This window comes from Bombus affinis, chromosome 8 (genome assembly GCF_024516045.1).
Source record: "Bombus affinis isolate iyBomAffi1 chromosome 8, iyBomAffi1.2, whole genome shotgun sequence".
NCBI classification, from domain to species: domain Eukaryota; kingdom Metazoa; phylum Arthropoda; class Insecta; order Hymenoptera; family Apidae; genus Bombus; species Bombus affinis.
Window position 1 is genome coordinate 351,606 of NC_066351.1, and position 127,284 is coordinate 478,889.

Genomic DNA, 127,284 nt, shown 5'->3' on the forward strand with positions numbered 1-127,284 from the left:
TTCCCCAAGCTGTAAACCGTATGCTGCGGACATCACTAAGAGATAAAAAAAACACCTTCAGTGTCAATGGGTCAGAGCATAGGGAAACACTTGGCAATGCCAGAGGATATGCACCCCCGAGAGTACAGGTAAACCAGGGAAACCCCAGAGACGGAAAGTCACGATCTACGGACCAGACGCAGCTGCTGCTGGGGAAAGCGATAACATTCTAGGACAATCTTCATCAGAGCGTCTTACCGTTCGTGAAACGGTCCGATACCGATACCGATCTTCAGTCTCAAGAAGATCGTTCAACCGTCGTGATCAGAACATCAAACTCTGCATATGTACTAAAAGTGCAAATAAAGTGCCAAACTACACTAACACTCGATATATTCAATCTACCTCCACCTTGAGCGTTAATTCATTCATAATGACATTTCTTCGTCGAGGAAACCTTCATAGGCGCTCCGCGCCCTCCGGGAAGAGGGCGCCGGGTAGTGCCGGATTCGTACCGGCTAAAACCTCCACGATGATCGTCCTGACGATTGGTGGGAGAGCCCCGGAATCATCTTTTTCGTATCGCTGCTGGGGCACTCCTTCGTCTTCTCCCTGATCGTGTAATCGGGAGTCATCCTTGGTTGATTGGACCTTTAGGAGGGACTAGTCCTCCTAACGCCAAACTGCCTGCGCCGTCGTGCAAGTTCAAAGGGGAGACCAGACCCTCTTCGGCGTGACGGCACTCTCGATGGATGTTGTCCTCTCACCCTTACTCTCTCGGCGCGCTCCTTTGCGAGCATGACTTGCTCGCAGTAGGAACAAACGGCGATGTACTTCTGTTGCCCCCTCAGCATGGCTTCTATATCTTTCATAATGACTGATCGCTAGTTAGTTGAGAATTCGCAACAAAGAGAACGTTCGACGTTTCGTGATGAAAAGTGGCGACACGATGCGACATTTCGTATTATAATATTTTCGAGAACGCGAGTTGCTTGAATCCGCTTTAGATGTCTGTTTCTCTCGCTTTCGTGGATTGACGAAATGATCGATTGTATGCGATGATCAGGGTGTTGTATAATGAATTCGATTTATTAATTGTGGATTGATGGATTGGTAAGTACTGTATGAGGTGCAGTCTAGTGATTGTTGCGAATTGTTGGTCGAGGTGAATTAATTATTGATTTATATAATGGAGCAATTGTCAATTGACTGGGATAGAGACTGAGATACAAAATTTTTCATTTGAAAGAATTATGTGTAAATTATTCGAATACGTTTAAATAGTAGTATAAGTACATACTTCAAGAAATCGGGTTGGATAAGATTTTTGGTATTGCATATGTCAATTATAAGTATTCTTGTTGTTACTTATATATTATTGGTTACTTTTCGGTATGAGAGTAAGGTTAATGAATGAGATATTGTTACGAGAAATTACTTAAGAAAATGGTTATTAACTGCAATTGATAACTTATAGGTGAACAAATGGATTACCATTCATGACTTTTGATGAAAATTTTCTGACATCATTATTAATTATCCTTCCTATTTCCTACACATACACATATATTAGTTTTCAAAGTAATAGGTTAATCGATTAAGATGAGAACACACGAACTGTTACGTCGCGTGAAAAGGTCCGCGCGACGTACCTTAATGTCTGACCGCCAAGACCCAAGCGTCGTTAGAGAACCCTCAATAAAGCTAAGGCCCACCATAAACAGATTCTCATTAGCTTGCAGAAACCTTAAATCCTGCAAGTATTTTCGGTTTATAGCTAGTACTTAAAAAAGTCCTTAGGTTTATTGAACGTTCTTAAAAATTACGGAGTAAGCTGGTAGTTATGACGGGAAAAACTGTTAATTGTATGCTAGGGAAAACCAGGCATTTGTATAATGCAAATGTCAGGATTTTCCCACGAGTCATGCCGGTAGGATGCTTCCATCTCCTTTTTTTAACCGTTAACGTCTTACCCAATGGTGTAACCGTGTCCGTGTCCTCATGTTCATAACGGAAACTACGAACAACGAATCAGCTTACTTCGTTCAAAAAACCACTCACATCCCGATGCTTCCTCCGTAAGTCCCAAAGGTCAGACACACAAAGGAGTCAGTACGAGTCAGTCAGTCAGTCAAGTCAAGTCACTCAAGTCACACGGTCGAAGTCAAGCAGTCGACGTCTATTCATTCGGTCATTCGGTTGATTCTGTTGATTCGATTCAGTCAAAGTCGGATCTGATCAATCGCTACGTCTACTCCGACACGAGAGCCTTCATCTATCAGATTGGCAGTCAGAATCCGAGCAAGATCAAGGCAATCCTCATACTAAGCGACGTTACTAGTGTGTGTGATTATCTGAAGTTGTTGGAAATATATATTTTTTATAACTCTGTGACTCCCAGTGTTATACCACAACAACTACCCCTATTATCCTAACCGAAATACGGGGATCGAACTATTCGTGGTGTCGATTATTCTAATCGTAACGGGAATTTACGACTCCCGTTGACGCGTATTCTAACGACCGCGTCTCCCCGCGATAGCTCGAAAATACACGAACTGAATACATTTGTAAAATATCAATTTGAATTGTAGTTCTTATTTGTTGTATCGTAATTAGAAGTCGATAAATTTTTATGAATGATAGAAATATTAAACTAAATGGTTCACTTGGGTATTAGATAAAGTTATCAAGTAATTCTATCAAAGTGAAGTTTCTAGTAGGAAGTAGCGTGATACTGAATCAGGTGGAAATTAAAATTCTAACAGTCTCTGAAGTTTTTCTTAGGTTATGCCCTTTATTAGGTCTGCTGGGTGCTTCCTTTTTAGTCTTCTGTCCATATTTATGGTTTTGTATGTTTCCGCAGCTAGCAGGTTTATGTGTGTTGCTATTCTTGATTTGTATTTCTCGGAGTATCTGCTAATTTCTTCCTTGACCGTTGGCATTCCCAGGTCCCTTCGTATATCTTCGTTTCTGACGTACCAAGGCCCGTTTACTATTGTTCTGAGGATTTTAGCCTGTATTACCTCTATTTTGTTTATATGGCTCATTGCTGCCGTCCCCCATAGTGGTATTCCGTACGTCCAGATTGGTTTTATGATCGTTTTATATATTTTTAATTTATTTTCTGTGCTTAGTTTGGATTTTCGGCTTGTTAGCCAATGCATTTGTCTCCTTGTTTTCTGTATTTTTTCTACTATTGATTTGATGTGTAGTTTCTAGGTGAGTTTTTGATCTAAGTGGAGTCCTAGGTATTTGACATGCTTTGTTTGCGTTATATGCGTGTCGTTCAATAGGATGTTTGGTGGTATCTTTTTCCGTAGCGTGAATGTAATATGGTTGCATTTATTGGGGTTTGCTTTTATTTGTTTTTCTTGTAGCCAATTTTCTATTTTTACGATATGTTCTTGTAGTATTTTGACTACCGTTTCTGGGTTAGTATGCCTGACTAGTATAGCTGTGTCGTCCGCGAATGTCAATACTGTGCTGTTGGTAGTTGTTGGTATGTTCGCCGTGTATAATGTGTATAGTATTGGGCCTAGGACGCTTCCTTGTGGTACCCCGGCCTTGATGTCTTTAACTTGAGAATGTGTGTCCTTGATTTTTATTACAAAGGTTCTGCTGCTTAGGTAGGATTTTATTAAGTGGTGTATTTGCTCCGGGAATTGTTTCCTAATTGTTTGACTTTCATAAGTAAACTTCAAATAAAAGTAGACTTTCATGGTTAATTTTATCGAATGCTTTCTCTATGTCTATAAAGAGGGCTGTGCAGTATTCCTTGTTTTCTAGTGCTACTATTATTTCGTTTATAAGCCTGTGCATTTGCTCTATCGTGGAGTGTTTGTTTCTGAAACCAAATTGGTGATCCGGTATTAGTTTTTTTGTCTCTATTATTGGTTTTATGCGGTCGTATATTATCTTTTCCAGTATTTTGGAAAATACTGGAAGCAGTGATATTGGTCTGTAAGATGCAGTTTGGTGCGGGTCTTTGCCTGGTTTATGTAACATTTTGATCTGTGCTAATTTCCATGGTTTGGGGAAGTATTGAATTCTTAGAATTGCATTGAATATTATTGTCATTAGTCTTATTGCTTTTGGCGGAAGGTTTTTCAAGATTTTACCATTGATTAGGTTGATTCCTGGCGCTTTGTTGTTTTTTGTTTTATCAATTATGTTTCTAATTTCTTGTGCCGATGTTTTAGGTATGGTGTATTCCTTGTCGGCTGTGGTAGTAGTGGTTTGTGGATCCTCCTCCGTATGACTTTTGAGGTTGCTGTTGTTGATAATGTGTGGTGTGAATGTGTTGCAGAGGTGGTTGGAGAATTCTTCAGCTTGTTCTTCGTTGCTTCTTGCCCATGTGTTATCTGCTTTTCTGATTGCCGGGACGGGTATTATTGGCTTCCTTATTTTTTTCGTGGCTTTCCATAGTGAATAGTCGGTGTTCTCGTGTGTGGAGAGTGTCCCTATGAACTTTGCGAATTCGTTATCGTTGTGCTCCTTTATTTTGTTTTTTATTTCCTTTGCAAGTTTGTTTAAGTGTTTTTTGTTTTCTCGGGTTCTGTATTTTTGCCATTTTGCTTTTGCTTTTCTTTTTTCTTTGATTTTGTCGAGTATTTCTTGCGGGATTGTTATTGTTTGTCTGCTGGTTGGTTCGGGAGTAGTGGTTGTCCTTGCTGCTTCTTGAATAGTTGCTGTCAATGTTGCTACTGCCTGTTCTATGTGTTCAGGAGTTTTTAACGGGATGTTGCAGTTTATTTTGCTTTCTATTATTTCTTTGAAAGTTTGCCATTTGGTGGTTTTATTGCATAGTGTTTCTGGTTTGCTATAGTGAATTGGTTTGTTTCTGTATTCAATTATTATGGGTGTATGATCGGAGCTGAGCTCGAGATTGGGTGTTATTTTTAGTTTATTTGTGTTTAGTCCCCTTGTAACTGCAAAGTCCAGAAGATCTGGTTTTTTGTTCAGGTCAGTCGGCCAATGTGTCGGTGTTCCTGTGGATAATATATTGAGGTTATTATTTCTAATGTATTTTTCCAGTGTTCTACCTCGAGGTGTAATGTTTCTTGACCCCCAAAGCGTGTGCTTTGAGTTGTAGTCTCCCGCTGCGATGTACTTGTCCCCTAGGTCCTGGAAGTATTCTTCCCACATTTGTGTTGTTATTTTGTGTCGCGGAGGCAAATATACTGCTGACAACTGGAAGTAGTTGCTGCTAGTTTGAACTGTAACAGTGGTTGCTTGTAAATATTCTTTGTTAACTTGGCTGTGTAGATAATGTTTGATATCGTTTCTGACTATCACTGTTGTCCCTCCGTGAGCTTTTCCTGAGGGGTGTTTGGTATCATATATGGTGTAGTATGGTATTTTCAAGTAGCTTTTTGTAGTGAAGTGTGTTTCTGAGACAAGTAGTATGTCTATATTATTATTGTATATGAATGTTTTAGTTTCGAGGGCCCGTTGTTGTAGGCCGTTTGAGTTCCAGGCTGCTATTTTTAGAGTGTCCGTTTTTATTTTTTGCTTAGCACGTTTGTAATTAGTTGTAGCATGACTGTGATTTGTTGGGTTTGCTGTTTGAGTACTGCGTTTTGTTCGCTTATCATTCTGGTTAGCATTTCGGTGTTCTTTATGGATTGTTTGAGCAGTTCTTTGATTTCTGCAGTATCTTTGTTACTATTGCTGTGGTATTGGTTGTGTGTATGTGTTGGTTGGCTGGTTACTTGAGCATAGCTTAGACCACCAATGGTGTTGGTGCTGATAGGTTTGGTGTTTATTGCTTGCTCTGTATTTGGTATTATTTCAGGTTTTGTGGTGTCCTGATGGGCTTGTGTGTTAGTGCTTGTCCTACTTCGTAGGGGCGGGAACAGTTTACGTTGTAATTGTTTTCTTACTTCACATCCTTTATAGCTGGCTGGGTGGTTTCCGTTACAGTTGTAGCATTTAACTTTTTCTATTTTTCCAGAATATGGGCAGTGTATAGTTAAGTGATTTTTTGCGCACTTGACGCAAGCTGGGCTTCTGTTGCAATAATTTTTAGTGTGTCCGTATTGTTGACACCGCATGCATTGAGGTATATCTTTTTTGTGTCGTGGTGGTTCGACTGTTACTATTGTGTTTAGTATTTGTTTGATATCATATATTTCCTTGTTATTGGTTCTGGGTTCCAGTTCTATTAAGAATAGTGGTAATGGTTGCTTTGTGTCGAATCTTGTTATATTGTTTATTGTTCTTGTTTGATGACCAATTTTAGCTAGCTCATCGCTTAGTTTATGTATGTTCGTTTTAGGATGCAATCCTCTTATGACAATTTTATAGCTCCTTTCAGTTTTAAGCTGATACGTGTGGTAGATAGCATTTTTTTCTTTTAATGCTTTTATAACTTTCCTAAATGTTTCTGGTGTGTTTGTTTGTATTTTTACTTGGTCCAATTTTGTTTGCTTTATTGTGTAGTTGTTTTTCTCATCTAGATTATTTAGTAGATCGATGAGCGGGTCTATTATTTGGGCATCAACAAAGATTGGTGGTGGTTTCGTAATATGATTTGTTTGGATAGTGGTTTTATTTACGGGGTCAGCGTCTATTTCTTCCGTTAGTGAGCTGAAGGAGTTACTTAATGGTAATTCTTGCAGCCATCGCTGCTTTTCTGTAACTGGGTTTCCTATGGCACTTATGTCTGTAGTTGTTTTGCGTTTTTTGCTAGTCTTCGCTAGCTTCCAGCTTTCGTCCTGGTAGTATCTTTCATGTTCTGAATTGCTATCTTCCTGTCCCCGATGCTCTTTTGTTTCTTCTGTCTCAATGTTAATTTGTTTGGTTTTTATATAATATATTTCTCCTTTTGTTGCTATGTTTATAGTTGGTATCTGCATTGCTATTTTATTTCCTCCTCACTATCACTTTGCAGCACTATTACTTTGAAGCACTTTTTCACTATTCACTTATACCTGGAGAGGACGACCGTCTAGACACGTCCGTCCTCCTCGGCTGTCCGAGCAGGAGTCAGTCTCTGAAGTGTGAAAATAATCTTCGTTTGGAAGTACGAGGAAGCTTATATACTCAAAGATATTCTGTAACAACAGACGGTATGTCGATAAGCTGACATTGATATTAATTAAGTTGATGTTGATATTAATTAATCCACGTCCACATGTCAGTTGTCACTTTATTCTTAGACATTAGTCACAGCCTAATTACAAAATTGTTGATCTTTTTCAGCGACAAAATATCTTCAGAATGGAAAACAGGAAAGAGTTTAATTCTCAAAAATCTTCCCGAATGTAATTTCCTTATGCTTAAAATTTTATCTTCTTCAAGGATTTTTACTAAAGGACTTTTAGTTTAGAATTACTTAATACACTTCGCTTATCATCGAAACAGAATATATTTATATGTCGGAGATGGAGAGACACCGGAGCCTTCCCGTTGGAACCGGGGGAAAAACCCCTAATACTGTAATTTGGATTCTACCATAGCCGTAGTTAAGCAATCACCGTCTTTCAGCCCGATTGTAATTGTCTGAAATCTATGAGAGTGAGTTTGGGTTCGAGGTGACAACCAGTCATCGAACGTAGCCGCGGTCAGGGGACGAACGTTTTGTCTAACAAAGTTATGGAAAAAGTCTATAGCCCTACATAAAAAGAAATTGTTGTAACGGCACTCGACAGTAAACATACTAACGGTTTCGGTCTCGTGGCCCGTCATACGCAGACCCTATTCTTTGGGTAGGTTGATTGCCGGTTGTCGAGACATATTCGCAAAATATGTTCAGCCAGCCTGATGACCCGTCATAAACCTTAATCCTTAATTAACGAAAATAGGCAAACAGTCTTTTCCGCGAACGACACTTAAGACTGACCAATTAACAATAACGGCAATTTCCCTCACTCTCCGAACGAAGACTTTTCTCCACGAATATAAAAGACCTGGTGCCGCGAGAGGGTAGTTCAGTTTTTCCTAAACAGCGTCACCGTGACGGAGAGAGGATTTCGAGTACGATCTCATCAACTGAGGTAACATTTCGACAACTTCGACATTTCGTGCTTACTCCACGTGCTAACTGGGAGTACAACCTAAACGTTGCCAACGAGTAAAGAGTAAAGAGTCCTGTTGACCGCGGATTCGTTATCGGACCTAAGATTATTGTCATTAGCATCGCGAGTGCCTAACCGCCGCAGTTATTTGTCAAATCTATCATCTCTATACTTGTGTCAATAAACCCTGGATCGTACCATAACAATGGCTAATACTGGTGAAGATTCGTTACCCGCCCACACCTCCAATCCTACCGTCAACCCGACATATATTTTCTACTTGACGAATATTCTTCAAAACTATGACGATTGTAGAATTAGACAGTAATCAAATACCAAGAGGATGAATTAGGAAATAACGTTTCCTCAGGGGGTTAAGAATATAGATTTAATATCGCGTCGCGTCGGTAGTAGATGTATAACATAGAATTGCAAGATTAACTATTGTAGGATTAGATAAAATGATTCTAAAAGCACTGACGAAGAGAAGCTACATAAGATGACACCTTAGTTTATTCAGAAGCTCCATTTTAATATCCATTATCCAGTATCCATTTTAATACGTGTACTATGCAAATGTATGAATTCTAGATAATAACTAGTAATTTCTTTCAGTATGTATTATCATCATATGTTCTGGACAGAGAGAAGAACATTTATAAACATGTTAAACTAGATTGTACATTTTAGACTTTACTGGATTTTAAAGTAAGAACTTTTTCCGTTCTTTTATCATACAGAAAACTTTTTCGTTGCAGTTAAAGATTTTCTCTGATCAGTGAAACAAAGTTTTCGTACATTGAAAAGCTTTTTATAAGTTGAATCCTTTTGTAACGTTAAATCGACGTCTTCTGTGCAAATCACGGTTGACTTACTATTATCAAGATACATTTCTACCAATCACTCGGTAATTTTTATCTTCTTTATATAATAAGGATTTATTAAACTCTCTACTTCTAAATATATCTTTTCTACATTTTCCTCATTTTAAAAAGTTCTGTGGCGACGCTCGACCACGGAAATTTCCAACGGCTTCGCGGCACAAAGCGCTATACCTTTAAAGCGTAATGCCGACAAGCCTAATGTACCATCGATATCCTTACGGTTCTTTCGCCGAATATTCGAAAGAATGCATACGCGGCAACCGTCGCGGACTTGTAACAAACGCGCGCGTAGTGGGGATATCGAGGGGCAACAAAGGAAAGAATCGGTGTGATTTTGAACCAAAATATTCATTCTGCCCCGAGCTGCGAAATGCGAAAGGTTAAACGAAGCAAACACAAATTAGAGATACGAGTAGTCGACTCTTGATAGTCAATGTTAAGCGTTATCTGTTATTAATCGTTGTTAATCGTTAATCGTGGTTAGTCGTTATTTGTTGTTTATTGTTAAAAGTTTAATAAACGTTATTGTTGAAAATCAAGAGTATTTCTTGTGTGCGCAATCACAACACATACACTTCGGTTCGTTAAAAGATAAATTCTTTTGTAACGTTAAATTGAACTCCTTCATGCACATCACACCTGACCAATAACTATCAAAATACATTTTAATAATTAACGGGTACTAACTATTTAGTTATTCAGTTATTCATTTCGTTTCATTTACTATAAAATGAGGATTCTATCGCAGACATGTCCATTTGTGTCTCGTTTAACGTACATTAGTCCTCAATCATCGCTTTCAAATCCATTCTCTGTATCAGCAGGTTCTCTTTCCATACACAGAGATCTCGAAATATGTCCCGAAATACATCAAAACGACACCCGTGTAAACTAACAAGAGACATGAGTCTCGGGACTCGCTATTTTACCGCACGATACACGTTATCTCGTCATACGTCAACGACGTCGAGTTCGTCATATTCATCATATTCTCCTCGTTAAGGCGACTCCTCTTCATTTAGTAGCAATAAAATGTTGTCAATTTTCACGTTTTCTATACTTATTAGGAAAACATAGGAGAAAGTAATAGAGATGAAATACTTAAATAAATTTACTCGTGTCAGACCGTGATTTATTCGGCTGATACGATGAAATCAGTTTATGCAAATATTATCGCAGTCGAATTGGTTTGGCAGCACGCCCGATCGCGCGTGCTACTGAATCTTGCAACGACGACTCGGATTTCTGGAGCATTAGTTTTGGTGTTACGGCGAGAATACAATCAGGGAATGTAGCCTAAAATTTTCATCTAGGGAAGATTTAAGGCCCCTATGCAACGGCAAATAATTAGGACGAACGTGTTTTGGCACGTGACCGTGGACGTTTAGTAACACGCTACCGGGCGAAATCGAGATTGATCGTCGTAAAGGCTCGTCATTGGCGTCTAGTCGATCCGATCGATAGATTTTTGGAACGGGTTGTCGTTGAATCGAGGATAGTAGCGCAGTAAAGTTACGAAGAATACTCTGATTTTTTTAAAAATTATCAGTGAATTTTATTTTCCAAGGCAGTTTTATTATGGAAGCACATTGCAAGGGGTCAAATATTTTTTTGGTATCTTCATTTCCTATAATTACCATAACAAATAATTTTCTTTCTATATCATGAAATGTAAAAGAATATAGAATTGAACAATCTGAGAAGAAGGTATAAAGTTAGAAAGCTTATTTTGTAATTTCCAGAGTGCAGAAATATATAATACTTGTTCGATTTTGTCTTCACGATTCGATTAATATCGTCATAAAATAAAAACGATATTTATATACCCATTATCTTAATTTCATTTCTGACGGAGTTGATCCGTAAAAAGAAGTTCTTCGTTATTTTATACTGTTTCGTTTATTATCGCGTAATTTAATCTATAAAGAAAAACATATAACATATCTTGAAAACATTAATGCTTCTACATTTTTTTCTCTCATTAATATACCCTACACGCTTTTCATAACGATAGAATCAAATAAAAGACCATTATACTTTCGAACGGTCTCACGTCATAAAATATCGACTTGCTGATCATGAATCTCGCGAGGGTAGAAGCAGCACTCGGTGCTATTAAAAATCATTCACAGTTCGTTAGCCCGCAGGCGACCGAGCGTAATGAAGATCCAAAAGACGAGATGTCGGAGAATCGACGTCTTGCCCACGTTATGAGAGCGTGTTGGCACGCGCGAGTATGCGAATGCGAGGTAATGCGAACGTGTCTAATGAAGCAAATAAAAGATGAGCGCAATTAGCGCGACGTCGTACCCGTCATTTTTTATTATCCTCCAGTCGTGTGCATGTCGGCACAGACACACGAACGTTCGGCTCCCCGCGGAAATTAATGATCCGCCTCCTAACCCTCTGGGTTACGTCGTGATGAATACAGTGACGAATCGTCGAGTTCATTCAAGTATGTGCTCGAGGAATTCAGTGAATTAACATTCGCCTGGTATCGGAGTGAGCCGCGTTCCACGAATTTTTCGTCTACCATGGAACAATGTTCCATGGTGGCTGTTACACGCGTTTAATGACCCACCGACATTCCCAAAGGGGTTTTCTTCGGCTCATCTTTTTTATGGTTCTTCGTCTTGATGCCTTTTAACATTCCAAAAGCGGTTCTCTTTCGTCCGTATTTTGATAAGTTTCTTTAGGTTAATTGCCCGTTCTTCTTCATTATACAGGTGTCTTTCTTCTAGATTTTAAGGAACAATTTTTCATTGAAATATTTTGGAAAATGTGGATTATGAAATCAATTTTAAGAGATAGATAATATTATGGTTTCCCTCACATAGTTATGACAAATAAAAAGTATAGAAATATTTAGAGAAATACAATATAAAATATAATATAAAGAATATAAAAGTAAGAAGATAAAAATCCACTCGCATAAAATTATTATGTACTTCTGAGGATTAGGATGAAACGTTAATGAAGAACAGAATAAAGTTGAATCATGGTCGTAAAAGGAGAACATATGTTCCCTAGTGAATGAACAAAATTAAAAATGTTAACCACGCGCGTGTTTTCTCTTTTACTGCTTTAATTAATCCAAGAATAGCGTCAGCGTTTACACTTGTAATTTAGCTTTTATTACATTCATCACGAAGACAGTTGCTAGAATCGTAAGTAACTTTACATCCACGTACATTCTTTTACAAAATTAAAATAATTGGAATGAAGCAGATAAACAAAGCAAAGCGGCTCCTTTATCTACCTTTAACTATTACAATGAGCACTTTACTTACGACGTAATAAGAGTTTGACATATTTTTTCTATTAAATTCCATATATCGTTATACCGCTAAATTTCTCATAAAAAACGTATTCGCAACATAATTATTAATATAATTTATCACCATTAAACCCATATTTTAATAATACAAAAAATTCAACCACGATTCTAATTGCTTCAATAAAAAAAGAAACAAGATACCATATCGAAAAATAATTTCACCGCTCCATATGAAAAATGAAATTTTGAAGAATCATAAAAAGTATAACGAATAGCACGTAGTGCTTCAATTCCGACGGTGGGGACTAAATACCGAGACGACGAGAATTAGCAACTTAATCTGCCGAGAGGAAATGAAACTTGACGAAATGGAATGAAAACGGCCATCGATGGAGAATTTGTACGAACGATCGCTCCGATATTTTGCGGTTTCGCGAGAACTGGAACGTCGACGTTTCTTACTTCTTTTTCACGCTTCCGCGTCGGCAATGATCGATAATTCATGCACACTCGATTGACGGTGCCGCGGGCTGGTCTCTCCCTTAAAAAGTGGAACATCAGTCGAAGCTGTGTGACAGCAGAAAATCTGAAATCGATATTCCGACCGCTTGCTTCTCCGACTCGCGAAACTCGCGTATCCTCGATTCGCTTGAAAGAACTTCTTATCCGCGAGATCAAAGCGAGAACATAGATTCCTGATAACGTGGATGAGTGTATACCCTTCTACGAGACTCTTTGAATTTATTCCGACGATCGTCTTGGTTCGTTTCGTCGACTTCTTTTGTACAATTACCGTATGCTTATGGTGAATATGAATGAAAAACGAATAGGATATTTGTGTGTTTGATAATGGTATACTGCAAGAATTTTCATTTGTGTCTCTTTGATCTTGATGGAAAAGGTTTTAGTGATGTTGGCACATGTAGTAAAAGATAAATAAATACATCAGAATTCCGTTTATATGGTCTTTTCGGAAGGCAAATGAATCTCTCAAAAGTTATCTCTATCATTTATAAAGCTATCGATTTCACATTGTTCAACTACATGATTAACATTCAACGCCTCAATGAAAAATCTTATTTTCGTAAATCTATCTATTCTATAACCCAAACAATTGTAAATTTTAAAGAAAATTGAAAAAAATAATGTCTATTATTGTCATTCTTCTATGGATCTTAATTTATGCAGTTAATCGGTATGTTTATATACTAAGAATTCATTGATTCTCTCTAATATCTACGACTTTTTATTCACATAATAAGAGTTCAGATACAGATAAGTGAATTAAGCCAATAGAAGTATATTTAATCAGGCACTAACAAACATTTGATTAACATAAATGAAGTTCCCTGTAATATTTGCAAATTGAATTTATTAGGGAAAAAATAAACTTACAAAAAAAAAAAAAAAAGAAAACGAAATGAAGATCTAAGAAAGTAGCTAAAATAATATTTATTCTTCGTGTGTGTAAAGTCTTTTCATATTTTCAAGATTTCGTATGCATATTTTTTGCGTATACAGAATTCACAATGCGCTAAGGAAAAAATTGAAACGTGTTACACAACTGTATAGTTTCCACAAAGAGTTTATATCTTCCGTTCGTGTTTGAAATCCTGTTCGCTTCCATGAATCGCGAGATCAAAGCACAAGAAGGATTCCTGATACAGTAGTATTTCAAACACCAAAGTATTCTGTTATTCCTTCCATTTCTGTATGAAGGAGAACACAGGCACAAGATAACAGTTTGCCGATATAAAATATAATCTTGTATAAAAATATCTAAAAAAAATGATTATATACAATTTAAGTGGAATATTTGACAAATAATTATTTAAATATTTTATTTTTTGTGGTTCTTATAAAAATATTAAAATATTCACGTCTTGGCTTATACTAAAAAGAAGATAAGTTTTCCTTGATTTATTTAACTATCAACCTCAACCCTCCATATGATGTACCTAAACTAATGTCTTTTAAGTGTATTTTTAATTAATAATAAATTGATAGAAATGATTCATCATTCTGAGCTGCTGTTTTTCGTTCCAATTAAAATAGAATTTATTTGGATTTGCTACAAATTTCATATTCGTTAATGCAATTATTAACTTTAGAATAATCATCAAATATCTTTATGTAATAAAATATATTAAAATGGAGAAACAAATTTATTTAAATTTACAATTAGTTGAAAATTCCTGAAACGCAATGACGCTTTCAAATTGTATTAATTCGAAAATTTAAATATGGCGATAATCTCATTTTAAAAAACGCAAGGATAAGTGCATTTCGTTAATTTGAAATTAAAGCACTGTACTACTAATAAACAGGCAATGTAGTAATTATGTAGATGCAGAGTACAGCATTTTACGCAAACTATTATTCTAATTGTAAATTCACTACACATTATATTTGTGTCGTGTCCAGAGTCGTGTCACGTGTCGATAGTCAACGTGCTTTGTAGGCAAGTCAACTACAAGTAATGCCTAACACGAATGTGTAATTATTCGTAGTGTGGGACACGAACTGTGTAGAAGTTTATAAAAAGCCATCAAGTATCCAAAGAACTAGTTACTGTAATAAAATTGGGACACAGTTTTTGGTATTTTCGCGCTATGAAATTGAAGGTCGCGTATTAAATTATAGCAATATTCTGATTTACAAATTTTATTTAGTTATTACAATAATTCAAACTTCTAAATTCTAACTTCATTTCTAATTGACTCATTTTTGCTAACTGTTTTCCTATGAAATTAAAAACTAAAAAGTGTAATTTCTTATGTTTATTTCTAATTTTTCAAAGGAATTTCTATTTGGTAATTATAATGTAGATTATAATGGATGATAAAAAATTCAAATAAATTTCTTTTTTACGGTCCCCAACAACGATAAACAACGATAATAAAAATGTTAAAAATTTCATTATTTAGCAATTTACATCTAAGTGAATTTTCATTTGAAATATTATTAAAATACTTTCATATCCAATATGGAATAGTTTTGCATAATTTCGTCTGAAGTTGTCCCAACTATAGAATTCAAAGGGGTATGAAAAAAAATATAAGAGGAATAAAGGTGAGGAAGTGATTAGATAAGTTATCTATTGTACGCGACATAGTCAGCTTATAATCATAAAGTTATATTATGTCAGACGTGCATATCACTGTACCGTATCTCTTCGCTATGATACGGTTATTTATATAATGGAAATTTCTCCTCTATAATGGAAGTTAATTGGCACCGGGAAACTTGCGAACTTGTGCGATTATTTGAATCCCCTAACTTTTAGTGCAAATTTATAACTAGAATTAAAAATTTATAAAGTACAACCTTTAATTGTAGAATTATACCAAATTATTGAAATTATCGGTTTCGTGAAAGTTTATGAATATCAAGATTCCAAAATAATGGTAATAAATTATTATTTCGTTTTATAATAGCTACATATATTTCCTATTTAATCATATTAATTCACATGGTTAAATCGTGCAAGTTGATTATTTTAAAATTCTCATGGAAGGTTCTTGCAAATCTAATTAACATAGAACCCAATGGAACTCTGAATTGAATCTACTTAAACAGTAGTACCTTCTATTTCAAAATAACATACGATAATCTTTCAATGAATTACATGAATAATAATCCAATAATCCTGATTTACTATCTAATGGTAACCGTCACATAAGTCTACTCTTTCATCTTATTTGAAGATAATTAAATTTCCTACGTATGTATATTTTCCTACATTAAATTCTAAAACGTTTTAACAAACCCCAGGCCAATTTTCAGTTAGTTTGACACAGTAATCACAATATCCAATATTCGACATACGTGCTAAACCAACACCAAACGCTGAAAATATACTCTGGAAAGTGAAACGTAGGATTGTCGACGTGGGTTTCAGTAAATCTTTGGTGGATCGTGACCAAATGCAATCGGTCAAGTCGCCGCGGCAATTACGAAGCAATTACGCGCATGTTTGCGTGCGCGCACGTGTTCTACGCGATGTTTTGATGGCCGTAAGTGCATCGAATGCTCTGAGACCGCGTGTCGCAAACAGCGAACCGTAGTATTTGCTATGAAAAGTGATAGCGGCCAGCAGTTATGTGCGACCAATGCAAGCGATCCAGGTCAAAGTTATTCTACTGCCGCACTATAAAGCAGTCATGCCGAACCCTTCTTTCGTCGCCCTTCTTCCTTGTTTTCTTCTTTCATGAGTTGCAGAGTATCGAATATTCATTGCGTTTTTCTATTTGTATCTACGCTTTCAAACAACATTTAGTTATTAGCTTCATTATTCATTACTTTCTGAAAACTGGCTAACATTGTTAGAAACACTTAATAGATATATTTAGACTCTAGAAAAGTAACGTTGTAAATTGTGATAAAGAAAAAGAAATATGAAGTGCATTCGAATTCTACTAGGATTTAAATATCGAGAATGTATTACATCTAATTATAGGTGCAGTGCAAAAAATATTTTATCAAACTGATTTTAAAAACGGTGCAAGTTTTAACTAACGTCCCATATGAATGCAAACTTCCATATTAAAGGATTATATAGAAAAATTTACGGTACAAGTGTATTGTTTTGTTTTTTTCAAATATTTATAAGGATGAACAATGGAACATGCTTGTCAATACGAACGAACGTATTCAACGAACATGAAAAAATTGTTAAATATGGAGATGTAAAGTATTTCAAATTCGATAGAAAAATAATTTCATAAATAACGATAAAATGTACTCAGTACGATCAAATCTGCATGTAAAAAATGTACACGTAATTTTAAATAGAGTTAAGTAAAACGAATATTAAGTAAGCTAACTGTTAAACTTTTATTCAGAGCAAAAGTTATGTTCCACAAGTTTCGAAGGTACGAAAGAAGATAACGAAATGTCTTTACACGACAGGTTGGGGCCGACGTGAACGGAATTTTTATTGGATCGTCAAAATTATTGGTCAATTTATAGGGAGCTGCTCATAATTTCTGAAAGTAATATCGAGAGTATATTATACCTGCTACTTAAAGTAAAACCGAATTTTGATGAACGGAAGGTACATAAAAAACAAACGATAATAGTTCTTTCTGCACTGTACTATCATTGAAAATGGCGACATTAGTCAAGTACAATTTATAATAATAATCAAACGAATAAATTAAAAATGATATACTCTTACGCCATTAGTAACTTTACATTTATATATTGGTAATATGAATATTGGGAAATTTTCTTCTCTAATCTCATGACATATTGATCAAGTATACTTTTCGTGGAAATTACCATCTGAAGCGGAAAATTTAGACTCCGTTAAAAACAATTTCTTATTTTCAGAACTACGCTTCACGTACGTATTTCTGTCCCTTCCCTATTTTTTATATTTTTATTTCTATTCAAAGTTTACTATACTGAAAGTAAGTTATTTCGTTTAGTCGATACCACGATTTTATTGCCACGATCCTGTGATACAATTTTTTTATTAATTAACGTTAATTTTATTACATTTACTTAAAATCTTTCTTTAAAGATGAAGGAATAAATAAAATATTCCAAAGAAGTCATTGACAAAATGGTTTTCTCATAGCCTACATGTGAAAATTATAAATAAATAGTTTATTAACTTTCTTATAACGAAATTAAATTTCTATTTATTATTTTACCAGAACGAATAATTCATCATTGTTTCGCAAAATATTTCATGTCACAGCTTATCTCTTAAATACATTCCTATTTGACATTACATGCGGATACATAATACTCGTAGATATAATGTGGTAGACACACAACACTTGTAGTAGACATAGTGTAACAGACATATAACATTAATTACTAGACCGCGGATATTTATGTAAATTCATATTCATATGAGCAACATTAATTGTAAGGAAATAAAACCTAATTAGAAACCTGTTCCATTCTTAAAATCTAACAACGAGTAGTTTGTATATAGCAGTTTATATATTTTGTATATCTTGATACATTTAAATTTTTCATGAATGCCTAAACATTTCCCAATTACGAGATTAATGATGATATACAACCAATAAGATAAAATAATTTATTACATTATCACAACAATTACACAAATTCCATTTGTTTGACAGATAATCTTTCTTCCCAGATATAAAAAGATACAGAACAATTCAAAAATAAACTTTTTATCATTATATACCTATTCTATAGTCATGTAACACATAAATTCATATTTTCTACAGTTGGAAAAATCATACACCTAAATGATAAAGAAAATCTTAATTTCAAGCATTTATTCGAAACTATTTATTCATTGGCGTACTTACCACTAAACAGGAGGTTTATTTTCTCTTTTATCGAATCGTGCCATCGAGAGACACGCGCTATTTCATTTTTATCTTAATGTTTATCCACTTGTTTTCATTCTCGCTTACGAAAAGCATTCCACGCGCTCTTCGTTATGTTTTCATTGTTTATTCGATATGTATCGTCATCGAGAAAAATCTTGCCCCGTGGAGCAACGATCTATGTATTTAAACTTATACAAATCTAAGGAACGCATACAACTGGTCCTTTAGGTGTTAGATTATCATTTGCCAATTTCGTACTTTCACTTCATACAGCACTTCGTAGAAGGAGAAAGTAAGATACGGAAAATTAACATTCCATCTGTGTTCCTTTGTCACCTCCCTTACTTTTGTTCGTCATTATTGTCATTTCCGTGTCGCTGTACTTGTTATTGTACATAGTACACATACGCAATAAAAGGTTACAATTATGTTTGTCTCTGACATGAGATGTGGGATTGTAATTATTTCTATTTGCGTTATGCAATGAAGGGAATAGCTTAAACGATATGCGTATCACTTTTTATTATTCGTGTTTTTTAATGTTTAAAGTTTTTGTTAAGAATGTATGATTGGAAATTTGGATTTGATTAATCATTTCGCTTCGAGCGCCGCTTATGCGAAACGACTCCTGGCTCCGGCGCCCCATATATCCGACATCCAAATAATGCATATACAGGTGCTATCTGTAGTATATAATAATATATTTTTCTGTTATCGGCAGAACATCTTCTGTTGATTTTATTGACATATTGGATTAATCACGTCTTAAAGTTACTCATTGTTGAAACAACATCAAAACGTTTCACGCAATATATTTTAAACATCCAAACGATCGTATATTGTTTCATGCTAAAAAATCTATTAAATCCATTGACAGTGAAACGATATTTCATTTATGGTTCTTGCAAGAATTATTGTTATTTCAAACTTAGGAAAACGTATGTACAGCAACCACGTACATTGTGCGTATTTCTAGCGCGCGTTTCCATTCAGTGCCATTACTTCGGCGGACTGGACCGCCGAAGCGAAAGGGTTAATCCTTTGATGGTACACTAAAATGAAGAAGAATTTAGAATCAATAATTTGGAGAGTAATAATATAGATAAAAGAATTACTCTACTCAAATCGGTAAAAAGAGAAAAAATTAATACAACAAAGTTTATTTAAGTCTTCAGTTAAACAACTTTCCATCCAAGAGTTGCAAAATACAAAAACGCATTGTTAGTAAATCTGGGATCAGCAAAAGTCTATGAATATCTAGAAGACAAAACTATCAAGAAATCGGTCGAAAGAATATTTAGCCCAGATTAGTCTCGTAAGTACAATGCAGAATATAGACCAGAAATTTTATTCTCTGTTCTCTGCATTCCTCTTTATTACAAACGAAAGGAACTTAGCAATCTCGCGCCAAGCAGGCAAAAACGCGACTCACGGAGAGGAAAAAAGAACGTGATGTTTCAACGATGGCTGTTCGTCGTGCAGCTGTTGGAAAGCTTACTTTAAAAGTCTCCGTAACCGTGCCTCACAGCCACTTTTATCATGCTCCTGTTGCTCGATTTTTCTATGAACCGTTTCATTGAGACGACGACGACGATGTCAGCTGGAAGAATTTACGCGAAACGGAAACTGGAAGAAATCGTGGAATGCAGTTTAAGATAAGAACGAATTTTTCTAGATCCTTCATTATTAGCAGATCGAATTTGTTGATTAATGTTTGTGACATAATATTGCATTGTTACATATTGTTTTGTATCCGTTCATCAAATTGGAAAGAGCAAATGAAAAGTATAAAAATGTGAGATGTTTGGAAATATGAGTGAAAGAATATGAGTTTGAATATCAGTTTGTGTAGACTGAAAGCTTTGTTAATTTTATTCAGATTGCAAATGAAGTATAAAGTAACGAAGTTTTACTTCAGTTCGTTATTAATTCAATTTTACTAAATTAATTTGATTTACTGCGTTATATTTTAATCGGTACCAAACATTCATTAAAAAGTGAACAAAGACATTAATTTAACTTCAAATATTTTTGGCAAGTATGAAGCTGAATTCCAATTTAAAATAAAAAGAAACTCATAATTTTATTGTGTTTAGGAAATATGTAAGAGAATGAAAACAAAACATATATCAAGGTTAAATTTATAATTGTTTTAAATACAAATTTTCCAAATCTTATCTTGTATTTCCTTATAAAAAGAAAAGAAATGTACTTATACACTGCTGCAAAATTTATTTGTTCAAATTACAAGCGTTCAATATTTGGTAAAAAGTATTAACTCGTCAAAGAATGGTCCAACTTCCTTTGCAAAAGAATACAAATTTTGAAATGATCGCGTAAAGTACTCGTGCCAGATTGCTCGTCGAATTGAAGAGCTGTTATAAAACTTGTGTAGTATCGGAAAAGGATGGGATTAGGATAATTTAGATTTGTAAAATTCTCCTAATACTATTTATTAAGATAAATAAAAATAACAAGGATTAATTGGACAGAGAACGATAAATGTTCAACTTGAACTAAAACACAAAAGTCTTATTCCGCTCAAATCACTCTCTATAACTCTCGTCTTCGGCATCCGCACTCGCACGCTCTCGATTCTCAACCCATACTGCGCGCCTTTTGCGTTCGTTCTCGCCTGCGTCTTAACTGACATTGTCTTTAGCGTCTCTTTTGTTTTTTCCCCGCCCTATAGCGCACGTGTCCCGAAAACGCTCGTGGCCAGGGTCACGTAGGCCTTTTAGACGAAACTGTTCAGTTGAAAAGATCGACGATACATTGCTGTACCCAACGACACCGCGGTTCTCGCAACATTGTATACGGTTCGGCCGATATCTTAGGCCTTTTGTCCACGATACTACACTCGGCCATTCCTGACAAATCACATCTGCCCTCAGATGTGCTCATCACTGTTCTCACTATCATCACTAACACCAATGTTCCACCACTTCATGTGGTCGGCTGCGGTGGAAGTCGTGCGCGGTCCCTCGTGTTCGCCTTCTCGTTGCACTACGTAACGGTCATTTCGCAGGACTTTCACCACACGGTACGGCCCAAGGAACTTTGAATGCAGCTTTAACCCAGGACCGCCTTGCGTCCTCTCGATCGCCACCAGATCTCCTGTTTTGTAGACTGTCGCCTTCTTGCGTCTCTTGTTGAACGTTTGTCTGTTGCGGGTTTGAAGCTCCTCGATCCGTCTCTTTGCTATTTCACGCAATTGATCCCGTTCTTCCTGGAACATTGCGACCCATTCATCTTCAACTAACTGCCTCATCTGCGGATCGTCCCGCATTCTCATCCGCGTGCCAAACAGCAACTGGAACGGAGTAACGCTAGTGCTTCTGCTGGGTGTTGCGTTGAGGTATTTTTGAGTTTTCTCCAGGTGCTTGAACCACTCGCCTGGCGTTGGTGCAGATAACTTCGTCAACAACGGGATAAGTATCCGGTTTACTCTTTCTACCTGACCATTGGCCCGCGGAATTCCAGTTGTAGTTCGCACGTGCTCTATGCCTTCCTCGCTACAATAGTCCTCGAAAGCACCAGCTGTGAACGCCGTCCCACGGTCAGAGATGATCCTTCGCGGATTCCCGAAACAAACAGACTGTTTTTCCAAGCGGCTGATAACCTCTGCAGAACCCGTTGATTTGGTGGGGTACAACCAGACGAACTTGGTGAAAGCATCGACCACTACGAAGATATGCCGGTAGCTTTTCTTTGTAGTGGGTAACGGTCCAATATGATCGACGTGATACGTGTCGAACGGCAATTCTCCCTTGTCGATGGTATTTAGCAACCCTTCCTTCTTCCCTTGCTTTCTCTCCGCAAGGATACAGTCGATGCAACTCCGCACCACCCTTTCCACTTTCTCGCGCATTCCCCGGAACCAGTAGTCCCTTTTTACCAACGCCTCTGTTTTGGTAACGCCGAAATGGCCACGTTCGTGAGCTCGTCGGACCACTTGGGTTTGCATCGACTTCGGCACGACCAATAGCGGTGTGTCTTCTACTTCTCGATACAAAAGTTCGTTTCTTAAGACGTACCCGTCGGCCTCGTACTGCTTTATGTTGTCTCGGATCTGTCGCAGGTCATCCTCTTGCAACTGCGCTTCTCTCAAACGTACGACAATCCCTCGTTCGTCTTCGTCTATTAGCATGACCTCGGGTAGGGGGTTTCGACTCAACGCGTCGACATGCATCATACTGGTCCCGGGCCTATGCTCCACCTTATAATCGAACTCCTCTAGGAGGATCGCCCACCTCGCGACGCGCACGCACAAGTCCTTTTTCCGCATTGTTAACGCGAACGCCTGACAATCTGTAACGATTTTGAATGGAATGCCGAGCAAGTAGACACGGAATTTCTTCAGCGCTTTCACGATGGCCAAAACCTCAAGCTCGTAACTGGTGTACTTCTCTTCAGCCGGTGATGTTTTTCCGCTCGAGTAATACACGGGGTGAAAAACGTTGTCCTCGCTGTCGCGTTGCAGTAAGATCGCTCCGTATCCCCCGCTGCACGCATCCGTATGCAGCTGAGTCTCCGCTCCAACGCGATACAGCTTCAACAGTGGCTTCTCGCTTAACGCGGTTTTTAGGCTTCCGAACGCTTCGCGCTCGCGCGATTCGAACCTGAACGGGACATTTTTCCTTAATAGATCTGTTAATGGTCTCGCGATGACAGAATACCGGGGCACAAACTTCCTAAAGTATCCCGCTAAGCCCAGGAAACTCTGAACATCTCTAGCCGATCGGGGCTCCGGGAAATTAGCGACGGCCTTGGTTTTGCATTCAGATGGTTGAATATTACCGCCCTCGATGATGTGGCCCAAATATTCTATTTTCGTTTGTAGGAATCGACATTTACTCCAGTTTACGAGTAGTCCGTGTTCACTAGCAACACGCAGCACTGTGCTTAGTTTCTCTATCCCACTCGAAAAGTCAGTCGACGGCACGATCAGATCGTCCATGTACGTCAGCACCACCCCTGTCGCGATCAACTCTTTAAAAACTGCGTTTATATATTTCTGAAAGACGGCTGGCGAATTGCACAATCCAAAAGGCATTTTGAGGAATTCGTACTGGCCTGTGGGGACTACGAACGCTGTATACTTCCTGCTACTTTCCCCAACAGGAACATGAAAAAATCCGTTCTTAAGATCCAACGTGCTAAATACCCTCGAGCCCTGTAGCGAATCTAGTTGGTCTTCGATCAAGGGCAGTGGGTATCTATCTTTTACTACCTTTTTATTTAATTGTCTATAATCAACGCAAATTCTAGTCGAGCCGTCTTTCTTTTTTACCAAAACGATCGGACTGGCATAGTCGGAATGTGATTGGCGTATTATTCCATCCTCCAGCCACATTTTGATCTGTTTGTCGACCTCGACCTTGTCTTGTGGAGATAGTCTTCGCGGCCTTTCGTAAACCGGAATATCGTCATGCAATATTATGTTCATTTTGATTCCTACTTCGCGCGTTTTCTGTGGCCTATAATTTCGGATTAAACTCTCTACTGCCTGCTTATGGTGCACGTTTTCGATATGGGATAAATCTACTTCACGCGCCCCCGTCTCTATGTCTACTTTAAAAACTTCCGGAATCCCATCGGAGTTTTCGTCTTTTAATCTGAAAATGGAGATATCTCCCCTCCTCCTGTTCATCTCAACGGTATCCAGGAAGTCTGTGCCTATTATCAACGAACGGTGCATCATAGTGTTTGGAACTACATGCACCGTTATATGATATAACTCATCATCTATGACAATATCCGTTGAAAATTTCCCGAGCGTAAGATTGTTCTCGGATCCGATACTGCGAAACTCGACAATTTCCCGAATTAATTTGGGCGCTCCAATTTTGGCATGTTGATCCGCCCGCATCAGGGTTAATTCGCTACCGGTGTCTATCAACGCGCTCAGTTCGCAATTTCCAATTCTAACACTTTTACAACCCGCTCGCAGCGACATTTGTGTATTACAAACCTCTTTAGGGGACTTACTCAGATCGCTGCATTTCGATGCGACGTGTCCGTACTCTCTACACTCGAAACACTTAGGACCCTTCGACTTGTTCGGGCAATCCGCGCTTACATGTGCTTTATCGCCGCAATTGTAGCAACGCGTCTTTCTCGCACTTCCACCTTGACTGGGACTGTTGTTTCTCTCAACTCTGGCCGGCTTCGCAACCGACTTCGTCCTTCGGCTCTTCTGCTCCTCGTACGCGATTAGCCTCTTCCTTAGCTCCTTGATGGATGCAGCACCATACAGCATAGATTTATGGACCTCTTCGTCTATTATCCCGTCTATGATGTACTCTACTTTGACTTCTTCCTCTATATCGGCATGACTGGCTATTTCCAGCATGCGATACATGTAGGCCAAGCACGCCTCGTCGCTTTTCTTTCTCGTCCCACTAAGCTTTTGGTGTACTTGCCTACTGTTGGACTTTCTGGAGAACTCTCTGATTAGTCCCTTCTTCAGCTCATGCCAAGTCCTGGCATGGCACTCGAAGCTTGCGAATATTTTCGCCGATCCCCTCAGCAGCTTCCTCGCGTAGACTGCCTTCTGACCGTCGGACCACATACACGTGTCCGCGACTTCTTCGAATGATTCGAACCATCGCTCCACGTTTTCACCTTTGTCACCGCTAAACAATTCTAATGCGTCTTCGACGTCTTTAAAGCTTAACACCGAAACGGTACCTGCCTTTTGGCGATGTTCATCACGGTCCGAGCACATCGCTCGCGTACCTCCTTCGTGTTTCATCACGTCTCTCTCATCTTTTTCATTGTCACTTTCGTCGTCGCTTTCTTCTTCCAACGATACGTTGTCTCCTTCCAGGGCCGCCTGTAGCCGTGCGCGTAGTTCAGATTTTCTCCCTGTGACCTTTAACCCCAAGCTAGCGAGGCGCGCTCTCAACTCCTTCGTCCTCAGCTTCTCGAGGTCTTCGTCTCCATCCTGATCGCGCTCAGCTCTCTGCCCACTCCTTAGGTTTCGCTGATTTACCGATTCCTCATCGCGCTTCGATTCCTTCGAAGTTGATTGACCAGCCTTATACGCTCGGTTCAGCCTGGCCATCAGCACTGACTTCGAGCCTGATATCGGCAGATTCAGACTTGCGAGCTTATTTCTTAGCTCCTCCAGCGTCGAAACCTCTTCAGTCGAAAACTGTTCCTCTTCACAATTTGCCATTTTCAACTCTTTTTTTTTCAGCACAATTAGTTCCGTTAAACGTGTCGTTCTCTGTCTGGTTTCAATCCCGGAGGGGCCCCCAATTTGTAGTATCGGAAAAGGATGGGATTAGGATAATTTAGATTTGTAAAATTCTCCTAATACTATTTATTAAGATAAATAAAAATAACAAGGATTAATTGGACAGAGAACGATAAATGTTCAACTTGAACTAAAACACAAAAGTCTTATTCCGCTCAAATCACTCTCTATAACTCTCGTCTTCGGCATCCGCACTCGCACGCTCTCGATTCTCAACCCATACTGCGCGCCTTTTGCGTTCGTTCTCGCCTGCGTCTTAACTGACATTGTCTTTAGCGTCTCTTTTGTTTTTTCCCCGCCCTATAGCGCACGTGTCCCGAAAACGCTCGTGGCCAGGGTCACGTAGGCCTTTTAGACGAAACTGTTCAGTTGAAAAGATCGACGATACATTGCTGTACCCAACGACACCGCGGTTCTCGCAACATTGTATACGGTTCGGCCGATATCTTAGGCCTTTTGTCCACGATACTACACTTGAATATTTCCGTTTTATCGCATGGCGAGAAGAACAAAAACGAAGGTGCTCGCTAAGTGCCGATTGGTTACAGAAAGTTGAATGGGTTGTAGTAAAAAAGAGTAGAAGGGAGGGGGGATTCCACTCGAAAGAACGAGAATTTCTCGAGAGTTTTCTGGGGACGCTGTTGCGTAAACAACGAAAGGGAATGAAAAAAGGTGGGAACTAAATAATGTTCGTTTGGGAACTTTTAATAAGCAATATTGTATTTTTAAGCGTTGCGTAACCAAGAAAACCACGTTTTAACGTTTAAAGGAACATACGTTCCAACTCTGTTTTTATCCATTGATCATCCTTATTCTTTATCTAAGATATGTTTGGCATTTTTTTAAACAATTTAAGAAGAATCGAATACGAATATTCCTATATTATATAATTGTCCAGAAGTAATATAAATGTTATTATAATTACTTTAAACAGTTGCATATATATATATATATATATATATATATATATATGTCGGATTGAGGTCAGGATTAAGGAGATGGGCCTTTAATGAATTTTCATTAGAATTAGCCATTGTCGTGATACAACGAAGAGTTTATTAGCACAGGCTTATTAAGATTAAGATTAAGCACTCGTAGCACTAGTGATAATGACCTTAGGTTCGAAACGAATCCGCGGTCACGGGATGATAAACGTATGTTCTCGCACAGTTCAAGTCTAACTCTTTGTTAACTAGATGTGAGGTATTCACTGGTTGTAAGATAGTACTGTCACTCGTCAATGAGATCGCACGAAAGAATGACTCTCTGTCTCGACGATGTCGTCGAGGAAAACTATAATGGGTGGGTCTAAGGATATGAGATCCTCGGATTCGTCAAAGAAAGCTTTCGTTCCAAAGGTGAGAGAAATTAGCGCTGTTGCTAATTGGTCGATCTCCATATCGGCGTTTCGAAAGAGATGCTGGCCGCCCTTAAGGGGAGGTTGTTGACGGGGGGCATCGTTCGTGGAAGATAGGTTTCTCCTATCTTCCCGTAGTTGCAACAAAGACTGTTTGTCTAAATGAAGGACTTTGCTTGACTAAATCTTAAGATTTATTGCGGGTCCTCACGTTAGCTAAACATACTGCGGAGCTATATTGACATCTGGAGATCATCTTACCCGAAGGATAGGATCTGCGTGTGGCGAGCCACGGGACAAAAACCTTTGAAATATTTACTGCCACGTGTCGCTACGGCTATTTCTTTTAAGGAGAGGTATAGAGTTACTCTGTGCCTTTGTTAGATAAAACGTTCATCCCTTTGACCGCGGCTACGTTCGGCGACTGATTGTTGCCTCGAGCCCAAGCTCATGATCATAAATCTCGAACAATCGGAGCGACATTTGTTTATGCTAAGTTACAAAGTTACGGTATTCCCGCGAATCCAAGGAGGGATTCCGGTGTTCTTTCATCTCCGACATATATATATATTATTGGAAAATTATTACTTGATCTTAATTCACTTAATAACGAAGGAGGAAGTGTTGAAAAAATAAATTGAGCAATTCGAATCTTTCGTCTGTTTTATACAAATATTTAATTCGTTCATATTATCGATTGATCGACGTGCCTTTCTTCAATACAGTACATTCCGTACAATTTTGGCAACTGGCATAGCAATACGTTCAAAGCAGAGTAAGTAGATTTAATTGTCCAAATAGCTCGAAGACATTACGTTATTTGATCCTGAAAGGTATTGTTGTGACGCTTTGAAATATTAATCCGATCCGTTAATTTACCACTAATTTCTCCAGCAAACGACCTATCGTTATTCTTCGTTCAAAGAATCTTATGGTACTTTAGTATACTACTCTTTTTTTTTTTTTTTTTTATTTTTTATTTATTTAAATTCACTATTTGTCCAATTTGGACATTTGGTGGAATTTTTTAGCGGTTACATTAGCATGTTGGTGGCTACCCCCAGCGGGGTACCATCCTCGTGTTTGTTAGGTTATGTCCTTTATAAGGTCTGCTGGGTGCTTCCTTTTTAGTCTTCTGTCCATATTTGTGATTTTGTATGTTTCCGCAGCTAGCCGGTTTATGTGTGTTGCTATTCTTGATTTGTATTTCTCGGAGTATCTGCTGATTTCTTCCTGACCGTTGGCATTCCCAGGTCCCTTCGTATATCTTCGTTTCTGACGTACCAAGGTCCGTTTACTATTGTTCTGAGGATTTTAGCCTGTATTACCTCTATTTTGTTTATATGGCTCATTGCTGCCGTCCCCCATAGTGGTATTCCGTACGTCCAGATTGGTTTTATGATCGTTTTATATATTTTTACTTTATTTTCTGTGCTTAGTTTGGATTTTCGGCTTGTTAGCCAATACATTTGTCTCCTTGTTTTCTGTATTTTTTCTACTATTGATTTGATGTGTAGTTTCCAGGTAAGTTTTTGATCTAAGTGGAGTCCTAGGTATTTGACATGCTTTGTTTGCGTTATATGCGTACCGTTCAATAGGATGTTTGGTGGTATCTTTTTCCGTAGCGTGAATGTAATATGGTTGCATTTATTGGGGTTTGCTTTTAATTGTTTTTCTTGTAGCCAATTTTCTATTTTTACGATATGTTCTTGTAGTATTTTGACTGCCGTTTCTGGGTTAGTATGCCTGACTAGTATAGCTGTGTCGTCCGCGAATGTCAATACTGTGCTGTTGGTAGTTGTTGGTATGTTCGCCGTGTATAATGTGTATAGTATTGGGCCTAGGACGCTTCCTTGTGGTACCCCGGCCTTGATGTCTTTAACTTGAGAATGTGTGTCCTTGATTTTTATTACGAAGGTTCTGCTGCTTAGGTAGGATTTTATTAAGTGGTGTATTTGCTCCGGGAATTGTTTCCTAATTGTTTGTAGTAGACTTTCATGGTTAACTTTATCGAATGCTTTCTCTATGTCTATAAAGAGGGCTGTGCAGTATTCCTTGTTTTCTAGTGCTACTATTATTTCGTTTATAAGCCTGTGCATTTGCTCTATCGTGGAGTGTTTGTTTCTGAAACCAAATTGGTGATCTGGTATTAGTTTTTTTGTCTCTATTATTGGTTTTATGCGGTCGTATATTATCTTTTCCAGTATTTTGGAAAATACTGGGAGCAGTGATATTGGTCTGTAAGATGCAGTTTGGTGCGGGTCTTTGCCTGGTTTATGTAACATTTTGATTTGTGCTAATTTCCATGGTTTGGGGAAGTATTGAATTCTTAGAATTGCATTGAATATTATTGTAATTAGTCTTATTGCTTTTGGCGGAAGGTTTTTCAAGATTTTACCATTGATTAGGTCGATTCCTGACGCTTTGTTGTTTTTTGTTTTATCAATTATGTTTCTAATTTCTTGTGCCGATGCCTTAGGTATGGTGTATTCCTTGTCGGCTGTGGTAGTAGTGGTTTGTGGATCCTCCTCCGTATGACTTTTGAGGTTGCTGTTGTTGATAATGTGTGGTGTGAATGTGTTGCAGAGGTGGTTGGAGAATTCTTCAGCTTGTTCTTCGTTGCTTCTTGCCCATGTGTTATCTGCTTTTCTGATTGCCGGGACGGGTATTATTGGCTTCCTTATTTTTTTCGTGGCTTTCCATAGTGAATAGTTGGTGTTCTCGTGTGTGGAGAGTGTCCCTATGAACTTTGCGAATTCGTTATCGTTGTGCTCCTTTATTTTGTTTTTTATTTCCTTTGCAAGTTTGTTTAAGTGTTTTTTGTTTTCTCGGGTTCTGTATTTTTGCCATTTTGCTTTTGCTTTTCTTTTTTCTTTGATTTTGTCGAGTATTTCTTGCGGGATTGTTATTGTTTGTCTGCTGGTTGGTTCGGGAGTAGTGGTTGTCCTTGCTGCTTCCTGAATAGTTGCTGTCAATGTTGCTACTGCCTGTTCTATGTGTTCAGGAGTTTTTAACGGGATGTTGCAGTTTATTTTGCTTTCTATTATTTCTTTGAAAGTTTGCCATTTGGTGGTTTTGTTGCATAGTGTTTCTGGTTTGCTATAGTGAATTGGTTTGTTTCTGTATTCAATTATTATGGGTGTATGATCGGAGCTGAGCTCGAGGTTGGGTGTTATTTTTAGTTTATTTGTGTTTAGTCCCCTTGTAAGTGCAAAGTCCAGAAGATCTGGTTTTTTGTTCAGGTCAGTCGGCCAATGTGTCGGTGTTCCTGTGGATAATATATTGAGGTTATTATTTCTTATGTATTTTTCCAGTGTTCTACCTCGAGGTGTAATGTTTCTTGACCCCCAAAGCGTGTGCTTTGAGTTGTAGTCTCCCGCTGCGATGTACTTGTCCCCTAGGTCCTGGAAGTATTCTTCCCACATTTGTGTTGTTATTTTGTGTCGCGGAGGCACATATACTGCTGACAACTGGAAGTAGTTGCTGCTAGTTTGAACTGTAACAGTGGTTGCTTGTAAATATTCTTTGTTAACTTGGCTGTGTAGATAATGTTTGATATCGTTTCTGACTATCACTGCTGTCCCTCCGTGAGCTTTTCCTGAGGGGTGTTTGGTATCATATATGGTGTAGTATGGTATTTTCAAGTAGCTTTTTGTAGTGAAGTGTGTTTCTGAGACTAGTAGTATGTCTATATTGTTATTGTATATGAATGTTTTAATTTCGAGGGCCCGTTGTTGCAGGTCATTTGAGTTCCAGGCTGCTATTTTTAGAGTGCCCCTTTTTATTTTTTGCTTGGCACGTTTGTAATTAGTTGTAGCATGACTGTGATTTGTTGAGTTTGCTGTTTTAGTACTGCATTTTGTTCGCTTATCATTCTGGTTAGCATTTCGGTGTTCTTTATGGATTGTTTGAGTAGTTCTTTGATTTCTGCAGTGTCATTGTTACTATTGCTGTGGTATTGGTTGTGTGTATGTGTTGATTGGCTGGTTATTTGAGCATAGCTTAGACCACCAATGGTGTTGGTGCTGATAGGTTTGGTGTTTGTTGCTTGCTCTGTACTTGGAATTATTTCAGGATTTGTGCTGTCCTGTTGGGCTTGTGTGTTAGTGATTGTTCTGCTTCGTAGGGGCGGGAACAGTTTACGTTGTAATTGTTTTCTTACTTCACATCCTTTATAGCTGGCTGGGTGGTTTCCGTTACAGTTGTAGCATTTAACCTCCTCAATTTTTCCCGTGGATGGGCAGTGTGTCGTGAGATGATTTTTTTGCGCATTTAACGCATGCCGGGGTTCTATTACAATAGTTTTTGGTGTGTCCGTATTGTTGGCATCTTATGCATTGTGGGATTTCTTTTTTATGTCTGGGTGGCTCCACTTTTACTATTGTGTTTAGTAATTTTTCTATATCATATATTTCCTTATTGTTGTTTTTAGGTTCTAGTTCAACTAGGAATAGCGGTAGTGGTTGTTTGGTATCGTATTTGTTTATGTTATTTATTGACCTTACTTGGTCCGATTTTTGCCAGTTCTTCACTTATTTTTCCAGTATTTGTTTTTGGGTGTAGTCCCCTGATTACTGCTTTGTAGCTTTTGTCTGTTTTGAGCTGAAAAGTGTGATATGCTGCATTTTTTTCCTTTAGTGATCTTGTAATTTTTCTGAATGTTTCTGGGGTGTTGGTTTGTACTTTAACCTGGTCTATTTTTATCTGTTTGATGATGTAGTTGTCTTTCCCTGCGATGTTGTTTAGCAGTTCGATGAGGGGGTCAATTATTTTTGCGTCTACGTATATTGGTGGTGGTTTGGGTGTACGGTTTGTCGGACTTTCCGTTGGGTCCGTTGCTGCCTCTTCTGGCAGTGCGCTGAATGGATTGTGCAGTTTGATATCTTGTAGCCATTGTTTTTTTTCATATGTATCAATTTTCCTCGCGCTTGCGAGCGGGGTTACCTTCCGTTTTTTGCTGGAGGTTGCCACCGTCCAGCTTTCTTCCTGGTGTATTGGTATGTTTTGCTCTCCGTCGGATTGTGTTGTTTCCATAATATCATCATTTTTCTCTACATATGTAGAGTCTGTAGCTTTATTTATGAAAAATGTTTCACCGGAGTTAATTATTTTTATTGGTGGAATCTGCATGATTCCACGTTTTGTCTATTTTTGGCTTTAACTTTGTCCCTATCTCTTCTCTCTTGCCGCACTTTCACTGGAGCACTGTTTCGCACGTCCGTTTAGGTCGCCTGCCCAGGCGGAACTGAGTATACTACTCATAAATTATCTTATACATGTAGTATCTAAATGGGTCTTTAGAGGAAAGGACAAGTAATGATGTTTTGATTTAATAAATAATATTCAAAACAACGAAATGATTACAATGTTGTCGTACGTCTTATTCTCATACTCGGCTTTCAACTTCCCGATTCACACTCTCCGGCTTCTACACTCGCTCGCTCTCGCTTCTCAACTCACATTGCACGCCTTTTGCATTCGTTCTCTCCGGCTTCTCAACTAACACTGCCTTTAGCATCTCTTTGTCTTTTCCCGTCCTATCGAACACGTGTTCCGAAAACGCCCGTGGCCAGGGTCACGCAGGCCTTTTCCACGAAACTATTCACTTGAAAGGACCGACGACACATTGATGTACCCGACGATGCCGCGACTCTCGCCACATCGTTTATGGTTCGGCCGATATCTTAGGCCTTTTGCCCACGATACTATATACATAATTTCTTGAATAGAATATTATCTTAAATGTTTCTTTAGCTTTTATATTGCATTATATATTCTTTCATATCCTTTTCAGTTCTATTCCTTCACCGCATATTTTCTACTGTAATCGTCGATAGTTCTAGCGTAAATTTAAACGAATTGTATAAATAACTGAAGTAAATCTATACAAGAAAAATTTTAAATTTTCCAATTCATCGGTACAGATATTTTTCTTTGTTTATATCAAGTTGAATAACACTGATTCTGATGGATTTATATCTTATATTACATTTTATTCTATGAAGAACAAAGCACACTGTTTGACAACTTCCGAATAAAAATTTCATACTTTACGATTTATTCATCTACGTTTTAAAACAATAAAAACAGACTATTACACCACGAAATGTTTTTATTTCTTCCAAATTGCTCTTTAACGTGAACACCAATATTCCGCAAAGTAGAATGACGTTTATCTCGCGGAAGTTGATTTTGGCAGGAGCCGCGGCAATTAGTTTAACGTAAATCAGGTAGAGGCAGCCATCGAGTTAGCGCGAGAAGCTCTTCCATTTGGAGTTTACCCAGCGTTCGGGGCCTCTGTATACGTTCTGTCTAAAGAGGAAGTCGACGGAGCAAAATAGGCCAGTATCCTACTGTATATCCGTTCAGGAAGCCATCTGTAATGCGGTAAAAACGAGCCGCGAATCGATCTCCCTCGTGGCCAACCTGCGATCGCATTAAACGATACCTTTGTGACGTGGCTAACATTCTCCAGCCACAATTGAAAATTCAGGTTACTTTCCAGGCTTGTCGTCTTTGTTGGGAGATCAGTATCTACTTATTCAATATAGGAAATGGAAGCAATAGAGATTTCGTGAAAATTCAATACGATTTTTTCCATTTAAAATATGTAGGAAGATTTTCTGTATGATGTGTAAAGTTTTATTAATAATTCATCTTATTTCGTATTGCCATATAATATTTTTCTGTTATTCTAACAATGAAAATAACAAATTAATTTCGAGATACTTATACAATATTTTTCAATATTTAATTGCGTCTATGAACTTTTAGATTAATAAAAATATCACACTTCCAAGAAAACAATTTTACGTAAGTGTGAAATGATCTATTTATTTAATAATATATAGCTTCGAAACTGATACTTATCTTCCAATATGAACATCCTAAGATTATCAATATGTTTTTTATCTAATTTGCAATTTGATATTATGTTAAAAGTTGGAAAACCAGATTGAAGATTTTTTAAATTAAGTAACTTCAGTGGAACGTGCTCGTATTTCCTAACAGATTGGGAATAAGTTGGGTAAGTTCTTGCTGGTCGTTTCAACGAAAAGTTTTCACAGACCGAGAAAAGTAGCCGTACATATTGCAAGAGTATTCGACGCGTAAGCTTTTCAGCGTTAATCGATACTTTTGAAGCACGAAGTTGTAACGAATCTAAGTTAGACACGGCAAAGAGAAAAGTATCAGAATGTTCCGAAAATTCAGGTCAGATAAAAATGATCGTACGTCAAAATATTCGGAATAATTCCAAATTTAAGTAAATTTAAGTAAAACGCACAATCGCATCAAGCTTTCCTCCTAAACTAATCTTACAAATCGACCCTTCTTAAATGTTCGGTACTTCTACCTGTTCGTATTAAACTACTTAACTCAAAACCATACAAATTACAATGAATGGCCGGCATTTCCATAAACCATTTGAACGGAACTCCGTTCAATTTGCTAAAGAAGTAAAAAAGAGGAAGAAGGAAGCTCAATGAAGAAATCAAATGGTATCGATTTGCGAATAATCCAAGTTTAGCAACTGCTCCCATGGTTTACCGCTTTCTTCATAATTTATGAATTTATATTTCTGGCACGAACCAATAGAAGTTCATTGAAGCTAGGCCCCACCTAGAAACTGAATGGCCAAGATACGATATATAGAGCGAGCCCGCCACGCCCTTGCAAATAAGTAAACGCATGACCGGTGACGTAGACCAACCGATTAGGTAGGATCAGTGCTGAGAAAGGGCTGGCCGTTTGTTGTTAGTTCGGGGACGAAGAGAAACTGCGGAAAAAGCGGGTCGAATCGATGATATCAGAAACGCTTATCGAAGGGTAACGAAACGATGCCATTGTAACACCCGAAACCGCGGAAAGGTACTCAATTTTGCCTGAAATTTTCTATTAAATTGTAACGCACAAAGAGGAAAAATATGGTATATAACTATTTTGTTTTTCATATGAAGACCATAAGAAAATAAATGTGTCCACATTTATTGGTTTTTTAATTTAAGTGCTATTTGATTTAATCTTCATATGATATCTTGATCTTCTTCGATTAAAATAAATATACTTTCGCTTCTCATCAAAGTAAGTGATAAAAGTACCTCAAATTAGAGACAAAAGCTTATTCGGAACAATGTAAAAGCAAAATACTTATTTTCAAAGGAATATCATAGAATCTTATTTGTATCTTTAGCGGACAAAAGAACGGAATATTAATTATTCATTAAATTGTTTATAAATTATGCCTTTGAAGCAAACTATATCCTGAAGAGATACTTCTCGGTGTACAAAGAGCTCGTGGTAATCGTCTGGTAACTGTCTCGAGTTTCCGTATAACAAACGACCGCAACTACTTTGTGTCTGACTCGACGTGTACTGTGGTCACTTGCTAGCAATCGCGAAGAAAAATCGCGTGTCGATCAAAGGCTCGAGGCACGCTTGAAAGTTTCAGGAATGCTACTTTCTAGAAACTACCCGGAACTATCGAGCTTTTCTGGCTATTTTCAGTGAGCCCAAATGGAACGTAAGTCGAGGCTACGTCAAAGTCAGAATTAATTTAGGAAAGATTATTTGAGAAGTTTTTCTTTTAATTCTAAATATCTTTTAAATATCTAATCATTTTCTAAATACAGACATTTGAATAGTTTACTGTTAATTAAGAGGAAATTCGTTTGATTGAACAAATTTAGAATGATAGTGATTTGATGATTCTAGAATTCTTGATATCAGATTTAAATAATTTCAAAATACAACGATGTACTAAATAATTCAAAGCAACTTATTGGAGCGTTTCAAATGTTTTGAATATTTTTTAAAGGTCATGAATTCAAATAAGAAGATTGAGACTTATTGGTACAATATTACTGGAAAGATTTTCTAAAGTTTATAAAATATTTAAACCTTAATTCAAAATCCAGAAGGAAAGGTTGAATCAAAAATATAATCATGATTAACCAGGAAATATTCAAAGAGAAGGATTTTCATGGGTTTGAACTATCAAAATTGCTGTTGAAAAAAAAGATAGAAGCTCCAAGTACTCTAAATCATAATTAGAATTTTAAGCTGCCTTCATTCGCAAATAACTCGATAGAGTTCAATTGTAGGAGTTGAAGAACTCGAAATTTTCGATAACGAAATATTCGAATTTTATTATATTTTAGACAAAAAAAGGAAAGAAGATATAAAGAAGTATAACGATTATAATGTGTCAATTAAAGAAATCAATGAAAATTGGTGGGAAATGTAAACGTCGTTTGAGCTACGATCGTCGAACAGGATTATTCCTGGTGAAATTGCGATGCGAACGAAACTCCCACGGCTGGCATACATTTCATAGCACTCGTGGGATTCGTCCTGAAAATGGAGAGCGTGAAAGACTATACGTCCCTTCATGGAATATGCAATCGTTCTGCGGAAAATTCGCGGTGTGTAGATCAAACGATTTTGTTGCAAGTTGTTGAAAACGAACGGAAAAGGGGAATTCAAAGGCCAATGGTATGCAAGATATTCTGTTTCAAATACCCAGGAATTTTTCAAGCTACCATTCTTATTGATACCTTGCGATACCACCGATGTTTGTCGAATGAAAAAAATCTAGAAAATATTTTCCAATTTTTATATTTTATTAAACACTGTAAATAGATCTATCCGTATCTATGTCCGTTAATAATGTACAAATAGTTGGAAATATTTTTACAGTATAAATAATTGTATACTTCCGAACACTCGCGGTTTGTGAGCGGGATGACGGAAGAAAGTAGTTACAGGCCAGACAGTTGATTAAAGTGAATTGTATGATTTTGTTGGATGCGCGACTATTGAGGGACTGTCCTTTCTAGATATAATACACAATATTGTCTGTTATGTCGTGTTCGACGGTCAAACTACGGTCCTTGAACTTCGTAAGACGGAAGACGACCGTACTCGATGAATGACTGCTTGTATCTACCCTGTCGTATCCAGCGGTTGGACCACAACCGTTGAACTTCGTGAGACGACTAACTGAATCTGCTTTGTCGTTTTCGGTGGTCATACCGTCACCCGGAGATGTCGTAAGACGGGTGACAACCTTACTCTTGATGACTGCTCCTTGGCGCCTCTGCCTCTTGTGTGTGGCGACCAGGCAACAACCTTTGGTTTTCGTCAGATGGAAGACGACAGCTCATGACGACTAATTTATCGCTTCTGTTGTTTATCGCTCAAGATGGAGGTGAAGGATAAAAGTTTGCTTCTTTTTACAAAGTGGTTTATGACACTGTTGTCACTCCAAAAGTTTTCGGACCTAGACTTTTCTTAGGACCCACTCAGCAGTGTCGTAAATCGTTATCTTATCAATGGTATTGAATAATAATAGAACAATCGCTTTTCAATAAGAAATTTACCCTTCTGTATTTAGCCTACTGAATGCAAAATTGCAATATTTTTCAATTTAACATCATTTTACACAAAACTATCGTAACGTATACCTAGTAACATTAATTCACTTCTTTTTGAAAAAATATTCATGAGAAAATAACTGGTATATAATAAAACGAAAATGAAATATATCGAACAAGGAGACAACAAGTTTTTCTAGAATCTACGTTACCAAAATCTATATTCTTATCCGCGCGAATGAAAATCATGTTTAATCAAACAAACAAGTACGCGTGACAAATATTTATTTCCATTTCGAAATAACATACACGCGTTCGATGCAGAAAATAATTGAATGCGTGGGCGAAATTGCCGACAGAAATGGAATTCATTGCTTCTCGTTGGCATAGAAGCTTCACATGCTGAAATGTACGAGGACAAATGATGAGTAGAGAAAAGTGTGCATTTTTTATTTTTTTAATCTTACGCCTTCTGAATATTTAAGCACGAAACTTAATAAGGAAGTAAGAGAAATATTAAACAAATTGTTTAAATATTTGCGAAATATACTTTTCATAACTCATCTCATTTTTATTTAAAAAAGATTTCTCGAGAAAAGATACATCTAAGTGTGATCAGTGGCGTGATCATAGTTTAATTTAATCACCGATAGTTTTCGATGTGAAAATAGAATATGTTTCATAAATAAAAAATCAAAGATATTCTCGAAATTTCAAAATCTATATGTAACAAGAGGAAACCGTATAATGCACCGTGTAGTTTCTTTGAAACTGTACAACAATTTACATTTGGGATTAAACAGGTTATCGAAATGATTCCAGTTTTATACTTCACCTTGTACATCTAAATAAATATTAAAATTGTCGTGAAAGGCAGAAGTTTTTAGTTGAAACTGAAAATTATGTCTCAAAGTCATTACTTTGATTGATTGATTCTTAGATTGATTACTGATGTAATCAGAGATTCCAACTAAAGTTATAGTATATAGTATACAAACAGAAAAATGAAGGAAAGTATAAAAAGTAAAAGTCGAAGAAGCAGTTTGGAATATTCTGTCAGTAATTACAATTAAATACTGAATTGTTTGCCTCTCGTTCATCCTTAACCCCGTAGATGCGGTTGAATTTTGTGCAGGGCTGTTTCTCTGTAAGGCAGAGTTTGACGCGAATTACGCGTAAACGATACAGCACTGCAATGTGTGACGGATAATGCTGTTCTCTACGCAAGCACATTGAAATGAAGTTTTCGATAATTAAATTATAATTTTTCTTGAAGATATGATGCATGTATTTTAACTTTAATAATTTACTTTAATAATTAATAATACAATCGAGTGTGATATATTTTAAAGCGCGGTACGACACACAGACTCACGTTACAATTTTCACACTCATAGCGCGATAGTGTTTTTCAAATTGCTCTTCGTTTTCTTTTTGAAGCGACATTTTGAGGTTGAAGATTCTTAAAAGTTATAAGGATACGGATCGGCATGCTAAAAAGAGCATCTAATAATGGTATATTTATTTTAACGAAAAGCAAAAATTGATATCTGACACTGGCCTTTCAAAAACAGAGACTATATATTCTATCTGTATATTGTTAACACTGTTATAAAACGTTGCGAGGACAGGAAAAGTGTGAAGCAAGACAAATGGAAAAGATCATTCAAACGGTGAGTGAATAAGTAGTAGAGTGAGTCACTGTAGTCCCACTATAACTCGTAATATAAGATGACATCCGCGAAAGCCACTATAATGGCGCATCGTACCTAAGAGATTAAACTACGAAACGAAAGATCTGTTTGCGTATTTTATGGCAGATTATGGCCGCATCGCAGAACATTTCCGAATGCTGACGCTTCTTACCCAACAACTTTCTGCTTTGAAAGTTACCACAGAGAATTTTCGTGGCAATGCAGCGTAAAAGAGAATTAAGGATGAGCGGAAATAAACGGATTCTACGTTCAGGGAATACTAAAGATGGTCTTTGAAAGAGAATTCTATTGCTACGAACATCATTTGAAAATATAATTTTATGTCATCAAGAAAAAAAAAAAGAATTTTGAAATTCTGCATCAATTAAATAATGCTATTTAAAAAAGAATTATTACGAAGACTCGATTAAATTGTTTGAAATTGGAATAAATGAGACTCGTTCGATGAATAATAATTGAGATAGAAATGAAAGAGATATCGTATAATATTTATATTGTTAAAATTTATTCATACATTCTGTACAGATTGCTCATTGTTGCTGAAATGTCGAATTCTGTACAATGATAAAATATTATTTGTCGACACAAAGAGTATGATTAAAATAATAATATGTAAAATAAATATTGATGTTTCAGTGCTTGGAACATGATACCTGTCAGTTGTAATTTGAGATCAAATTCTGTATGGCATAATTACAAATAATTAATTATGGCATAATTACAATAAATTTGTCCAAGATTCGAAAGAACTACTAAATTACTGATAATTATTTTAATATTTTAAAGAAATATGAGAAGCACCCTTGACATTTCTATTGTATATTTTTAATCAACAACGTTCTAGATTACAAACGAGTCACCATAATATTACTAATAAATTATTAATAATTCATTGTCCAATTTTACCTTAACAAATGCAATATACAAAATGAAAAAGACCACATATTGATTCGTAATATATCACAAATTATTCCATTGCTCCATTTGCGATAACTACGCGAAATAGAATGCGAGACGAGGCAAAACCGGAAGCAAGGTCGAATGAAAAAACCGCGTAATTACCGTTTCCGCTATTTCCGGGTTCAATAATCGTAAAAGTGGATTTCACGCAGGGTACACGTACACACATACGCGTATTTAAAAAGAGGAACGAAGATTTTATTGGCACGTGCGCATGCCATCCTCTCGGCGGCGGCAGAAAGGAAGATTAACAGGGGAACGCAGAGGCGGAAGGAAATAAAGATTTCGTATTTCAGAGAATGACTTCTCTTTTAGAAAACGTCATGGATCACCTTTATTATTGTTTTGTAACACGTGTCGCTGGTTTTACAAAATCAGGAATCTCGTATGTCGTACATGTACATATGTATAACTTTACATATTTTATATAATTTTCCTCATTTTTTGTTCATTCTTTACGCTTGTATCAACATGTATACGTGTTCTACGTAACGAATATTTTTTTCTTCAGTTACTTTTACTATAAAATCGGTCGTACTCTCGCTTTATTTCTAATCGTGGCCAATAAAAAGAGGCAAAAATAACATTTCTAGTTGAAGTTCACAGAGAAGAACGATAGGTACAGTTTTGTAGATTTTTTTATTTTACTGTCATTTTATGACTAAAAATATTTCAACATAATATTGCTGGAAAGTGGAAAGTGGAAAGTGGAAAAAATCTGTTAGATCCAGAAATATAGTAGATACATTTTGCAGAAGCAATAAAAACACAGCTGTTAAAATGATATTTTAGTATTATGACGAGCGATATTTTATAAAGCTATAAAGAAAGTGTAAAAATATGTGGTTAACACCAAAATCAAACAAGAGGATAATGTTGGTAACATGGACACTGCAAAAATATACCTTACTCTGCTCGTCGTTTTTCAATATGTGATTCCATTCCTTTACTTTTTTATTATTTCGTGCGTTTCAACGCGTATGTTGTCGCGCGTATTTTTCTTTTTTTTTTTTTTTTTTTATTTTATTTAGATGTAAATCTGCACTAGTATTTCACTGAAATATTTCCATGAAAACGAGGCTTTTATCGTGTTGTCGAAATCCCAGTCGTTGCATGAGATAAAACGTATTCATGCCTTTGTTTTCAATGGAGTATCGAATCCCATATCGCGAATGAGCTTATTATAAAATGACTTTGATTCTTTGTAGTATTTCGTACTTTATACACTGCTAAAAAAAAAGCAAAGGAAACGTATAAAATTCTTTAATTACTAAAATACCTCTTCCTCACAAAGCTCTGCTTTTACCAATTTTTCATCCTCTTCCGCTTTATTCACGTTATTCACATTTTGTGCTTTAACAAAATACCATTCTCACAGAATGCAAATTGTACGATCACGTAATCCTACGAGGATCTTCCTCTCGAACTGTTTCAACGTTGTTTCTTCTCCATTTCCTACTTTTCAACCACCAACAAAGTACTATTTCCATAAAATGTAAATTTGTTTAACAACGGCGCAATCTTACGAAAATCCGTTCTCGCAAACACTGCAAATTCTCGCCCTTTTAGATGCTATCATTAAAGCCGTGGGCAAGAAACAATTTCCAAGAGTTTTCTCGACGAAGCCAGCCTGTTCGCGATGCTTTTACTGACAACGACCGATATCTGGGTAAAGAGAGAGAGAGAGAGAGAGAGAGAGAGAGTGATAACGCTCGAAGCGCGATGTGATCGATGCGACGCGGGTCACGGGAATCACACAATGCTCGTTATTGAGCCATCTAACCGCGTTGCACGCGCACACCGCTGCGAATCGGCCTCGTACAAACACACCGACCTGTGGCCGGAACAACAATATCCCTCCACCGAAATGCTAATAACAAATGCTACGTTTTGCATTACTGCGAATGCGAAAGTTCGAATATTACATAACGTGTCACCTTTGCTGAGAATTTTTGGGGATGGTGACCGTACGTTATGTTAATTCGATCGTGTCAGAAAGACACAAAGAGAAAAGAAGATCAAGTATCAAACAGAAATGACAGAGCAGAAAGAGATTGGAAAATATTGAAGATTTTCTTGTAATGTTTGTCGGTTGAACTAATTCGATGAAAAGTTGAATAAAAAGGAGTTGGCGAATTAAACAATGTGGTAAAAAATGATAGAAGGGAGGGATTGCAAGGATGTTTGGCTAAGACCACTGTTATTTTTTGTTTTTGTACTTTAGTACTTTTTACTTTGTTCATTTTAGACTTAGAAATTACAAATAATCTTTTCGTTCTTCAAAGTTTTCTTAAAAATAATTGTATATCAAGGAAATGAGGAAGAATTTACTTTTCAAATGTTTTAAAATCCAGCAAGTAAGTCCAGCACAAGAACCTCAATTTGGAACAAATTGTAGTCTCAGACGACAATGTAATTACTAAAAAAGTACTTCTGACAACATAAACCTTTTGACCTTCTTTTCAGAGAACCTATTTGTCCCAAAAATCCTCAGAAACGAATCCCTGCATAGATCGATCGAGCATATTATTATTATCTAAAGATAAATTTACATATGCTTCAAATAATATTGGAAGAAATTGTATGGTCTTTAAAAAAATCTCGAAATGGGAAAAAGATATTCTGGAGTACGTTAATTTTGACTACAATACATTTCCCCCGAGAATATTTTTTCAGAATACTGTCTCCGGATTCAAGGTTTTGATCTTTAATTGATTTTACGAGGAAGACGCACAAAGATGAAACTAGATCAAAAATTGATTAAACTGATTACTCTTATGACTCGCGTGCTTTCGTGTTTGTCTTTATATTTCTATACTCCTCCGACGTTTACAACTATCATTCTGTGTAAGTCACTATGAAGAAAGGAATTAATAAGCGGTCATATAATTCGAATTTGTGCTAATTAGCACTTTATAACATTACGTGTAATGAGTATCATATTATGTCCTGTGCTCTTTACCTCGTGTTCTCTATAATCTAGTATACCTTTGACACATCTGACCTTGCTTTTAGGTCCTTAGTATTAAAAAGACTGTTATCAATCACATATACATTTATATGTTAGGTACTATGCATAATTAAAGTACAAATCGAAAAGATCTATTTAAAAATATGAAACTTAAACTAGTTTCGCAAAATTTTAATTCCTTTTGCAACGAATTTGAAATTGGTTATAAATTATCAAGAAATTCGAAAATATCAGGAAAGTATTTTATTTTTGGAAATTTTTGTTCTTACAAGAACATCTTAATCCCCATACAAATTTTTTCTATCTAGAGACTCGTCTATAGCTGTCGAAACAATGTTCTAAAATTTGTAAACATTATCGTAACCTCCATGTGCCAAGTATATTTTCATTTCAAGGACTTACGTCGTTTTGTTAAAGCTGTGTGACCATAATCGTACAAAAATAAACCGATAAAACTTCTCAATTACAATTTTCAGCTGAATTCCACCTGCACATCTAGAGATACAAACAAAATTTGTAATTTGTTTAACTTATATCTATATATGTATAACAACCAGATTGTAATTTATAATTTGTATTATACGATGGTCGTATAATTTTATGGAAGAAGACAGAGCATAACGAAAAAGATAAATCATGCTTACCGAAATAACCCATCACAAAAACCGAAAAAACTCTCAGACGACAACAGTCGGAATATCGAAATGGATTCCTACATACAGGAGCACGAGGTTCAAAGAATAAGACGAAGATACATCGCAGGACGAAGACAGCCGACGGTAAAATAGCCGGGAAAATTAGAAAAGCCGCAACAAGGCGCAATGATCTGGGTTTCTTAATGACAAAGCTGCTCGACCGTATCGTTTCCGAGATTGTTCATTCGTCTAGCCCCTCGTCCTCTACGTTCACAGTCCTATCTCCGTTTCCCTCTCGGCATCTGTAATCTGGGTTACTCTACAATTAAGGTCAGGACGGTGGAGCAGCGCTTGAAATAAGACAGCACCGGAACAGAGATTGCACTCGACGATGAAACGGTGCACCGGCGTGTACACGCGCAGAGGTTTCGATCTTGAGGAACTGATGCGTCGAAGACCGACTAGCTAATTTATCGCTCGAGGTTGCCTGAGATATAGATAGTTTTCCATCAAGCCTATACAGCTTAAACTTTATGTGACGTCTCCTCGTACGTTAATTTGTTTATTAATATTAGGGAACTAAGGTAAGCGATAAATTGTAAAATTTATTAGCATTTTAATTTCCAACTTGTATCTAATAACTTACTCGTACGATTCGTACGAGTCGCGCGATTTTGCTAATAATGTTAATTCAAGTGCATAAGAGGATTCAGATTTTTATTCTTTAAAATGAGAAGAGAATTCTAGAAACATCAAAGCAATGATTTTAACGAAACTTTTACACGGTTCATGCGATAGCCTTCTAGCTCTTAGCAAATCAGTTGTCTACAGAAGTAAATACTCAGAAGTCTGTGAACTATCTCCTTTTGTAACCACGCGAAAGCCAAAGTTCATCCCATGTCTTTTTTAAAAAGCATTCTTTGTCTGTACTTATTGATAACATTAAATTTTTTTAGTTTACCTTTCATATTTACCTTCTATTTGCAGTGGAGAAGAGGTATTAAACGTCTTTTTATCATATGTACAAACGACAATTTTCAACTTAAAACATAAACTTCATTATGTATTAACACACAAAAATTATGATTCGCGTTAGATATTGTTTTTCTATTTTCAATAGCACAAACAAACATTTTCTAATATTACCCACAAATAAACTGAGTTACATTCACAATTCATAAAAATTTCAAATCTTAAATAAAACCAGAAAGAAAGTTTGCATCGAAATAACACTGAAGCAAATGTATCGGGTGGTAAATCATAAAATTAAAGGGGTATCTCACCTGTTCGACACGCGTAGAGGAAACCGAATTTCTATATCTGACGGTCTTTCCTGATGTCCGTCATTTAATTTCAATGCCAGCTTCTGATTTGACTTTCATGGATATTCAGATCGTTCTGGGCCAGCGAGAGCTCGATCGATTCCAGATTTCGCGTTCCATATAGCTCTATTCTCATCCTTACAAGCGTCTCTGTAGAAATATCGATTTATGGTGATCGATGTCTTCATCGATCGTTTTTCACACGGAATAAAGTGTCTCTCTCACAATCGATAAAATTCAACAGCGCTATAATATAGTATAGTATATATATAATGGTATATATATATATATAATATATAGATACTATATATATATGTATACTGTATATCATGTGTGTATATGTATATGTATACGAATATAATTAGTAGAAACGAACCCTTTGCAGTTTAGACCAGCTAAATGCCAACATCGGGCGGCTATAGAATACTCTTAAATCTCGATTAGTAACATATCGTATCGCATTTACCTTAAATTCCATATCAGCAAACTTGAAACTTTACATTTTTCATCCTTTTTCTTTTTATCATTTCTTCTTCTTTACCTTCGTCCTCTTTTTCTTCTTCTTCCGCGATGCTACAGCTCTGCCTAATTTACAGTGGCGTGTCTCTGTAGAGAAGTGTACCTGTGTCTGTGTGTATCGTGTGAGTATGATCGTGTGTATTTGTCGATTACTTCAAAACGTAGCTACGTAAGTAGTTTATGGGTACAGCTCCATTTTAAACCTCAGTTCTCGTTATTTCTCAATCGATTATCTCGAAGGACAAAGAGAAACATCCTTGACAAACGTGACGAATAACAACAAGTTAAATTGCGTTATGTTATTTTCTTCTAGGAAGTGTTTTAAAAAGTCGCATTATTTTTCAATTATTTTCAAAGTTGTTTCTCTTCGGTCTTTGAAACGTTTTTCGATTAACGAGAACTGTTCTCTCTATGTGTAAGACACCCTACAAGGGCACACAAGGGTAGCTGTCAAGGATTAGCGTACAAAATTATTAACGAAAATTCGGCTCGTTACTCGGTTAAATATCTCTAGAATTTCTTTTTTTTTTCTTTTTTTCTTTTTTCATTTAACGTTTTAATTTCTAAAAGTTTTTGTTTTCCTCCCGCTGCTTCCATTTTTGGTACGTTAAGTTCGTGACCATGTATTTTTTTGGTTTAATTTGTTTCTCGAGTGGTCTTCTATGAAGCTTGGTCAGAGCTTTCCTCCGGCGTAATAATATAGCGAGAAATCGTCGACAAAATCGTTTTGGAATTATCTTCGAAATTGTCTTTCTTTTTTTTTTTTTTTATATTTGTTGGTAGTAAAACTGTCGACGACCAGGCAGCTCGATTTTCATCGAAATCTTTGAAATTGGCTATGCCGGTTTGTCTTTTTTTGATTAGAGTTGCAAGCCTGGCAGTGCCCATATATGTATAATTAATACCGGAGACAAACATCATACGTTCACGATTCTCTCTTTATACATCTTTACCTTCTGCGCAATTGGTTATCGTTAATTGCTCGCGAATGAACGATATCTGTCCCCGAAACCTTAATCACTAACTTTATCTACATCTCTTAAGCTAGTTTCAATCTCTACGAGTTCATCTCGTGGAAAAGAAACAGTTAATCTATATGAGGTTGAAAAATCCTCTTCGCGAGGCTGAGTATCGTAAACAGAATGTTAATACTTGAAATAACTTTCTTTGCTACGAAGGCCTTGAATGATAGTAATAGAGTTTAATCGTACTATCATCGAAATTAGAAAATATAATATTCTAACATAAAGTTTTATATAACGAGACAGTAGTATCGTATAAGGATTTGAAAAGAAGTTTAAATACATGTGAGAGAAGATAATTATTATAACATTTTTCGTAAGCAACAATCAATTGTAATTGCAGTATTTTTTATCCTACTTTGCCAGCTTTAGATTTACCGGAGAAATGCAAATTTGATACTTCAATTGCATAGAAGATATCGATAGAAATTATAATTTAATTGTCATTCTTGACCCGATTGAATTTTTTTAGCGTTAAAGATATTTGATGTCCGAACAAAATATAAGTTTTATGTCAAGCATTTTTAAATATTATACATTCTATTTGTTTCCTAAAATGGGAGCTAGTTTGTAACGCTCGTATAACAATTCGAGATATGCAACAAGATTAAGGCTTTCTTCTCGAGGATAGTAAATTTCATTTTTAAGCCAGTTGTATCAAATGAATATTCTATATTTAAAATCATTTGATTAAAATCCGATAAAACAATTTTAATCAAAGTGTCCAGAGTGTTCAGAATAAAGTTACAAGATTTTAATTCTATTTTTACATCGTATAATTTTTAGATCTCTTTATTAAGAAGCTAATACTTTCTCGATACTGTTAGGTAACACTTAAACGAAGAAAGATAAGGAAGAAGTACTTTCATTAGTTGATCCGTTGTAAAGTGAATTTGAATCTTGTCCTTTCTAAACCGTAGTTACTCGGATAGATTTAATTAAATGAGAACGACACGATCGAAGTTTGATTCATGCGTCGCATGCAAAGTAAATTTCATGAGGTTGATTGCCGAGGTACGTGGAAAAATATATTACCAGGCAACATCGGCTCGACGATTCTACGCTTACATCACGCGAGAAGATTGATTTTTGGCATTACATTTCGACGGTAAAAAATGCGAAGGACACGAAATTACTTTCGTTTCACGCCTATTCCGCTGTTATTCGTCAACGTAAGCCGTTCCCTAAGTTTCAATTTACTAACGCCTTTTTCCGGGCATTAGAAAATTCCACTGTGAATGTCGCCTTATTCATCTCAACTCGATATTCTTCAAAGGAAAAGGTAATTAAAAAAGAAAATGAAAACCGCTGGCCTACCCTATATTTAATTCTCTTATTCATTTGGAACTGTCATTGATTTTTTATTTTTGGAAGGTTTCGATGCTTTCTTTCTCGACTTTTTCTATTAATCCTTAAATTCTTTCAAATATATAGCAGACTTAAAGCTACAATGTTATAAATTAATATTTTGAGTTTAATCATATATGTCAACCTACATTAATTAAATAAAATCTTTATTTTTGTAATTACCTTGTATATTACCCGCGAATCGATATTATTTTCTACCGGGTGATATCGCGATATAATAAACATATTGTATAATTAGTGGCAATTTACATTGTTAACGAGTATCGCATGGACAATCGAACCGAAAAACTGATTAACGCAGTTGAATCTATGGTAATGCAGTTACTGGTTTGATAAACGACACTGTGTGCGCAAATGGACCGTTGTTCACCGGCGAACTAGTAAACTAAACGAGCTTGCGACTGTAATTTAACCAATTGTAAACGCGTATAACGAGAGTTGTATTTTATAATACTGAATACATACGGATAGTCATGGCAAACGTGGAATAATAAACATAATATTTGAATGAGTTTTTCTTGATCAATGAGAAACAATATGATTCTTTCATGAATGTAATCTTATTTATGTTGTCCTATTAATTAGTCAAAGTATTCCATGCATTTCTAATGTGGTTATAGAAAAGTAATTAAAAAATTTGTGTTGTGTTTTTCGTTTGTAATTTTTTCAGATGTTTTTACTAATTTATTCTAAAATTAATAAATGTAACTTATTGTTCAATTTAATTCAATATCAAATATCCAACACTATTTGTATGTTAAATATTAAATCTAGTGTTAACTTAAAGAAATACGATTTTTATAGGTTTTTTTTCAATATTATTTCACTTCCACTATTTATATTTATAATATTTCACTATTATTTCATTTTAGCATGTTACATATTTTCGTTTAATATACATTTAATGTAGAGTAACAGCTGGACAATATATAAAATAAATTTACGATATTCTGTATAGCTACAATAATATCAATAACATTGAAAACGAATTTGCATCAATAAATTATATGGGAATTATATTAAAAACCAACGTTAGGTTCAATTAAAAAAATAGCCTATTTTAATGTCAAAATAACATTATGTTGTGTAAAATACCTTAAATGGGTGGAATTCATGTCCTCTAAAAATGCAAGTACCTCAACCACGAATCATAATATTTTGAAATCTTACTCGAAGTCTTTGAATCAGTTATACTATACAATACTTATTACGCTTCCTTAGTGACATCCAAATAACGCTACATAATTCAATTAATTAATATATAAACAATAAGTAATAATTATCAAAATATAATTTATTTAATTAAAAATTTTTTTATAATTTATAATATACATATTATTTATAATATTATTTTATATTTTATAATATATTATATATTTTTATAATAATTTTATTATATATTTATAATATTATTTTATATTTTATATCATGACTCAACTTAATACTGCCTATTACTTAGAAAAAAAGGAAAGAACAAACTTGTGTGATATAACTGTGTAAAGATAGAACGAAAACGACCACGTCATCGTCGAATATTTCCCGATTACAAGTGAAGCGAGCTCTGGCTTCGAGAGACCTCCATTTCGAATTATACAGCAGCACGTGTTCGACAGTGTAGCGGCCACGGCTATACAAATTATTTGCATGCCAGGACGAATTTCAGTGGCTCTAAAAACCTGGCTGTTCAACAAAAAGAAGCACGCGAACTCGCGAACCTACCAGACATAAATGTCAGTGCAGGGAGGAAAGAGAAACGAGAAGAGGGGAAAGAGAATATAAAGGAGTACGCGAAGGATCGTTCTACGTTGCTGCGATTAATCAATGCAGAATTGTTTCGGACCAATCTCCGTGGTTGAAAAACTTAAGCTTTTTGTTTCTTCAAATGAGATCATGAAATGTATATCGATATATAAAGATACGTGGGTGGATTCTTAAAATATATTGATATGCAGTAAAGTTTGTCTTTTTAATGTAATGAAGACCTTCGAAGGTTGAATTACGTAAACTGTTGTATTTATTATTCTGATATAAGCATTTTCTATTGATTTATTTCTCTCTCTAAAAATTAAAATTAATTTTAAAATAAAAATACAAAAGTTGAGGAAATTTGATTAGCTCTCTCGAATAGGTATTATTATAACAATTTTCTTAAATTATTTGCACGGTACTCAACAAGTATTTTAAAGGGGAATAAAACCTTCATGGTGATCAGCAAGTTTAACGTGATCGATGACAGATACCTGTTCAAGTTTTCCCGGGCTCAATAAATCCAGTCGAAAATCGGAAGCGGGTTTAATCGTTCTGGAAATTCAGGTTGATTACCACGTTGTCGCTTATGGATTCGTTCGATACGGGCGCAATAGACGTATTGTACAGTTTATGGTACTGTGTAATCTCAGATTCGTTCTATCCGTAACATATAGTGAGATCTTGGTCAAACCTGAAATTTTCATGAAATTTCGCTGCTTAATCCGCACGACGATAATTCGAAAACAGGTTCTCTTAATTTAAGTTTATTGATATGGAAGAATTTATTTTATATACTAAATGTAAAATCAATAGAACGAAATATGAAGTTGAATCGCAAATGATTAATTAATGTGTGATATTCGCGTATAATGTTATAAAATTCTGTACGACGGAGATCTGTTTAAAATATAGGTCAAAGCTTCTTTCGATACTAGAATTATTTTGCATCGCAGAAAAACGCAGTCGAACCGACCTTTTTTTCGTTTTCCGAAGAATTTCATTTTTTACACTGCATCACAATCAAAATTTTAACAGTAAGTAATTTTTTACCTTAACTTATTATTTATGGGAAAGATAAAACATTCGATATAGAATGAGAGTATTTAATATCAGTAGCACATTGGTTCACTGTTAATATAATGGAAAATGCAATTTTGTAAACCACTCATTTGGTTAATTTACAATTTGTGAATTAATATTATATAGGAAATTAATAATGTAAGAAGGTTCTCTTTCCTGGAAAATATAGTGAAACTTAGATAACTTGAGAGTATCTTTTGCTGAACAAAAAGTAGATCTTTTTATAAGAATTTAAGAACTTGTAGTGTCCTATCTTTTAAAGAGAAAAACAATTTTCTGCCTTTTTCTCTAGTTCATTATTTCACTCTAATATCATAAATGGTATTACGTGCCTGTTTATGACTCCTGTTAAAATAAGCTCCTTTGGTATTTGGAATGGTGCTCTGGGTATTCATTTGCTTAATTTTCTGACTTCTGGTACTGCTGTATAATACTTCATTTAATTCTCAATTCATTGCTTTCTCATATTTCTTTGTATAATGCTAATGAGAATCTCAAGATTACGATTGTTAAGTCTACAAAATTCTATTACTATTCTATATACGTATTCACAATATCTATAATATTATCTATCTATATCTATAATAATATCTACAATATTCTATATACGTTCGACGTATTTTATCGCGGTTATTAAAAGCTCGTAATAAATTAAGTAATTAATTCAAAATAAATTTCAGAAAAAATAAAACATACATAATTAATTTTATAATGGCAACAAAGTGCCCTATATGTTCTTCACAAGTTGTTCTATTCATAATGTAATGGAATGACGAGGAGCTTAAAAGGAATAATTTGGAAAGTATTAAATTAAAAAATTGCGATATCATAATAAAAAATTAATGATTATCTGTTAGAATACTTTAATGATTATTCTTATGACATTTTGCATTTTTGATGTCGGATAAAATAATTCTTAGTTGATCATAAGAAACAATTTCAATAATTTAGAAAGTTCAACAATTTCATGATTAAGAAAGTAACTGTCACTTCTGATGTATTGCATGAATCTTTGTTATATTACATTACGAAAGGATTAATTAATCAGCTTATGACATGGCAATATAAAATATGACATTCACGCAATCTATTTGATATTCTAATATAACGATGAAAGATATACTATATTTCGTTATCTCTTGCTCCAGTCAAAATGGAAAGCGCTCAAATTTATCAAATACTCGAAAACAAAGTAATTCAAAGTTTGAATCCGTTTCCATAATGCAAAGTATATGCAAATCGTTCTCCAATTATAATCATACGTTCGTACTACGGATTTATCGAGACGAAAACGAAATATTTTAGCTGAATTATACTACGATTCGTATTAGAGGCTTCTGTAAATCTTAACGATTAATCGATACGCTTCCTGTCGTCTATCGGCGATGTTAGGTCACACCAATTTCACCAAGATTTGCCGAAACGACGGCCCAACTTAATATATTGTCGCGTGCTACGAGTAATTCGTTAATGTTGTATAATGGCTGTAATAGTAACTATTACGTCTTGTTGATCGCGCAGTGTACTTTACACGCGATTGCATTCCTCGTAATGGCGCACTGAACGTAATGATAGTTTGACTAAATTATTTTCTTCCTTCTCTTTCGTATCCGTTAATTCCCCTGCTGGCAAGATAGCAAAACATTTATTTGCACACTAAAAATTTACTTTACTTTGTAAATTGTTATTGTGATACACAGTCGACGTAGTTATATGTTTAATAAAAAATATTGAATAAATTTGTTGATTAAATTTGTCAAATGATGTATTATTGCATATCACGGACACTTCGATTTTTTACTTATTAGATTGAGTATGTCCAATTTGTAGTTGTACAATACTTTCAACTCCCTAAGCTTCATGTGAACTAATACCGGATATGTTAATATAATCATAATGCAAAAGGAGACACACAAAGACTTGAAAATTGTCTTACATATCTTATGTAAATGAAAAGTTTTCATCCTTTTCTCTAACCACATACTTCAATTATATTTCCGATTCAGAAATGTCTGAGACACTAAACTGCAAAAAAGTTAAATTATAAGAACGTATATTTGATATTTGCGAATTTTGGTCATCAATATTGGGAAATATTTAATGAAATTAACTATTTGCGATTGTAATTGAAATATCTGATCGTGAAGTACAATTAACAATTAAATTCTGATCCAATCAATGTATAATCATAGTTAACGATTACAGCAGGTATTTAAATTTGATAAAGTAGAATCATCAATTAATTAGATGAACGGTTAAATTGGTCATTTGATTGCCAATAGGATTAATGATTAGATTTTGCACTTCCATTCGCCATGAAATTAGTATGTAAATTTGGTCTCAAATCTAAAGTTGATTAGCTTCAGTAGTTAACGATATTCACTTAACACGTTACTTCATTAAATTTTAGTTGAAAACTGGTAGCAACTGGTAATTAAGAATCAATATTTTTTAATCATCGATTAATGATTAACGATCAGTATTTCTAGCGGTCAATTGACGATTAATTTCATCAATGTTGAATTAATTTCAATTTTTGCACATCAACTGACTTCAGTCTCGAAAATTAATCAATGAAAAATTTGTATCGATTATTGCTATTAGTAGTGGTCCGGATTAGAACTTTTCTGTACGATATACGTAATTGCCTTCTTATCCTGAAATTGATCTTGACATTTTAGTTCCTTGTGTCTTTTTTACTAATATATTACAGAAAATGTGTCCCTACTATTAATGATCGATAAGAAGTAAATTTTTCTTTACAAATATAGTTGAATAGTATAATTCTCGGAGGAGAGATCGTTCGCGTTTCGAGTAAATGAATTTCAATACCCTCGAGGAGAATCGGGCTCGAAGAAACCAATTCCTCGATTTCTTCTTTTTCACCTTTGCTCTCTTTTCGTTCATTGTTTCGCTTCGATACTCAAAGGTATCGAGAATGAGAACGTCTCCTTACTGCCTCTGGTCCCCTTTGCTTTTTCATTTTTTTGCGTTTCTCCGGAATAATGATCTCCTAGCGTGGCAAGAAAATAAATTAGCTATCGGGAGGCCTACGCTAGCAACGATCGATTAACTTTTGTCGCATTTTTCTTTATCCACTTTGCATGGTGGTTTAAGGATTCCTTTCATTCGTTTGATTAGGATTTCGATGGGCTTTCTTAGTGATTAATCGCTTTATTCGTGTTCCCGTTGAAATCAGAATTGTGCGCAAGAAATTATATGACGATAAGAATCTATGATTTTTGATTTGTTGAAATAAGGATTTTGAGACACGAAATATAAATTTTATTTTAGTTGATTTACTTGTTCTCTTATCTTAGCTTAGTATTGATGATTTGTGTGTGTGTGTGTGTGTGTGTGTGTGTGTGTGTTAAAGACTTTTTCTAATTTTATATAAATTTTATTTAGTCAGAAGCGTAGTTCCTTAATTTTATTTAATCTTAGTTCGCTGAATTTACGTCAATATTTTTGCGAATTGCTATAAACTTTTATTTTCATGACACAGTATCGTACATCTTATCCTTTGAACAAAAATTCAAGCACCTCTTAGAAATAAGTTATCTATCGTTACGTTTAGTCATCTCACTTTCAAAAGAAAAGAAATAAAAAGAATATCGGTAAATAAGAGAAAGAAATAAACACGGCAGGGAAACATCAATCTTTGTCCAAGCACATTAATACACGTCGAAAATTGAATGTTTAAATTACTTGACACCAAAACTTTAACACAAGCAGTTTTAATTCATTTTAACTTACGTACCAAGAATACTTTACGCTACTTTTCTTTTATAATAAGTACTACGTACACCGTATAAAAGTTTGATAAACTGCACGTTATCTTCATCTTCGTGTAGTCTACCGGATTAAACGAAGTTTTGTTCTCCGAAAGTCGAACTACCATCACAACCAATGGTTTCTATCGCTTCGTACCAACTGGAAACTCTCGTGACATGATCCGTCTCTGTTGTACTTTTGACTTTGTATTACTACTCATACATGAGCGGCTTTAAACCGGTGCAAGTCCGATCACGAGTGCGTGGTCATTTTCTTGACGCGTCCGCACATTAATTCACGCGTCCGTGGACGTGTGAGGAAATTTTTGCCTATGGAAGCTGACTTATTTGCATATTCGGAGGAACAGAACCATCGAGGCAGGACGACACGAAATTTATGGAAAAATTCGTGTCGCGAAAACGACCACGATGTTCGAAATTTCTAAGTGCACCCAGATTCGAAAATTTGAAACTTCCACAGGGAATATTTAAGTCCAGTCGAATTGCAGAATTTAAAAAGATCGTGAAAAATGTTTTCTTTTAATATTTATACATTTCTATTCGATGTTTCAAAATATTTTTTAATGATATAACATTTTTAAAGATCAAGCAGTTTTACAAACTATCCAGTTATCATTAGAATAGGTGTTTCCTTTGCGGAAGTGTTTGATGATTTAATTTCGTTAGTTGTCATCTTTAATGATCAATCTATCAAACGAGTTAAATATAATTGTGTATTTTGCAGGTTATAACTTGTATAAAAATAAGCATTTTGTTATTTTTGCAATATTGTAACTTGTGTACAGCTTTTATAAAGTAGACTTTTTATCTCTGAATGTAACAAATGTCACACTTGTTTTACTGAAGCAATCTTCAGTTGAAACAGAAACTTGTTCAGATTCCCATTTAACGAATTGAAAAACGAGAATACCTCGTGTAATTTTTTGATCTATCGAACACAATTCTGTGTACAGCAGCAAACAAACAATAAAAATTTTCTGTTAATAAAAATAACAAGTTATCGCACTTTATAAATAATTAAAATTGATTTAATAAAACAAGAAGAAGAATCTTCCAATTTACTTTTGCGTTTCTCGTAAGTCTATTTTTATTTATTATGATTTAAGTCGAATATGAGGTATGTTCATTCGAAATATTTCAAAGAACCTCTTCGTCAAGATTTTTAGGAGGCGAGATATGAATGAGGATACACTTAATAAGAACTTATTGTAGTCCACGTTAATTTTATAGTAGATCATATATTTTTCACACACGTATCTGTTAGGAACATGATACATTTTACTGTACATGTGAATGTGTGTGTAAGCGTCAGAGGACGTCCAGGCCTTAGTTGGGACAAAAGACAAGAGTCAGTCGTTAGAAGTATCTGGAAGAGTCGGTTGACAACAAGCGTGCGTGCGAGTAGGATTTCGAGGTCTTTAGAGTATAAGATATATGTATAACTGTTGTGTGCTAAATAAAGGGAATTATTTGTATTTCCGAATCCATTCTATATCTTTACAGTATCCCAACAGAAATATCATAAAAAATATTTTTATTTGTTGGAAAAATTAGATAGAAAATACCTTTCTTTGTATTAAAAGAATTACCGAACATCGACTTAATTTAACAATGAAGCCTTCAAAATTTATCTTAAAGCATACGTAGCAATAAGTTGATCTAAATAAATACTTTATAGTGATTCTTCGAAAATTATCATATACTACATGTCTTAAATAAAAAATTGTTAAGAAATTTTTCCAAAGACAGAAAGAGCATTTTTATACCACTGAAATAAAGAAGCATTAGAATAATTTCATAATTTATTTTCGAAACCTAATTCAATACTCTGATTAATCAGCCCTTCTTTTACAGCTTTCTTTCTACACAATAAGAACGTTTAAAATTTTATTTTCATGTTAAATTTTGTCCACCATTAACAAAGTTCAATTCAAATTTCTCTATACAATTCAAATTCTACACGATCAAGCGAAAAACAAAAATTGTGTACAATGTCCCAAATCATAAGGTAATTGGTGCATCTTATGATGAAATGTGTTTCCGCTATTAGATAAATGCAGATTCGCCTGTCCATCACCGATATTGCCAGAAGTAACGAAACGACCACCTCTTTTTTTCTTTCTCGCTGTCGTGAATTGCGGTATCGACAATCTCGAGCGGAAGCGCGAACTTACCCGGTGCCTCGTGCATTTTGGCAACCGTCCACACGCATACAACCAAAAGCCCGCCACGTAATATGCAAATGAACATAATCCCTAAAAGGTCGAAACCGGACGTATGCTTTTTTGCAACTTGTACTCTTAGGATCTAGTTTAGGCCACCGGAAGTGCTGACCACCGTTCTTACAAGACAACTTCCGTAACTCGAAAATTGTTATTTCTTTTTTAAATTTTCCAGCATGTGTTAAAAGTCGGGACCTTGATAGCTAAAATTATTGAAGAATTATAGTAATAAATTAGATTTCATATATTTATTATATATATCATATATTTTTCGATGTGGCAAAATGGTATTTATACATATTGTAAAATTTATTTAAATGAAACCTTTAAGAAATCATTATTAATTTCGTTATAATTTTATGTAAAACTTATATAGAACATAAAGCTATTTTAAAGAATATTTTCTATCGATTTGCAATATTTCAAGAAATTCAGCACTTTTGGTTACTCGACTTCCTTTATAAGTCTTTAGCCAATTAGTAAATTTTGTCAACCGAGTAGCAATTCATTTTTTCTCTCCTTTCCTCTAGATAAAAGAATTGAGTAAACAGTGGATTGTTAACTAGTGCATAAATTTCATAGGTACGTATATAATTTCTTATGTAAATCGTAATTTCTGTTAATAAAAGTAATTTCCTGTCCTACATTTAAAAATTTTTCTTTGAAACGTAAATTTTGCAAAATCATTAAATCTTTAAGTAATAGCAAGAGAAAAATTTTTTAAATAAATTGTAATTTGGATCCCTGTCATAAACTTCTTACTTTGATTATGAAGTTTTCAGTGAAAGTTTTTAAAAACTTACAAATTTACAAAACTCCGCATAAAATTTTTCTCTCAATGAAACAAATAAAAATTCAGTGAATTAAAAAAATTTCTGTTTCAATAGATTGGAATATATAATAAATTTCTTCATTGCATAAAAGTTTGGTTTACTTAGTTTTATATCAAATATTAAAAACACAATTCTGATTCCCATCTATGTGAAATTTTATAAGATTTCAACGTTTCACATAAATTTCAAATACGTATGAAACGAAGTTTATGAACGGCGGAAGTTTTCTAGGAAAAATGGTCCTATAAGTTAGATCGACCGTAGCTTCAACAACAGCCACTTGCGACGTAATAAAAAATAAATTTTATGATAATTTTCATTCAACTCCTCGATCGTTTTTCTTTCGTCTGACTATTCAGGCAGTTATGCATTTTACTATTGCCGTTTTACATTATCTGACCTAACTCCTAATTTAATAGTTTCAGGATAATTTATTTTGTCAATTTTATTTTCTCTTTTCTTTAGAAGGAAACGATCCAACGATTTTTTTTTAACATATTTTCATTGAAACTTTTTAACACCCTTTTCATCGAAACACACGACTGCACCTATTACACGTGTGAATGTAACATTTAGCTGCAAATAACCATCGATAATGGGAAATTAAATTAACATCATTGTCGTCGCATTCATTCGATAAATATGTCCATTATCGTGCATCATGTCATTTTAATTCAACTAGTAATTATCGAAAAATTTCATTTCGTACGATTGATTGTGCGAAGTAATCATACCCTAAATGCATTGGTGGATCATCTAATGCATTGGTAAATTAAAATGACAATCACCAATAATCAACTGTTTCATTTCATTAAGGAAATTTACTTATTAAAATTCGTATTTAAAGACAACTAATGAATAACCGTTCTATGGAAACGATTTATTTTAGTAAATTTAGATCATATTATATAAATTATCACTATGTTTTATTCCATAGAAAATAATTTGATTCCAAAATTCTCCTGAATTATTCTCAATTATGCATATGTTATCGTATTAATATAAGTTGCAATTATTTTCAAGATATTTAAAAAATATTAAAATATTGATACAATTGAAACATAAATATTAAACGTGAATATTAAAATACTAACGTAAATAAATATTAGAAGAAGTTCACACACAATTAACTTTTTATCGTGAAAGAAAAGATAAAAAAAGACAAATTTTGAATAAGTTTGTGATGACTCTCCTTAATGAAGTTACACTATTATACGTTTGTTATTTGCTGTTCCTTTTAGAAGTATGTCAACCTCGTAATATCACGACACAATGATACTCGATTATCGTGTAACTTCCGGCTCGTTTCCAAACATCAGAGGCAATTACTGCCCGAGTCTTCCTGTCACAGTTTTGATTCGAGCAACAACGTGTTCACGATGTTGTACGATAAAAGCCACGCAACAGGACGCTTGTAAAATGGCACACGAAACAGTTACTGAATGTGAAACTTCCTAAATTTATGGAAATTCGGCTTTCGTTCCAAGCTATAATGCTTCGACGCTTTGGCTTAATGGTTAATGGAAGTGTAGTAATATGCAGAAGTTTCTGTACGCAGTTTTATTGTCTTTTTAGCTCTGCTTTGGAAGAGAGAAATTGATAGAAGTTTTGCATTATTTAAAATATAGGAAAGGTAGATGTCTCTTACTTGTGAAGATTAGTATGTGTTTTAATCTTTCATCTTTAAAAGTTGAAGATGAAATGACGACAAGAATCCCTACAAGTCGCTGTGTAGATGAATTTTTTTATTTATTTAAAAAAAAAAAAAAAAAAAAAAAAATTGGAACCTCTTTTATCATGGACATATGAAAGGTTACGTGTAGGATTAGAAATGTTAATATGTACAGAACATCAACAAGAGGGAACCTGCATAAAATTTCTAATAGAAATTGATATATTTGAATCTTGTTTCATTACTAAATTAACTTGAATATATGTAGAGAGTCAGAAAGCATTCTACAGTTGTCTTTCATTCCCCTTAAGTTTTCTAAAATTCCTCCAAGTTCAAATCCGAAGGAAAGGAAGAACGCTTTCTCCCCTATTAAAAGTTAAGACACTTTAGGGCATGTTCAAGTTATCTATTTATTGTTCCTGAGATACAACTGATGAATTTTATCCTACTTTCAATCTTCATCGCACCCCAGAATCAAATCCTTCTCACTTACAGATATCTTTATCTAATTACATCACTATTTTTTACGCAAACTTATATTTCATATATGATTTCTTCCTTAAATGACAATTTCCAAATAATTTGATAAATTAAGAATATTATATACACAAAGAAAATCAATAATTCAATCATTAATTCTATCGAGTGCACATTTTACAAACGTTTCCTTCTTCATCTTCGTTCACACCTAATTTTCTTCAGAATCAACAATTAAATGGCGAATTACCTGCATCGAGATCCTTAACAGATACCTTGACAGAGATTAACATTCTTGTTGGGAAAAAGATGGTAAAAATTCCATTCCCATCGTTCGAAGGATCGTTTCCTTTATCTTTATACCTTGGCTTGCTCCGCTCCTTACACGGTGCTGCACATGCCATTTTGTACATGTGTATTATACGTGTACAGGTGTAATAGAATGCTAGTGGAAGGGAAGGATCAAGTGTGTTACGTACAAGGTGCGATGAGTTGGAAAGATGGCAAGGAGTAGTTTTTCAAAGAAGTTGAAACGGCCGAGGGCGGGACGTGGAAGTGAGTGGAATAGGCCTAAAAGTCGGACTGCGACGTGGCCAGAGCACTCTCGGCCGTTTCCTCGCGTCGTCATAAGGGTCTGGTCACTTCGCCGCACTCACAGTGCGTTGGATGACCTCGTCGATCCACGCGATTGCTTATCGAGTGATCGCTGAAACAGAAGAAAAGGAGCTAATTAATTTGATAATCAAAAGAAGACAACTGAAGATGATATTAATGAATATCAGAAGAAACAGATTGATTTTATTATATTTTTTAGATAAAGAATTCTTGAATATAAAGGATATATTTACGATAAAGCACGTGTTTTAATTTGCATTCGTTTCTTTTATCTATTAGACTATTTTATTGTTGCAGCAACAGTACTTCATCATTTGCGATTCCTCGAATGTACAGAAATTTCATTTTTCCAATTTTTTTTATAGAAAAGTTTGCAGATTTCATTACTCATTATTCCTTGATTTATACTTATTTTTATATTATACTATTATATTATATTTGTATTTGTTTCTGTGCCATTTAATAACGCTCTTTATTACATTTATTAATTTTTTACATTTATTAATTTATTCACTTAGATGTTTAATTATTGATTATTAAATGTAGCCCAATTCGGTCTGTATCACTTTATAATCCAATCTAAGTAACTTAGTGTATCGATATAGTTGCAAAAACACCAAATTGCCAAAGCAGAGACAAATTCGCTTGAGAGTGCAGATAGTGAAACAATCTAAACAAATTTGTGATGTGCATGTGTATTGCAATAATTTCCTATTCTTATGCAAATATCCTTATAACAATAAAATCATTCAACAGTTTAAATAATATTTATTAGCAAAAAATAATTAAGTAATAAAATTGTTGATACTTTGGTTACCACAAACGAAATAACATAATATTTAAAAAAAAATATTGAAGTTCGAGTAGCTTCGGATGACAGTGCACGTGAATATGAACGATATGAACGTTAAATTCTTCGAACAATGCTCGTCGAAAATGCAAATAATTTCCGACGCCGCGGACAGATGTGTCTCATAAAAGACTGTCGCGAACAATACGTTAGATCCTCGGTTCATGTTTCAAAAGGATCAATTTCTGCGAACAATAGGTCTGCAAGCCGCGAATAATTTTCTTCGCTATGATCTGACTGATGATTCAACCAGCTTACAATGTCCGCTGAGACGAGGATCGTGGTCGAAATTAACTTTCCATCCTTTCCTCGAACCTTTTAACGTGTTCAACGACGTTGTCGGGCCTTCGTTCACGAGCTGAAAAAATGTTTCAACCCAAATATCGTAGATTGATTCCCTTGATTACATCCTGAGTGAAGAACAAGGCTTGGCTGCTACTTCAGCATAGAAGGCTCATTGAAAAATTGATGTTTTGAGGTATTAAGTATTAATAGCTGAAAGTTGAATCATGATAAATTGTTTGATGGCTATTGTAAGGAGATTTTATAAAAAAGCGGGAAATTATCCCTCTGCCTTAGAAAATATTTTCAAGACTAATGTGAAATGTTTGCAATAACAGCGAAAATTTGACAATGATACAAAAAATCATCAAATTTGAGATATTTGCAAAGTATTAGGTTATTTTTTTTATTGAAAATTAGCTATTAATTAATACAGAAGTGCTATAATGCCTTAACAAACAAGGACAGAACACCATAGAAACAAATATCAAATACTTCAAAAGGATTAAGAAAAAGAAAAAAAATAAGAATAAGATGGAAGTAAAAAAGATATAAGAGAAGAGCATTCTAAAGGATAAAAAGAAAAAAGGAAAATTTGGGGCAAAGAGTAGAGAGGAAGAGGGAGAATATCAAGCGAAGGACAAAGCTAGAAAAGAGAATGCAATGTAGAGAAACAAAGATAGAAAAGGATGGATGGAACACAAAGAGGATAGAAACAGAGGGAGAGGGACAGATTAAAGTTTAAAGTAAAAGAAGGAAAATGAAAGTGAAGAAACGTAGCGAAGAGGAGAGAAGAAAGAAAGCGGAAGAGAGAGGGTGAGACAACAAAAAAGAATATTAGGACGGATGGAAAAAGAAAATGGCAATAGAACTGCAAAGCTGGTAGCAATTCACTGGTTGCACTGTAAAAAACCTGAATATGATGTTACCATGACCTACATCGATGCGACTGTGAAAAGAACAGAGAATAGAGGCCGGGCCATTGTCAGCGGTTGCGGACCGATCATATCAGACGAGGCAACGAAGCTCGCGCAGTAGTTATGACCTGATAATGGTCAGACAACGCTGTGAGTTGCGTGATAGGCCTCGTTAGAGCGCACGTAAGAATTTTTAAGTTATTTACTCGTCTCTGTTTGCGCAGCTGTCAGTCCATTTTGATGAACCCATCAATGCACTTAATGATTGTTCTTAATGCGTGGGGTGATCCATTAGAAATAAAGTATCTTAATATTTTATGTTATGCTATATGTATTCCGATTAATCCAACTATTTCGATGGCTACATTCTTTGAATGGGAAATTTTAAAAAAAGGTAAGAACGACGTAAGTAATATGTAACATATATAATAATATATATAATAATATAAGATATCTATTTGGATGAATTTTAATAAATTATAGAAACGAAGTTTCTCAGAACGTAGCTTAGAAAATGTGAAGCAGCGAACACTGTTGCTCATTTATCATAAAATGTTCCCATCTATGATTTCTTTCAAATTAAAACTTCCTATTATTCTTTAATATTTATGTATTATTCGTCACAAAAGGTTAATAAACATCAAACAATTCATATAAAGCATATAAAATATACAATAAATATAATAATAATATGCAATTGTAGTATTAACTAGTTCAAAGAAAGTAATTGAATATAAAATATTCCAAACATGAAAATATGAATAATGAATAAATTATACTACTATATACTACATAGTTAATAAAATTCTATTTTATATTATAATTTATTACTTTTCCCCTTATATATGTTGAGATATATTAAACTAAAAAAAAAAAAGAAAAGAAACAAGAATAATATATATATGCAAGCGCTCTCGCATAAAAACCAATTATTTGATACGTGGAAAGTGTTTCGAGCAGCCGCAACTGTTGCCCTATATAAAGGCTCTTAATCTATTTGAATAGCTTGCTGATAAAAGTCGATACCATGTATTTATCAATTGCGTAATCGAGAAGTACGCCAGCCATGCTCGCAACGGTTAAGCATTTTGATGATTTAGAAGAAATCATTCGAAACGCGTAATATGAGGTCGAGCGTAGATAGCTAGTAGTCACGATTGTTTATGATCAGAACACGCATATGCCTCGATAGCATTTAATCGACGAGCACGATTATAATCGCGTTAATTCCTACGACATTTCTTATTAAATCAGACATCTTCGTCATCAAGAACAACATTAAAATTTTACTTTACTTTAGTCATTATTTTAATTTAACGATGATTAATATAAATATTATAAACTTTTTAACTGTAATAAAAATTTCCTGGCTTATTTCAACTCAATTGTGTTCCCGTTTTGTTACTTTTGAGATAAAAGAAGTTTTAACGTAAGACATGAAATTAAGAAATTTTTAACGGAAGAACAGAACGATAAGGCGGGCAAAAAATTTGTAATTTTTTTTTAAATGATCCAAAAGCCACAACAAGGTTAAACTTTAAAAGAGTTGAAGGCACAGGACAGTCGATGTTTTTTTCTCTTTTCACTATTGAAACTTTTCACTAAATGGAATTTTACATATAATTAATTTTCGAATGTTATTAAAATTGTTTAGCAGAGTAGATAGAATAGCGATCGAAGACATAGTGAGATGAAAATTCCGACATTCAATTCATTCCCTCGAAATCGAGTATGACCTATTAATGGTTAATAATCGATCTGCTTGAGCAGAAATTCCATTAACGACGATGTGCGGAAGCAATTTTAGTGAGGCATTGAAACGGTCGTTCTGTTAATTTAAATTTTTTCATTGCGGAGAAATATAAACTTAGGTGAAACGTGTCGCAACGATATTACGATTCCGATAAGATTCCGATTTATCAAAATTTTTTCAGAATTTCGATAACGTTGAATGATAAATACGTATCAATAAAGAATTTACGAAACGGATTAATATCACTTAATGTTAGCCACTGAATATTTAATATCACGATAATATGACACAGACGCAAAGAATATAATGAATTAAGGGGAAGATAGAAGGATATTAGTAATCATCGTTCGAATGACACCATGCTCGAATTATCGACAATGTCGAGAACGGTATTATAGATATTAGACGTGATTAAATCGCGATTACGAGTGATTCGCTTCAATTTGTAGCAGCGTCTATTAAATATCGATTTCCGCGCAGCAGAATTTCCATTTGCCGCGGAATATGAAGGTGGTTGGTAGTGGTGCTTTATCGTGGCGCAGCTATCGATTGCTTCTGCCACTAGCTACTTTTTTCTTTATTCTCTTCGCTATTTTTTACCTTTCTTCCGTATATATTTTTTTCTACAATATCGTACGATGAAAACGTTCGTGGGTATGGAACAAGATACCGGCAAGAGTAATTAAAGCGGCGGTTTCGATCTACCCACAGGCGGAACGAATCATTCTCGTGACCAAGAGATCGATCATGAAACCGGTGCTCCCCGCTTTTGTCCCACCGAATTAGTTATGTGTCAACATTATTATATTGACAAGCCGACTGTCGTGTTACCGAGTTATTGATTTGAAGTAATGCTCACCGAACTCTGTTTACGATAATTCTCGAAAGTAACTCAATTCTAAGAATATTGTACCGTGAAATCTCTAATAAGAGTGTTCCTGATTTTCCGATAGCCTGTGAATGGACTTCGAGATTGCCTTGATAAGAATCGTTGCGTAATTGTGACAATTTAGGGGTAAAATTGTACTGGGGATATATTATTCGTTTTATGACAAAGATCTTATCCAAGATCTTATCTTGGAATAGTTTGGAAATTGGATGGGTTACCACTGCTCATGATAAAAGATAATGCCGATGAGAATATGGTAGAAAATATAGAGTATTAAATACATAATGCACAGATAAAGCGCGAAATCGTATATAATAGAATAAAATCATACGATGATGATTAATAATATCCAGAAGAGCTAAGGAGATCAATATGATTAATTTAGTATCTACCATGACTATGAATAGTTGATTTAAATGGAAATAAATTTGGATTACGTCAAATAAATTCCATAATTACTTGCATGATCTATAAGATATCACTTTAATATTCTGAATGTTTTCTTATATTTATGGCCTTTATTTCCCCGATACAACACTACAGAGATTCGTTTCTTTTTATTCGCATGCAATTTTTATCTTATCTTTGCAACTGCAAAGAACGTCAAGAGGTAACCCGAAAATAAAACATCCTCCAGTCACCAAACTCTCTTTGATATCCTAATATGTCCATTCCTACAATCAGAATAATTTAAATTACATATACCTCTGCTTTTCTTTTTCTTCGCCAGATGCACACATACTCTTCTATCTCTTCTAAAATTCTAATTTATTACCTAACAGGAACCTTAAAGCATTCTAAAAAACGATAAAAAGGACCTCAGAAAAACGTATGTATATAGAAAAAAATAAATGAACAGACATCCTCGACCTTGTAAAAATCGAAACCCTCGAATCGTCTTGATCTCATGCACAGGAGGTCTTATTAAATGCGTGCTCCGCTACGGATCTAATATCTCGCGTTCGACGAAATCTGGTCCGAGAGGCAGCTTTAAAATTTGCCATCACGCTGCTCATAATCATAACTTCAATTCCGTCGAGGATACAAGTCACGACGCGAAAAGGGGGTCGAGTATTTGTCCTCTTGCTCTATCCCCCATCTCGTTCTCCGCCACACCCACACCTTGTTAACTGTCTATAACGTTCGCTGACATTCTGGAAAGGTCAGAGCCGCGTTTAACGACAACGTTTGTATACGAGGATCCATCTAGAGGATTAAAACCCGTTGAATCGGTGAGACAGGCTCTTTTGAAGGATCGAATGCTTTCACTTCGACAAATATTGGTGACCGGATAATTGGAAATTGAGATACCAAGACTTGATTCCAAGTATTCTTGTACGTCGAGCACAATGCTTGCGGAGGTTTGTTAAAATAAAGTGGTCTAAGTTGCAGCAAGATACAAGAAGTATATGATATTTACTGGTGACAGTGGCATTTTATAGGTTTAATAAAAAATAAAATAAAAGGTATATTAAAATTAACTAAAAATGCTGATTATTTCCCTGCCTAGTATTGATAGTGGCACCGCAACTTTAAAAACGCAAATTTTAGAGGAGAGGCTTTTTAAAATTTACATTTTTTGAAAAGTAAATACAGGCCTTGTTAACATAACTGCCCTCTGAAACGGCAGATGTGATATGGCACATAGACACATTAAAACTAAGTTTATTATGCGAGCACCAGACAGAAAGTTTATCCAAACCAATTTCTGATAAAAATGCATCAACCAAAAAGTGAACATTAATATCGATGCAATTTGAAATTGCTTAAATAAAGACATAAAAGTATAGTTAGCATCATTTTGTGTCTCCAGTGAAGCTACAGTTTCAGGTAGGTTCTAAAATATCAGAGACCGCGCTGAAATAAACACATATAATTAAGAATAAATCGAGTTGTAGAGATTCGACTGAAAACTCACCTATTTATTGAGATTCAAACCAACGACCACTCTTTGCAATTACGAACCCAAGCCTTTTTTTATATAGAGGGTTTATTAACCAATAATAAAGTGACAAACAATATGACAAAAAATATCTCGCTGCACACTCTGTAATTTACATAATGTTATTAGGATCAGAAGTGTAGAAATAAGAAATTCAACTGGATTATGCATGAAATATTATAGTGTTTCCAAAACAAGAATTCTTACTGTATCTAAACACTCTTCAATTCAGGAATATACATAATATTGTTAAAAATCTTTCTTTACACAATATCCCGAGAAAAATCATCCAACCTTCACATCCATACCATGAACGATCGCTGATAATCTCTAACCGGTAGGGAATTAGGTGAACACATACTTGGAAACCGCGGAGGGTGATTGTCCTTGCCCTTGGTCTAACTCGCACGCACCACGATCGACAGCATGAAAGCTCGCGTGACGGGCTGATTTTAAGAAAATGATCGACTCGGTGCGCCCCTGAATACCGTTTCACTCCGCGGAGAAATTTCAGACATTTCCCTAGTCGAGTGTGGCCGATGAAGAAGCGCGTGCACTCACGCACATATCTCGGATTAGCGTGATCGTAATAAATTTACCAGGCTAAAAGCCTTACGCTGGACTCGACCAGTAGCAACCGGCTAGCGGGATATTTGGTCTCGCGTTATTAATTTCGCCTGGTATCCGTATTCCCTGGGATTTAACTATGATTTCGAATATTCGGTGAATTACCTCCCTAGAAACTGCTACGTTCGGATTATGCTGTGTTCGGCTACCTCGGAAATACATGGACGGCTGGATAGACTAATGAGAACCGTGTGCAAGTATGTTTCATTTGGTTCGCGTTTGGTTGGTTTCAATTTATATGTTGTAATATGGATACTGAATTAAAGACGTTTTAACGAGTGAATTATTGATTTATTTTTTAAGATAATTTTACTTGTGGATTATTGACTGATGTTCTAGAATAGAGACGTGTTTAACTTGGAATTATTATATAATGAAGATATCCGTCAGATTAACGAAAAATAACATTTCCACGGTTTAATTATCCATTGTTATTTCACTGATAATCATTAATGATGAAATTTGAAGGCTAGAATATTAATTCGCAACGTATTGTTCGCGATAACGATATCGTAATACTAAGCTAAAAAAAAAAAGAAAAAGAAAAAAAAAATAGCCTTTATAAATGGCAATTATCTGGCGACCTGTACGTTGGCAGAATTCAAGCTGGTTTGCAATCTGACATGAAAAGACGCATTAAAGCAAATTGCTCTCTAATTACCTTTAATTGTAACAAGCAAAGAGAAACATCATTCGACCATCAATATTCTTCCATTAACTGAAATTGCCTTACTGGTATCTAAAAAAAATTTTATCATCGTTTCACAGAATTAATTTGCCAAATAAACATTCGTTTCATTTCAACCTCTCGCAACGAAAACATAATTAACGCACGAATTCAAAAGTACATATTAACTGTAACGAATCAGAACCAATTTCCACTGGAATTAAATATATACATGTTCAAAATATATGTATATATTAAAATTAAAACCAATCAAAACATTATAAGCTTATAGTACGTGAGTGATCATAATCATTCGGCTAAGAGGATTAATGTGCACGTAATATAATTGAATTAATCAAATACCTCGCTGATCCGCGAGGTTAATCTTCCATAATCCGAATTTTGTCTGATTTTGGGGAAAGAGAAACTATAATTGATTATAGATTCTTATGTTCTTATATTATAAACTATAAAATAATTTTAAAATTACTTTCAATTTTCTTTTTAATTTTTATAAATAGATTTCTTGTGATTACTGAAAAGATAAAATACGACGGTAAAAAGATAAGATAACAAATAGCGGATGTTTATGCAAATTCATATTTTTATGAATGTAAATAAATAAGTGGAATCTGAGTAAAAGCTTGTTTCATCCATTAAATATTATAACCAATGCTTTATTTTGAATATGTTATTTGCAATATATAATATTTTTGTATATTATGTACATGTAAATTTTCCATAAATGCACTAACACCCACAATTTAGTAATTAATAAATGCAGTATTATTTTAAAAATGTGGACATAATTTTTTTAATTCCAAATAAGATAATATGATACAATAGAAGTTTTAATGGAAATCTAGACAAGGTACGATTTCAACCATTTCACCGGACGACAGATTTCCTCTTTTATAAACACTTTTCGCTTATAAATAACCTGTCTTTTGCTTTTACCGTTCGGTTTGGATGCCGACGGTACTCTACGAAATAAGCTCTCTCCATCTCACCCCGCGTCTTTCCCACGGCTATGTTCAATATTTAACCGCGATCGGTGAAAGTGTAGACTGCCAATTTCGTCGAGCATTTCTAACTAAAAATAAACTCCGACTGTCCCGTTTTAATTCCACCTTTCCGTATTTCCATCCAATCCTCCGTCTTACTCTCCGTCTACTCAGGGAAAACGAAGAATTATAAGGTTGATCGGAAAGTTCCGTCACTATATTTTACCTGTTACGTTTACGAGCAGCTTTCTGGATTTCTACGAAACGCAAGAACCTTAATTCTACAGGACGTTTCATATAATTGGATTAAATTCTTGTTTCAAAGCAATAGAAGATGGAAAAGAATTTTATTAAGCAAAATAATATATTTTCAGATAATGTATGTGTCTGTTGAGAAAATGTAAATGTTTGGGAGATTCGAAGAATATTTTTCTTCTTCCTCTTTTTTAAGCACATTCTGAGATAAATATTTTGCATTGAAACATATGAATCTTACCTTTACCTTCTCTCCATACAAACATGATTTTCTCGTTGAAGATTATGCGAAGATCAACATGTTGCACATAGTTGAATTTGTTTTGTATGAGCTATAAAACTGTTATGATGAAAATAGGTTTGTCCTATTTAAAAATATTTCGATGACATTGAAATCTCGAGAAAAGTGACCTTGAGAAAAATTGTTTATCTATCACCACATTTACCCCTTCGGACCGGATATTTTCTTCCTATGATATTTTTGCCTATCATAAAAAATAACCGAGATACTTAAGGTGGTCAGGTTAAGTGAAATACCCTGCATATTCTTATTATTTGTAAAAAATTCTTCTACTTGACAGTACTATATATTTTTTAATATTTCAATAATAAGTGTGTAGAATTCTATAACGAGGAAGTAAGTTAAAAAACGATAAGTTGAAAGACAGTGTTAATGGATCAAAATCTTATTGAAGAAAAAACCGATTTCTTTTCTCAAATACATAAACGAATATAACTTCCAAACATCCCAATACATAAAATGTTCCACTTAAATTGCACATCTAAACTATTCCTACCGCTATTCAAAATGCAAGCAGACAATTAAGAGAAATGTGTGTAGTTTCAAAATGTAACGGATAACGATTAAAAAGTTTACTCAGTGTTGTCATAAAGACGCTAAAAGACGTATTAATACATAAAAATGTAACCCCTGAAACAAAATAACTTTCTACTTACGAGTATATATACTTTACTCCACTACAAGACACCACGTACAGTAAAACTTACTATCCTGCATGCTGATATCTTCAAATGTTTTATTCAACCTAAGCAGTTTGCTTTTGCAAAGTCTCCAATAATATATTACAGTGTCAATGTATGAGTTAGGATAAGCGTTACATTATAAATAAATTAAGGAAACAGAGTTATCGGTGGAACTGACTGCCGATAGTTTTTTGTTTATTTTTAATGTCAGCAGACGATGAGGGGCTGGTGGCCACGTACAGTTTTTGTGGGGCATGTAGGTTAGGTGTGTGTGTGTGTGTGTGCGCGCTTGTAACGAGTACCTGTGTGAAGACAAGAGAGTCTTCGCCAGCGAGTGTAAGCGAATGGAATAAATTAATAGTTCAACTTCCCGTGACAGTCATCCGCTCTGTTATTCCTACAATATTAATTTTTCTCCAGCCCATACAATTAATTTCATATCCTTTTTTCCGGCAGCCCGAAATTTCTCATAAATATAAGATAAGGTTGACCTACCGCTGATAAAATTGTTCAACAGTACGCAGGCTTCCTTCTCGCGCTTCAACGACGTGTTTCGAGTTGGGTACCGGCGTCCGAATCGAAATAGAACAAGTGCGGCTTATCGGTTGCCGCGACCCAAAATCTGCAAGACAAAGACCGGGTCCCTGGATGTTTTCAAATGGGGGAAGTTTAAAATACAAGAGGTAATAACTGTGGTATATATATATAGAAATCGTGAAGATACAAACGAACAGCTGAAGGGATCAGATGTTGCCTTGGGGTTGATACTTTTAAAACGAGAAGGTTAAAGAGAACTTTTGGAGTGGAACAGGAGAAGGAAATGGAAATGGAGGGTAAAATTAAGGTTTTCGGGAATACATGATATTATGCTGGAAATTCACAATTTCAGCTGTTCTGCGTTAGAGATATTTTATAATGTTTATCACTAATTCTTCGATCAAGAAGCGTTAATTGCAATGCATGCATTTTTATCGATGACTTATAGGATTATTTATTTTATTTTCAATGGATTTTTAACAATAGTAGTTCAGTTTTTATTAATGTATCTATATTATGTATTTCAATATTTCTTTTTCATTAAAAAATAAATTTATTCAATTTCAATTATCTAAGTCCTGTCTGTTTTTAAATAAAATCACTTATAATTTTTACATTCATAAACTCCAATCCACTCTTCGAACTCCAGCATATTTCATTTTTATTCTAATTTAAGTACACAGATCCACCGTGCCGTTATATCCATATGGACATGCAAATGAATATGTTGACTCGAAGGAAAACAACGTTCTCTCTCCAGCGACTTAACTTAGAACAATATAATGGGAATATATTGGGAATATATTAAATAACTCTGGCATAATTATTATAGGTATAATGGGTTGGTGGGTATTAAATCGTCATCGATAAGGGCGCAAATGGTTTCCCCCGTTTCCTGAAAACAATAAGGATGCAATTCGCGGAACAAAAGACTCGCGAAATCTCGCGGACAAAAGACGGAACAATACGTGTCTCCCTTTTCCGTTGTATCAGCTCGGGCAGCGCGCGTACACGCTCCTATCAGCGCGGCTACACGAGCCTGCAAGCGACCGATTTTTATTCCACACTGGAAGAATTGGCGATAACGGCCGCCTCGAATCTCGGTTTCGATCGATGCACCCCGTTCCGCTTAACGGATGTTCCGATTATAAATCGATTCGGATTGTGTATGTAGAATGGCTCAGTTAAAAAAGTTAATTTTTTAAGAAGAATAGAAATAACATTGTAGATATAATCTGGACGTGGGATACAATTGTAAGTAGACTGAGTAGAATTATATTTTTATGTAGTATAAAACAATTTCTTAAGTAATAATGTAAATGTAATATAAAGAAATATTTTTGATAGGTAAAGTATTCGTTTTACTCAGTAGAAATTATAACCAGTGCTTTACTTTCGATATTTCATATAGTTAAAATTTTTTACTTCAGTATGCACATTCTGTATGTATTTTGCATTTTCAAATGTACCATAAATTGCATAGAAATTTGAAGTTTAGGTATGATAGATAATGATTCGTGAAGTTTGGGCTGTAAATATAGAAATAGATTTAAGTAATTTGATGTTTGATTAAATTGAAGTTCGATGATTGTTTGAGGAGAATGAAAATGATGCAAAGTTATAGGTTTAATCCGGAAACGGACTATAGTTATGATAAAAGTGTAGTTAGAAGAGAATAAATAATAGATATTGATTAGCGAAGTTCGAATTATGCAGAGGTTAGCATAAGTAGTTTATCGAAGTTGCTTCAGAAATTGTATTAGGAGACTCTAAGTATTAGATATATGTGTAGTATAGTAAGTTATAGATAATACAGTTATGATTATAACAGGCAAGAATAAAAATGACCGAGTTTATGCAAAAGGTACTATATGTATTGTTCTGAATAAAATTTGGTAATGTTACCAAATTAAGATGTCTAAATGTTTTTACAAAAGACAAGTTTTTATAATGTATATAATAACTTGAATACGTAAGGAAACGTAAAAAACAACGTAATCTGAACAGGAATGGAACTGAAAATTGGACTAAGTTTAAAGATTTAAATATTTGAATAAATTTAGGTGTATAGTATAATTCTACAATGAAAAAGACAATATAACTGCAAAAATATGATAGCAATAAAATATGTAAAAGTATGTAAAAATTACATGCAAATTCCCGTGATTTCAATAAAGTTGATAACGATTCAAAATTTTACGTGCAGTACCTGGTCATTTATAACAGTAATAATATTTCAGAGAAGAAGTAAAAAATATAAAAAAGAATCCTGAACACTTTATATACATACCATAGTTAAAATAGATGCCGTTGAAATTGGTAAAAATAATAAATATATCAAAATCTTAGTAAACAATATAATTCTTGATATTCTGTTGTGTATCTATTTGCTGAATATTTCATTACCAAACTTCCATTTTTCGAAAGAATCGACTAAATATCCAAAGAAACGTAAAAATATTATTAGACAGGCTAATGAATGATTATAAGTATAATATACAATAATAAATATATATTTCTAAAATACTTACTGGGCTTTAATACAGGTATCATAACATTAACACCAGAATTCCTGACTTGCAAATCTACACTCAAACATTAATACATAATTATAGAATGATATGATAAAAATAGACCTATATCCTATTTCAATATAAGTCAATAGGAATTTTGCCAAAGAGCACCTGAATACTTTTCCAAAACCTATATAATCTTTCTCTTCTTATTAAATGAAATTTGGTAATTCTAGTGTTAAAGCAGATCATTTTGGATTCAACAGATCGTGACACGAATATCTCTGTACAATTCCTTTATTACATTCAATGATACACCACAGTTACATACATTCATTCAAGCATAATGTACGCCGTTCATCGATACGAGTCTAGCTCGCCGAAAGACTCCAAGAAATTCTTTCTCCTTCTACTCCTCTCACCCTTAAAATCGGGATTCCGCTTCAACGCGGTTACCAGGAATTTGCATTTCTAACTTCCGCGAGAACTTTTACCGTGGAGCCCGGATCTTCTCAGTGCTCCATGCGTTCCAGCTGCAGCTCTGCATCGCGAGACTATAACTTCCGGCAATTCGCGCGCGCCATCACGTCGTCCATGCGACGATCTCGTGTCTCGATTTCCGTGCACAAGCGCATCGATGAAAATCGCAAACGACGATCTTTCACCCTCGATTGCGTCACAGCCGCGTCTGTAGCGTCGAATCTTTGCTCGAAAGACCGATCTGCCTAAAGAAAAGTACGCAAATTGCAGATCTCTTTCTCCCTCTTCCTCGATTTCCGTTCTCCGGATTTGAATCGGATTTAATTTGATTTCTTGGTGTTTGCACGTGCAACGATGCAAAGCACACAGCGAAAAATACAAGCGCAATCGTTAAAATGGATTTTATCTTTATAACAAGAAGTGCAAATCGCAATCAAGATCGTTCTTGATTAAATTTTTATTTCCGAATATTTTTTAACGCGTTTTTTTTTCTTTTTGTTTCTTCTTTTTTTTTTTTTAGTACAAAAATGGAAATGTGTGATTCTTTCGTAGTATAGCTTCGGTTGTTAAACGATTACAATTTTCAAAAAGCTTTCGTGTGTGTGTGTGTGTGTGTGTGTGTGTGTGTGTGTGTGTGTGTACGTATATACATATATGTATGTATGTATACACTGTAAATACTCGAAAAAGTGAAATTCAGCATCAAAATAGGTCGCGCTTAGAGAGTATAGGAGTTGTTAGTGTTAACATCTACTTTTTGGCCCCGCATTAATGAACGAACTCGACGTTTCCTGCGAAACTGTTGTCTATGTGTGTGCTACGGAAAATGTTCGAAACTTGTTATGTTCGACTATAACCTTCACTTCGCATTCTTCTTTCTTTTTTCGGAGTCGGATAGCAAACATTTTAGAAAATCGTTATGTGTATAACTCTTTACGCTGTACCATTTAATATTTAGCAATAATATATATATTGTTTACTGAAATGTATATTATTTTACTATTACTTTTATTTGCTGAATACCTTGATTAATGTTCTAGGATACAGAATTCTTCATAACAAAAATATAAGCCAAAGTTTTAAAAAGAAAAAGATATTTCAACTCTAAACCACAGATATTTAACAATGATAAACAGCTACATATATTGCCAAGATATTGTAAGTAGTCAAAAGAAACATCCACAAATACCTAAGTGTTGCAGAAATTATATTCCTAATCTTGGGGCATCGTCTAATTCACGTAATTTAAATATAGAATAATGCTCGGAGTTATTTTCGTAAATCGATGACTCATCGACATATAGGTACCAGTACTTCTAATTTTTGCACGGTATGTCAAACAAACGCAACCTTTGTCGCCTATTGCTCGTCGACGGGCTCGAGCCTAGGCTGTTTTTTGCTAAGACAGTGGTCTTGTAGTGCCTAAACCCTAGCATACGCACACAGGTGTGACCGTGTTTACGTGGATCGCGAGTTGTTTTGTCAAACGTCAAAGCGGAAAAGACGCTCTGAATTATCTTTGTCCGACGTGCAGCATTGTTCAGTCACTTTTGCATCACCAGCGTGCCCCATAAACTATACTTAGCAAAATTTTTCGACTGCACGTTCATCAACTGACTGCAACTTTTGTTACGATTTGCATAGTCGAATATTGCTGGCCTTATCCTCGTGCTTCGCAGTTCCAGTACTCCAACTCACTCGTACGCTTCACGTAGTATGAGTTGTATTTGTTTCGATTGTCAACTGTTCATTAGCTCTAAGCTTTATTTCTCGTATTCACATTTCTTTAAATTTTGCTAACGTGTTTGTATACTTTTACTTGAAATCTTTCGATCGTAATATAGCTCTCTTTGCACCTATACTTTTTCGTTATTTCATTGTAGTCGCATTTCGTTGTGATTTATACGTTATATAAATTGGTTTAATCGCATTTGACATTCTGCATCATCTATCTCTGTACCTTATCATTTAGTCAATTATATTCCACACCAACAAATTAATTATAATATATAAATTTCTAATAAAACTCTAATTTATTTATGTGTAGCTTTATGTTTCTGTTATTTTTTCTTCTACAAGAAAACTGACTGCTACAATTAACAAGTTTCGAGCAATTTCCATATCCGTGCTTAATACTGTGCCCAGCGTTTCATCCTTGTGTATTCATGCAACACGTAGAAACGAACAGAAGACGAGAAAATGAAACATTGTAGAAATTGAAGGAAAAGAAAGAATAAAATCTCGAAATGTACACGCGTATCGTGTACACTGGAACGAAATAGTCAGCTTGAAACTAAATCCCGAATTGCTTACCGACGACACCATAGTCGCAAGTCGGACGGTTTTTGGCAATGTCGATGGAAGTAGCTGAAAAACAAATCGTATCGATAACTCGAAGAGATCTTGGCACGGTACACGAACGCACACATAAAACAAAATGCGACTGGTCCATCGAATTGTGTTTCCAAAAACTTGGGAAACGTACAGGTAAGCTTACACGAGTTTACGAATCGATCGCAGTCTAGCTTTCTTATATTCTTCGATCGATTTAAAATAGACGATGCTTCGATGTGTACGCTAATATATTTGTTATATTATATGTAAATGACTCTAATAATTAAGATTCTTTCACAAAGACGCATACGTGAGAAACATTCGTGCGAGTCGGTCAACAATAATAAAATAGCACACAATTTAGAAGCAATAAGTGCAGAGATTTAAAAAAGGTGATTTCGGAAATTGACGGCTTCCAATATTCGATATCCCTGGCGAAGAAATTGTTATTGACATTAAAAATTTTCAGATTAACTGTTTCAACACAACTTGTCAGTTCTTGGTTGGATAATAATGAAAATTATGTATCTAATGTTTCTTTTATTTTAGAACTTTTTTTCGGTTCTAATAATATGGAAAGATAAACAACAGAAAACGACAACTTACAATTCTGAAATTCAAGGTAATTACGAGTATAATAAGTTGTGTGAATGATTTTTATATAAAACAGTCGACAGGCAATAAATCAGCTTTGCTTAGCTTATTGAGCACTCGAAATCTGCAAATTTCTGAACTCCCGTTTTTTAACTCCCTGCACAATATCCCGAACGTGATAATGTGTAGAGGGCCAAAGGAACATTTCTCACCTTCGTCGCTGGAAACGTTTCATTGGCGCAAGTTAGCCTCTTCGAGATTATTAATATTTACGTAAATATCAGAATAATATAAACTGCGGTATTCTGTGTTATATATCGAGATATTTTCGCATCACGCAAACGTGTGTTTCCATAGCCTATATCTCGACAATCAGCAGTGCAACACACAAGCTTCCATCAAGCAAAAATTTCTTTGAAGCATTTCTCGCGAATATGCTATGTGGATCCATAATAGATTTGAATGAAATTTTTTTTAATAAAATGGAATGAAAAAATTTGCTAAATAATCAATTAAAAGTGATACTGCTAAAATAATAGGGATTAAATATTTTATATATCTTATTATTATCCATCTTATTATCCATTAAGTTCACTGTAAAAAGAAAATATTGAAATTAGACAAATCAGAAGGTTAATAAGATATCTTTTAAATTACTTCAAAAATTCGTAATAAAAAATGAATAACTTGAACTTCAATAAAAGTACAAATCAAGTATAGAAATCGTTATTTTTTACTCTATAGAAAGGTTTACAGAGAAAAATTTTTTACTTATCGATAATAATAATAATAAAATAAATTCTAAAAGAAGACAAACTTATTGAAACTGTGAGTATTTCAATTTAATATCTTCGAATAACAGTACGTTAGAACCAATTTATAATATTGAACTTTCCATCTTTAGCACGTTCAGTGTTACTGAATTAATAGTTTTCGTATAATAGTCAGAAAATTTTTCAGTTTCGAAATATATTCCATTCAGTGTAATCCATTCGCAAAATAAACATTAACGAATAAACCAATATTTCAAATCAATATTTATTATTTCAAATATAAAAGCTTAAACAAAGCTTCAAAATTCATGTTTGCAAAACACTGAGCATGTTAAGGACACATACAGGGAGTTTCAAAATTAGTAGCAAGATTTATTCTGCTCGTTTCGAGAGTGAAGGATGTACCATATACGTAATGAATGGTCGAGCGCTTCACCATACTTAATAAACGTATTAGTGAATAGCTATTCCAAACGTTCCAAATCTGAAATATAAATTATTGTGGAATTTGAAATCATTATAGCCCAAATTTCGAAATAATTTCGTCTAAAATATGAGAAAAAGTTTTCCAATATCTAAAAAATCGTCATATTCTTTTATCTTGTATGTTTAAGTCATAAATGACCATAATAGTTCAAATTAGATCTGAACTAAGCTACTTAGTTTCATTTTATAGAGATATTAATTAGGTTATTAGATACTAATTAAGTTATATATATAATATAACAGAAGAGAGAATACATCCTGAAACTTCAAAATAACGTCACCGTCAATACTATATATATAAAAGGAAAATACTCGTAGTTGTTGACATAACATAAAATCGTTTTGTACCACAAAAAATAATCCAAAGCTCATGAATCGACCAATATAAACTCGCAGAAGCATAATACAAAAATGATTCCAACCTGCATGTTAATATGTAACAACCATGTATAATCAATTCACTCTCGCAACGAATAGAAATGCAATGGAGATAACGAACGACAGTTTGAAAAGCACTCTCTGTAGAAGCCTCGAAAGATCGTCAGCTTGAACATCGATCGTGAAAAGCGGTCTCGAAACGCGCACACCTTGCGCGCGCGCGCGCGCGCACGACGACGCTCGTTTAAAACGTAACATACGCAACATCATGTTCACTTGATAGACGAGACAAAACGAAATCACAAAACGGCGATACTCACACCAAGCTGGTGTATACTCACACCGAGTATATTAACAGTGACGGTTCTAACGGCCGATATGTATGTTGCAGAATTTACATAACTCGATTCTGAAAAGAAACATTAGCAACAATGTAGTTGTGGCTCCGATATTGTTATTCACGGTTCGAGATTGATAGAAGAAAGGGCGAAGAATTACAGAGAAACAGTGAAAAGAAAAGAGAAACGGAAGAAAAAGAGCGGTACAATGCGATAGATAGAGAAAAAGACAGGGAAAAGGGGGATAGGAGCGAGAGAAACATAGTTGTCGGAAAAAGAGGAAAGGAACAAACACTATTCCCGTCAGTAGAAGGGATGGAATTCCTCAGATATTTACATAATTTCATATAGCTTTGTAAATTTATTCCGAAACGTCGCCAAATCGGGGCGCCGCGTTATGTAAATTAATTCATATGCTGGATAACGATTTTTAATCGCGTGTTAAACCGACGATAGCGAGCCATCGATGCATGCGCCGTCGGAATCTGATCGATTGGAAAGCCGGTGAAATAATGGTTGACGCTTTTTTTCTTTTGATAGACTGGCCGCGATTTCACTTCCGTCTCAATGATAAATGAGGGCGAACGTTATTGGAATGCGAATCGTGAACTAATTTTGTTTTATCTCGGTTTATCGCAGCGTTTTAATCACGGTATAATTTAATTAATTTGAATTATCGATTTAATGAGAAGAGAGCAAACGAATAGAATGACAGATTCTTGTTATGAAGGAGTTGTGTAAGAAATGAAGCTTTCCTATTCTTTTATTTATTGTACGAAGAAGGATACTTAATGAATAAAAAGTTATTGCATTTTTGTCTTGTGAAAGCTATATGATAATATAATACAATACATTTTTTAATACTATATTTATTTAAAATACAGAGCATAAAGATCATAGCTGCATTGAACATTTTATTACGCTTAGATTTTATTTATATTTATTTTATTTATATAGCATGTTCGAATATTTTTATCTCCAACTGAAATTAATAATTGCCTAACAATTTTGAATAATTTATATACCACGGAATAAAAATTCACACATATGTATGTTCAACGGTCAATGAAGGACGAAGACAAGAAAATGTTGATATATCATCAGAGTCACGATTGTTGAATAAACAAACATTGAAAGTTCCAAGTTACGAGCTTAAAACCGATAGATTGTTATCATCCCAAACAAATTCTAGTAATAAACAGGGAGGAATTCACAGAATGGGTCCGCAAATTGCAGGACACGCGACGATTACGTCGAATTCTTTCATGCAGAAACGAAGCTGTGTATCTTGAGAACCTGAAGGCCGACATTATGTAAATTAATTCGCTTATCGATAAATACAACCTTCTCTGTTCTTCGACGATGGAAATAGAAAAGACCCTCAATCGATACACCGAAACGAAGAGAAGCAAAATGCTTTCTGCGTATTAAAATTTCAGAACACGGAACATTGAAATTCGCCCGCTCAATTGATCAAACTAAGAATTAATTTTAGTATTCTTTTATCGTTCTTTGAACACGAATAAAAATTTATTTTTAAAACATGATTGTTTCAGTTACTCATGAAAAGTGGTAGTTCTTTGTTATTTATGATACCTGATCACATTCTGGCAAGGAAATATGAAGATTACTCGATAACAGATCTGACTTTTATTTGAAGTAGTCGTTACGTTAATAAAATTCTACTTTTCACCTAACTAAATATTCTACTTTTACTCATTTTCGTGATCAGAGCATATAGTTCCCTATAACGTTATACTAGGACGATCATGTATAGGTATATTATATCGTAGAATTCTTTCCCCATTTTATTTAAATTCAAAGTATAACTAACGGTATAGAAAGAAATTTAAACAAATAATAGAATAAAAGACAAATCTTGGAAATAAACATTTTACAGAACTTAAAATAAAAAAAAAGAAATTATGTATAGAATCTATTTCATCATTCGGTATCATTGTTTCTACCCTCGTTACATCGTAAAGTAGTTGAATCCGTAATAAGTTCGAACGTAACGCGAAACTGGGTGAATCATAATCTGTTCCGTTTGAAAAAGTGGATTCGCGGCTAAGACCTGGAAATAAGCTTCTCGTTTATAAGCAGGATTTCTATGGTGGACAAAAGACGGGAGACCTGGTGAAAATTTAGGTTAACTTTCGATATAGAACAACCGACTCGGAGCCTTCGCACGAAGGATCCGACGAATCCTTGACCTATATCCCTTAAAACATCATATCGCCATTACGTGTGCCTTGCACACAAAAAAACTGTACGTGCATGTGTGTGGGCACGTATGTACGATGGTCCTGGAGGATGTTCAAAATCACGGCAGATGCATCTACGTAAAGGACTCCCGTTTCCTTTTTGCTGATAACTTTTGCCGTTGTAAGACCGGTCACGGTACCGACGAAATTCGATAAAAGTCCAGCTAGAAAATTTCGTGGCTGGCATACGACGAAAGCACACGAAGCCCGCCACTTTGATCTTGTGACCTTTAGAAAATCGGATTTCCAGCTTCGAAGACATTTTTTATACGCCTCTTTGGCGAGACGTTCCCTATCCCCTAATACGCTTAAGGCCTGAAAAGACTTCTTTTGGTCTTTGACCAGCCTCCTTTACGTTACGAGAAAAAGTAATTTACTGCTTGTTTGGTCATTCGAAGAATTTTATTTATTATTGGAAGCTTTGAGTAAAAATTTCTTCATCTATGAAATTTGGAATCGAATGAATTTCTTGTTCGTACTACTTACTTTTCGTTCCGTATCTGATTAGAGCGAGAAATGCTGTCCCGATCTTTCAATGTGTAACCAGCCTTCTTTTCACTACGGAAAAGAGTAATTTATTGTTTGTTTGAATAAAAATTTGTTGATCTTTGAAGTTTCAGAGATTTGCTTATGGAGTCTGATGGAAGAAAAATTTGTTCATATTACTTATTTTTCTTTCGACGTCTAAACGACAAGCGCTATTTTGTTCTTTCATAGATAGCAATATCGTCTGAAGTTAAGTATGGCAATTTGTTTACGTAGCTCGTATTTGACTTTTAGCTTCTGCTTTCGAAAGTCATGTTTTGCGTCCATTTATTCACGTAATTCATCTGCTGTTTTCAAGATCAAACGAAGAAGATTTATATCGAATATGTGTTGAGATGACATGATACCATTTTCATCATTTCAAATAATTATACTGAATAATGATTGTAACGTATCCCAGATCAATTAAAAAAATAATATTAATACATTGGTAATTCTGTGGATATTGGTAAAAAACAATAAAATGAACGAAATAAGAAATCAACATCATTAATATAATTTTACGGCTATGGGATAACATATCGATTTCAGACAGTGCGGTTAATATCAGTATTTTTATTCAATATTCAATATTTTTCCAAGTTTCTCAATACGATATTGAAATAGTTTAAAATACAATCGATTTATGTTATCTAATGAAACTAAAAGCATCCTACTCAATATGATGTTCACTACACGAATTATTTAAGACTAGGAGAGTATGAGTAATAAGGCATTAAAAATTTGTTTAATATTGCAGATAAACAAATATTATTTACAGCATCATTTGAAAATGACATTAATTCATAATTTCAAATATACTTATTCATATATTAAAGTTATTTATGGTATTACAAATAAAACCACCAGTTTTTAAATCATTTCCAAAATAATGCACTACACAAATTAATCTCAAACAATTGCAAAACACTAAAATTAACCACCATACTATAATCATACAGAATATATTCAATTTCAACCTTCGTTAAAATCAGAAACAGTTCATACGAATGACAATTACGCAGATATTAAAACTCGTTTCTTACGTTGGATATTTTTACCTGTTTTACGAACAGCATAGAGCTTAGACTACCGAAAGTAGGTTTTAGGACGTTTAAGGATTGTGTTGAAATGCTTACGTTGCCGGTTTGATGAGGGGAATTGGAACCATCTGGAAGAACGTACACGTGTTCCTTTCTTTTTCTTCTGTCGTGGGTGAACACGAATATCTTGGTAAACGGTGCTTTTAAGAAGCTGCAATTAAGTTGTATTCCTCGTAGAACCTTAAACCTCGCTTAACACTGGCAATTTACCTCACTTATGAACGTTTCTGATGTTTTCGCGAACATGCTGACTGGAATTCACGTTTAAATTCACCCTCGTGTTAGTACGCTACGTGGAACGCGATAAATTAGAATCTTTTCTTTCCTTTTTCATGAACTATTTGTTCAGAATTCGTAGATTTGACCCAATTTGAGAAAATGGAGATGGAAACGATACATTTAAACTCGATTTAATTTTTCGCGAGTAGCTGAATGAAATTGAAGTGAAGAGAGGAGGAGTTGTAATAGAATTTTATACACTTAACACTTCTTAATTTAAGTTTAAGTTTAAGTTTAAATTTAACTTTGAGTTTGGTGAAATCAGAGAGAATAGATATTACAGAATATCAGTAACATTATTAAAACATTAAATCAGGATATGAAAAATAGACACTGATAATGAATATCTAATAGAAAGATTAAATATCCATGAAAAGAGAAATATAAAAATATAACACGATCAAAGTTTCAAATTAAAAGCCATACTTTTAAAGAAAATTAAGAAGGTATTAATATATCTTATTTTATTATTTTTTGACAACAATCCAGCTGTTTGTCAGACGTGACCTACCCTCAGCCCCTACTCGGATACAAATTATTTTATGCTCTGCTAAACAAGCGCGTATACTTTCTCAGCCGGTATTCCATTTCAGAATTGTACGTCCCTTATTTGTGTTCCACCAGCAGGATGATTCCTCGTAGAGTGCACCAATTTTAACTGTGTTTTGCTACAAAATTGTTCCGACTTCCAACACAAGCTTCGGACATTATGGCTCATTTATCTTCTACTGTGTAACTTTGAATAAATTTTCGAAGGTCTGACTTCCTTGACAATGTCGGAATACTTTCAATGATTCAGAGATGCTTACAGTAGCTTATATTCACTACAGTAATTTAGAAACAGATATGAACGACTAGTAAATAAAGATTTTTATTCGAAAAGGCATTGTTTGGTATGGTAGCTGAGAGAATGAGCAGTCTGGCTTTATTATTAATAATAACTTATTGTAATAACTTATCATATAATTCAGTATGGTAAATAGGGTTTAACGTTAGTTATTAGCGTGGGTCGAGATATACGGAAATAAATGTAAGAAACGCTTTTTGTAGGAAAGACAGAGCTCTCTTGGTATTTTTATAACACGGAGATGTCTTGGGTATATTCAAAATTAATGCAAGTATATTTCTGTAATAATACAGGAATTTCGTTACTAACGAGCGTTTAGTCCTTTCAATGAGTACCACGAAGGTTCTGCTATTGAAATGGGTAAGTTGAAGAAAGAATCATAGGAGTTACATCATCGAAATTCAAGGTTCTTTGAGAGCTAAAAGCGTCAAGATCATATCATAGATTCATTTCATAATTATGGAAAATCTTTGAAATAATATTGTAGGTACTTAAGAACACGAGGTGATAAAAATATATGCACATAAAATAAATATCATTAGTACAAATAATTAATATATATTGTATAATAGTACTTATTCAAAGGAATAATATAATGGTATTTATCTAAAGTATCTACGAACTGAAACATTAATAGAACACAAATGAATAAAACACACAATATTTCCTCATAATATAAAACGAATAACAAATGACATGGTGGTTCCCAAACTCCGTACTTAATATCCAATGCGATATCATAAAAATAAAACTAATTGCAGATTAGAAAAGATTCCGCTAACGATGCAGAAAGTAAAAGGAAAATATTAAATAATTCTACCGGAGGATCTCCATTTTCCACGGTAATGAGCTAACCTTTCCTCTCAGGCGGAACCAGCGAGGTAGAAGATGTTCTGGGAAACATATCGGCCTTGTTAAATTCTTCCACGCAATATCATTCTGTTGAACATTCTGCGGTTTCCTTGGATTTTCCGTAATAATGCGATGCACGTAGAGGCCAAGCCGATTGAAGGGTGACGAATAGAAAAGGAGATATCGAGGGATGGAAAGTTGAGATAATTACTTGTTGAGGAGGTCACGGTCCGATAGCAGGTCCCCAATGAAACAAGAAGTCTGGGCTCGCGAACGAAACTGATCCCGAGTTGGAAATAGTCCAGAAACATTCGGCTAATAACAACTATCGACGAGATCTTTTATTCGCCAATGGAAGTTTATTCCATTGGTAAGAGTAATTTTCCTTGTGACGGCCGTCTCGAAGATCAGCTCGACTTTCCTGTCTTTTCATTCTATTCGTTCTGTTGAGATCGTTGATGAAATTCCGTTATGAAAGATAAGGTAATAACTTAAAATGATTAGGGGGAAAAAGATCTAAAAGAATATATTGTCTTTGAGTCTCCCTAGCTTCAATATTTTTTAATCGATTTTTTAGTTGATGCACAATTGACTTGATATTAATTTATATACGTTATGTTGATATTGTATTATCACTTGTTTACTGTTTTATATGTTTTTTTTTCTTGGATATAGAAATGATATATGAATACAATGCAAAATGTATTGAATTGATGCATTGATTATTATAATTAGAATGTAACATTAATACACGCTGGAAATGAGGTTTTATGAGTAATATTTTAATAATGACATCTAAATTTTCAAAATGCAGTTTCATTTTGTTGCTGCGGTATTTGTAGAACATTACTATGTTCTCTTTTCAATTAATTGGGGAAAAATAGAGACTTGCTACACTAAGCAAAAAACTTATGAATGTTTCACACATTAATTATATTATCAAACGTGTTACATGAAATACAAGTAGGTAGAATAAAACAATATATTATTACAATATTGATATAATTGAAATAGTTTATACTTTTCTTACCCAATTATAAATTATAATCATTAGTTTCTCAGCATATTGCTAAAATAAGTTCAACAAATTAGTTTTACATATCATTCACACCATGAAGCAACCTATTTCTTATCTTGAACATATTTCTATATTCACTTATTTAATTACAAAACGCTAAATGTTCAACTCTTGTTAAACTACTCTACATATATAAACATTCAAAGCAATTATAAATAAAACAATAATCTATCAGTTATTACTTGTATCATCGTTAACAACAATTTTTCGTGACATCGCGCGCACAAAAAGAAACAGATAAGATTGTCTCGCGGATGAATCACGAAAAACAGTAGGTGAGAAATGTAGGTACTTGGAAGCAGTTTGGCGTTACATAAATATCTCTAGAAGACTTACGACGCTAGCGACCGGCCGCCCGGTGGAAATTAACGGCGTCGTAATGCGAAACAAACGACGAAAATCGAGGAATATCGTGGCGAGTACTGTTGTTCGCACTATCGAAAACGTATTTCAACGATTGTAAATTTTCTTGGTCCTCTCTCTCGAGGAGAAGAATACTGTCCGGATTCGACTATCGCTGACCGTTGACTAGTCCTAATACTATGGTTATTATACACTTTCATAGAAAGAAGAAACCGTTAAAATCCCATTTAATTTTTTTAATTTGAAAAGCAAGATCAAGAGTGTAGCATCGTGGACAAAAGGCTTAAGAGATATCGGGTGAACCATAAACAATGTCGCGGGAAAGCCGAAGTGCCGACAGACCCTTCAATGTGCCGTCGGTCCTTCAATCGAATAGTATCGTGGAAAAGACCTACGTGATCCTGGTCACGAGCGGTAGCTGAACTCGTGCATGGTGGGTCTAAGACAAAAGAATAAAAAGATGCTAAGGGAGAAAGACGAATTAACAGTCAGTATTAGTTGAGAAGTCAGAGAGTGCGAACTGCGTTGTCGAGAGAGTGTGATCCGCGTGAGAGAGAGAGAGAGAGAGAGAGAGAGAGAGAGAGAGAGAGAGAGTGAGAGCGCTAGATCTGTGGTGACGAGAATTGCAAATTAATTATTTAGTTGTCTAAATTATAGTACGTTATTGTGATTAGTTGACGTTAAACAACCATCGTTTCCTGTTTAGTCAACAATCCATTTATTGGAAATAAATTAATTGTAGTATAAGATCCTACAAGAGTGTTTGATATCAAATTTCCTTTAAATCAAAATATTTTTGAACGTAATGCAGCAACAAAATCTCTTATCTTTGGACATAGAGGACGTATAGTAAGAATCCAATTAAACCGGGAAATATTCAATTAATTCAAGTGCCACGAAACGCTGTGTGCGTTTAACAATGACAAACAGATGTGTACGTTCTCCGTACAAACTCGCAGAAAACTTAATATTGCGATAAAGAATGGCGTACAAACATAAACAATTCGTTTATCTGCTCTCGACGTAATTAAATTACGAATATACGGATAGTTGTCGAACTTGAGATACACCGAGGTGTACCCTTCGTTCCGATATTCACACCGGACGCGATACAGACGCAGAACAATTAATCTGACTAACAAACCGCAGAATTTCATTTGGGTATTTCGTCTACTGAGTTTCACGAAGAGCATGTTCCATTTTCAAGAGTAACCAAGTTGTAGATATTTCTGTTGTCCGCCACGAATTGTGTTTCACTCGGAAACTTACCACTGTTAAACCAGAATCATTCATGATGGTTAATGGGGAATTAATAATCTCGTTACACGAATAACTATATGAATTTAAAGCCAATGGGTATAAAAACACTTTGTCAGAGATTGAAATTTTTGATTTGTAGCGTGGTTTAATAGGAATATGGATTAAGTGGCAATTCATTTTTTATTTCAAGATAATCTGTATAAGTTTCAAGCTATTTGTAATGGTCACGAAAAGGTTCCATCTATGCCACTTAGGGGATCAATCATGCACTGAAGGGTGACTTGTTAGACGATTGTACCTATCTTATTCACATTGTTAGGATTTTGGAGAATCGACCAGATTTATGACATGTGACGAATAAGAGGCAGGGCAACTTTTTGATACTATAAGACTTGTATCGTAAATTTGTATCGTCGAAAATGATAATTTTCTATATGTTAATTAATGTATGGATCATTTTATTAGAATATATACATGTAATTTTAAATGTAACACATACACTATGTGAAATAGATTTCTTCTGAGAAATATAACTTATTTTATGTTATATTTCACACGATACTTTTGTGTTTGAATTCTTTACAATTTCTTCTTAATATTCCTTATTTTTATTTATATTCTATAGTTTGAAGGTAACCAGTTGTAAACAAGTGCAATGACAACAGTATCAAATGCAACATCAACTTTGTTTTCTCATTCAAGCATAATTTTCTAACAAAAAGTAATAAATTTGAAAGAATTGTCATATTTTATTCTTCCAATGATAAATAACCAAAACTGTGGATCATCATATATCCAGAGTTAATACACGCAAACTATGAATTATCTCGCACAACAAATGAAAAGAGTATCCAAAAGGATAATAGAGGAACAGAATAATCATAATAATACGCAGTAACCAAGAAAAAAGAAAGAAGAAAAAGGGACTGATAGCATTAGATATTTTGTTTCTTTAGGACAACCTATTACTTATATAAACAGTTATTACCATTCCTACGGACAGTAATGCATATTGAAAATAAAATAAAATAATGTATATATACGTACTTATACGGATAAAGCAAAATACATATAAGATGGAACTGATAAAGCAATCGTAAAGAGTACATGGGTAGAGGTCAACGTATATGTACTTAAAATTGCATGAACTCACGTACGGATATAAAGTGCAACTTCCTGAACAAACCAAGAACATAGAGGAAATGAAATATGCGTATAATAATTGTATGTTATTTCCGGAAGACCTCCACGATGAATCATTCTTTATCGAAGTGTAACGAAATCTATAACAACTTTCACCTTTTCGCCTTCGTAATTGTAAAAGATTTAATTTTTAATTTTTACTTTATTCATCTTACCCTGAATTTAACTATGAAAAAATTCATCATTCGTAGGTAATAATAAATATTCTATAGATACACATTTACAATCATTATTAATTCATGCTTATATTCTACAGATACTAGTATTCTCTAGATATAGACAAGCATTAACTTTTTGGCTAGACAGTGTTTCTCATGTTACACATTAATGTCAGCGAAATGTTTAAAGCAGTGAGATATGTACATAATTTTTTATCAATTTATACAGATTGTGAAGAAATTATGCAAAAATTAGCAAAAATGTGTAACGAACCAAAATATCACAAAGAATAAAATCCTTCTCTCCTAAAATATAGAATTCACGATTCTGACTATCCATCGTCTATAATCTCGTCTAACAGAATAAACAAACAGAATCAACAAAAGGTAATTAAAACCGTTCCGCACTAACCCACATACCATCTCGCGTGTAACACGAAGATCATTAAAATTCGAGTCGACTGTCAGAAATCTCGATTCAGTTATCCAACCCTCGTGAATCTAACCTTCTCAAGGCGACAGGTTCCTTAATAAACAACCGATGTATCATTCCACGTTTATGTTACGCGAAATACTTTGTCAAACCATTGTACTAGCAACTTGATACAAACTTACACTTTGGTCTAACGGCTTTATCGAATATATCACATTAACGCGAGAAATTTAGCTAACATGCCGAAATGGTCGACCGATTAACATGCATATGATGTTTGCACATCATTCTCCTATTATTCCGATGATCAAACATGATATTTAACAACGTTACATATCTCGATTCACAGCTGATCCCCCCATTGACGAATTCACTTACCAGCGCTGAAATTGGGACAAGGAAAGGAATATCTGTCGAGTTATGAATATGGTAACTACGCAGCAATAGGGCGATTCGTAATGCGCGATGGTAATATTCAAGGTAAATTCTGGTTACTACATATGTCAAGTAGATGCGAACATAGGAATATCATCCATCTGTTATATTGACTGCTTATATGATAGTTATGTGTCATTACAATAATAATGAAATTTCAAAAAGTCTCTTATAAAACACATTATAGCTTTATAAACATTTTCCGTGGTAAATATTGAAATAATTTCTTGAATCGGTGCATGCAATTATATTTCACGTATATTATATTTGGTTCTTTGATGCATTATTTATTTCGATCTTCTATTTTGTTTAACTAACCACTCTTAACTAACTGACTAACTTAACCGGCCACTCAATCTTTAATAATTAAAAATGTTTGATATAACATATATAATATATTTATGAAGACTTATGATAAAAAGTATTGTATAATTTTTTACTTATATAATACGAGTTAATGTTCAATTAAGTAGATTCAATGGACGAAACTAGGCACTAATTAATATTTCGTTGCAATGAATAGAAAATTCCGTTGTAGTATTTTTTGTTTTGCTTTCAGGTAAAGTAACTTTGTATAAGTATGGGTTTCACCACTAACGATAACCTTATTTCTATATATACAGAAATACACTATGTATGTACATACATCTGTTCGGGAAAGCAAAGAAAGCCACTGTGAAGCATAGAAAAGTCTCGCGATCATCAATAATTTCAACGTTGCTAACTCTGGCCTTTCGTTTAATTCTTTATTCGCCTCGGGTATATTCACGTTGCCACTGATATCAACGTTTTTCCTGACTTCTGTTCTCCCTGATAACGAGCGGTACGCGCTCGTGAAAGAAACATCGATTTCAACAAGTTTTCTATGAATAATGAATGGTCGTTTGGTCGATTACGTCTCGTGACCTCTGCAACCTTCATTAACTGTCTGACTCATTGTCGGATTCTGCAAATACTAACGATCGAGCGAACCATTCGATTCAGCGATTCACGTGTCATTTAAATTCGATGTTAAATGATCATAAAGTTTAAATTAACGTTTGCACTGACAAATTGTTCTGTATGTCCTAGAATTTTCCTCTTGACAAAGCAGATGAAAATGTTTTTTTATTTTGAGAAAGATCCATCTAGGTCCTCAATTTTTTATTTCTTTTATTTAAATTTGTAAATCTAATTATTGGCGATGACGTATAATTTGCAAATTTTAATTATGTGTTCATTTCTTTGTCGGCCTTTATAATTATAAAGTCTTGATTGAATTTGCGAAGAAGATTGTAGATATTAAAATTGTAAGAATTTCGAAAATTTTTCTCTTGATCTGATAATACTGATATGTTACAATGAAAAATTAATTTAGGTTAGGTAATTACTCGAAATTAATTTTAAGAAACGCGGTTAAATATCTTTATTTGATTTCCGAGTAGAACAGGATCAAGGAACAATATCAGATCTAACACGAACAAACGTCACTGGAAGTATGATGAAAAATTCACGTAAAAGCTGAACTTTTGGCATGGTCGAAATCATTCATGCTTTTCAAGGGATAAAGTTCCGAATTGCCTTGAGGTGGTATTTAATATTATAACATAATGGATTATAGTGTCATTGTGTCTTTCGATCTGAATATTTATGTACAGCTTGTATGTTGCATGATATCGGATCCTTTGACTGTGTCAAGTTTAAATTAAGATTTCGAACAAATGTTTAATGATTAAATAGGGAAGAAGATCTAACTTAATTCATTTTATATATAGAAGGAGTTCAATTAGCTATTTGTTAAATTGTGTCTTGAAATCCCGGAAAAATAAAAATGAAAAGATTCCATGAAACTGTCCTAATCAAATTTGATAATGCTGAAAAGTATTACAATTCACAAAGTTGGAAAAAGATCTAGATCTACTAAAATCTAGATCAAAGAAATTATGTTGCAAGAGGAAGTATTTAACATCCGTCTTCTACAATTTAAACTCATAACTTTTCTTGAATGATTTACACGATCGACTATAACTATCAGCTCCCTTGATTATCTTCAAGACAGGAAGAACTGAAGATTAAAAACTTATTTCATTAAGAATTCAAAAGAATTTCTTCCTATTAAAAACTATTCAGTTGAACCAATTCTCTTCCGAACATAGAAAATTCTCAATATAACTTTAACAACTTTTACTACAGATTCTAACTTAGAAATCTTTCATAAAATCATCCAACAAAAATTTCATTTAACTTGAAATTACTATTAAAAATTCAAAAACACTCGTACTATCATAGCAGTAGGTGATCTTTGTATGCATTCGATAAACGTACTATGCGTACATGCGCGTACTACCTATGAGCGTCTATTTGGATTCGACATGGCGGCAGATATTGTAGAATGTCTTGTTTTCTAGAGAAAGCTGTATGTGGAAACGAAGAACACGCAATCTAAATTGTATCTTCATGGAATGAGGATATATTATAATACTACCTGTTTGTTTCATTTGTAAATGTATACTCCTACATAAACAATAATTTAAATTGATTAAATTTCATTTGCGTTGAAAACTACTGTGTTTCTTCCACTAAAAAGTATTTACTACTACTTAAACAGTAGCATAAATCGTTTAACTTTCATTCAATTCGAGGATAAAAACCATTAATGTAATAAGTAGATTGAATTTCATCTCTGCATCTTCTTTTTATCTTCCAATACTATATAAAAGGTTAAATTAATGCTAATTTATACAGCCAGATATTTAATAATTTGACGAACGCAACACGATAAGATAATAATCAAATTACAGTCAGCGTAAATATCACGGGACGACTGGCAGAAATGATTTTCAAGCTGTTTGTGAACTCTGAACGGGACAGATTTCAACGTCAAGCAACGTGAATGATATCGTAATTTCATGGAGCAAGAACAGTCTGCGATATCTCGGGGCTGTCGTGGAGATTTGACGAATTCCTAAAGCGAATGTGACTTACGCTGCAACTAATCTACAAGAACGCCTTCGATAAATCATTATTTCATTCACCATCTCTCTTCCTCTCATTATATTTACTTTTTATCTTTTATCTTGCATGATGACATTCGACCGAACATTTATCTTTTTCGACATATTCGCAACTATACATTATTCATCTAGTGAAAAAGGTAGATTTGCTCAAACACTCTTGTGTTTTTGAACGAATAAAATTACTATACGTGCCGAAAACACACATACGTGAGGAAAACAAAATTTGATGGCAAACGTAAAAAACTTTATCGCAAGTGGTCGATCAAATTTGCGTAAGCTGACTTTTGTAAAAATATGAATTTTTCTACTGATTACTTTTTTCATTTTTATTTTAAATGTCGAAACAAATTATAAAATTGAGTTTGATTACATCCAGTTTGGAAATTGGAAATTAGTTTTTTCGTTTTTTAAATTATTTTTCTTGATCTCAATTGATAATTCAGGTAATAAAATTCTGCTACTATTTGATTATCTCTTTCATTTTTCATAAAATTTATATTTAGTAAAATTAATCAAAATTTTAGATTCGTATATTTGTTCCAAAATATAATTAAATAAACGTGAATATCCTTTTTTCTCTGTACACTTCGTTAAAATAAACAATACAGATAACAGAATCCCATGACAATTCCATCATCTCTTTCACTTTCTATTGCAAAAATGTAAATCTAGTAATAGGTAATATTAAAATCGATCAAAACTATAAATCTGCATATTTTCCAAAATAAATCCAAGTACACTTTCTTCTCTTTTTATCTGAATTTATATCACACTTGGTTGCAAATTAAGGGACACAATTGCGTTACAAGTGTATCCATTCATTCGGAATATCTGGGTTGCTGGATATTACGTGCACGTTTATGCATTTGATCCACGAGATGCATGGACGGTCGCGTCGTTGCAATTTATAAAAGGTAAGGTAAGGTAACGTAACAGAGGTTTCGATGCAGCTTATGCGCCTCGTCTCCACTGATTACATAATATCGTCCCCTAGGCCAAGTTAATAGATTACGTATACCGGGAAGAAGGAAGCTTCTAAGAAAGCTTTTGAAACTGAACAATACCGAGCACTGAATACGGTAACCGGCATGCAAGTTCGATACAGATTTTAGGTCATACTTGAGGAAATTTTGTGAACAACTATTGACATTCTTTTCAATTCTGTTACACGAGACTTGGCCACCCTGAATGATTCTACGTTTTAGACCTTTAGAAATCGACACTGTTTGTAGATTGATATCTCCCTCTCTCTTTTTAGACGCTTTGAAATTATTTTATAAATCGAAATATCTTTTTAAATTGCAAAAGTATTTCAAAACGCTTATAAAATGCTAACAAAATGTAACTTGTTCTCAAATTTAAATAATTTGGTATGATTACAAGAGAGAATTTCGAACAGAGTATAATTAGGGTTAATGCAGAAGTATTCCAGAAGATTTATAAAAGGTTACAAAGAGGTAATATAATTGTGCTTATAATTAAAAATAAAGAATTTGGAATAATACGATTTTTAGAAACACAAAATTAACATTATCTATCGTATTAAATTTCCTCGCGGAATTGATAAACCAACAAAAAGTAGAGACGTATATGTCTATCAAAATTCATGTAAATATCGTAATTCAGTGAGAACAATAACAACTTCAGCGACTTGATGCGATTACAAAGAAGTTCGCTGTTACAAAGGAGAATAACTTTTTATGAAAAGAATAAGGGATCTTTATGGTTCTCCAGGAAGAAAGTTGTCTTCAAACAAATTTTCCCAATAATTATTGACGTTATTCTTCAGTTTCTCGAAACGTGCACCACCAATCTTCAATAGATTGAATTCTGTAGATGCTAGAGGACCTCGGTATCCTAGATTTCCAAGGGATCGTAATTGTCAGACCTTTAAATAAGAACCTTTCACTGCATAATTCGTACCAGAATGAAATTTCTAGTCTTCTTTTTACGACTGGCATAATAGAAGTCCTAGCAAAGGATATCAATGAAGATAAGAGAAGGTTTATACCACCACCATAGAATAATTCCACACGTACTGGAAAAATAATTTATGTCATCTTCCAGATTTGAGAATTAGGAAAGTTTAAAATCTCCTTATATTAAGAATTTCTCAATTGTCTCAAAATATAATAAAATAATACATGTATCGAAACACCATCCTATAAAATTAAAATTAGTCGTGATATTGATATTAAACAAAATAGCTAATGCGATTTTTGTTATAATTAGTTGAAATTTCGTTGATAGGATGATTATGTTAAAAATGTAAAATAGAAGATTCAGTAAAAAGGATAAATGATTGAACAAAAAATTTGAAGGACGAATATTAAATACAAATTAAATATAAACGTGATACTAAATTAAATCGAAACTTAAATTTTCTGAAAGATATTGAGACAATATATATATATAAAATTTTCGATCAGCGCAAAAACTGAGAGTGAAAAATAAATTTTTCAAATTTTTGCCACTATGAAATCATCATATAGGTAATCATTGTTTAGAAGTTTTGATTCAAACATTCACCACGGAACTTCGTGTAAGTTATAATTATCAGAAAACACCGAGTTTCAGTCATTTCATTCCTCTCTTTTAATGAACCTTTAATTCATATCTGGACGGTTTGGAATTCCTCGAGAGGGATTAACTTTAAATCCTTTTCACATCGCCTCGTCCTGACGTTCACGCGAAAACATTCTAGATAGAACAATAGCCAGAAAGAATGCCTCGGAACTGTATCGTGAATAGGAAAGAAAGTAACCCAGTTTAAATGCGGAAATATGAAATCGTGGAAAATATGAATATTCGCGAGAAGGACGCAAAAGATGCAGAAATGTAGGTCTATGGAAAAAAGACGGTAGATACGATGCGATATAAATTCGCGGAGAGATACAAAAACGTGAAAGAAGGAAAACAGCAGCTTTGTTCTGTCTGAACGCTATAATAAACTATGGCAAATAATTAATAGACTCACCATTTGACTCGATCGCCTGCGTGTATATGACAATACAGCAAAGAAAATAACAGTTGATGGACCAATGTATCCCTGATTATCAGTGACAGGTATTCAAAAGTCAGGTGTTCTTTAAATATAGTTAAAAGATAGGAAATTAATGATATTAACGTAAGAGTTTTGTGATTGCTTCCTGAACCTCTGTAGTAAATTTTTGTATAAAATTTATTATATCTCAAAGGGCTAATTATATTGTGGAAAACGTATTGTCTATAGGATTGTACAATATTTATTCGACTCCGTAATGTGTGTCGACTCTAATAATAAATTCATATTGGTTGTCAATTATTAAAGTCAATAATCAAACGAAACAATTTATAGAAAGATCTACGATTTTCAGGAGAAATGTGAGGAATTAGAATTATTTTAAAACAACAAATTTTCAGTGCCGATTTTATCAAACTTTTTACAAACTTTAAGAATCTATCTTCTTGAAAAGTATAAGATCAGATCAGCAAAATGAATATAAACGCATTTTCAACTCTCTAATAATGACTAGAGTGAATACCCAAGTTGCGTAAGCAACGTTCTGACAACAGTCCCTTGTTGCTTCTATCGAGCAAGCCCTGCACGTCTCTAGAAGCTTCATTGTGTTCGTGTCGAGACTGAAACGCCTACAGTAGAAAATTGCAGAAATCTATCTCAGTGATTGACACAAGCAATGAACATAAACATCCACGATCGAATTATTACATATTACTAAAAAATTAACACATTATAATTATTATGACACTGTTTTTTCTGTTCTAGAATGAGCGAGCGGAGTTCTCCTCTTTCCCTTGTGCAATTTGAAATGTCATCTTTTGAGCAACGAAGGTACACGATATACGGTCGTAAAACGCAGAATGCGGCAGATTTCTTACAAAACTTGAAATGTAAAAGTTATGATAAACGGATATAAATGTATGAAAATGTGGCATCGCGATTTTTTCAGGTTGATCAAAATAAACGCTTTCACGGATTAAACAGCAAAGTTTTTCATAAATTTGCTCGAAGAAGCGAACGATTCTTTGAATATGTATACAATTTCAAATGCAATTGAAAAAAAAGGCTGGAAAGAAGAAATCAAGCGAGAAACGAACGAAACGTGATTTCGCTTTAACATTCACAGGTTTACGAGGGATCGATTTGCAAATGTTAGTTAAATTTTGAAGCTTGTCAAAGGTTTGCTCTTTAAAATGCAATACGTCAAGGATAATTTTTACCGATAAAAGCATAAAGAAGGATAGTACAAAGTGCAAGAGCCGAGAGTTCCTTTTCCACGATGCGACGTGTCAAAGAGGCTATAACATTAAAAGGGGGCACAGCTTTTGAATATCAGGCTGGAAAGTTTCCGCTTTATCTTGCCCTCCGCCCCATAGTAAATGAACCTTTCCGTTTTCCAAGCCTCGGATCGATTCTAGAAAACTTGACGCGCGGAAACTTTCACGAACGTGGACAAACGTCGACCAATTAAAGAGCAACGATCGTTTCTCATTCGCTCGCATCCGCCTCGTTAATAAGTTTCTATCTTGTCCAAGTAAAGCTCGAAGAGCAGTCACTTCGGAATTAATGAATATTTCAGACCACTTTTGCTCGTATTCGCGGAATTGCTCGATACTGAAGCGAAACGTAACTTTGTACGTTCGTTGATAATGTTATTGTGACCGATACAAGTGGGCGATTCGCGTGATGGAATTTTAGTTATGGTTTTGTTTGATGATCAAATGAAAATTAAATGGAAAATTGGTACGAGGAAAATGATTTTTCATTGAAAATTGTTTTACCTGTCCGATCCCCGATCTTGATTTTAAACGGATAGTTATCGAGTATCTGACAGTTAGGTAAGGTTACTTAAGTTTTCACTTTTTATGTTTTTTAAGAAAGAAAAAAAAAAACAGATATTGTAACATATCTCTGTAAAATATTAAAAAATGAAAACTCCTTTCACGTTGCGATGATATATTCTTCTCTTTGCTTGCATTCAACCTTCTTCTTACGACTCTTTCCTATTTTCTTCCACACAGTACATTTTTACGCTCTTCTCACATATATTCTATGTCTTATTCAAATCCCTTTGAACTTGTTATCTAAGACTTGTGAAACTCTTACAGATTTTCTCATCACTTCTTATATAATAGATATAAGACCCCTTACGTAATTAACTAGAAAACTGCATTTTATATATTCATCCCAACAGAATTGTTTTTAAGGAATTCTTAATAAAGTTCGTATAAAAGTTCATTGATCGTTTCATATATTTGAAATCTCTATAATTCATAGCGACACTGAAGAAGAAAGAACCAAACGAGAAAAGCACAATTCACAATAATTGTTGTTAACTATTTACTATTTATATTAATTTAATCATTCTGTGGTTCGATTTCATTAATAAATAAATAAGATCAAGTAGAAAAGTATTCGGGAATATAGATTTTATATCGCGGGCATGAAATATATCGCAACATCCTAATTATCCAATTCGAATTCATCGGTGCGAGTCAAAAAGTCGTTTTAGATCATATTTCCAGGCTAGAATTCGATTTGGTGCTACTGAAATTCATTGCATACCCCCATCTCTTGTCTTTTATTTTACTAAAAAAGTTCTCTTAAGTGTCGTGAGCTTCATGACTTTCCATAACAAGATTACCTGCTCCGCGTCTTTATTGAATTTTTCTATTCAAACACGGATTTCGTTTTCAGTTCTACGTTATAGGGAACGTAAGAAATCCTTATCGTGACTACGTTTCTGTTCTTGCGCAGATAAAGAAATACGAAATTGGCCTTTGTAATTGCCCTAGTTTGGCAAATTCTTCATTACAAGTTTGATTACGAATTGCTATCAAATTGAATTCTTTTGACTGTGATCGTTCGTTTAAAGTTAAATAGACTTACCGATCGAAATTTTTGCGTACAATGTTTTGTCAATCCTAAAAGGATCGATACCTCTATTGCATTCTATAATATTTGTAAAAATTACGCCAACACTTTTTAGTGAAATTAATGAAAAACTCATTCATATATTTTAGACATAATGTAACATGAAGACCGTATCATAAAAACACGAAAGATAAACAAAATTTAAAAAGTAAAATTCATCAAATCAAAATTAAAATTAAATACATATATCTATATATACATAAACATCTATACCCACCACATTCACGGAACTCAATTTATCCAATAAACTCGATATAAAATAGCAAATTAAAGCACATTTCCTAAATTTACCACACCATTAAAGAACAAGATTATATGACATATTTCAATCCAATAAAAATAAATAAACTCAAAACAGAAATACAATCCATAAATTTCACCGAACGAAAAGGCATTTCCTAAATTCACTATACCATTGAGGAACAAAATTATCTTATTAGCCTCATCTTTCTACGAAAATCTAGCAGTCCTTTTTTCTTGAACAACTGCTGGTTGGCCGATTTTCCTTGGCTCTTTCTCCTCTGCCCACGCCACTGCAAGTAGCGATAGATCGTTGTTTCCGCTGGAACAACTTAGGTGGGTCAGGCGTTGCAAAAGACGCATTCATTGTGGAGGACGCAACAGATTTCCTTCGAACGCGTGGAGAAAGGACGCGAGAGGGTGGTGTTGCGAGTAGTTTCCGAGGGCGTTTCGACTTGCTCGAAGAAAGCTCGTGACCCCGGCCTGGCCGTGATCGAATTAAAGTCCGGACATCTTTTTGCCGACCCTTGGAAGCTTTCAACGCGTCGGGTAAGACGACGAGAACAAGTGGAACGTAAATGAGAGAAACGATATTGACAAGAACAAGGACGAGCAACGAATGTTCGACGAATGGGTGTTTGACTACCAACGATGGTGTGCTTTTTACTGTCTTTTTCGATTTTGTGGTTAGTATTGTATAGGTAAGTTTTCCTTTGTGTAATTTAAAGTGATATATCTTTCATACCAGAGTTTATGTGAATGTTGTGTTATACACTCAATGTTGTGAATACGTAATATTATATTTACTTTAATAAATCATTGATCAAGTAAACGATAATTGTATTTTTTCTGTAAAACTAGTCTTCTATTTTAGTACATTATATCTTTTTTACAAAACTATTCGATGAGATGTATTTCTATTGGTAAACGATACAGAAGATATACTTATAATCTTTTCATTTTTTATAATTAATGGATTTTTCTTTTCCTATTTCTTACGTCAGAATGTACATAAATGTTCGAACGTTGTAAACATTGATTATATGATTTTTACTGAGTTCTTCTTTTAATACTGATTAAATGCTAATTTATAGATTAATGAATTTTTAGTTATGTACAGTAACGTGAAATATTTTAGTAATTAAAATTGCGAAATTATTAAACAGCTTCTATCATATTTACCCTCGTATACTGGCAATAAAAAATCAGCGTTGCGAATTCACAAGTTATCAAACTTTTATTTCTTTTACCTGCCTAACAAGTAAAAAGTGAAAAGTAGCGAAACATGAAATAAATTATAGCATAAAAAGCTGGATCTAAAGCGAATAAAAATATGGATGCAATTTGTTTTTCAGCCTCTTAGTTAGATTAGAGGGAATCTTCCAGCCGTTCTATCTCCGCATTCGCTTTCCGTGAAATTAAAATGGAGGCGGAAACAATTATGGGGGAATAAAAATGTAAGCCGGCCGTATGGATCCGCGTTCGATGGAAATTGCACCGACCACCGCGATAAAGTTTGTAGAGACGGAGAAAGTTTGCATTAGAGACCGCTTACAAAGAGCGAAACTAATTAATTAGCGGGGCACGGCATCTAAAGTCTGCCTCGTCGAGATTATTTCACACTTTACGTACAATAATGAAAAACGAACGACTCATTACGGGTTTGTGGAATTCTCGCTTTTATTATTTCGTGATTAATCTTTACCTAGCCAACTAGCAATTCCACCGGTATATTGTACCTCCGGGTATTGAATTTATAACGTCGTTTGTGTTAATTAAATTCATACTCTTGGAACGTATCTGTGGAAAAGCAGTTGCAGGGATTTATTGGAAAATTACAGACGAATACAGATTACGGATAAATCTATAATCTACTCGAATTTGCGAAAGCTATGTTGACATAAAAATATAGGAATATATTATGAATATTTCGTACTAGCAATATTAATTTTCGTCACATTCCTTGTGCTCCATCACTATCTACAATTTATTCATCTTTTATGAATTATATTATATTAAATAGCTATTTGTATTTTATTTTATATTCATGTTTACTAAAATATGAGAATATTTATATCATAAATCTTTTAACAATTTGTTTTAATTTTATTAGCATTTAATTTGTCGGTATTTCATCAATTAGCGATAAACATAGAAGCAAGGCCAATAAGTAAGAAAACATGCTTTTCTGATACATAGAAAATAAAAATTATCTTCGAGAAGAAAAACACTTGGAATTAATTAGAAAGTAAAATAATTTACACCCAATCTTTTATATCAAGGAACCTAGATAACTAACTAGAAATACATTATCATTGACGAAAAAGTATATTCGAAGTAGAAGAGAAGGATAATTGGAATAAAATACAAACCTCTTCAATGTGAATTTCTCTTTGAAAGAATATAAAGAATATTTGTCCCCTCACATTTATTGAAATTAACAATGGAAAGAGCGAACACGAGAGAAAATTAAAAATCTGTTACGTCTCGTTGGATTGAATGCGAAAATATGGTTTCAATACGAAAAAAAAGATATGCATTTGAAGCCATGTGCGAGAACAAGATTTTGACCTATTTTCTTTATCTGCACGAATATTGCATTGAATAAGGATGTATTAAAACATAAAGGTACGAAGCGTATGTATAGAATATTTCTATACTTGTATATTATATTATATTTCTTTTTATACTACATTGTTATATTATATTATTCCTTTCTTATTGTATTATACCTTCTATACAAAAATGGAATAATGCTTTGTAAATATAAAATATATGCTTTTTCATAAGATATATGATATAGTAGAAAACATTATGTATAAATTACAATAGTATTCAATGCAGTAAAAAAGATTTCAATTTTTCTTTAATGAAATGGAAGGTTGTAAAATCATATATGTATATCATAAAAAACAACGAATTCTCATTAATATTTTTATTCTTCAATTATTTTAACATGAAAATAATCTTGCAATTGAAAAGCTCCTTTTCTTTTAATTATTGTTTCAAATATTCAGTATCATTCCATCAATAATGATTCTATTTACATTAAAAAATAGAAAGCAATCATTCAATTAATTATTGATCCAATGAATGCAGCTTATAAAATATTTATGGAATAACAACCGACATTTCATATATTTAAAAAAATTCTTTTAACATGAAAAAAGATTTCTCTATTTGGTGAAATACAATAAAAGCCAAAATATTACATGAAAGGTCTAGAGAGGCTTAAAAGTACCTTTGTTCCACGAAATTCTTGTAGTTTAGCTCTGGTTTGCTATTATACTTCACAAAGCAGTTTCTGTTAACGAAAGAAAGCAAACAGGAAATTTCTCCAACGACCTTTTGATAGCCGGCATTAACGATAAATCTTCCGTTCCATGCTAAAGCAGCTGGGAAATAAAAACCATAGTTTCTGGCTTGGAATGTGAGTTAAAATAACACATATACACGGAATATGTGTACTACTGCCTTTTCAATATATAGATAATTATGCGTTTCACAAGCTATGTACATGCAAAAGATATTAAAGATTTCTATTTTATGGATATTCAGATATGTATAAATATCTTTATAAATAGATATAAATATCTTTAATAAAATCCAATCAATCAATTCTTTGTTTCTGTATAATAATAGGAATGATAGGTAATTGCATTTTTTCCGTGAGGTACGGGTGCATATACTACGTATGTACATATATAAATTATAAATATATTAGTACACCTGTATCTAAATGCACATAACATAATGACAATCAATAAAAATGAACGTATGCCGTATATAAATTACTGCTGATGAGCTAACGATCTATTAAAAATCATATAGAAGGAGGAAAAGATGGAAAAGAAAGCAATCTAAAAAAAAAATACAAGTCACGGTGTAATCTTAGTGTAAGCTATACAGTCCAGACTATAGTATTTCACAATAAATTTATTCTTTTCGTTCTTATAAATACTTCAAAACCTTTTAAGGCCGAAAAATTGAAAACGAAAATTATTTTGGACACGCAAAACGTAGGATAACTGAATGAAATAGGCGGATGTGAAAAGAGATCACGATCTCGGACACGATGTTCCTGCTGGCTAGCAAAGTGAGGATGTAACCATTCTTTCAACGACTTTCTGATAGCTGAGTTACAGCGGATGCCCGCGACCTCAGCGTTTTTTTCTGCTTCGTGCCAAAGTACCCGAAGAATAAAAACGAAGTGTACGCGGTCGTGAATGTTTAAGTAAGAGTGCTGAAACACCGGCTGACGAGGGCAAAGTGCATTCCCAACGCCGACAACGCGATGTAGACACGACTCAAACGAATCATTCTACTCGGGAACAAAGTTTTGACAGTACGTTGAAATTTCTCCGTCTGAGCATTCCTTCGTTTCTACTACTCTGAATTGTGGATATCTGGTGAGAAACTTTCTCAATTTTAAATTAATTTAGTTTATATGAAAACTTTCATCGCGTATAGTTATTATTCTGAAAATATTTAAAATCTTTTTTTACTAAGCGTTTCATTATCGTTGAGAGTTATCAAGAAAAATAATTATTTTAACTAATTCTTTAGAATCTTTAGAATATTCTTTTATTAAATAATCTATTCTCCAATAAATATTTAATTTCATTTAGAATAAGTATATGTTGAGGCTTTAATTGTTCTTGGATATTGATTGTAATTTTTATAGCTAGAAAAGACTACCTACGTAATGTTAAAATAAATATCAAACTTAAAGAAAATTCTTAAATTGGACATTTTCTTCGATTGAATTTATATATATTCGTACAATTTATATCGTTTACTGATTTTTTTAACTTATGGACTGTCTTCAAATTTCCGGTTCTACCTTATTTTTCTTGTCGTATTTCGTTTCGATTTTATCCTACCTTCTTCCCTTTCTTTCCTACAAGCCTTACCCAACAGCCAATCCGATCGATATCATTTTCCTAAGTGATCTCGTGATACGTCAAGATTATTCAACCGCAGATTACATTTCTGTCTTTTCTTTTGAAGCAGCGTTGCTCAATTTATAGCGGCAACCTTTACTCAAATGTCATCTTCTGAATATTTTTCAAATCTTCAATCTCTTAAATCTTCATCTTACGGATTATTTAAAATCAAAGTTGTGTTATATTATGAATCCTTAAGATTATTTGATTTCTCTGAGCTTTATGTAAGAAAGAAGTTGTATAAGAAAAATTCTTCTAAATCGATGAAAGTACTAGAATCGTCAATTCTTCATGATCTAATAATGTAAAACAGATCGCTATATTACAGGATCTCGTATTTAACTTCCATATATTATTACCAACATTCTTAACCATCAGCTGCTATCGTTGACATTTAGTATTCCAAATATAAAGTAATTTCATCCGTATTTTACGACACTTAAATCGATGCTCTGACAATTTTAGCATTTTGTTACATTACGATTTGAAAAATTTATTAATTAATTCATATATTAACTTTTCTTCAAAAACTTGTCAATCGTATTCAACAATATTAAATAACTTTTCAACGAACAGCACCACGTAGCACATATTTTGAAGTTTGTTTTCGTACACATGGAAATGTATTCAATTATATCAACACATATTTTCTTAAAAATATATATAATATATAAATAATATATATATAGTTGTCACGGTAAGATCAGTTGATGATCCAAGACTCTTTCTCGGCAGTATATGTCTTCAGGCGTAGTTAAACGAAGATCATTCATATACTTTTCCCTTTCGCATGAATCGTGGGGCTCTGTTCACGAGCCACCAGTAAGACGACAAGCGAGACGATCGATGAGTCTCGTTTCGCCATCTGTTCTCTTGAACTACTTCTTCGAAACTTGATTCACTGTTCTATACTTGCCGCATAACTTACTCGGCCCAGTCCACAAACTGCATTAGGAAGGTTTTTGCAGTCGGCCGCCTACGCCAGATTCACGGGGACAGGATACAAAGCAGAAGGTCCAACTAGCTAACTAGCTAACCGATACCAACCCATAGATTCTTAGATTGACAATTAGACATAAAAGCTAAACATTAAAAAAGTTAAACATTAAGAATATCATCAGAATATTCGAATTTATCACAGTGATAACAAGCATCCTTATATTAATCAACAAAGAAAGTCGGAAGTGTATTACATATTTATCGGAATTAGATATTTTAAAATCAGATGTTAAAGATATTTTTTAAGGAACAAGCAAACGTTCGAAATACAAAATCTATTTCTACAGTAAATTACACATTTACAGACTTATAAGTGTGTTTCTAACATTTAAAAATCTTCCATTTTTCAGTTAAAGTCGAGTAAAAAACTGAATATAAAGATTTTGCAGATATTAAATATATAAAGATGGATATGTATTTGGATGAAATATATGTGTTATGAATTTTCGTTATAAATTAGGTACGTATTAATACGTTTATAAGTGAATACTAGTCAATGTAAAACAATCTTTCTTTCCCCATCATTTTTTTTGTTTCAGTCTGTATTATTCCACCTCGATGCGAAATCTAAAGACGTCTGTTCGTTATTGATGGAACTTCTTGAAACAACAGAACTGGGAAAGAATATTCTGAATATTTCAGCCTACAAGCACGGTTCTCGGCGCGTATTCTTGGTCCCTTTGAGAAAACAAACGGAGCGAACTCTGTTTCCTTACATATTGGTGTCTGAAACTGTTTGTCCGAATGATGAATCCTCGTTGATTTCCATTCGAAGAACGTTGAAGCGAAATCGTCTTAACGATTTTCTATCCTGCGTCAGATTTGGGTTTGTTTCCCAAATTTTATAACAGACAGAATTTTTTATTGTAACCATTTTTTTGCAACAATTTTACTGTATGAATTTTACTGTTGAATTTTAAAATAATGATGTGAAAATCTATAAATTCTCCCATTTTTAGTTCCTTAAAATTATATTTTCCTTTCTATAGTTCCTCGTATTATTTCTTAATTTTTTACATTTTTAATTAATCATTAAGTTGTAAAAACATCTTCTTCAGGAATTTACATAATGATATAAATAATTATTATACAGAAATAGCATTTCTTTGAATTGCTGACAAACTTTTTATGAAATTTCTTTTCCTATCGATCTATCACGAATTGAATAGGTTCGATGAATCAAATGGAAAAATCTCAGCGAGATTCGAAAAAACAGAAAGATATTCCGGAAGCTCGTTTCGTTAGAAACTCTCAGAAAGAATTGTTTTTCTTCGAATCTGGACCAGATGGTGTTCACCGTCCGAAGCTGTCTTAATAAAATCCTGAAAAATATGTTTTCTTATCGACACGAGTGCAGAAAATCGAACGATAAGCCAAACGGTAAGAAGAAATTTAATTTATCTCTCTTACCCTACGGCTCGTTGCGCGATGGCGCGGAACGTATTATGCTAAAACGTTCGAATAAACGATGTGAATGCATCAATGTCGAATAATTAGCAAAGTTGGTGGATCGCCTTCATTTCTATGCAAAGTAAGAACGATATCCTCTTGGATCTAATTTATCCGCTGACGTATAAATCTCTATAACCGAGATTTCGTTTATTTATGACAGAAAAGGATTACAGTTCGCTTGAATCTTTCACTTAAGTTTAATTCCAATACTATCATCGGAGACACGTTGTCACATGAATCCAATACATCATTAACAGCGATGAGCAGAAGAATAAGATAGGGTAAAATCGATGGATCTCAAGTTTTATGCAAATTAGAGACGAGTTTTTCTCGAATACATTTTACCAGTTATGATATTTTCTACAAATCAGAATTTTGTATATTTATAAATTAGAGAGGAATATTATTTACAACTTATAATGTGATGTTATTATCACTCATATATTATACATTTTATTATAATTACACAATTTATTATGATTTTATAAGAAGTAAAGAGTAAGAGAGTTTCAGTAAAAAAGAGTTAAAGAATTAAACTTCAACTTCATAATAATCTACTTTAATTCCACTAAATTTTCTGATTATTTCCAACAGTTGCAAGGAACAAAAGAATAACAACCATTTTATCTTTCGAAGTATTTGCCACGACATATGCTTCTTGTCAACCATTATAATTAATCGAAAAAATTTCGGAAGTCGATAACGAGAATAAAACGGAAGTTTGGAAGTAACGATGAATTAATGGAGTGATGGTAATTTGTGCACCGTTGTGAATCGATGTATTAGGCGAAGATTAATCGCTTCGAGTAAATACGCTGCTCCAGGATCTGTCTGTCTGATATCTTAGTGTACTATACTAATTACGAAGTTTTCGTTGATTCTTTGGACAACGTCCAACACACTTCTCCGATGCACTTTTGCTGTTTGGCTCTGTAATGAAGAATGATAGAAGCCCTGGCTTCTTTTTAGGGGGACACTAACCGTTGCCGTTTATGATACAGATTATTATTATGGAATTAAGAAGAAATATATTGTATATCGCGAGAGGGGGGGGGGGGGGGAGAAGATTAATATTATAATATTTTGAATAAGAACATCATCTATTTAACCATAAAAATAGTTACGCTTCCTTGAAACTTAATATGTATATGTATATAGATATATCTAGATGTAATTCGAATAGAATTATTCGAACGTATTTTATACATTACAAATACGTGTAAATCAAAAGGATCCAAAATTTAACTTGAAACGCAACAAACCAACGCGCGTCTCGTAACAATGGCCGCGCAAAGTGAAACATGTGTTCGAAGAAATGATTAAAAGCAACCAATATGTCGCAGTTTGTAGTTATTAAAAGCACTTGACTGTTTAACCAAAGTAAAGATGAATCCACTATACGTCGCCACTTGAAGTCTGGCCTTATTTCCACGGAGATTAAAGTTTCATTTATCGAATGAAGGTACTAGCTTCGCACGACCTTCTATACACTGGTTCAGCTGTAAGTGAAACTGTATTTTCATCTCTTTCGTGTTCACCGGTTAAATAATTCATAATTTTTATTCGAAACATTTACATTTATAAAAATCTGAATGGCAAAAATGTAATGGTTATCTTTTTGCGTATACATTATTTACGTGTCCGATTTCGAGTTAATACATCATAATTGACTCGGTACATTGAATTCTTTCAATTTTACAGATATTACACATCATTATTGATTTTATTTGTTTATACATAGTTATGGATCGTTACCCTGAATTTTTATAAAGTTGACAGAATATTATTATATATCTGTTAACAATACAATTTTATAAATTTTCCTTTAATATATTAACAAGTTTCAATATTCAGTGGAACCATTTTTAACACTTATTATGTTCGTACTTTATACTAACTTTTTACTAAATATATATTTGCAGCAAATGTGTTATAGCTTCTACGTCAGGTTGGTTTCGATTTTAATCAATGTGATCATGACAGCGTTAATGAAATTTTACAATTTTCTTTATAACCCGTACAATAAGTAATAAAAGTTTAAAAATAAAAGTTTTCTATGGTAAGAGTTCAAATACTTTCGTGAACTACTGTATACTCGACAAAACTAATACGACCTGGGCGAAACATATCCCTCTCGGATGGATAATTTTAAAGCGCGACAAGACGAACTCAGAGGGAAGAAACTGTGTTCTCGAGAAGGACAGAGCCGTGACCCGCATTTCGAGTCTCGCATTGTTTCCTCCGGCAACAACTCTCCTTCGTTACAGGCCGATCGACAACGAACTCACCAGGGTTGCGTTGCAATATTACGGAAATGTTTTCTCGCGGTGCAGACAGCGCGAGAAACAAAGCCATACGGTGTGGTGGAAACTTTAATGTCGATTCGTTAACCATATAATTCATCTTTTTGAAATCTCGATGACCTGGTTATTGTAGGAAACTTGCAATTTTCAGTAATTGTTAAGTTAATCACAGGGCGAAACTGAGTTCTTAAATGAGTTGTATTTTGGGGAATAACTTCATCGCTAATTTTAGTTGGTAAGAAGAGAGTTAGAGAGAGTATAGTGTGTTGATCGTGTTTGAAAATGGAAACGGGAAACCCAATTTCTGCAGTTTATAAATAACGATTTGTAACTTCGTTGATCTATTTTTGAAAAACTGTAATCTAACAATTTAAGGAAATAACGTATCTAGAATTCGTACTTTGTCTTATAAAGAATAATATACAGTATACCGTTTATTACCAGAGTGAGAAATTACCTCAATGAAAAAACTTAATCATACAAATATACATTCAATATATGTTCAATAAGTTTAAGAAAAATTCTAAAAATTCGTTTAATAATTGATGAAAGGTTACTTTCAGTCGATAAAAGATTTATTAACAGACGTATCCTAAAAGGCAGTCCAAAACCATTTCGTGTTGCAAATGCCACCTTTAAACTTCAAGCAGTACAGTGTAAAGCGAAGCTTTAAATAAATCTCCATTTGTGTTTACAACAAACTACCACTGAAATCAACCGGTTAAAAGTATCTTTCAAAGCTGTTACATTTGCAATCCCCGTAGAACCACTAGAACCTTAACTGCGCTCCAATTTCCTGACGTTTTACCACAAAAAATAAGATCAACGCGATTCGTACCGTTGGGTGCTCTGGGATTCGAATAAATCTGCGAGTCTGAGTCACAAGTAATTAAACTACAATTATGCCTAACGGCAGGCTAGATAACTGCTTCCAAAGCGTTCGTAACACCAGCCATGTCATCTGAAACTGCATTCCGATTTATGGGTATGCATGTTTTGACTGTGTGTACAGCATGTTCACGCAATTAGTCTCCAGTATTATTTTTACAAGTAACGGATCTGTGAGAAAACTAGAAGAGAACAAACTCCGATTATTTTCTATATGCGATGGTTAATTTCTAAACGGTAAATTTTCGTAGAAATTTTATAGGCTTACGATACATTTGTGGGGATTTGTGTAGCTTTTTTATTATTAAAAGATTCTGAAGCTTCTCTCTTTGCCATTTCCTTTCTCAAATTTAACGCTTACGAGGAATACCGTATAATTATTTTTATACCTTTCATTCTAATTTCTCTAGCATACCTTTTATACTATAATTATCTACAGATTTAATATTAAAGATACTAGATATCATAAATATTAAAAATATTACTAAACTAACTAAACTATTAAATATTGATGAAACTTCTTTTTCCATTTTTTTTCGTGAATTTATCATTTACGCCAAAGATGCTGAAAACTAATAACATGAACATTCTATATATACATGTGTATATATGTACGCGTACATAGGAGAGCATTACGTACATTAGGAGGAGGAAACCGCATTTCTCTGTATGCAGGTGCATGTGCAAGTGCGAGCGGCCTCGAAGCCACGCCGTCAGTTGACTGATTCAGTTTGATCGAAACCGTAATTTCGCGGGCTAGGCACAAGCCGGGAGGTATATAGGGGAATATCGAATAGCTCGTATTGTAAGGTGTAATATGGATGTGGGGAGAGGATATGGAACTGTCGGTTAAGGGGGTGGTGTGCGTTTTTCCCAAGCAGATTTGTAGGTACTTTCTTGGAAAGAGGTTCCTTTAGAGGATACGCTCGAGCAACATTTTCGATGTCCGTTTTTCTCCGACAAAGAAGGACGTTCTTTTTTAGCAGTTAGAGTGGATGCTCGAATGAATTTTTTTGAGGGGAATGCGGGAGTTGGTTTCCCCAGAGACTTGTTGAACAGTTTTAGGGATAGATGTTTGAAAAATCATAGGCAATTAGAAAAGAAATGAAAATATATGGTTGGGTTTTAAGAAAGAGTGTTTAGAAAATGTTATGAATGGATGTTTAAAGAATGAGGTAATTATTGCAAAATAATGAATACGTTTTTGGAAGGATGAAATTGCTTCGTCATTATTAATTTCTTTTGAGATGAGTACATTGTTGGTTCATATTTAATGGAGAACGTAAAGGGTATCATGAGAGAATGATTGCGCATGTTGAGGAATTAATATTTCGGAAATGGTAGATAATTACCATAGAAAAACGAATACATTCTCGGAAGAATAGGGTTCTATTATGGATACTATTATGTTTCCTTAAAATTGAAAGGGACTGCTCAATTCTACAAATTTATTTTCTGGTGGAAATACAGGAGTTAGTGCTATGAAACGGCTATTGAGATATAACGATGAGTTTAGACATTAGATTTTTTGAATAATTAATTCATAAATAATTAATTAACAAATAAGCAGTTAAAAATATACTATTTGAGATATTAAATACTCAAATACACAGCTTAAAATAAGTATATATATATATTCATAAAATACGCAAATTTCACGAGCAAAATTAATATAAAATCGCTAGATGCTCTAGTAAAATTTATTGCTGCCACACAGCGTAAGACAACATTCTCACATTTTAAAGCAGTGTACACGATGCTCAATTACTTTGTATGGAACAGGCTGAGAACGAGTTGTTTATTACCTGGATGATATTAATCAAAAACAAAGAGAACACTGGAGAATAAAGCAGAGGGATCCGGATGTATTCAGTTATAAAGTTAAACTTTAACAAACTTTTCAACCGTCTGCTAGTTAGTACTTCCTTTGTATCTCGGAGTTATTACATCTTTATTGCAAGTGTTTTATAGTTTGAAGCAATGAAACTCCAATTACCCGCAAAAAAGACAAACATTAATTATTTAAAACAATTAATAATCGCGATCATTGGGTTCTCGACTCTACTTTAATCCTTGACTATACACGTTTTAACATTATCGTCAAGAAACTAGTTTCTTTTATCGTGGATTCACTTTATAAGTGAAAAAACTAAAAGAATGTAAAAGGATATAAATCATACACAGTCTGAATCATACATAATACGATTCATAAAGATTCCAAAATATCATAATGTCTATTTAAAATCATAGTCCGAAAGCATCAACTTATTATTATACGATCACGTGGTTGTAAAAATTTAAAGATTGAAATTTTTTCGATAAAAGTTTCGGAATCGTTTAATGAGTACGGTCATATAATTTTTGAAGAACTATTCGTCCAATTCGGCTGTTCCAATAAAGGATACCCTGATAATTACTGTTTCCAGAAGAAAGGAAGAATACTACCTCAACTTTTCAGTGAGAAATCCTCCAATGCTATTAAAACTATCTGTAACAAATCAGGTTCAAGAAATTCCAACACTGGAAGCGAAACGATGCAGAGTTACGCTGTTCTCTCACATTCGAGGTAATTCAACATGCTCTGAACTTCCCAGTCCCAAATACTGCATTTTTGCAGATGACAAGGTCGAACATGTAGTGCCCGCTAGTTGAAACGAATTCCCGAGTTCTCTTTCCACGTACAGGTGTCAAGGGAACAATTCGTGAGTCTTCTGAAACGCCATTCCAATTAAAAGTTCCATGACGTTCTACGCTTCTTTCCTGTCAATTTCCTATGTTCCTAAACACATTCGCCGCCTGCGGTTCAAAATTACCTCGCGAGATCTCGAATACTTGACAAAACGTCGCGTCCCTTTTGACCAAATAAAAATTCGTTTCGCAACGAGCTTTTCACTTTGCGGGACAGCATTCGACCGCCGATACACGAAACAGCTGAAAATTTATTAAAATAGCTTCCTTTTCGAATTTCCTGCTCATGGAAAGGTGAGATAAGAGAAGAAACCCATGGAATATCGGGTTCCAAGGGTGGTTTATATCCGTTGCATGAACTTTCGGATAGCTTACAAGCGTGATACTTTGAGAAATAATAGGAAATATATGTAGAATGGTATATTTCGAATGTTACAAGATCTGGATTTAAGGCAATTATTTTTTACTATTATTTTTTTACTTAAAGGATCATTTCAACTTTGTGCAATGTGGTTTACTTAGAATGAAGATCTAAATTGTTGTTGCTGCTGTTGAAGATAAGAAGAAGCAGCCATAAAAGGTGTTTATATGGTATGAAGACGTGCATTGTGACGATAAAAAAAAGATTCAAAGTCATCTTAAAAAGTATTCCGGCTTTTGCTTGTATCAGTCCAGTACACAGCAATAAAAATAAATTTTTCACTGTTATTAAAGATAACGAGAAATGAACAAGATGTGCATCTAGCGATGATAAGAAAAAGACTCCTAATGATCATCTTGAAAAATATTTTACGGTCAGAAATGCTATAACAAATACAATGGTGTACCGATACTTTTTAAAACTACTGTAAATTAAAATAATAAAAGACAAAACATCGTGCTCATAAAATAACTAAATGTCCATCAAAAGTATCGCGGAAAATAAATAAGCAAGTAAACCGAGCAACACGCCACTTGCTGGAGAAATGAAAGATTTATTCGCGAAACGTTATCCAAGAGCAATAAAGCGATGAGTTCATAAGCCAAAGAATCTGGAGGACATGAAAAGAGGGGGGAAGCGGTAGAACTGGAAGAAGGGCGATGGTTTGGTCGATTAATCCAAGTCCGATATATCATGGTCCAGGTTAGTGGCGCGTCTGAGTTATCCTTTTCGCGCGAGCATCCAGCCTGTTCCTCCTAATACCAAACACGATACTGTATACCGTGCGGCAGCTATAAAGATGACAAACGGGTTACGACAGGAAAATAACAAGCCGCCGGCCATGATGAGCCTGCAGGGTGCTCGGCAAACGATCGCGACGTTTAAAATGGGCATGTCTCGACTTTCGGTCAGGAATCACGACCTCTTTCGTCGCAACGATATGCTGACATCACGGTGTAACTCTCGTGGCTCTTTTATGAGCCCGCCATTTGTGTGTATATTTGTCTGGTTCCCTTTGTGTCAGTCGGGTTTTAACGTAAATCAAGAAGTGTGCCAACTGGCTCTACATTTCCTCTTTTTCTGTTTCGTTTAGCATTTGATTTTGACTTTTTGTCTACTGTAGTAAAAGTTCGAGCACGTTGTAGCGAGCTGTTGGTATGTGGATACTTTGAATTTTATATTTGAATAATTTTAGACGTGGTATATATTTGTTAAAAGACAAGAGAAAAAGTCAAATATTTTTTTCCCTCTTTGCCTATTGATGTTCATACATTTTTTAGAATACTAGCTGTAAATTTATAGACTGCAATAAATGTTACTTCCTGTGTGGTTATAGCAAACTACTTCGTTAAAAGCATGTCAGAAAATGAAAATTAATTTTGTTGCTTCATTTTTGTAATTTCAGAATTTGGAAATGTAATCAAAGATAGATATTAGGTTCTACAAAAGTTATCTCGCTTATTTAGATCATTTCCTTCGTAGTACTATATTATAGAGATGAGAAATCCTTAGTGACTTAGAAGACCTATTATCAAAAAACGCAAAAAGATTCAATAGTACTCGATACCTAATTTTCATTCTATACGTCGTAATAAACGTTATCCTTCCAATAAATATACGAGCGTGTTGGTTATATGCGGTGAATAATTTGGGGAATGACGGAGATCCATCAAAAAGCACGTCAAAAAGTCGAAAGACACGGAAAAGTGGCCTCAGTGACGCAGTGGCCTGTAATGGAGCAGACTCGAGTTTAAAACAAAGCTCTGAGAGCTTTTTTTTCACGATGCCGCATAATAACGCGCGCTCCCGTGGGCTAAGGATGAAATAAAAGACGAACTCGTATCTTTGTTATTAAATATGTAATTATGCTGGAGTGCAGAATTCGCATTCGAATGCAAATGCTGTTTTAGGATGTACGTTCGTTTCTTCGAACCTTCTTCGACCATCGAATTTTATAACCGTGTGAAGATAATTAACAAATGTACCTGTCGACTTCAATTTACGGCAATTGTCTCAACCAGATTAAAAAAAAAATGAATATAATAATTTTTATGTAGATGACAATTACATATATACTTCTAATTTTATTAGTAAGTACTTTCTGTACTTTTATGCATAAAGCATAAACCTTTATTCTTCAATGTTATTAGTATTTTCAACTTTAAAGATTAAAATATCTGATACGTACAATATAAGATTTTGTATATACGATTGGTAAGCGTAGTTGATAAATCATAATCCTATAATCTCATTACCCGAATACCAGAAGATCCTTTCGTTTTTATCAAAGGAAAATTATTTCGAAAGCTGCCTGACCAATTTTCATCTAATGAAGAGAAACTTTCCTATTATTTTTTACCCCGATACTTTGCCTCATTGACAGTACGTTCACAATCTCTCGCAACAGTAAATCCATCAATAGGTTAACAAAATTCCAGATCTAACGCTCAATCACTAACGATACGATCGATGCCCTTTATAAGGGAATTCTTTTCTTCTCTGTGTTTAACGAGATAAAACAGTCTAAAGCGGTATCACGTTCGATGTTTATCAGTTGAAGGATTTCATCAAATGTATTCCTGTCACGCTCCTGTATACGTTAGACGCTGGACATCCGAGTGCAATAAAGAACGAATAAAACAAATAAGTTTTATATTTGCACTTCTTTTATTTTAAGATGAAGAATAATAAAGAATCGTAATTTCTACAAGTGAAATATTTTATAAATTATTAAAACCATAAATATCCAGAAAATATTAAAATATAACGATAAATTATAATAATCATGTAAAAATTAAAATTCCTAAAAAACGTTTCAAAATTTTTATAAATTGTATATATTACCATTTTATTTTTGAATATTTTTAGTATACCATTTGTAAGAGGAGAAACTAAATTCAATATTTGTTAAGAATATAAAGATTCTTTCTAAACTTTTGTTGAAAAATAGAAAAATTATCATCATGCATGTGAAATATCTTTATTACCCCCGCTTTCCTTTTGCAATTAATAATTCTCTCATCTACGTACAACATGCCGCACATAGAAGCAAATCAGTCAATCTTAATATTTGAACAATCGTATTTACCTGAGCTTCAAGATTTGTTTGAGAACCTGCGCTAATAAACCACTTTGTACTCCATACGCCAACCATCTGAATTCAAATTTATAGTCGAATTATACCTCGAAATTCCCAAAGCAACTTGCCTAGCTTTCATTCTCCTTTCAAACAATCACCGTATCCTATATTTATATATATATATATAATATATATTTATATTTTCCCGATTTTAAATCTCACCACGTGACAATTCTAACTCCAAAATCTTCCTGTCGAAGCACGAAACACTATTGGAAAAAGAAAGATTCCACGTCTTCGTTGATCATTGTCAATTCACTAGAGGAAACGTGCTCTTCAAGTACTAGTTCAATGAATAATGAAACGTTCACCGATCTACTGTCGACATCCCAGCCGTTCTTACCCCCTTGAAAACTTCTTAAAACCTAATCTAGTGTTTTCCAACTTTCTCGAATAGCAACCCCTTGTATGTTGACTATAATGATCTAAACAATCTAAGATCCGCACTTTCATGTTGTTATAGATTAAAATTTTAGGACCTAGTCAATCGAACATTTTTTAACAAGTTATACTCCCAGAAGTTCATTCGGAACAGGCAACAAGATAGACATTCTACAGGGATACTAGATGCTTTACCGATGTTTAAAGTCACATTACCTGAGATCGTTGCCCCTGCCTCTTCTCATTCCTCGCGACGAATGCCGTGGCGGTGGACTGCACCTGCAGTCACAGTGCATCACACACAGAGCGACGCTGGTCGCGAGAGTCACTACGAAAGGCGCTGCGAAGAAGTGTATGATGGTGGTGACCTGCGCCTCGCGGTTATAGTTCGCCATCACTATGCTGCCGTTCACGCGGCTGTAATGGCAGGGGAATTTCGCGCCTTCGTAGCCTAGTTCGCGGGTGAAGTTTTCGCAGTCGACGATCGGTGGATAACCGCACCCCTTGATGTTCACCAGGAGCACTGCCTCCACGTCGCCTGGCGTCGGCACTGTTAAAAAGCAAAATTTCAAATTATATTAAAATAGATTACAATTTGCAGTTCCATCTTTGTTCTTTAATCCTATTATGATTTTTTTTCATCCCACATTCCTACATTTAATCTATTCACAGAAACAGCGGCTATGTATATTCTCTGAACTCCAATATTGGATAAATGCTAGTTTCTGTACATTCTTACTAGGTGCGTAGAAAAATATGTATACAAATATGTGAGAAATTATATACTAATGTATTTTTATTTTTATTATTGATCCCTTCCTGATTAACGATAAAATCGAATTTCAACAAAAAATTAATCTAAACACAGTTGAATGATATAGACCAGAACACAATAGAAGGGTTAATAAAGGGATCTTCTTCGAGAAGAAAAACATTACAAGTCAAACTGCATGGTTATGTCACTCATACACATCTTTGAAAAGGTATAAAAAGCTTTGAGAAATTGTTTAAAGGATTATTCTGGGTAAAAATGGTGTATAAACGCAAGTAATGTTATTCCCAGTAAGTTATATAGTTATGATCCTTTTAAAGTTTTATTGTTGCTATAGCAGAATTTCAAGTCTTGTATGAAATGGTTTCTAAAACATATGAAGCAAAAGACAGATTTTAAGGATTTGCTACAGGATTGAAGTAGAAATAGAAGTAATATTTTATATCCTTCCGTTTAGTTTCAACTTCTTAAATGTAATTTTATGAAATTCTAAACTCTTCTAACTATATAAATATCATTTACCAAAATGCCTTTCTAAGTCGCTATTAAAGCGAAGAACAATTAGGACTTTCTTATGAAAAATTTAGATTTTTCAAACAAAAATGCTTCGAAACAAATTGAAATTCTAAATTTAAAATTATAGATGTAATTATCTCTATAAATATATATCTAATAGCATTAAAAAGATTTAAAATATTTTTTAATATTCATTCATTACGAAAATAATTACGTGTTTTATAATAAATATTTTAACAAATTAATATAAACAAATATTATAAAAAATTAATATAATATAAAACATAAATTTATACTTATAATTTTCCAATGAATAAACTGGTTCTAAAAATTGTACAGTACCCTCGTGACTGCTTTGCAAAGAATTACTGGAAGTAAAGTAACTTTATAATCGTTATGTAATACGCTGATTTACCATGTACAGTATTTAATAGAAAACTTTCAATGCTGTCATGCTACAACGCAAGTCAATGAATTAGAAAATATGGGAACCTAGACGAAACTAAGATCATTCTAGACAATGTTCAACATACAGTAATAAGTTTCCTGCCAACTCAGCGAAACGATATCGATAATATCGACCTTGTGATGCGGTCGAATTAAAGAGGTGCGGAGTTGCAAGGTTAACGACAAACACTGGCACCAAATATCGACTATAGATTTTCATGATGTAAATTTCATGCGCCTATATATTTATATATAAGATATATTTAATATTAATTATGAATATATTTATGTACTCCAAGAAATGGAATGAAAGTAAGAACAAACTTTATTAACAGTTTAACAAAAATAATTATACAGAAACAAATACTCGAATGACGATAAAGAGCTAGAATGCTTCTATAGTATCAGTTGCACAGAAACTTCTGTAAGTTCAAATAAAAATCAAATTCAACCGATGAAATCGAAAGTAAATCTAAAACGACATAGAAAAGCACCGCTACCTGCACAATTAAATGGAGACGCACGCTTCGATATATGTATCAATGATCAAAAGAATATTTAATTATTTCGTCAAAACATTCTGTCACCATTTCTCCACTACAGTCCAAAATTACACGAATCCAACAACAAGTAGATGCTCTGAACTGTGACGATAGAACTAATCTCCATAATTCTGCAGTTTCTTACCCGAAGTGGTTGAGGTGTGCGTGACGCCGGTAGAGTTCCCCGAATTGCCTCTACCCCCGGTGTTGTTCTTCATGCTCGTATTGCTCCATGGTGTATACGTGACGTATATATGCGTACACCTATAAACGTCACTGGTGCATCCTTCGCGGCAGGAACTCCAGGTACAATTGAACAAGCCAGCGAGTTCTTCGCGCCTGGAGGTGGTACAGATGACCGGATCTGGCGAGAAATCGGCAGCCAGAGTGCTGATGGCCGGATCGACGTATAACGGCACCAAAAATAATAGGGCCGCACCTCCGGACGTCGCGACAAATGCCAACGCCGAGGTGGCGTAAAAATTGAACCGCTGACGGCAGGTACGCCGTGGCGGTCGGCGCCGCGAAGCGCCGAACCCGAGCTCCAACAGTTTGCGACGACGTAGCTCTCGCTCCTGGAAGTCGTGTTTCTCGTTTAGCTGATGCTGTTGCTGATGTCTGGTGGTGTGCTGACCGGCGTGATGATCGCTCTGACACTGGACGCAACTCGCCTCCAGCAGGAGTTCAGAGCTGCTCCCGCGCATCACCCGACCGCTCTCAAATAGGTGCCAACCGGAGCTTCTTCGGACGTTCCAGGCAAACGATCAAGGGTTTTCGAGGATCCTTATCTTCACTAGGACTCATCGAGTGCCGACCAGGCCGCTTTTGTCCGTTGACTGCTAAGGGGTTGGGAGCTGTTTCGATCGCGAGGTCGACTGTCGAGCCTCCTTTCGCATCGACCACAAGTAGCAGCTTTCCGAATCGTTCAATCGACAGGTCGCTTCGATGATCTCATTTAGCGAACTATGTCATCTGGCGAACACTTTGGCTTGCGACTCGTCTAGAGGTTGTTTGATCAAAGCGTTAATTAAAGCGAGGATCGACGAGGATTTGCCTTTGTTGATCCACCTGAGGTTTTAGGCTGTGCGATGTTTAGGACCGTGTGGAAACGAGGAAATACGATCGGTACGCTTTGTGGTTTCGTTAATTCTATCAGTCCGACGACGTTGCTTTTACGTTCCGCTTTTAGAGTGGAATTAGACGATACAACGCATAGGTGATACGAGAACAACCTGAGTCTTGACGAAGCGATCCTCCGTTATCGTCGCTTCGTTAAACACGACGGTGTCTGTGAAGTCTTATAAAAACTCTGTAAGAACTCGAGAGATATCGAGGGATGTGCGTGGCACATTTCGCGAATGCCAGGACGTTCTTGATCGGTTGAGTATCCTTGACACGACATCGTGCGGATTAACGAATTCCGCTATCGCCTCATCTGGCCTGTAACGAGGATTTTCTATTGAGACTAGATTCTTGGCCAAATGTTATGGAATAGAATAGGACTCGTTCGTTACGCTATTTCAAACGAAATAGGTGTCGTAACAATCGAACGAACCAACCGACTTGTCCGCACTTTACAACGTTTCCGTTTTATCGTTATGCATAATGACCTTGAACGTTTAAAGTTCTTTTAGGCCATCGAAGTAAATCGATCGATCACGACCTTTAACCGCAGTCACGCTGTCAGGCATAGAGCATCTTGCCTAGTTCGGTCTTCCGATCCGTGCATGGAAAAGTTTCAAGACCGTTATCTTTGCTCTGAGCACTCCTACAAACCGCCTTTCTAGATAATTATCACTAAACTTTATCGCGTAATCGACGACACTTGAATCATTACAAAATTAAATCCTTAATTAGGCCTTGGTAATACCCGTTCACTGCTACAAACACTCTAACTAACGAATATCGAATAAGACGAATAAAAATATTTCAAAACACGATAAAAGATGGATCAACTAATCATTTCTGTAATATTCCAATTGGTTTCGATCTTCTCGGATATCTTTACTTTATTGATCACTTTATTGTCTTTTTGCTGCTTCCTTTCCTTCGTTCCTTCGCCTTAACTAACAGCTCGAATAAACAGACATAAACATCCGATGATCATTCTAATTAACGAAAATTGATAATAAATCCACAGTTGTCATTAGCGCGTATAATCATGAAAAGTCGCGTCCAGAACGAGGACGAAGGATAACGCGTCTCGCGTCGCTTGGCCAAGATTGATCGAAATTCTCTTACTTTCTTCCTCCACCGGAAAGAACACGGCTGCTGTTCCTTCGCGTCGATACCGTAACCGTAATCAAGGAAATCCGATCGTGAGCGACGCGACCTTAACGAACAATAGACCCCTTTCTCGCCTAGCTATTTCTCTCCTCTCCTAGCTTCTCTTCTCTCGACACCTCTTAGATAAATCCTCCCGCCTTTGACGTTATCTCGGACGTTTATTGGTCCAGCGTTAGATTATCACGAACGATCTCTTCTTTCTTCCTTCTTTCAACCAACAAAGAACATAACATCTCCCGCTGGCCTCGGTTACAGGAACGATTACAGCCGCAACTAGTTGCCTCTGGCCACTGCCTGTTGACCTAGATATCTCGGCCGATCGGTGGCACACACCGGTGTTTACCTCAAACGACTCGAACAACCGGAGGTGCGTATCCAAGACAGCGAGTGTCCCGTGTTGCTGTGTGATCAATGAATCTTTCAATCTTTCCACACCTTACACGTCTACTATCACCTTTGAAAAATTACACCTGTCGCCGCGTATATGTATGTGATTCGTTACAGTTGCTTCGATCCACAAGTGTTCGAAACAACGATTCTATCGTAATCGTGGCCGCGTATTCGTCGAATAAAGACTCGATCCAGGCTCGAAGATCTAAAACACCCCAACACCTATCTACGACACCTGACACCCGCACCTGCCTCCTGGCTCCTGGAGTTTCGTCACCAGCTCAAAACCACGTCTCCGTCCGGATGTTTCTGGCACAGGGTGCAGGAGCTAGGATCGACCAGCTTTTTCAAAGCTTTCGTGTGTTACATCTGGGCACACCTGTGAACTCGCGTTCCGGATAACATCCGCCTCGCGGATCGCGAGTTAAAGCGTGACTACTCGTCGAAACTCGACCGAGAGTCCTCGACGGGACAGGCTTTCGTCCGAAGCGACAGGGCGGGGTTCTAGGCGCGCATGAGCGAGTGTGTTGCCGTCTCACCCTCCGCGAACCACCACCATCCCCACGTTGCACTCTCCTTGTTTACGCTCCTGCTTTGCTCCCTTTTTGCTTGCCTTCGCGCCGTGCCCGCGCGCTCGACCATCCCCTATCCCACCGACCGTTATCATCCTTTAATTGCGACCTATAATTAAACCAATTTTTTGGTGCCGTCTTTTCGACGCGTACTTTCGCTCGTTAATGAAATTGAAAGGGTTAGAGAGGATAGGCAAAGGATGTTTTGATCGAATTTGTTGAGAGGAATTTTAATTGTTAAATGGGTCTGACGTGATTGGAAAGGAGTTTTAATTTACTTTAGATATAACGGAACTTTATTTATTTCGATGAAATTTCAAAGCATTTGATATAGTGGACTTCTGTCTATTCAACTGAAATAGTTTTAATTAATTTCGTCCTAGGGAAGAACAATATTATTCCATCATCGAATCTAGCTTCGATAAACTTTTTTATTTATCGATCTCGTTCGATATTGAGACAAGAAATGACCTGACCTGAAAACAGCATCACAGAAAATTCTTTTCACACCATTCACGCATCTCAGTTTTCAATCGGTTATGGCACCTCGTACAAAAAACAATACGATAATTTAGTGACATCGTTTATTCGATATATACATCAACCCCTGTCACGAACCTATCCAAATCTATATCCTATCTTTTTGCCACGAATCGAACGATTCGTGTTCGCGAGTAGCATTTTGAAAGCAAAACCGTGGACCAGCACAAAAGCAACAGTTTGCTCGTAAATCCCCTGGCTGTTAAGTTAGCGCAAAAAGTACCGTGGCACGTTTCCTATATTCCTGTATTAAAATATTAATTACGCGTGTTCTCAACATCTCAGGAATGCTTACGGATCGTAAAAACGTTGCTTTTGCAATGGTAATCGCGATTTACTCGAAATCGCTTGAATTTCGTTTCATTCGATACAGATATTGGCATTTTATAAAATTTCACATTTAAATAAAGATAGGATTGGTAAATAAGTATGAAAGGTATGTTATTTATTCACGATACACGATGGCAATTTACGCGCTGTGTGAGTCTAAGTCAAGCGTTAACGTGTTTGATTGTTAATCACGAAAGACAAGCTTAAAACTAATATCTTAACAATTTGAAAATTACATAATGAAGGTCCAATGTTATTCAAATATTATTAAAACTAGAATCGTCCAAACAAACTTAAGACCGATATCTTAACAATATTAAAACTCAATGACACTTCTTACATTATAGCAGGTCGCATAATACTATTAATCCTTGATGCTTCATGTGTGCCTCTCAAGCACCACCGGTATGCGGTGCTCAAAAATTTCTACATATTACTCAATTATAATTAATATAAATATTGTAAACAAAATTATATTACTTCTAAATAATAAGAATAAAGATTGTTTTGAATGACTTTAATATTATTATTTACACGTCATTGTATCATTTAAAATCTGACACTTAAAAACTTGCAAGTCGAAGTATGATGAGAATAAGTTGGAGTTGCCGGACGATATTCACAATTAAAAGTCGGAGCTTTAAGGGTTAATAATATAGCGCTCGATATAGGAATATTAAATAAAATTATTTCCATAAAATAACTGGAAAATTCCCATGATGATATAACAGTACAATATTATCCCCCCTCCCTTTTACGACTATCATAAATCTACATCTTCTACAACCCCTTCCCAAAAGGGACACTCAAATCCTTCGAAAGTTCTCAGTTCCAGACTAACACGTGTCGCTAAAAGGTCGCATAACCCCCAGAGATTTTATTCGAGTCTAACGAGTAGCGAAAAATGATCGAATAGAAAATCAAGCACGGCGTTGGCGATTGTCCTAGATCACCGGCCCCGCGACCTTAATTCACTATTTAAGCCACGATGTGAACGCCTGATAAGAAGACGGTCACCGGAGAGTTTATTAACGCGCAACCCTTCCTCGTCAGAGGATCTAGAATCTAGATTCTAGATTGTGAACCAGCATTGTGCCACCTTCATAGTTCTGATACAACACGCTGTTAAAGTTTTCGTCGACGGGGTCGTTGGCGAACGTTATTACCTTTTTATCCTTACGATTGCGTGTTCCGATCTTGCTCGACGATCTCACGTCGAGCTACAGAATTACGCGACAGAAATATGCAAAAGAAACGAATCGTTGATTCGTTTCACATTTTCTACCGTTTTAGAGGATTTTTATCCAGTTGTACGATAAATTGTTTCGATACACCGTGAATATTATTACTTCTTTCCTTCATTTTCAGTTTTTATTTCTATGATTTGCAATTGCAGCAATTGCTTCGTAAAAAGGTGTCATTTTTTTTTTTTTTTTCACATGGCTAGTGTCACGGAACCATAAATTAGCGATAGAAAAACCAACGGGGTACAACGAACATCCCGCAAGCCATGGAAACAAATACGTGGAGAGTATTCCAGTGTCAAAAAACAGTAACAGCATGACCATCTCTGACCTGGCCCCGGCGACACCCCCTCCAAATCCATAGTATATAAACCTTCCTAAAATCAGCTCTCGACATTCTCTGTTCCAACACTCTGAACCGTCGCTCTGTTGAATTCGTACAATAAATTTTACTGCTATATCTAAAGTTCAATTCTTTACCTTATTTGTGAAACGTTCGAACTACGACGCGAGGTGATCACCGGTGATCCGTCAATTTCGCGATTTCTTGTGTCTCCTACGTGACACTAACAACAGGAAATGTAAAAAATGGAATGAAATAGGGTCTCGGCATGATATAGGATTTGCGTCAAAGATAAAACGTTTCCCACTGTTTTTTCAATATCGTGGTCAGTTGATTTTGTTGAAAACTCGAATTGCATTTAGATGTTGCAATGTAATGAGATATTTATCGTTATTAGGTTTGAATGTACGTTACTACATAATGGCTTCATATTTTATAATTTAATGATAATGCAGTCACTCAATAATTCAAAGTGATAAAAGATTCAAAAAATAAAAAATCCCACAAATATTCAACGCTAGATAATTTTCTATAATGAGACTTCTACAAGATGAAAGATTTTCAAAGTAATAATCATTCTGCTAAAAAGAAACTGAAAAGAGCAATCTTTCTCGTTATTTTCGTACCTACATATATCTGAATCAAAGATATATTTAATAAACAATTAAATCCATCTTTCGAGTTACGTATTCCCGTAATAAATCAATCAAATATACATGAATTCTGTAAAACAACAGAAATGTCTAAAAAATAAACTCAAGAAGTAACTACGAAGTAAAAAAACTTACATCAGTTGTACAAAAAGAGTAAAGAGGATTCAGTTAAGCCGCAGTTTTATCAAAAAACAAGCAGCATTGAAATATTTCAAAATTCACCATTCACCACGTTTATCTTTCAGCTTTAATGTAGAAACACAATGTTTCCGATAACAATCGTTTCAATTAAACGCTAAAAGAAAATAGATCGATTTCCCGGATTTCTTCTTGGTTCCGCTTTTATTCGTTGTTTAAGCGCGAAAAAATTGCTATAGATAAAGGACAAGAACCTAGAAAAATATTCGTGCTTGTAAATTCGATTCACTCACTGAATTCCTTAAGGACCTTTTGTAACGAGTACTATGAATGATTAATCGTGCACGTTAATGAGATACATTATTGGAAACGTTTCAGAAAATAATATGTAAATTCTGATATTGTACTTAAGGAAATTGTAGACCGTTCTTCTTGATACTGAAATTTTATATATATATATATATATATATATATATATATATATAGAAATATATATTGAAGAGATTATTGATGTGAAAATTTTGAAATAGCATATATTTTCCTACAAATATGCATTTTATAATAATTTATATAATGAATAATTTCGTTATTGCTTAATGTTCCATAATTTTGAAGTGTTTAACTTAATCTAATTCATAGTGTATATTACTTAAAAATGAAATAATACTCTTTAACATACGTTTCAAGCATTTTTCATTCCATCATAAACTTCTCTGTTATCTTGTACATGGAGTAACGAATAATGATTTGACACATTGTTAACCGTGGACAGTATAGATCCTACAAGCAATGCTCTTTTGTCTTGTATGGTTTGCCTTCAATGAACGAGATTATCTTATCATTTTAGTATGACACGTGATATTCCCGATTCGATAAAATAGGAGATCAAACACAGACGAATTATTGCATAGACCTGACATCTTACGAGACTTCGTGTAACATACATATTCTAAAATACCGATCGTTCAAAGAACAACGGGTTCCGTATGGTACTACAGTTAACAGAGTGTACACATACTAAATGTACCTTATCGGTGGTACAGAATAGACGCGACATGCAATGCTTTTTCATATCCCACATTTTGAGAGTTAACTGAGCCCCTTACCATTTTCGTATCACATGCGACATTATCGATACAGTACTCGGTTTAGTACTAACACAGACGACTATACAACTCCTATTCTTAGTCAATAGTACTAGTTTCGGGTAAGATTAAAGTCTTTTATGAAATTATGAATAAAATGTGAAATGGAATATTCTGTAATCGCAAAGAAGTATAGAATTCTAATTTTCTACAACGTTTCAGAAAGTATTACACGTTATCACGATTCCTCAGCATCCCTCGCTATCCCTCGTCTAGTAACAAGGCTTAAAACTAAAAATTAATCTAAACTTGATTTAGATCTTAGCATTAAAACCTACTTAAACTAAAATACATTAAATCGCGGATTTACTGGCAGCTTTTCGTATAAAAGACTTTAACTTGGAGCAAAATTTAAAAAATGAAGCTTGTAAACATTTTATTAAATCAATTATTTTATATGTTGAAGTAACTACTTCAAGAAAAACTCCACATTTTTATTTATGTACATCCATGACCTGGAGACTGCTATTACGCAGAAATATTGTAAATAAGGAGAGGTGCATATTATTGTAGCCTTGAATATACATTATGTTTTGGGTTGCAAGGCCTAGGAACAAAGTATCTAATAAACAGATTTCTATTTGTGTTTCCTGTAACCTCTGGCTATATAAAGTTAACATTTTTGGTCCTTTTGCTATAAATATATAAACGTGCTCCCTATCGATTCCATTGTATTATAACACTAAGAAAGTAAGGGTCTGAATCAGAATAAACTTATACTTATACATTATACTTATAATTATACTCATACCTTTAATTATTTCAATATACTTTTCTATTACAAATTCATCCATTCGTTCTTCAATCAGTCAACCTCAACCTCAACATTATATAATAATTTAGTATTTTAAAGAATTAGGTAAAGAAGCCCTTAATTTTTCGTTCTAAGTTAAACAAAGTATTTTTGTAGAAAATGCGCGCACAATGGACTTGGTTTAGATCTCCCAGGACTTGCCACGATGTCCTAACGCTCCTAGCGCTCCTAGTGCTTCTAACGGGCGCTAATAATTTACTAAAGTAGATCTATCTTATGATTAATTAGAACTAAGACGCATGCGTTCTACGTTGCCTGTATAGATCGAGGGTTAAAACTATTAGGTCATCCTATAAGTTCGTGCCGACTTTTGTGTATACATTTCATAT

At 34.5% G+C, this 127,284-nt stretch overlaps 1 protein-coding gene and 1 long non-coding RNA gene across 8 annotated transcripts in view; both read right to left on the minus strand.

Moving 5' to 3' along the window:
• The window catches only part of LOC126919479 (uncharacterized), a 4,681-nt gene extending 1,945 nt beyond the window's left edge, over positions 1–2,736 (minus strand). Inside the window, exon 1 of the long non-coding RNA XR_007711666.1 lies at positions 1–2,736. This exon is cut by the window's left edge and continues 359 nt beyond it. This is a non-coding gene — a long non-coding RNA (uncharacterized LOC126919479).
• A 53,565-nt stretch (positions 2,737–56,301) lies between these two features.
• On the minus strand, positions 56,302–121,658 carry LOC126919432 (protein tipE). Of its 7 annotated transcripts, none has more exons than XR_007711614.1 (6): positions 118,646–121,658; positions 116,440–116,773; positions 115,792–115,857; positions 79,018–79,106; positions 76,446–76,499; positions 73,932–74,377 (listed from the first exon to the last, which is right to left on the minus strand). XR_007711614.1 is itself a non-coding variant. In XM_050728742.1 (5 exons), exons 1-4 carry the CDS (start codon positions 119,202–119,204, stop codon positions 79,064–79,066), a joined length of 1,002 nt encoding a protein of 333 aa, XP_050584699.1. In that variant the 5' UTR covers positions 119,205–121,658; the 3' UTR covers positions 73,932–76,499; positions 79,018–79,063. The 7 variants fall into 7 exon arrangements, 5 of the variants coding, with proteins under 5 accessions (XP_050584700.1, XP_050584699.1, XP_050584698.1 ...); XR_007711613.1 differs by having other exon boundaries at positions 76,446–77,654; XM_050728742.1 differs by having other exon boundaries at positions 73,932–76,499.
• Positions 121,659–127,284: the final 5,626 nt, after the last annotated feature.

What these genes read in the sequence shown, in the direction of transcription:
- LOC126919432 (XM_050728742.1), bottom strand. Translation starts at nt 119,204, where the DNA reads ATGCGCGGGAGCAGCTCTGAACTCCTGCTGGAGGCGAGTTGCGTCCAG. An exon ending in GGCAGGGGCAACGATCTCAG is followed by an intron (nt 115,858 to 116,439) that starts GTAATGTGACTT and finishes ATTTGAATTCAG; the next exon opens with ATGGTTGGCGTATGGAGTAC. An exon ending in AAACAAATCTTGAAGCTCAG is followed by an intron (nt 79,107 to 115,791) that starts GTAAATACGATT and finishes GTTTCTTTTCAG; the next exon opens with AATCGAGTTATGTAAATTCT.